This window comes from Mustela nigripes, chromosome 3, assembly GCF_022355385.1.
Source record: "Mustela nigripes isolate SB6536 chromosome 3, MUSNIG.SB6536, whole genome shotgun sequence".
NCBI lineage: Eukaryota > Metazoa > Chordata > Mammalia > Carnivora > Mustelidae > Mustela > Mustela nigripes.
In genome coordinates this window covers 80,479,340-80,623,518 of record NC_081559.1, presented here as the reverse complement: position 1 = coordinate 80,623,518, position 144,179 = coordinate 80,479,340, and the positions used below count along the sequence as shown (strand labels likewise).

Sequence of the window (144,179 nt, the reverse complement as noted above, 5' to 3'; positions counted from 1 at the left end):
ATGAGTCTGCCATTGGGCTCCCTGCTCAGCAGAGAGTCTGCATTTCCCTGACCCTCTGCTGCTCCCCTTGCTTTTTCTCTTTGTCTCTCTGTCTCTCTGTCTGTCTCTGTGTGTGTCTCTCTCTGTGTCAAATAAATACATTCTTTAAAGAAAAAAAGAAATGCAACATGTTTCTGTATATTGACTTTGTATCATGCAGCTTTGCTGAATTTATTCTAATTTATTTAAATTCATTTATTTGTTAATAAAAGAATTTAAATTTTTTGCATGGACTCCTTAGAGAGATTTCTACATATAGTATCATGTCATCTGCAGATAGTGACCATTTTCTTTTCCTATTTCAATTTCATATCTTTTTTGTTTGTTTGTTTTTTGGTTTCTTTTGTCTAAATGGTTTGGCGAGGGCTTTCCATAACAATGATGAATGAGAGTGGTAAGACTGGGCATCTTTATCTTGTTCTTGCTGGTAGTGGGAAAGTTTTCAGCATTTCACCCTCAAGTATAATGTCAGCTGTGCGCTTTTTATGCAGGGCCTTTGTTTGGTGGGTATGTTCTGTCAGTACCCAGATGTTTTAGAGTCCTTACCATACATGTATTGAATCTTGTCAAGTGTTCTCTTTGCATTTATTGTAACAATCCTAGGGTTTTTGTCTTTTGTTTTGTCAGGGTGGTGTATGCTATTGGTGGATGTGCAGATGTGGAATCATCCCTGCATCCCTGGAATAAATCCCACTGGGTCATGTTGTGTGATTCTTCTGATGTATTGTTGAATAAATGTTGCCAACAATTTGTTGAGGATTTTTGCATCTCTGTTCATGAGGGATATTGGCCTTTCCTTTTCGTATAGCATCCTTGTCTTTTTTGGTAGCAGGATAATGCTGCCTTCATAAAATGAGTTTGGACATATGCCTTCTCTCCTTTTTAAAAAACGGTTTGTGAAGGGTTGGTATTAATTATTCTTCTACCTCTGGTTGAAATTCTCAGTGAAACTATCTGGGCTTGGGTATTTGTTTCTTGGGAGGTTTTGATTATCGAGTCAATCTTTTTACTAGTGATCAGTCTGTTCAGATTTTCTTTTTCCAACTAAGGTTCATTCTAGGTTGTTTTTAGGAACATATCCATTTCTTCTAGGTTGTTCAAGGTATTGGCCTCTACTTTCTCAAGTACTCTCTAACAATCCTTTGTATTTTTGTGATATCCATTGTAATTGTAATAGTTCGTGTTTCTTTCTTTCTTTCTTTTTTTTTTTTTTTTTTAGTTTTTCAAATTTTCACTTAAATTCAGTTAGGCAAAGTATAGTTTTTGATGTATTAGTCAATGATCCATTAGTTGTGTATAACCCCCAGGGCTCATCACAACATGTCCCCTCCTTAATACCCATCATCGAATTACCCTGCCCCCCCCCCCAAACCTACCTTTCCTCTAGTCGGTTTCCTATGAATAAGAGACTCATGGTTTGTCACCTTCTCTGATTTCTTCCCACTAAGTTTTCCCTCCCTACCCCTGTGGTCCTCCACACTATTCCTTGTGTTCCACATATGAGTGACACCATATGATTGTCATTCTCTGTTTGACTGATTTCATTTAGCATACCCCCCTCCAGTTCCATCCATGTCAATGCAAATGGTGAGCATTCATCCCTTCTGATGGCTGAGTATTATTCCATGGTATGTATGTACCACATCTTCTTTCTCCATTCCTCTGTTGAAGGACATCTGAACTCCTTCCACAGTTAAGCTCTTGTGGACACTGCTGCTATTAACATTGGGGAGTGTATGCCCCTTCTTTTCACTGTATCTGTATCTTTGGGGTAAATACTCAGGAGTGCAATTGCTGGGTCATAGGGCCGCTCTACTTTTAACTTTTTGAGGAATCTCCATGCTGTTTTCCAGAGTGACTGCACCAGTTTGCACTCCCACCAACAGGGTAAGAAGGTTCCCCTTTCTCCACATCCTCATCAACAGTTGTTGTTTCCTGTCCTGTTAATTTTAGCCATTCTAAGTGCCGGGAGGGTATCTCATTGTGGTTTTGGATTCGCTGATGAAAATTGAGGTGAAGCATTTTTTCATGGACTGTTGGCCATTTGTGTGTCCTCTATGGAGAAGTGTCTCTTCCTGTCTTCTGCTCATTTCTTGAGTGTTTTGTTTCTTGGGTGTTGAGTTGAGCAGTTCTTTGTAGATCTTGGATACCAGACATTTATCTGTCATGCCATTTGCAAATATCTTCTCCCATTCTATAGGTTGCCTTTTCGTTTTGTTAATTGTTCCCTTTATGGTGCAGAAGCTTTTTACCTTGATAGAGTCCCAATAGTTCATTTTTGCTTTTGTTCCCCTGGCCTTTAGAGACATGTCTTGCAAGAAGTTGCAGTGCCCAGGTTGAAGTGGCTGTTATCTGTGTTCTCGAGGATGTTGATGTGAAACAGGAATCAGTTATCTTTCTTTCCTGATTGTATTTGAGCCCTCTCTCTTTTTTGGTGAGTCTAGTTAAAAGTTTGTCTGTTTTGTTTATCTTTCCAAAAAAGGCAGCTTGTATTTTCATTGATCTTTTGTCTTTTTAGTCTCCATTGGATTTATTTCAACTTTTCTTTTTGTTATTTTTTTCTATCTACTGATTGGGGGCTTTGCTTATTTTTTTTTTGTTGTTCTTTCATTTTTTTCCATTTCTTTCTCATGTATATTAGGTTTGTTATTGGAGAGTTTCAGATGGATGGATGAGGACCTGAATTTCTATGAACTTCCCCCTTAGAGCTATTTATCCTGCATTCCATAACTTTTCATAGGTTCTCTTTTCCATTTGTCTCAAGGTACTTTTAAATTTTCTTTTGATTTCTTACTTGACTTTTGGTTGTTTACCAGCATGTTGTTAAATTTCCACATATTTGTGACTATCTCATTTTCTTCTTGTGACTGATTTCTACTTTCATACTATTGTGGTTAGACAAGATTTGAACCAGAGCATGAAGGGAGCATTCAGTTTAGAGGTTAGTTTCCTGGAATACTTTCTGAGAGCAGACCCGACTTCCATGGGTACAGAGGAAGGTTTTGTGAGACTTGGCGGGGAGGTGCTAAACACTTGTTAGAATTATTTATTACTACCATGCAGGCTGTGTACCACTGTTCACACTGTAGCCCTGACGGGCATGTATGTCCTTAGAAACATTCTCCAGGAGGTGCAGGGTGGCCTTCTCTAACAAGTGTGTCATGTGGGTTCACGGCATGGCCTCAGGTCATAAATCAGGACGTATGGTAAACTGGGGCATCAGAATCTGACTTTCTTTTGAAAGTGACAGAAACAGGGCATGGTGAGTTTCATGACAATTGCTGAGGTCCCAAGTGACCCACTGGGTATTGGTGGTGGGTAGGGTCATGGAGTCTGCGGATCTGTCTCATCAGAACCTGTGGAATTCAGGGACACCCTCTTGTCTGTTGAGTTGTGTGGAGACAGGTAGACAGCAGTCTCTTGCCAGGCACGAGAGTCACACTAGACCACCACCAGAGGGGCAGTGTATGATGGGAGCCAGTGCTTGCTTTCCATGAAAACCAATCAGGATCTGGTAACTATTCCTAGCAGCATCTTGGGGAGAGGAGGGCGGTGGTGATGCACAATTCCTAGGGTTATGGTCAGCACTAATCTGGAGTTTGGTGAAGTGAATCATGCCTGGCACAGAAGGCACCCGGTCACTGTAGCTGTGGGCACTGTCCCCATGGCACTTTCATGTCAGAGACTCCCATGCTGCCACTTCCTACTTTTCATCATCTTCATGATCATGAGCCTATGCTCTTGCCCATGGCTCCCCAGGGTATTGCCCTCCGTCAATCTGGCCCGCATCCTTTGTCTTTTGCAACCAGATGCCATGGTAGCCTTCTCAAGAGGCAGCTCTGTCAGTCCCCTGATGGAACACTTGCTTCAATCCCCTGTGAGGTGAGGATGATGCCCTGCCCTGGAGGAGGGCTATAGATCCCCAATCAGGAGAGCCCTGCCTTCCTTTTCAGCTTTGTCAGCCCTCCCCTCAGTCCTCTTCAGGGAAGCTGTCCCCACTTCCTCAGGTGACAGCTCTGACCTTAAAAACCAATATTGTTTTCTGTATCTCCATGCCTAAGTTCATCCATGGCATGTCTTTCAAACCTCTCAGTGGGTCTTCAGCAGTTCTGCAGGGCTGTCTGCTCAGAGGGGATGACCTCAGAGGGGCAGCCTTCCCTGCCACCTCCCTCAACGTGTCGCTGAGTCCTGGAGCCAGCTGCCCCACTGAGTGCTGAGGGACCGAAGCCAGCCTATCCTAAGACCAAGCTGTGTCAGTAGTGTAGACTGATGTGTGCCAGAAGCGGTGGGAAGGTGGCATGGGCCAGGTGCAGGCAGTTCCTCTTTCTTATTCCTTCCCCCCCACTCCCAGAAGTAGCTCAGAGCAGCCTCCACAGCCCACATGATGAGATCCCTTTACATGAGCCTCCTGTATTCAGCTGGTGTGCTTGGTGGCTTCCCATTGCTTCTGTCTCCCATAGTGACACCCATGGCAGTTTCTGGATCAGGGGAGGGGTTATACTCTTGTCTGTACTTGACCCTCTTCCTATTCTGCACTGAGCCCACCCACCTTTATGTTTCCATGGATGTGCTTGGAAGCAAGCTCTTCTACAGAAAATGTATTAGCCAAATGAATCCAAGTAATGACCACTGAATTAGTGACCCAGGATAGAGAACAAACCTGCTCTGAAACTTATCCCACACTCTGTGACCATCTCCTACTAAAACAGAAACAGTAATAGCTTTCTGGATTATGACATGGCATATATCTCTACTTACACTCTCTTGAATGCATAGGTACTGATCCAGGATGAAAGGGGACCATGGCTCCTGTGGGCTAGAATTAACAGGTAAGATGTAAGAATTTAGTGAAAATTGAATTTGAGGCATAGAATGAATAAATATTGATGAGGAAATCCTCCCAATAAGGGCATATGAACATTGTGTACCAAAGCTTTTTCAAATAGGTAACTGAAAGAAAAATGTTTTTTATTGTTTATTTTAATTCTAGTCGAGTTAACATACAGTGTTATATTAGTTTCATGTGTACAATAGCATGAGTCAGTAATTCTATATATTAGTCACTGCTCATTAAGAAAATTGTACTCCTAGTCCCCTTTATCTATTTCACTCATCCCTCCATCCACCTTCCCTTTGGTAATCATCAGTTTGTTTTCTATTGTTAAGAACCTGTATTTTGGTTAGTTTCTTTTTTCTCCGTTATTTATGTACATTTGTTTCTTCAATTCTACACAAGAGTGACATCATATGGTATTGTCTTTCTCTGACTGATTTCACTTAGGGTAATCCTCTCTAGATATCCATCTGTGTGGCTGCAAATGGCAAGATTTCATTCTTTTTCTGGCTGAGTAATATTCCACTGTGTGTGTGTGTGTCTCTGTGCGTGTGTGTGTGTGTACACATCTCTCATCTCATTTATCAGTTTATCAACAGACATTTGAGTTGCTTGCATATTGTGATCTTGTATATAATGCTGCAAGAAACATAGGGATGCATGTATCCTTTTGTGTTATCTTTTTCATATACTTTAGGTAAATATCCAATAGTGTGGTTCCTAGCTGGATCCTAGGGTAGCTCTATTTCTAATGTTCTGAGGACCCTCAAAATGTTACTGTTTTCCAGAGTGGCTGCAGCAGGTTGCCTTTCTACCTACAGCGCACGAGGGTCCCCTTTTCCCACATCCTCCCAGCACCTGTTGTTCCTTGTGCTGTTGATGGGAGCCATTCTGATAGTATGTGACAATATCTCATTATACTTTTGATTTGCATTTTCCTGAGGTCGGGTGATGGTGAACATCTTTTCATGGGACCATTGGCCATCTGTATTTCTTCTTTGGAGAAATATCTGTTCATGTCTTCAGACCATTTTTTAATTGGATTGTTTGTTTTTTGGTGTTGAGTTGTATCCACTCCACATATTTTGGACGCTGTCCCTTTACTGCATAGGATATTTGCAAATACCTTCTCCCTTTTAATAGGTTGTCTTATTACTTCTTCCTAGTTCTTCTGCTGTGTCGGAACTTTTTATTTCAATATAGTCCCATTTATTTTTTCTTTTATTCCCTTTGCCTCAGGAGACAGTCTAGAAAAAAGTTGCTTTGGTCCATGTCAAAAAGTTACTGTCTATGCCCTCTTGTAGGATTTTTATGGTTTCAGGTTTTGCATTAAGGTCTTGAAACTGTTTTGAGTTTAAGTGTCTGTATGGTGTAAGGAAGCAAAGTAATTGCATTCTTCTATGAGCAAAGGTCCAGTTTTCCCAACACCATTTGTTGTAGAGACTGTCCTTTTCCTTTTTGATATTCTTCCCTGCTTTGGGGAATGCTAATTGGCCGCACCATTGTGGGTTTATATCTGAGCTTCTCTCTTATTCCCTAGGTCGCTGTGTATATTTTTGTGCAAGTGCCATACTGGTAGGATGACTACAGCTTTGAAATATAACTTGAAATCTGGAATTGTGACTTGTCCAGCTTAGTTTTTCTTTCTCAACATTGCATTGGCAGTTCAGTACCTTTGGTAGTTCCATATAGATTTTTAGAAGTGTTTGCTTGAGTTCTTTTTGTTTAACTGAATGTCAATGAGCCAACCTATAGTACACCATTAGTTTCAGATGTAGTGTCCAATAATAGATCAGGTGTGAATAACACCCAGTGCTCAATGCATCACATGCCCTCCTTAATGCCCATCAGCCAGTTACCCTAATCCTTATCCACCTCCCCTCTAGCAACCCTCAGTTTGTTTCTGTAATGAAAAGTCTTTCATGGTTTTTCTCCCTCTCTGATGACTTCCCATTCAGTTTTCCCTCCCTTACCTTCTGATCCTCTGTGGTGCTTCTCCTATTTCACATATGAGTGAACCCCATGTGCTGATTGTCTTTCTCTGATAGACTTATTTTGCTGGGCATAAGACCCTCCAGTTCCATCCAGGTGGTTGTGATGGTAAGTCTTCATCCTCTCTGATGGCTGAATAATATTCCATTGTAGATATGAACCACATCTTCTTTATCCATTCATCTGTCCATGAACATCTGGGCTCTTTCCATAGTTTGGCTAGAGCAGATAATGCTGCAATGAACATTGGGGGGCAGGTGCTACTACTTTTCACCCAATCTGTATCTTTGGTGTAAATACCAAGTAATACAATTGCTGGGTCATAAGGTAGTCTATTTTTAAATGTTTTTAAGTTCTAGAGTATCTCCAAGATGGATTCTCTCTCAGGAGTTCTGACTCCCATCATCCCCACTCCTATGGAGTTTCCCCACTACACACAATGGCTGTTCCATGGAGATTCCCAGGGCAACACTGGACTAGTAAGTGTCTTCAGTGTGTGCCCCCAGGCCATCTGATGTGGCTGAGAGGCCATGAGCAATCCTGAACCGAAACCAAGGTTTTGGCTTTGCTGCCTTTTACTTGCACACAAATAGCAGTGACTGGGTCAGGCCTTCACTGCAACCGCTGAGCCGGCTTAGTGAGGACCTTGCCTAGAACTCTAGCCTCCTGACACTGTGAGGGCACAGCGAAGTCAGGCAATGCGACAAGGGATTCTACATCAGGGTAGACAATGCAAGGTATTGTTTCACAGCAAACATGACCAAAAACATGTAAATGACAGAATAGTAAATAGTTCAATGTACACTATATGAAGGCAGTGATGGGAAAAGTGAAGGATGGGGTCAGAAAGGGAAATAGAAGTCCCAAGAAGCAGGCTGGGGTCATCAGGAGGTAAGGGGTGTCTCACGGAGGAAGGGACCAGGAGGCTTGACACAGGTTCCCACAGGGCAGCATCAGAGTGTGCACTCTGCCTGACCCACGGCCCCCAGGGGCACTGGGGACATTCTAGCTCCAGAGGATCTACAGAAATGCCAATTGGCCTGAGATGAGCTTCGTGGGACATCTTCTTTGTTCCTGGGTGTGCCTCCTTCTCTTCTTCTGGAAGCTGTTGATTCTCCTTTGTGTCCCTCTGAGCTGCACCATTTTTGCATTCTTTTATTGGTGTGGATTCAGTGCTGTTAGTTGACACAAATTCTTCCTGAAAAGAAGTGGAATAGAAGCCTTCCTTGTCTCCTAAGTAGACCTGAATAGATTCCATAGTAATAGCCCTTTCTCAGGCCCCTGGGCTTTCACCTGCTCTCCAAGTCTAAGATTTTAGAAGACATCTTCTATTCTTAATAGGTTGAAAGAATTCATTGGTTTTTTAAAATTTTACCAGAGTCACACTTTTCAGCATCTATGCAATGACCTGTAAACATTGAATGAACAATGTTTGACAGGATGAAGGAAGAATTGACTTTGCAGTGCGATTTGGGGCAATGCTTACTCACTGTTGCCCCCGTGTGGCCACTCTCCAGATAGCACGTGGCCAAATGTGTTCCCACTCACGGGATTCAAGGGAGAGTAAGATTGAAGATTGTTGGTTCCTGAATTCCTTATCTCCTAAAAACCATCCTCTAATTTATGAGCAATATTCTAAATCGAGTATATATTAAGTAGATATTAGGGTTATGGTCAGGGTCAAATTACATATATTAACTATGGACAGCTTTGTGTATGTCAGTTTTACCTGCCTAAGGTGTTTTCTAAAAATATAGTGGGAGAGGATATACTCATCAAAGCACTGAGCACATGACCTGTCCCCGGAAATAGGTCACTATACATAATGATTGTTTCGTCTTAACTGAGGACCAGGAGATGGTCCTATAGGTACTTGGCAGGTAGCATCTGTGGCCAGCAGGCCATTTCCCCCTGACAGCCACACCCAGCTCAGCCCATCTTCTGCTCTGCTCAAGAACAGCAAACAGACAGACCAGGTGCAGGTGGGACTCCCTCCTGTCAGGCATGGCTTGCTTCTGATAGGTAGAGAAATGAACCAGCTCACATGCACATGACATGTTCCTTTAGTTCCTTGCTATTGGCCTCCCCTTTCTGTCACCCAGGTCCTGAAACTTCAGCTCTTGTGAGAACTTGGGTTTGCAGATTTCTGTTGACATTTCACAGTGTAGATATGTGTTGCCTTTGTTCCCTATCTTGGGGTTGGAGATGAAGGTGGGAAAAGTCTGAAAAGTTGCTGCTCTGAAAGCAACAAAAAGAAATATCAAGTGTGCTCTGCCCCCAGCACCTCAGGTTTGAAAGCCATGGCCAACTACGTACTTCATGTTCTACACAATGAGCTTTAGGGACTCCTGGATGCATGTGACATGAAATCGTACTGAAAGAAATCTCGTTACTGAACTTTTGCCTTGCAGAAGATAGTTCAGGGATACCGCCCCTCACCCGTGCTGGCATTTCCCATCTGGCCAATGCCCAATCACACTGACATGTGTAGCCACCCAAGGGAACAGCTGTGACATCCTCCTGGAGCACCCCTGGCCCCCCTGCACCCCGGTCTGGCCAACCTTGCACAGCCCCAGTCCTCCCGAGCATCCCGTGTCATGACACGGCTGTGATCACCCTCCTAGAGTGTTCCCTGTTCTTCTACCCCCAGGTCTGGCCAACCCTGCACACCCCCAGTCCTCCTGAGTGTCCCTTGTCATAGCACTTGCCACACAAGGCTGTCATTTGTTGTCTCTCGCTCTTTCCTTTCTGTTTGGAGTAGATCTCTGTCACAAATGCCTGGCTGAGTGACAGGCAGATTAATGGTTTCAGGATCTTTTGTCCTGGAACAGCAGGCATCCCTCAAAACTCTGACAGGCATGGAGACTCTCTGTCCCTCTATGTGCCCCCAGCCTCGATGGAACCTAGTGTCCAGGACAAGGGACTTGGGAGTCCTCCCAGATGAAGTTTATTCTCTGAAGGTGATCTCCTTCGAGATCATTATGGAACCATATTGCATGGCTCTTCCTGTGGGACAGAAAGCACACTTCTGTATTGTATTCTCCTTGCACACTGTAGCTAACAAAGAGGAAACACACACTCACAAGTTCACACTTATGCATCCATTTCTGAGCATCAGTACCATGGAAACAATAGTGAATTCCCATTGGGCTGCAGACCTGTAGATGTGCCATTCAAGGTGTCAACCGAGGAGGATGGAGATAGTGTACTCGCTAAAAGGATGGACGTCCTTGCCTCTAGGGGTGAAGAAATTAGATATGACCCAGAAGGTGCTACGTTCTACTCAAAGAAGGGACATGATCCTAGGATCTTTGAGACCAGGGATCAGCACTTTTTCTGGGAAGTCTTCTGTAAAGATTTTCTGTGAGGTGTTGCAGTCTATGTGATGTCTCTGGCAATGACTCAACTTTTGCATGTGGCTTAAAAGCAGCCACAAACTATCTATAACTAATGTTCCAGAGACACTTGATTGTAAGAACATGGGGGGAGGTCCATTTGGCCCATGGGCGGTAGCTTTCCACACCCCAGATCTGCACCATGATGGATAATGGGGGAGAGGGCTCTTCTTTTCCAGTGGCAGACCGGGAAGACATTGGGATCTATCCTACCTGACCCCAAGCCCTGCCCATGAAAGGAAAAAAAGATTATAGTGAGAATATTCCCCATGAAGGGTCCCATGAGAGTCTGGGAGTACAGGAAAGATCTGCAGGTGCTGAGGCAGGATCGCTGCGATGCTGAGTGGAGGGCAGCTCTCAGACGGGGCTTCAGGTTCTGAAGGTCAAGGGGCCATGGAAGTTGGCGGTGGCCTCAGGGGGCAGGCTGTTTCTCCCATTCTGTGGGTTCTGCGCAGCTACAAATGGCACAGTTTCCTCTTTGGGAGCACATGTTCTCTTGGGGTATGGCTCAAGGGTCCCCGATCTGAAGGGGCTCAGGGCCAAGACTCTGTGGAGTCTCTGTATGAGAACCTAACCCAGGGTTGGGGTTCAGGTCTAGGGGCCTGGCAGGGCCCACCTGTTGCTGCTGAAACAGGCTCCCTGGGGGGCTTAAGTAGAGGGTGGGTTACCCTGGCATTCAAGGAGACCTGGACCACTCCTACAAGTGGCATTTAGAGCACTTTCTGCAGGCTTCCAGCGACACCACACGGGACCACAGGCCAGACCAGGCAGCTGCACTAAAGGCCCCTGCTGCCAGAAACGAGTTTGATGGGACTTTCCAGCCAATTCTCAGGGGGGCTTCTGCCCAAATCGACATCGATTTGGGCAGAAATCCCCCCTGATAATTGGCTGGCATTGGTCGGCAATTTGGTCCACACACCATCCCCGTGCTGAGAGCGCTTTCTCTCTAGGAGCGTGTTGCGGCCATGCAAGACAGCAACCCGGGCCCACCTGCTCCTGGAGGCCCTCCACAGAGGCGAGGTCCCTAGGTGCAGAGTTGAGTTAGGTTGTCAGCCTGAGCCTCAGGCTCCAGCTTCTTTTGGCAGAAGGGGACTCCAAAAGTGAGGGCTGCCTGATGTGGGCATGCAGGTTTCTCCCACTCTGAGTATTTCCCGAATCTCCCAATGGCATCTTTCCTCCTGGGTGGCAGGAGCAGTCCTGTGGTATGGCTCAGGGGTCCCCCATCTGGAGGGCTTGAGGGACAGGCCTCTGGGGACGAAAGCCTGAGAACCGAACCGTGCATTATGGTTTGGCCTAAGGGCAGGCCACACCTGCCAGTGATGTGGGCTCCCCAGTGGGCTGGGCAGGCATTCAGAGGGTACCTGGCTTCTGGCTGGCTGTGCATGCACCTAGGGTTTAGAGCACTCTCTTGCAGGCTTTGGGCGCAACCACGCAGGACCCCAGGCAATGCCCAGGCGGCTCCCCCTGAAGGCCCCTGCTGCCGGTAGCGAGTCTGCCGGGGCTTTCCAGCCAATACTCACGAGCTTTCCACCCAAATTGACGTCAATTTGGGTGGAAAGCTCGTGAGAATTGGCCGGCGCTGGGCAGTGATTCGGGCTGCAGCTGGTATGGTGTTGGGAGTGCTTTCTTGCTAGATGTGTGTCGGGGCCATGCAGAACTGCAAGTTGGGTCCACGGGGCTTCATGCTGGCCCCCGCAGAGGAAAGCTCCCCAGGGGCAGATTTGAGGAAGTGGGTGAGCAATAGTGTAGGGCTCCAACAGAAAGGCGTACCGAAGATATAGGTGGCCTGAGGTGGGCATGTAGATTTCTCCAGCTCTGAGTGTTTCCTGCAGCTCCCAAGAGCACGGCTTCCTCCTGGGTGGCAGGCGGAGTCCTGTGGTATGGCTGAGGGTTCCCCAATCTGGAGGGCTTGAGGGCCAGGCCTCTGGGGACAGAAGCCTGAGAACCCCACCCAGGCATAGGGTTGGGGCTAGGGGCATGGTATGCCCCAGCTGCCGGTGCTGAGGCAGCCTCCTGGGGAGCTGAGGGCGGGGTGGCCGACATTCATAGGTGACCCAGGCTGCACATGCACGAGGCATGTAGAGCACTTTCTTGCAGCGTTAGGGCCGCGACTACGCGGGACCTCGTACCAGGCCCAGTCAGCTCTCCTGAAGGCCCACGCAGCCAGAAAGGAGTTCACTTGGGGTTTCTGGCCAATTCTCACAAGCTTTCTGCCCAAATCGATATTGATTTGGGCAGAAACTCGTGAGAATTGGCCAGCATTGTGCAGCGATTCAGGCCACACTCACACCTGCTGTTGAGATCACTTTCTGGCTAGGTGTGTGTTGCAGCCATCCAGGAACTCAGGCCAGGAACACCCAGTTTTATGGGCGTTGAAATCAGAAGGAGAGTCTTTGGGAATTCTCCTGGATAGAGACATGCTGGTGGCTTCAAGGGGCTTGGTGTCAGGAACCCTGTGGTGAAATTCTTGCCTGATGCTGGGTAAGTCAGGTTATCCCACAGGTTTTCCATTTCCTCCTTAGGAAATTGCTAGCAGGGAATGTTAAATGGCTCAGGGTTCCCCAATCTGGAGGGCTTGGGGACCAGACCTCTTGGGATGGAAGCCTGAAAACTTAGAATTAGGGGCCAGGGACCTGGCAGGCCCAATCTGCCAGCACTGAGGTGGGATCCCCAGTGGGCAATGTTGAGGATAGGTATCACGGGGACCATCAGGCTCCAGGTTGGTGACCAGGGGGGCCACTGAATGTTGGGGTGGCCTCAGGGAGCCATGCAGGTTTCTCCCCATCTGAGAGTTCTGTGCAACTCCAGATGGCAGTTTCCATCTGGGTGGCAGGAGGACACCTGAGGTGTGGGTCTGGGGTCCACGATCTGGAGAGCTTCGGGGACAGGCCCCTGGGGACGGAAGCCTGAATACCCAACATAGGGTTCTGATTAAGGCATGGGGCATGTCAGGCCCGATCTCCTAGCACTGAGCACTCCAGGGGACTGAATAGACGGGGCTTTTGCCCACGTGTGCACATAGTTTTTAGAGTGCCTTCTCGTAGGCTTCTGGCAACACCATGCGGGACCCTGCACTGGGCCCAGGCGGCTCCCCCGAAGCACTCTAAACACTGGGTGCATGCATAGCCCAGGACACTCCAAATGCCTGCCCAACTTGCCCTCGACTCAGCCCCCCATGGATTCCGCCTCAGCACTGGCAGGTGGGGCCTGCCATGTACCTAGGCCTGAACTCTAACCCAGGGCTGGGTTCTCAGGTTTCCGTCCCCAGAAGCCTGGCCCTCAAGCCCTCCAGACTGGGGACCCCTGAGCCATACTGCAGGACTCCTCCTGCCACCAGGAGGAAACCGTGCTCTTGGAAGCTGCAGGAAACACTCAGAGCAGGAGAAACCTGCATGCTCACCTCACCTTCCGTGACCCCTTCTACCAACAAAAGCCAGAGCCCTATGCTAATGCACACCACTTCCCTCAAATTTGCCCTGGGAAAGCCTTCCTCAGCCAGGGCCAGCAGGGAGATAGATGCATGGGCCCTGCTTGCAGTCCCTCATGACCTCAACACACCCCTAATGAGAAAGCGTTCCCAGCATGGAGCCAGTGAGGGACCCAAATTGCTGCCCAGCACCAGCCAATTCTCACTTCTTGCTGCCCAAATCGGTGTTGATTTGGGCAGAAAGCTCATGACAATTGGCTGGAAAACCCCGGCAAACTCTCTTCCAGCAGCGTGTGCCTTTGGGGAACTGCCTGGGCATGGCCCAGGGTCCTGTGTGGTGTTGCCCGAAGACTGCGAGAAATCACTCTAAATGCCCGGTGCACAAGTGGCCCGGTTAGCCTCCAAATGCCGGCCCAACCGGCCTTCTACTCAGTCCCCCAGTGAGCTCACCTCAGTACCAGCAGGTGGGCCTGTTATATCCCTAGGCTTGAACCCTAACCCAGGGCTGGGTTCTCAGGCTTCCATCCCCTGAGGCCTCATCACTGGCAGGTGCTGCAGGAAACTGTCAGAGTGGGAGAAACCTGCATGCCCACCTCAGGCCATAATGCCCTTTGGCACCCCCTGCTGCCAAAAAACCCAGAGGCTAACGCTAATGCTCACACCCTACCTCAACTCTGCCACTGGGGAGCTTTCCTCTGTGGGAACCCTCAGGGAGCATCGTGGCCCCGCTCGCAGTCTCGCAAGGCCACTACATGCAACTAGTGAGAAAGCGCTCCCAGCACGGGGTCGGCGCACCATCTGAATCACCACCCAGCGCTGGCCAATTGGTGCCCAAATCATTGTCCTGTGTGGTGTTGCCCAAACCCTTTGAGAAGGTGCTCTAAAAGCCATGCACACACATGGCCAAACACTCCATCTACTCAGCCCCCTGGAGTGCCCGTCTCATCGCTGGGAGACATTCCCCAGCCTTAAGCCGGCCTGACATGCCCCTATGCCTTAATCAGAACCCTATGGTATTCAGGCTTCTGTCCCCAGGAGCCTGTTCCACAAGCTCTCCAGATTGTGGACCCCAGGCCCACACCTCAGGTGTCCGCCTGCCACCCAGATGGAAACTGCCATCCGGAGTTGCGCTGAACTCCAGAGAGGGAGAAACCTGCATGGCTCCCTCAGGCCACCCCAACCTTCGGCGGCACCCCGGTCACCAACCCGGAGCCTGATGCACCCCGAGATGCCTGTCTTCAAAACCGCCCCTAGGTATCCCACCTCAGCACTGGCAGATTGGATCTTCTATGTCCCTAGCCCCTAACCCTAATTCTAAGTTGGGTTTTCAGGCTTCCGTCCCAAGAGGCCTGGCCCCCAAGCCCTCCAGATTGGGAACCCCTGAGCCACAACCTGGACTCTGCCTGCCACCCAGGAGGATACCATGCTGCACAAAACCTTCAGAGTGGGAGAAAGCAGCATGCCCCCAGAGGCCACCCCTCCTTCAGTGCTGCACCAGGCCACCAACATGGAGCCTGGGGCTTGGTTGGAGCCTATCCCTCAACTCTGGCCCTGGAAAGTTCCCCTCAGCTGTGGCCCTCAGGGGAGTCGAATGGGTCCAGCCTGTGTTCCCAGATGATCGCAACATGCTCCTAGCAAGAAAGCATTCTAGACCACTGGAACCAGCACAGCCCAAATCATCGCCCAATGCCAGCCAATTCTCATGAGATTTCTACCCAAATCAATATCAATTTGTAGAAATCTCATAAGAATTGGCCAGAAATCCCCTGGCGAACTTGCTTCTGGCAGCGTGTAGGGCACCCCCTGGATCTGGCCTAGGACAGGAGAGGTTATGGACCTAACCCTGTGAGAAAGCCCTCTTGAGCCAGGCGTACATGAGGCCAATGGCTTCCACTAATCAGCACCCTAGGGTGTCCGCCCCAGCGCTGATGGACTGGCCCTGTCATGCCCCTAGGCCCTGGCCTTGGCCCTAACCCTCAGCTGGGTTTTCAGGCTTCTGTCCCCAAGGGCTTGTCCCTGAAGTCCTCCAGATTGGGGACCCCTAAGCCATACCCCAGGACTCCACCTGCCAACCACAAGGAGACTGAGCCTTTTGGAGCTCTTTAAAACCCTCAGAGAATCATGCTCCCCAATGCCAACTCTTATCTTCGGAGCCCCAATGGGACACAAACACAGAGGCTGATGCTCAACCAGACCTCCTCCCTCAACTCTGCCCCTGAAAGCTCCCCTGTGGGGACTGAGCCATGTGGGCCCAGCCCGTGTTCCCAGATGGCCATGACACACACCTACCAAGAAAGTGCTCTAGACCACGGGCGCCTGCACCGGAAGACTTGCCACCCATAGCTGGCCAATTCTCATGAGCTTTCTGCCCAAATTGATATTTATTTGGGCTGAAACCTCATGAGAATTGGCTGGAAAAGGCCTGGCCAACTCGCTTCTGGCGGGGCAGGCCCTCCTGGGCCCAGCCCAGGGTCCCAAGTAGTCACAGCATTAACCCTTCAAGAAAGCCTTCTACAAGGTGGGCATACATGAGGACAAATGCCTCCCACTACTCAGCCCCCTGAGTGCCCACCCTGGCACTGGCAGTTCGGGCCTAACATACCATTAAGCCCTGTCCCTAAACCTCAGTTGGGATTTCAAGCTTCGTCCCCAAGAGTCTGTCCCTCAAGCCCTCCAGATTGTGGACCACTGAGACATACCCCAGGACTCTGCCTGCCACCTAGGTGGAAAGTGTGCCGTACAATTCTGCGCAAACCTCACAGAGTGGGAGAAACCTGCATTCTCAGCCTGAGGCCACCCACACCTTCAGCGACCCGCTGGGCTGCAAACACGGAGGTTGACGATCAGCTGGCACCTCTCCATCTTCTCTGCCCACAGAAAACTGTCCTGTGTGGGGGCCCTTGAGAGAGCCGCGTGGGCCCAGCCCTTGTTCCCAGATGGCCGCGACATGCATGCACCCAGCGAGAAAGCGCTCTAGACCACAGGCTTCAGCAACACGAATTGCCGCCCCAAGCCAGCCAATTCTCAAATCGGTATCGATTTGGGCAGAAAGCTCTTGAGAATTGGTCAGAAAACCCCAGCGAACTCGCTTCCAGAGGCAAGGAACCCCAAGGACTCTGTGTGTGCCTGGCCTGGAGTCCCAAGTGGTAGTGGACCAAACCATGCAAGAAAGCCACCACGTAGGAGAACAATGACTCCCACTACTCAGCCCCTTGGGGTGCCCGTCCCAGCGCTAGCAGATCAGGCCTGCCACATGCCTAGGCCCTGGCTCTAACCTTTGGTTGGGTCTTCAGGCTTCCGTCCCCAGGAGCCTGTCCCTCAAGCCCTCCAGATTGGGGAACCCTGAGCCACACCCCAGGACTCTGCCTGTGACCCAGGTGGAAAGTGTGCTGTTTTGGATCTGTACACGCCCCCCCCCCCGAGGTCACCCCCCACATTTGGCACCCCACTCGGCCAAAAACACGGAAGCAGGGGTCCTCACAAGAGACACATGGGCATGGCCCATGTTCCCAAATGGCCATGACACGCACTTGGTGAGAAAGCACTCTAGACCGAGGACACGAGTGCGGCCCGAATCACCATCTAATGCCGGCCAATTCTCATGAACTTTCTGCCCAAATCGATATCAATTTGGGCAGAAAGCTCTTGAGAATTGGCTAGAAAACCCCCTGCGAATTTGCTTCCGGAGCGTGGGCCCATAGGGCTAACACCTGGGTCTGGCCTGGGGTCCCGAGTGGTCACGGTCTATCCCCGCAAGAAAGCCCTCCACGAGCCAGGCACACACCAGGCCAGTGCCTTCCACTACTAAGCCCACTGGGTTGTCCGCACTAGTGCTCACAGATCAGACCTGCCATGCCCCTAGTCCCTGGCTCTAACGCTCAGTTGGGTTTTCAAGGTCCATCCCCAGGGGCCTGTCCCTGGAGTCCTCCAGATTGGGGACCCCTGAGCCACACTCCAGACTCCACCTGCCACCCAGGAGGAAACCAAGCCCTTTGGAGCTGCACAAAACCCTCAGAGTGGGAGGAGCCTGCATCTCCCCCTGAGGCCATCCCCACTTTCGGCACCCAACAGAGCCACAAACACAGAGACTGACACTCAGCTGGACCCCCTCCCTCAAATCTGTACTCGGAAAGCTACTTTCTCGGGGTCCCACATGGGAGCCGCATGGGCCCAACCCGTGTTCCCAGATCGCCGCAACAAGCACCTAGCAAGAAAGTGCTCTAGACTGTGGGCGCCAGCTCAGCCCAAATCGATGCCCAGTGCGGGCTAATTCTCACAAGCTTTCTGCCCAAATAGATATTGATTTGGGCAGAAAGCTCATGAGAATTGGCTGGAAAACCCCCGGTGAACTTGCTTCTGGCAGCGCGGACCCACATGGTTGCCGCCTGGGCCTGGCCCAGGGTCCTGAGCAGTTGCAGCCCAAACCCCGCCATAAAGCATTCTGTGAGGCAGGTGCATGCGAGGCCAATGCCTCCCACTACTCATCCCCTGGGGTGCCCATTCCGCCGCTGCTGGATCAGGCCTCCCATGCCCCTAGGCCCTCACTCCAACCCTAGGTTGGGTTTTCAGCCTTCTGTCCCCAGGGGCCTGTCCCTGAGCCCTCTATATTGGGTACCCCGGAGCCACACCCTAGGAGTCTGCCTGCCACCGAGGAGGAAACTGTGCTGTTTGGAGCTGTGCAGAACTCTCAGACCAGGAGAAATCTTCTTGCCTCCCTAAGGCCACCCCAAAATTCGGCAGCTTTATTGGTCACAAACTCAGAGCATGATGTGCCTCCTGACCCTTGTCCTTGACTCACCCCCGAGGGGAGCCTGCCTCAGCGCCAGCAGATTGGATCTGCTATGCCAATAAACCCTAACCATAACCCTAGGTGGCGTGGCCAGACTTCCATTCCCAGAGGCCTGGCCTCAACCCTGCCAGGCTGGGGATCCCTAACACTCATGCTGGAACTCTGATGGCCACCTCGGTCACAATGTTGCCATTTGGAACTCTGCAGAACCCTCAGAGAGGGAGAAACCTTCATGCCCCCCCCAAAACCACCCCCACCACCCGTGGCCCCCTGGCCACAAAGCCACATCTGGTGCGCTGCTGAACACATGTCCACAACTCAGCCCTGGGGGGAGCCTGCTTCAGCTCCAGCAAATCGGGCCTGCCATGCCCCAAGTGACTAACCCTAACCCTAGGTGGAGTGTACAGGCTTCCTGGCCCACAAGCTTGCCAGATTGGGGACCCCTGAGTCTTACCCCAGGACTCCACCTGCCACCCAGAGTGAAAGGTGCCTTCTGGAGTTGGGCAGGACCCTCAGAGTGGGAGAAACCTGCATGTCGCCTGAGGCATCCCCAGCTTCTGCAGCCGCTCTGGACACAAACCTGGAGTCTGTCGTGCCGCCTGATGCCTGCCCTCAACTCAGCCCACCATGGAACCGGCCTCAGAACCGGCAGATCAGATCTGCCATGGCCCTAGGCCCTAACCCTAACCCTAGTTTGGGTTTTCTGGCTTCAATCCCAAAAGGCCTGGCCACCCAGCCCCACAGATTAAGGACGCATCAATGATACCCCAAGACTGTGCCCGCCACATGGGAGGAAACTGTGCCATTTGGAGGAGGAAGAAACCTGCATGCCACCCTGAGGCCACCCCCAGCTTCTGTGGACCCCCTGGACACAAACTCAGAGTCAGACATGCTGCCTGATGCCCAGCCTCAAGTCAGCCCACCAGGGAGCCTGCCTAAGTCTAACCCTAAGTCTACCTTCTGTTTTCAGGCTTCTATCCCAAGAGGCCTGGTCCCCAAACTCCCCAGATTAAGGACCACTGAGTGACACCCCAGGAATCCAACCGCCATGTGGGAGAAAACCGTGCCATTTGGAACTCTGCAGATCCCTCAGAGAGGGAGAAACCTGCATGCCCCCCTAAAGCCACCCCCACCATCAGCGGCCCCCCTGGCCACAAACCCCAATTCTGCCACACCTCTGGATGCATTCCCTCAACTCAACCCCGAGGGAAGCCCGCCTCAGCGCCAGGGGATCAGGCCTACCATGCCCCTAGACCATAACCCTAAGTTGTGTTTTTGGGCTTCCTTCCCAAGGGACCTGTCCCCCAAGCTCTCTAGATCGGGAACCCTGGAGCCACACCATAGGAGTCCGTCTGCCACCCAGCAGGAAACCAGTCCATTTGGAGCTGTGCAGAGCCCTCAGAGCCAGAGAAACCTGCATGCCCCCCCCCCCGAGGCTCCCTCATGTTCTGCAGGCCCCGGCAACAAACCTGGAGCCTGATACACTGCCTGACCCCATCTTCATCTCAGCTCCTCAGGCAACCCACCTCAGCACCAGCAGTTCGGGCCTGCCACATGCCTGGCTCAACTCTCTTCAGGAAACCCTGTAGACTCTAGACAGACCTCTAGACAGACAGGAACTCCCCTGTCTGCCACAAAGTTCTGGGATCCTCCTTCCTTCTTCTAAATTTACACTGGCCCAAGGCTTTCATGAGAAAGGGAGAAGGCTACCTCCTGAATGCTTAACACCGCCTTTCCTCTTCTGTCCTATTTCTCTCCACTTTCCTTTCTACCTGGGCAAACTGTAAGTAACAAATCAATGGAACATGTACATGTTCTGACATCTGAATCTTTTGTGGCAGCTTCCTGAGGACTTCTTAGGCAATCAGAAACTAGTGTACCTACCACAGTGTGTTTGAAAATGATCATCCACAGAACAGGAGAGCGAAAATCACTCCATTTTCACCTCACTCTTCATGAAGTAGAACATGGTCTTCTTTTCTTCATTGACTTCAATTCCAATTCGTTCCCATGCTGTGATAGTTCCTTTGCTTCAGGGGAAGGATTCCATGATTCTTCACCTGCATAGAACACCCAGAGCTCATCATAACAAATACCCTCCCTAGGAGCCATCACACATTTAACATTTCCCCCTACACCCTGCTCTCTAGAGCTTGTGCTCTAAGGTTGAGTCTGTTTCCTCGTTGACCTTTCTCCCCTCACTATGTTCATCTGTTTTCTTTGAGAAATTCCACAGCAGTCAAGTCATAGGGTATTGGTCTTGTCCTACTGATTTTGCTTAGCTTAATCCACCTAGATCCATCCACATCTTTGCAGATGGTAAGATTTCATTCTTTTTGAAGCTGGGTCCTATTCCATTTAGAAGATGTGGGAAATTATATATATATATATATATATATATATATATACTCATCAGTGAATGGACATTGGGATTCCCTCCATCGTTTCGCTATGTTTGATAATGGTACTGTAAATATCACAGTGTTTGTACCCCATTGAATGTGCATTTTTGTGCCCTTTGGGAAAATACCTAGGAGGGCAACTGCTAGATCCTAGGGTTGTTCAGTTTTAAGCTTTTGGAGGAACCACAATTCTCTTTTCCAGAGTGGCTGCAATAGCCCGCAAGCCCACCAACAGTGCAGGAGCGTTCTGCTTTAAGCAAAACATTCCCTGCCAGCAATTTCCTAAGGAGGAAATGGGAAACCTGTGGGATAACCTGACTCACCCAACGTGAGGCAAGCAGTCACAGAAATTCACCCCAGCTTTCCTGACACCAAGCCCCTTGAAGCCACCAGAATGCCTTTATCCAGGGGAATTCCCAAAGATTCTCCTTCTGACTTCACCACCTATGAAACTGCAGAGAAAAACTGAGTGAAATTAGAAAGTCAAGCTTCCCTTTTAAAGCTCCCAAGGCTCCTTGGAATCCTTTTGAATTTTCCCTCTGCCCTCATTGGAACTCTTTGGAGGAAAAGAAACTATTAGGATACATCACCTCTGACAAAGGACAAGACATCATCCAAGTCTCTATCTGACCACAAACAGCCACCTAATTCTAGATGTCTGCCATTCCACCACAGCCTAGGCCCAATGGAATAAACGCTGTTAGATGAAGAAAACACACACCAAGTAAGTCTCATCTCCCCTTTCTAATCCAAGGGATTGGCTAGGAAAGAGGTGTTCCAAATACCTTTGTAAGCCAGAAATAGAGAAAATGGGATCCCCTGCCATGGGCTCCCTGCAGGGAAACTCAGGAGCTCTGGCACCCACTCTAGATTGCTTCAGTTTGACTTTGTGGCTCCACTGGAGACAAGAAAAAAGCCCAGGAGATTTGGGGTGAAAGAGAAGTTTTACCTCCGGTCCTGGCATGGATGTGACATTGCGCCCATTGCGCCTGCTATTTTCTCTGAACACTGACGTCCTGGGACAAGCTGCACGACTAACTCAGACGCTGATTTCAAAACGTCAGGTCTTGGGGCGCCTGGGTGGCTCAGTGGGTTAAGCTGCCGCCTTCGGCTCAGGTCATGATCTCAGGGTCCTAGGATCGAGTCCCGCATCGGGCTTTCTGCTCGGCAGGGAGCCTGCTTCCCTCTCTCTCTCTCTCTCTCTGCCTGCCTCTCCGTCTACTTTCTCTCTGTCAAATAAATAAATAAAATCTTTAAAAAAAAAAAAAAAAACTTCAGGTTTCGTGGAGCCAGGGTGAGGAAGGGTTGTCAGGCGGGGATAAGCAGGCTCCTCCCACGTGAAGCCTGCACACCTGCTCCAATTCCTGGGAGGAGGAGAGACACATGCTTGCTTCTTAAGTGGTCATTAACTCACTTCTAAAGCTGACCAATGCCCTTGTCCTTTTTGGAGAAGCAAAAATACTCTTCCAAACAAACACTCAACTCCTCACTTCCAAACGCTGCATGAGTCGGGTTTGATGCCCCCCTCCCCGCCCCCGGATCCAGAGCCCCACCGGGAGGACCCTCCTGAACCATCCTGACTGCACATTACTTCCAAACCTGGGGAAACAGGGCATAACGCTGAGTGGGGGCCTGGCTCCACGGTTTGTTACCACCACTCCTCAGCCTGGAGAAGCAGAGACTGTATAGCTCACCACTCCCTCCTGTAAATACAAGCTGCAGTGCCTCACCTTTCAGGGTCTTTCACCCAGCACCTCACCACCACCGTCGTCAGACCCGACAAGCTGCACTGACTCCTCTTAAGGCTTGTTTCCCACTGCAGCTCGACACTGCCTCCAGTGGTGGCAAGCAGCATTGCCATGCCGTCCAGGGACTCTCGCACCACAGCTCACCACTCCCTCCAGTGGCCTGAACCGGCACTGCTGGGCCTTCCGTAGACTAATGCAGCTCCCAACCCCTCCACAGGTCTAAAGCCACATTGGCACTGTCCCTCCAGATTGGGGAATACTGAGCCACACCCCATGACTCCACTTGTCACCCAGGAGGAAACATGCCATGTCAAGCTTCACAGAACCCACAGCAGAGGAGAAAGCTGCATGACCCCCTGATGACACCCACACTTTGGTGAACACCCTGGCTCTAAATCCGGAGCCTGACACCCAGTCTGACCACTGCTCTTATCTCAGCTACCCTGGAATCCCACCTCAGCACCAGCAGATTGGGCCTGCCACGTCCCTAGGCCCTAACCTTGCCCTAGCTTGGGTTTCAGGTTCCTGTCCCCAGAAGCCTGGCCCCCAAGCCTTCCAGATTGGGCACCTCTGAGCCACACTCGAGAACTCTGCCTGCCACCCAGGGCAAAACCGTGTCGTTTGGAGGTGCGCAGAACCCTCAGCGTGGAATAAATCAGCATGTGCCATGAGGACACCCCCAACCTCAGCAGACACACTGGCTACAAACCCAGAGTCTGATACTCTATCTGAACCATGCCCTCCCCTCAGTCTCCCAGGATCCCAGTTCGGCACCGGCAGATCCACCAGCTATGCCTCTAGGTCCTAACCCTAACCCTGGGTTGGGTTTTTAGGCTTCCATCCCCAGAGGCCTGGTTCCCAAGCCCCTACTTTGAGGACCACTGAGTCACAGCATAGGAGTCTACCTGCCACTCAAGAAGAAACCATGCTGTTTGGAGCTGAGCAGAACCCTCAGCAGAGGACAAACCTGCATGAGACATGAAGACACCCCCAAATTGACGGACACACTGGCTACAAACCCAGAACCTGATACCCTGTCTGAACCACACCCTCCACTCAGCCCCCCTGGAATCCCACCTCAGCAATGGCAGATCTGGCCTTCTATGGCCCTAGGCCCTAAACTTAACCCTAGGTTGGGTTTTCAGTCTCTGTCCCCAGAGGGCTGGCCCTTAAGCCCTCCATGAGGACCCCTGAGTCACACCCCAGGAGTCTGCCTGCTACCCAGGAAGAAACGGTGCCATTTGGAGCTATACAGATCCCTCAGGTCAGGAGAAACCTGCTTGTACCCCTGAGGCCACCCCCACCTTCAGCAGCTCTCCTGGCTATAAACCCAGGCCTGACACCCCAACTGAAACCCTCCCTCCATTTAGCACTCTTGGGATCCCATTTCAGCACCAACAGATCAGGCCTGCCATGCACCTAGTCACTAACCCTAATAATCCTAGGTTGGGTTTTTAGGCATCCATTCCCTGAGACCTGACCCCCAGGCCCTCCAGTTTGGGATCTCTGAGCCACATCGCAGGATTCCACCTGTCACCAAGGAGGAAACTGTGCTGTTTGGAGCTGCAAGGGAGAAACCTGCATGCCCCCCTGAGGACACCCCCACCTTCAGCAGACACCCTGGCTCTAAATCCAGAACCTGACTCCCCCACTGATCACTGCCCTCCACTCAGCCACAGGGGGATACCGCCTCAGCATCATCATATCAGGCCTGCCATGCCTCTATGCCCTAACCCTATCCCTACATTAGGTTTTCAAATTCCATCCCCAGAGACCTGGTCCCCAAGCCCTCCACATTAGGCATGCCTGAGTCACACCCCCAAAGTCAGGCTGCCACTCAGGAGGAAACGGTGCCCTTTGGAGCTAAAAGAAAAAAACACAAAAAACAAAAAACAAACAAACAAACAAAAAACCCAACAACCCTCAGAGTGGGAATCATCTATCTGTATGCCCCCTGAGGACACCCCCACAATCAGTGGTGACTCTGATCATAAACCCGGATCCTGACGCCCCATCTAACCCCGACTTCCACTCACTGCCCCTGGGATGCTGCTTCAGCACCAGCAGAATGGGCTTCCCATGCCCCAGGCACTAACCCTAAGCCTAGGTTGGGTTTTCAGGCTTCCATCCCCTGAGACCTGACCCCCAGGCCCTCCAGTTTGGGGACCTCTGAGCAATACCCCAGGACTCTGCCTGCCACCAGGGAGAAACCATCCCTTTTAGAGTGGCACAAAACACGCAGCGAGGGAGAAATCTGCATGTCCCCCTGAGAACACCCTTCACCTTCGGGAGAAACCTGGCTCTATATCTGGAGCCTGATGTCCCTTCTGACCCCACTCTCCACTCAATGCCCTGGGGATCCACCTCAGCACCAGCAGATCGGGCCTGCCATGCCCCCAGTCCCTAATCTTACCCTAATTTGTGTTTCAGGCTTCTATCCCCAGAGGCCTGGCTGTGACGCCATCCAGACTGGGGACCTCTGAGCCACACTCCAGAACTCTGCTTGCCACCCAGGAGGAAACTGTGTCATTTGGAGCTGCATGGAACCCTCAGCGTGGGAGAAACCTGCATGCTCCCCTGAAGCCACCCCCACAATCGGTGCTACCCCCTGGACCAGTAACCCCAAGCCTAAAGATCAGCCTGACCCCCTCTCTGAACTCTGTCTCTGAGAGCTAGCCTCAGTGGGAGCCCATAGGGCAGCCGCGTGGGCTGGCCCTTGATCCAGGACAGTCGCAAAACACACCTATTGAGAAAGCGCTCCCAACACTTGGTATGCTCCTGGCCTGAATCGCTGCCGAACGCCAGCCAAGTCTCATGAGATTTCTGCCCAGATGGATATTGATTTGACAGAAAGCTTGTGAGAATTGGCCAGAACCAGCAGCAATCTCACTTCCAGTGGTAGGTCCTTCAGGGGAGTCGACTGGACCTGGCCCGTGGTCCAGAGTGGTTGCAGGCCAAAGCCCTGTGAGAAAGCAACCTAAACACCAGCCCACACAGGGCCCAGATCGCCTCAAATGCCGACCAACATGCCCTCCGACTAGCCCCCAGGGGAGCCCACCTCAGGGCTGGCAGATCTGGACTGCTATGCCCCTAGACCCTAACGCTAACCCTGGGTTGGGTTTTCAGACTTCCATCCGTTGAGACCTGACCCCAGGCCCTCTAGTTTGGGGACCTCTGAGCCACATCCCAGGACTCCACTTGTCACCCAGGAAGAAATCGTGCCTCCTAGAGATGCACAAAACCCACAGCAAGGGAGAAACCTGCATGACCTCCGAGGAGACCCCCAACTTCGGTGACACCCTGGCTCTAAATCCAGACCCCGATGCCCTGTGAGACAAGCGCCCTCCACTCAGCCACCCCAGGATCCCACCTCAGCACCAGCAGATTGGGCCTCCCACGCCCCTAGGTCTTAACCATAACCCTAAGTTGGTTCAGGCTTTAGTCCCAGAAGCCTGGCCGCAAGCCCTCCAGACTGGGGACCTCTGAGCCACAGCAAAGACTCCACATGCCACCCAGGAGGAAACCATGCCCTTTGAAGATGCACATAACCCTCAGCACAGGAGAAACCAGCATGTGCCCTTGAGGACACCCCCAACTCGGTGGACACACTGGCTACAACCCCAGAGCCTGACGCCCTTTCTGAACCACTCCCTCCACTCGCCCCCCTGGAATTCTGCCTCAGCACTGGTAGATTGGGTCTGCTATGCCCTTAGGCCCTAACCCTAACCCTGGGTTGGGTTTTGTGGCTTCTGTCCTCAGATGCCTCCCCAAGCCCTCTAGATTGAGGACCCCTGAATCACACCCGGGAGTCCACCTGCCAAATAAGAAGAAACCATGCCATTTGGAGCTGTGCAGAACCCTCAATGAGGGAGAAATCTGCATGTCCCATGAGGACACCCCCAACTTCAGCAGATGTACTGGCTACAAACCCAGCGCCTGATGCTCTGTCTGAACTATACCCTCAAATCAGCCCCCTGGGGATCCTGCCTCAACACTGGCAGATCAGACCTGTTATGCCCCTAGGCCCTAACCCTAACCCTAGATTGGGTTTTCAGGCTTCCATCCCCTGAGGCTTATTACCCAAGCCCTCCAGATTGAGGGCCCCTGAGTCACACCCCTGGAGTTTGCCTGCCACACAGGAAGAAACTCTGCCATTCAGAGCTGCGGAGATCCCTCAGTGCAGGAAAAACCTGCATGCACCCCTGAGGCACCCCCACCTTCAGCTGTCCCCCGGCTATAAACGCAGGCCTGACACCCCATTTGAAACCCTCCCTCCACTCAGCACTCCTGGCATCCCACATCAGCACCAACAGAACGGACCTGACATGCCCTAGTCACTAATCCTAAACCTAGCTTGGGTTTTAAGGCTTCCATCCCCTGATACCTGACACCCAAGCCCTCAAGTTTGGGGACCTCTGAACCACACCTCCGGACTCTGCCTGGCACCCAGGAGGAAACCATGCCATTTGGAGCTGCACAAAACCTTCAGCGAGGGAGAAACCTGCATGCCCCCAGAGGACAACCCCAACTTTGGCGGACACCCTGACTCTAAATCTGGACCCTGACACCCCGTCTGACTCCTGCCATCCACTCAGCCCCCCAGGGATACCGCCACAGTATCGGCATATCCAGGCCTGCCATGCCTCTAGGCAATAGCCCTAACCCTTGCTTGGGTTTTAGGCTACCGTCCCCAGAATCCTGACCCACAAGCCCTCCAGGTTGGGGACCTCTGAGCTACACTCCAGGAATCTGCCTGCCACCCAGGAGGAAACCGGGCCATCTGGAGTTGCGCTCAACCTCATTACAGGAGAAACTTGTATGCCCCCCTGACAACACCCCCAACTTCAGTGGACACACTGGCTACAAACCCATAGCCTTACGCCCTTTCTGTCCCATGCCCTCCACTCTGCCTCCTGAGGATTCCACCTCAGTACTGCAGATCAGGCCTCCTATCCCCCTAGGCCCTAACCTTAACCCTAGGTTTGGTTTTCAGGTTTCCATCCAGAAGTCCTGGTCCCCAAGCCCTCCAGGTTGAGTACCCCTGAGTCACACCCAAGAGTCTGCCTGCCACCAGCAGAAACCATGCCATTTAGAACTACACAGATCCCTCAGCGCAGGAGAAACCTGCTTGCCCCTTGAGGCCACCCTGCCTTTTGTAGCCCCCCGCTATAAACCCAGGCCTGACTCTCCATCTGAAAACCGCCTTCCACCCAGCGCCCCTGGGATCCTGCTTCAGCACTGACAGAATGGGCCTGTCATGGCCCTAAGCCCTAACCCTAACCCTAGGTTGAATTTACAGACTTCTGTCCCCAGAGACCTGGTCCCCAAGCCTCCAAATTGAGGACCCCTGAACCATACCTCAGGAGTTCACCTGCCACCCAGGAGGAAGCTGTGCCCTTTGGAGCCATGCACAGCCCTCAGCCTGAGAGAAATCTGCATGCCACCCTGAGGCCACCCCCACCTTGGGCACCCCCTGGGGCCACAAACACAGCCTGATGCTCAGCCTGACCCCCTTCCTCAACTCTTGCTGCCTAGGAACTCGCCTCAGCAGGGTCCTCAGGGGAGCTGCGTGGGCCAGCCTGCGGTCACAGAGGGCCAGCCTGTGGTCACAAAACCCAAGGTTGGATTTTCTAGGTCACACGCACCTAGAAAGAAAGAGTGCCTAACACCTATCAGAATCGCCACACAACGCTGGCCAATTCTCAGGAGTTTGCCCAAATGATATCAATTTTGGCAGAAAGCTTGTGAGAGTTGGCCTGAGACCTCTGCTGAGCTCGCTTCTGGTGGCAGGGGCTTTCAGGAGCGCCGTCTGCGTGTGGCCCGAGTTCTGGAGTGGTGGAGGTCTGAACCCTGTAAGAAAGTGCTCTAAAGGCCAGGTGCAAGGGTGGACTGAGTCACCTTAGAATGCCGGCCAGCACCGCCCTCTCTTCCGCCCCCTGGGCAGCCGCCTCAGCGCTGGCAGTTCAGGCCTGCCATGCCCCTAGGCCCTAACCCTAACCCTAGGGTTAGGGTTTTCAGGCTTCCACCCCCTGAGACCTGACCTCCAGGCCCTCCAGGTTGGGGACCTTTAAGCCACACCCCAGGAGTTGGCCTGCCACCCAAGAGGAAACTGTGACATTTGGAGATGCGAAAAACCCTCAGAGCAGGAGAAATATTCATGTCCCCTGAGGACACCCATAAGTTCAGCAGCGAGCCTAACCACAAAACCAGATCCTGACTCCCCATCTGACCCTGCCCTCCACTTAGCCCCCCGGGGATGCCACCTCACCACCAGCAGATCGGGCCTGCCATACCCCGAGTCCTTAACCTTAACCCAAGGTTGGGTTTTCAGGCTTCCATCCCCAGAGGCCTGGCCCTCATGTCCTCAAGATTGGGAACCCTTAGATGGGGGACACAAAAATGATGGATAGATATCCATTGTTCATGGATGAAAAAAAATTAATATTGTTTTAATGTCCTTAGTCCCCTATAGCCATCTATAGATTCAGTAAAATATCTATCAAAATTCTAGTGGCATTTTTCATAGAAGTTTTAAAAATCCTATAATTCATCTGGAACTCCAAAGGAATGTGAATTAGCCAAAACAATCTTGAGGGGAAAAGAAAAAGTCCTGGAGACATTATACTACCCGATTTCAAAATACGCTCTAAAGCCGGAGAAGTCAGAACAGTATGGTGTAAAAACAGACACTGGGCAAATGGAACAGAATGAAGAGCCCAGAAATAAATCCAAACATTTATGGTCAATTGATCTTTAGCAAGTTACCAAGAACACACAATGAGAAGGAGAGTTTCTTCAATAAATGCTATTGGGAAAACCAGTTAGCCACATACAGAATAATGAAATCAAACCCTATTGAGAACTCTATAAACAAAATATCAACTCAAAATGGGTTAAAGACGGGCATGTGGGTGACTCAGTCAATTAAGAGGCTGCCTTCAGCTCAGGTCATGATCTCGAGGTCCTGGAGTCCAGCCCTGAGTTAGGCTTCCTTCTCAGTGGGAATCTACTTCTTCTCCCTCTGCCCCTTCCCACCATTCATGCTCTCTCTCGTCCTCTCTTTCAAACAAATAAATAAAATCCAAAATGTGTTAAAGACTTAACTGCACTACCCCAAACTATAAAACTACTGGAAGGAAACATGGGGGAAAACTTCTTGATACCCCTCTTCTCAGTGATGTTTTTGGACATGACACCAAAGCACCAGCATTAGAAGCAAAAAACAAATGAGATTACACCAAACCAAAAACCTTCACAACAAAGAAAACAATTACCAGAGTGAAGAGACAACCCATCGAATAGGAGAAAATATTTGCAAACCACACATCTTATGAAGGGTTAATATCCAAAATACATAAGGAAGTTAGACAACTCAATAGCAAGAAAACAAATAATCCAATTTTAAAATGGACAAATAAAATAGAGAGCCCAGAAATAGACCATACAAAAATTGACAATTAACTTATGAAAAAGAGACAAGAACATACACTGGGGAAAGGACAGTCTCTTTAGTAAATCGTGTTGGAAAAACTGAGGAGCCACATGCAAAAGAATGAAACGACTACTATTTGACACCATATACAAAAATTAGCTCAAAACAGATTATAGACATGAGGGGTAACTGGCTGGCTCAGTTGGTGGAATATGTGACTCTTGATCTCAGGGTTGTGATGTAGAGCCCCATACTGGGTGTCCTTGTTCCCAGGACCCTGAGATCATGACCTGAGACAAAGGCAGAGGCTTTAACCCACTGAGTCACCCAGGCGCCCCTGGATTGAAGATTTGATGTAAGGCTTAAGACTATAAAACTCTGAGAAGAAAACACAGGCAATAAACTCCTAGACATGCATCTCAACAGTGGCAAAAAAGCAAAAATAAAGAAGTGTGAGTGCATCAAACTAAAAAGCTTCTGCACAGGAAAGGAAACCATCAGCAAAATGAAAAGGGAATCTATGGAATGGGAGAAAATATTTGTAAATAATATATCCGATAAGGGGTTAATATCAAAATATATAGAGAACACACACAAATAAATAGGAAAAAACTCAAACAATATGATTAAAAAGTGGGTAGAAGATTTGAATAGACATTTTCCAAAGAAGACACATCATTGGCCAACAGGTACATGAAAAGAGGCTCAACATCACTCATCATCAGGGAAACGCAAATCAAAACCTCAAAGAGATCTTACCTCACACCCAAGAAATAACAAGTGTTGGCAGGATATGGAGAAAAGGGAACCCTTGTGCACTGTTGGTGGAGAAGTAAACTGGTATAGCCACTCTGGAAAACAGTATGGAGGGTCTTCTAAATCTAAAAAATAGAACTATCCAACAATTCAGCAATTCTTCTTCTGGACATTTATCCAAAGAAAATGAGAACACTAATTCAAAAAGATAACTGCACTTCTACGTTCTGTGCAGCATCTTTTCAATAGCTAAGATATGGAAACAACATAAGTGTTCTTCAGTGACAAAGAAAATGTGTCTCTCACACACACACACACACACACACACACACACGAATACTATTTAACCATAAGAAAGAATGAAATCTTATAATTAGTGACAACATGGATGGATTTTGAGGGTGTCAAGCTAAATGAAATAAGACAGAGAAAGAAATACCTTATGATCTCATTTGTTATGTGAAACTAAATAAAAACAAACCAAGCCTATAGATACAGAGAATGGATAAGTGGTTGCCACAGGCAGGGGGCGGAGTGTGGGAGAAGTAGGTGAGAAGGGCCCAAAGTTACCATTTCCAGTTGTAAAATAAATAAGTTATGGGGGTATAATGTACAGCATGGTGATGATAATGAAATACTGTATAGCATATTTAAAGTTACTAAGAGTCCTTAAATATTTATAAAATTTATAAATATGTTTATAAAATATACATTATAATAACAATGCATGCTGACAGATGTTTACTAGACTTAGTATGATGATCATTTTGCAATATATACAAGTGTCCAGTCATTATGTTGTACACCTGGAACTAATATAATATAAATGTCAATTATACCTTATTTAAAAAAAAAAAAGAAACAAGAAAGAAAGAAACCAAATTCATCTACAGAATGAACACAATCCTTACCAGAATCTGAGATGACTTCTTTGTAGAAGTTGACAAACTGATTCTAAAATTCACATGGAGTTGCATGGGACCCCATATAGCCAAAACAGTCTTGAAAAATAAGAATAAAGTAAGTAGATAGCCTCGCTGGCATCCCAGCTGGCTATTGCTCTGTAGAACGCATAGATTTGGTCACAGCTGAAAAAAGTTTGCATGAAACTAATGGGAAACGTATTCTAGGAGACACACCTGCAAAACATTTTAAACTAAACTCTGCCACTTACAGAAATAACCAGATAATAGCCCTGGGTACTCCCATTTTGGGGTGGGGTTGAGGGGGATAGTGGTATGTGGTATGGCTGATCGCCAGCATCCGCCTGTCCTGTTGAAGAGACAATGTGGTTTTGAATCAGACAGGTTATGTCTAAGGGTTTTGGTTTTATGGAGTTCATGGATGAACTTGTACAGAAGCAAACCCCGACAGGATGCCAGGGAACAGTGGGACTGGGGTCCAAACCAGTGCTTCTGAGTGCAGCAGTCACTAAAGGGAGCTATGTGAAGCCAGTGAAATATAATCAGTTGTCCATTTGTAGCTAAAACCAGTGTTTCCAGCAGTACCAGACTACCATGCCTAGTGGAGTTATGACTAGAACACAGGCAACAGCAGCTACAGTTACTCCTCAAACGACTATCCCCAAAGCTGGACATGGACATAGGAAGAAGTTGAAGGTAATGCCCCCAGTGACCCCAGGCCAGAGCTCAGTGTGGCCGAGGCCAACAAGGAGTTCATGGAACAGAGAAAGGAGCAGTATGTTCACTGGTAGTCTCTGTACAGTGTGTCTTCAGAGACCCCACCATGACATAGCCACGACAAAAGACTAGCCAGAATGAACGATGTAAGGGAGAAGACAGAATCCTTTTCAAACAAATTGTTGTGAGAACTTTTACCTTTTTCAGAAATACGATTTTTGAATAGTCAGTGATCAACTATTCCTTAAATTATGACTATTCCTGCAATACTGCTCTTTTCATTTGATATTGAACCATTTCATTTGAGTTTGAAAGCCAAAGGACCACCCACTATTGAAGAGGACTGAGCAAGGATGATATTTGTATTTTTTAGAACAAGAATTATTTAACCAGATAGGGCTACCCACATTCCTGGGGATAAAGACAGTTTAGGATTATTAGCCAAAATGGATCATGTGATTCAAACAGTTACTAATACTCAGGTTTAGAGCCTTCTCAGGTGACAGGCATTGTAAATCATTAAGATTACCGTCAGAATACCTGGGTTACGTGCCATATGTCAAAGAGTGGGCAATCTCATCTGTGGCATTTCAGGTAACCATCCATGTACAAGCCCTCCAACCCCACTCTTGTGTTTCTTGTCCTTAATTATATAAATTCATTAAGCAAGTATAAATTTATAAAAAGAGAATTCAGGAAACCAGGACTTGATGATTTGCAAAATTCTCAACATATCTAGATTGTGTGATAAAATAATGAGGCTCATCCGATGACCAAAATTGAATGGACCTAGGAGAGGATGTGGAGTGGGTAAGGTGAAGAACTGAATTTGGAATATTAGAGGTGAGAAGAAGAGCCCATCTCTGTATGGTGGGCAAACCACATTCTCGGGGCTGTTACTGAACCACTGCTCCACTGCAGCTGCTTTAGTGTTCCCTTGGGAGGCTAGAGCTTTCCAGTGGGAATAAGGTGAACTTAATTACCACTATGTCATCTCTGTTACTTAGGAATCACTGAGTACCTGTGGGATGATTGAAGAAAAACCCTTGAGTTTCAATTTGTGCCAGTAATTTAATACCACACAGTGGTGAAATGCTTGGCTTTGGTTTAGTATTAAAGGTTTTAGATAAAGTCAACACTGGTATTACTAAGAAAGTGGAAACTCATTATTCTTTAATAAAGTCTTCCCTTTCATTTCCTCACTAAAGTATGCTGACAAATTCAAAATGATTCACTTGTCTGTCAGGTGATAATATCTCTGAATTTTGAAAGTGCTTATGTCACTTATAATCTCAACTTTGAACTGCACTGTTCAAAGATGAGAAAATTTATAAGATACCAACTTTCTTAAAATGCTCCATATCACTCAGCATCAGGGAAATACAAATCAAAACCACAATGAGATATCACCTCACACCAGTCAGAATGGCTAAAATTGACAAGTCAGGAAATGACAGATGCTAGCGAGGATGTGGAGAAAGGGGAACCCTCCTACACTGTTGGTGGGAATGCAAGCTGGTGCAACCACTCTGGAAAACAGCATGGAGATTGCTCAAATTGTTGAAAATAGAACTACCCTATGACCCAGCAATTGCACTACTGGGTATTTACCCTAAAGATACAAACGTAGTGATCCGAAGGGGCACGTGCACCCGAATGTTTATAGCAGCAATGTCCACAATAGCCAAACTATGGAAAAAACCTAGATGTCCATCAACAGATGAATGGATCAAGAAGATGTGGTATATATACACAATGGAATACTATGCAGCCATCAAAAGAAATGAAATCTTGCCATTTGTGACGACGTGGATGGAACTAGAGGGTATCATGCTTAGCGAAATAAGTTAATCAGAGAAAGACAACTATCATATGATCTCCCTGATATGAGGAAGTGGAGATGCAACATGGGGGATTAAGGGGGTAGGAGAAGAATCAATGAAACAAGATGGGATTGGGAGGGAGACAAACCATAAGTGACTCTTAATCTCACAAAACAGACTGAGGGTTGCTGGGGGAACAGGGGTTGGGAGAGGGGGGTGGGGTTATGGACATTGGGGAGGGTATGTGCTATGGTGAGTGCTGTGAAGTGTGTAAATCTGGCGATTCACAGATCTGTACCCCTGGGGATAAAAATACATTATATGTTTATAAAAAATTAAAAAATAAAAAGATACCAAATTTCTTGTCTCCCATGGGAAATTTACCATGTATCTTACACAAGATCAAAAATAATTTCTATTATTCAGGTGGAGAGCATAATTCTCCAAATTAAGTACTACTAGTATATATCATTTAATACTTTTTGTGAATAACCCTGTAGTCATTAATTAATATTCTGAATACAAAACTGGCTAAAAAGTAATCCCTAAAAGCTTCCATTTTGATACTCTAATATCTGAAAAGTGATATAGAAGTTAAAATTAGTTACTTTGAATAATTTTTTTAATACCATGAGGGTAAATTACTGTATAAAGTTCAAGTTCAAAATCTAAATGCTCCTTTTATTAAAACACCACCAATTAATGTATTTGTTACTTTTCAGGAAATAAAGCTGACAAGGGAAGTGAACCAGGGTGCAAAAGGAAATTAAACCACGTAACTCTAGGCAGTTCAGAACAGTTCAGAAAGTGAGTTATCCACTAGATAGTACCAAATCAATTTTATATAAAGGGTCACTAGGAATGTAGGCAGTCTTGCACAGCTGAAAGCACATGGAACTAAGAATTTGAATATATAAGCTTCAGTTCAAATCCTGCCATTACGAATTTGGACAAAAAATGAACTCTGGGCATCATTACCAGTATGTAGGGGTGAGGTAAACCCTTTCTTTCTTTAAGATTTTATTTATTTATTTGAGAGAGAGAGAGAGAGAGCCTGAGAAGGGGGAGGGTCAGAGGGAAAAGCAGACTCCCCACCAATCAGGGAGCCTGATGTGGGACTCGGTCCCGGGACTCCAGGATCACGACCTGAGCTGAAGGCCGTTGCTTAACCAACTGAGCCACCCAGGTGCCCCAGGTGAACCCTTTTTAACTTGCAGTTTTTAGCTGTTGGACCATGATGCACATAGATAGCGTTTTTGTGATTGTCATGTTTAGGGTTCACTGAGCTTCCACAACTGTGTGGTAGCTACATTTTACCAAATTTGACAACTTTTTTATTTCACGTTAGTCTGTCTCCATATTGACCCAGTGTCACTGAGGCCATTTATTTTGTAATCTACACCACTAGCCCCTGCCCCACCCCCGTGTGGTGCTTCAGTTTAGATGCATCTATTGCTCTCGAAATTCACAAGTTCTTCCTTTTCTTGATCTACTTTGTATCCCCCTCCAATGAGTTTCTGACTTCAGATACTGCATTTTTTAGTAATGGAATTTCCACTTGTCTTTTATTAATTTCCAGTCTCTTCTGAAATGTCCATAATTTCGATGTTTTTCTTGAATTTTTAACATATTTATAATTGTTACTTAAAGTCACACCTGTTATATTGCTTGTGGGTCTGTGCCTATTGACTTTCTCTTTTTTTCCCCTTCGAACTATGGGAAAGATTTCTCACACACACATGACATTGTGGATGGAACATTGCATTCTCTATACGTGGTCCTCCACTCAAATTAACTGCCTAAAGGAGCAAATGAATTACATGTGGATCACCTTAAATCTGTGAAATCTTGGTTTTACGCTTTGTTAGAGGGGGCCAATGGTGTTGCTCTTCATCCTAGGGCTCATCAGTCAATCTTGGTGTGTAGTATTTATTCCTAGGGCATAGATCCTCCAAGGTTTCGATGGAAAGACTGGATGCTTCCAAGCTCTTCTCACTCCAGTCTCCAATTTCGCCAATCTCATTTCTCCTACAGTAGACAGTAGCTGAATTAACTGTTCAGCTCTTCCAAACTTCCATCTGCTGTTTTCCTTTTGGGCCCCTTGGAGTCTCACTAAAGCAGGGTCATGGAAAGGGTCAGAAAAGGATTTGAGGGGAAAACATTCCTCCCTCCCACAATGCGGCTCCTTTCTTTCCTCAACTTTTATCCATGATGGCAGTCCCATCATTCCAGGAAAATAAGGACCCTTTTCTGCTTGTATTCTATCCAACAACAGAAAGTAACTTCCAGGAAGAAAGGTGGTTCCCCTCTTTAATAATCAAATCCACTCCAGTTTCTGTCAAGCTGCTTTTACTAACTTCAGTGTTTTCAAAAAGGTTTTCTCCCCCCTTCTTTTGTTCATCACTTATCATTTTTATCTGATAAAAGCTACCTTGCCATTATTGGAAATGGAAACCCCTTTTCAATTTTAAAATTTAAAATTCTGTGATTTGTAATTGGTGTTTTTTAAACTTAGGTTCATTTTGCTCTTTTTGTGTTACCCTTTTTCAAATAAATAACACTCATAAGGAATTCAGACTTTCAAAGAGGCACCTCTTTGAGGTCATCCTCTTAGTCTATTATTGCTGGCTCATGTGATTAAAAAACAAAACTGTGATCACAAAGGAAAATATACACAAAAGTGGCACCATATGCTCAAGTTTATTCAACAGACACATGTTACAAATTGGAAACTAAGTAAAACACTGTACCGGTTTTAACAAAATCAAGTCAGCAATGACAAGTTTTAGAAGACACGCGTTTTATGTCTCACCCAATGTGGGTGATCATAAGAGAAGCTAAAAAAAGAAAATTACTATGTTATTAGGTAGCAAATTAATTTGATATACAGTTCTAAGTTAGTTTAAGATATTTCAAAGTGTTTCAAAACTAGTAGGGAATAGGTCATGTCCAACCTGAAATAAAATGTAGAAGGTATCTTTTAGGGGTAAATAACTTTATTTGTATATCCATAGCAGAATCCCTCCTTCCTACTAACCAAAATTCTAATAAATTTAAGTCTGTTTAGATTAGGTTTACTAAATTAACAATGACTCTGAAAATTATCTAGGTTTGGTTACATTGTTATATTGCACTTGAGAACAATGACAACGAACATCAAGGATTTGGTACCTCTCCCAAGAAGCTCATTACATATCAAGAAATTACAAAGAAATACAAGCATATATGCCTGGGGTTCATTGTCCAAACTAGCATATCAACAAATTAAAAGGGCTTGTCTCCAAAACACTGAGTATTAAGTTATTTTATTTGCCATTTTTGATCCTATATTCAATTTCTGAATTCCACATTTTTTTATTTGCCAAACTACCACATATACAAACTATCCAAGAGAACATACAAAGTAACATTAAGATTGGCAATGGTTATACACATGTATTTCAAAAATTCCAATTATTCTTCTTCTCCAAGCTTGGCACTGTGTTTTTCAACAAAAAAGTGTCTATCAACTTACAGTCTGTTTGCCTTATATAAAGCAGCTGATCTAGTATATACTGTACTTTTGCCACTGAAATCTCTCTTGGGGTCATCATTAACTATCACAAGTCTTTCACAGCCCTCTTAAGGAAGTCAGTATAAGTACAGTCTCTTTTACTAATACTTCAATTTTCTTGTTATATGAAGTATTGATGAGAATTTACTATGAAGTAGTAGTTTCAAAACATAGGTAAAATTGTGGCACTAAAGTTTTAATTGTTTTATCCTTCAGAATTATGAAGACCTATATCATAATAACAGTCATCATCATAATAAAATAATAATTCATCATAAGAGAAAGGTAAAGGGGAAAAAAAGAAAGAATATCCCTCACACAAATGTTTCTCAAAATATCAATTCTGAAATAAATGCTTACATAAGAAATTGACAACAGAATCAAGTTCTTACCAATATTAAATGCTATAAATACTCCCTATCTCACTTACGTTTTTTAAAACAGATCAGATCATTAAAATTTTACACTCAAAATGGATTTTAATTCTCAATAAATCATAAATAGTAGCATTTAAAATGTTTGAAAATTAAAAGTTTTCATAGAACTATTGTCCGACATTTTAACCAAATACATTCACATGCTGCTTCAGGGTAAAAAGAATCCCAACAATTTCCCAAATATTTTCTCAAAGAGTAAGCTTCCAAATCATTCTTCTACCACATTTTTGTAGAGATATGCATTTTCATTTTTTAAAAGAAAATACTACTGCTTAAAACTACATTTCATAAAAGGGAACTTAAAACATCATGCTTCCAATAATAACATCCTTCAGTCTCCCATACAAGATTATACCTGGAGATAGAGGTCATAAAAGGAACAGAACATGCAAAAGTGAACAGTTAAGTTTTTTTAAAAGAGTGAATTTTATTCAACATATACTTTCAAGGATGACTACTATTAGGTGGGAAAACAGGTAGTGAAAGTTGTTAACTTAGTGACTGTTCGGTGGCAGACCCTGGAATAAAAGGTTTTCTTCTTAAAAAACTTTAGACTCATTGGTAGTAAAAATACTTATTGCATATGACTAAGATCTTTTAAGCTACTAATAAAATCTATACTACAAACCTATTAATTTTGAGATTCATTAAAGCGAAATACAGGGTCTTAGCATGTTCTAACATATATAACACGTGTTCCTCTGTTTTATGAATACATTCTAGCTTAGCCACTTGTGTAAGGAATTAGAACACAAGATATGGCAAGATAAATTTCAATTATTTTTAAAACAGAAAAATATTCAATTATTTGAGGGAAATATTTATCATTGCCTAATGAGGACAGCAGTTAAAAACCTATTAAACTCTCAATTTCTAAAGAATAACATGATGTAATTGCACAAAAATAGGTACAATTAGGAGTCATTCCCAGACCTTGAGGAACTGTGAATAAATCACATATTCCTCCAGAAGAATCATCATCTTACAGGCATATAAAACGACAACGTGCCACCTGTGCAATTTTTATATAAAAAATCCTAAAAAAGTAATTTATGTTAATAAAACTACAAAAGTTTTAAAAGGTTCCCAGTAACCTGAATTGCTTATAAAAGTAACTTTTATAGTTATTTTGATAGCTGAGACTGGTTTTCCACATGATACTTTGTCGAAACTAAGGTAATACCCATATAAGTAGCATCATGCTATTTCTAAAGCACACCAGCAAGCTACGTTAGGAATTTCAATTCCAAGCATTTCTTGTGGGGTTGGGAGGCTGGATGCAGGTTCCTGTAATTTGTAAAGATTCCTCACTGATCTTAGCCCATTCTCAGTAAAGTTTTGGAAATATAAGGAAGAATACATATATAGGAAGAAAATAAATTAATGTCAACTAAAAATCCTTGCTCTAAGAGCATACTACAAATAAGCAACTTTACCAAAGAACTACAGTCTTTTAATTTAAATGCTTTTCTTTGTATTGTAAATAGCTGGACTAATACAATGGAATACATGTACTTTGGAAACGATTCCCAACTGCATATGGCTTTAAGCATGAAGATGATGAGAGGAAATTAAACTATTACACAAAAGAGGCATTTCTGATCATAGAATTTTTAGTACAGGTTAGCTTAAAGGATTTGAAAGAGAACCTAAACATACAAATTAAAATGTAAGGAAATGGACTGTGGATTAAACAAAAATTAAAATGTAATAGCATGTACCCAATTTTTATATTAAAAATACTGTATCTTTACTATTACAGCAAAGAATTTGGATGGACCATGCTTTTTTTTCTTTTTTTTTTTTTTTAAGTTCTACTACATAGGTAATGTTAAAATCCAAGTTCATGCAGTTATAAAGTTAGTAGCTTAAAAACTCAACTGTAGTGTAATGTATATTAACAATAAATTCCTGTACAAAAGATGTGGATCCTAAGGTCCAAATATGGATTGCTTTAAAACAACAAAAGCAATAACAAACCACAAATCAACATACAAAATCAGAAACAATAATTGTAGGAGGTACTATTTTATATAAAGTGGTAACTCAGGCACTACCTGTCTTATGTACATTGAAGAACTATCACTTGAAATTTTATTATTTAAATACCTAAAAACACAAGTCAGTGGGTGTGTATTACACGTACATCTGAACTTAATTATTACAAAAAGGTTGACAAATATTGCTCTTGTTTTGTGGTTAACACCCATGGGCACCATCAGCAGTACAGTCTTGGGATTTTAATCTTTGCAAAAGAAACTGAAACCTGTAAGGAAGTCAGTGATTCTAATGGGTCAGGATGTAGCATAACTTAAAAATCACAGTTAAGTTTCTGAGTTTCCTTCACCATTTTCATGAGGTTGAAGCTGTTCCCTTTCCTGTTCTTCTTGAGGTGGCCGAACACGTTTAAAAAAGCCCATCTGTTAGGTGAAGAAAAACGAACATTACCACCACATCAGTGAAGAAAATTCAAAGTATTAAGTGACTGTATTATCACCAAGAAAATTCGAGCAGCACCTCATACAACTTTTCTCCCTTCAAATATATGGTGCTCATCATGCAGCATTAAAGTTCCCTTTCTTCCTTCCCTTCTTCTATTCTTCCTCCTTTCCCTCCCTCCCGTACCCTTTTCTTCTGCTTCTCCTCCCTGCTGCTCTTCCCAAGTCCATTACTTACCCTGTACATTACAAATACCAAAACAGCCAGTAACAGCAATCCTGCGAGCACTGCTAAAATGATCACCCACACAGGCACAGGCATGGGTGCGGGCTGAACGCCCCAGGTGACATTAGTGGTAACCTGTTGGGGGGGCAAAGGTTTTGAGTTTTAAACATAGTTCACTAAACCACTCAACAAATGTCTGAATGCTTATTACATTTTGTTTTAATGGCATTCACATTTTCTTTTCTTGTATATGATAATCTGTGATTATGTATTTGGTACTGAAGCAGGCACATACGCAACATAAAATTCCCAACAGCAGGTTAACTTCAAGGAACCTCTGAAGTGACTTTTAAAAAATTTTAAAGAACTGAATATCCAGCTTTGATGTATTGGTCCCATTTTTAATCCTCAAATTATAGATCTTTAAAATCTTTCATCTTCACCTTTTATAGTTAATTTCCAACTTTCTAACTTCATGGGGAAAAATTCCCCATGAAATCTCTTACATAGGGATGCTAAAGTAAAAACATCTACCTTTAATAATTCTGGGGTGAGGGAGTAAAATAATATTTAACTAGGTTACAAGCCTACCAGGTAACTTTTACAATAGTTTGGGTGTCATTATTTAAAATAAAATAAAATAAAAATCTACGGCATTGAACTGAGTACAGTTATTCCATTTCCCCAAATCAATGACTTACTAATGTGGAGTTGAAGATATCCTCAATTGGAAGGTTCTTATAAGGGAATTCAATGACGTTAAAAGAAGCAGATGACTTCAGAGAGTATGAATGATTCTGGTTTTCTTTCTGTATGGAAATGATAATGAAATGATTTCCAAGATGTGAGGCCTTTTTCATGTCTTGGAGAAAATGGATAGACTGCTGAAGGCTGTTATCTGCCTACTTACATTCATAAAGGTCTCAGTCCAGAGCAGGGACTTTACATACAGGATGGCACTCTTTCCTCTGTCTAGTCGTCCAACCTGGCAGACAATCTTCAGGCACTCAGCAACTCCACAACCCTGCCAAAACAAATTCTTCACTTACAAGAAAAGTAATGTTGTTTTATGTGAGGAATAAAGAGATGATCCAGATTGTTTTGCCTTATAAGAATAATATTTAAAATGATAGGCTAATAGTGGAGTCTAGGAATGCTTTTTGTTTTAGGGGCGCCTGGGTGGCTTAGTTGGTTAGGTGTCTGACTCAGTCTCAGCTCAGGTCTTCATCTCAGGGTTCTGAGGTCAAGCCCCATGTTGGGCTCCAAACTGGGCATGGAGCCTACTTAAAAAAAATACTAAAATAAAAATAAAGGGAATGGTTTTAATGTGATTTGTTATATAAAGATAAGATCTATAATATTAAAAGATGTATTTTTATGGCCATTTTTATGGCCATTAAATTCTTCTAGAAATTAATATTCTTAGGTAAACCCAGAGCATAAAAATCAGATCATTCTATGCCTATGGAAAAGAAAAGAAGCAGAATGAATCTTAACAGCTATGCCATGTCAGACCCATAGAAATCAAGTGGCATGCTGATGTTTACATTCAGTGTTTTTATCAATAACTGGAAGGCAGGCAGTCAAAGATAAGAAATAATGACCACCTTGCATATGCTGGTCAAACTGCATTAGACCTGTCACATGCATAATTACACAACAATGCTATCTAGTAAGTAGTACCACTAGTCAATGACAAGGAATAACTAAGTTTCCACGACCCAGGAGAGGGCATCTGTGAGAAGCTGGTAGCTAACACCACACTTAATGGCGAAAGAAAAACGCTTTCCCCCTAAGATCAGAAACAAGACAACAGTGCCCACGCATGACACTCTTATTCAAATTGTCCAGAAGGCCCTAGCCAGTACAATTAAGCAAGAAAAAAATTAAATTAAATAAAAGGTACCGAAATTGGAAAGGAAGAAGTAAAGCTATCTGTTCATAGATGACAGGATCTTATATACAAAAACACTAAAAATCCACAATGAAACTATTAGAGCTAATAAACAAGTACAGAAAAGGTACAGAATGCAAGACTAATATAGAAATAACTTGTATTTCTATATACCAATAATGAAAATTCTGAAGATGAAATTAAGAAAACAATTCTATTTAAAAAAGAGCATCCCAAAAGAATAAAATACATAGAAGTATTTTAACCAAGAAAGTGCAAGACTTGCATACACTTACTAGTACAAAATATTTTTTAAAGAAATTAAAGAAGACCTAAATAAATGGAAAGATACCTCATGTTCAAGAACTGTTAGACTTACTATTATTAAGATGAAAACACTCCTAAACTGTTACAGATCCAACAAAACTGCTACCAAAACTCCAACTACCTTTTCTGTAGAAATGATCAAGCTGATCCTAAAATTCATATGGAATTCCAAAGAACCCCCCCCATAGCTAAAACAATCTTGAAAAAGAAGAAAATGTTCAAGGACTCATACTTCTCAATTTCAAAACTAACTACAGAGCTAAAATAATCAAAACAATTTGGTACTTGCATAAAGATACATGTATAGATCAAAATAAGACTCAGAAGTATGAAATTTAAAAAAACAAAAAACTTAGGTGTACATATTCAGGATCTCAGGTTAGGCAATGGTTTCTTAACTGGGACAGCAAAAGCAGAAGCAACAAAAGAAGAAAAAAGTTTGACAAATCTGAACATCTTCAAATTAGAAAACTTTTTGCATCAAAGGGATACTATCAAGAAAGTGACAAGACAACTTACAAAATAGGAAAAAATATGTGCAATAATAGTTCTGAAAAGAGAAGTATCTAGAATATATAAAGAACTTTTTATGACTTAACAACAAAGGCAAACAACCCAATTTAAAAATGGGCAAAATGAGGTGCCTGGGTGGCCCAGCTGGATAAGTAACTGACTCTTTGTTTCAGCTCAGGTCATGATCTCGGGGTCATGGCATGGAGCCCTGTGTTGGGCTCCGTGCTCAGTGTTGAGTCAGTCTGCCTGGGATACTTTTTCCCCTCTCCAACTGCTCCTCCCCCTATGCTCTAAAATAAATAAATTTAAATAAACAAACAAACAGAAATGGGCAGAGAATTTGAAAAGACATTTCTTAAAAGAAAACCTACAACTCAAAAGATGCTAAACATCATTAGTCATTAAGGAAATACAAATAAAGCCACAATGAGACACTACCTCACACTGACAAGGATGACCATAAAACAAAATAAAAAACAATTTTTTTTAAGGAAAGAGCAAGTGATAGCGAATGTGGAAAAATGGAATTGCTGGTTGAGAATAAAAATGGTGCAACCACTTTGGAAAAGTTTGTTGTCTCTCAAAAGTTAAATAGAGTTCACCAAATGCACTCCTATGTTTATTTCCAAGAGAACTGAAAACATATACACACAAAAACATGTACACGAATGCTCATAATGGCACTATTGAAAGTAAATAAAAAGTAGAAAGAAACAATCTTAATATTCGTCAACCAATGAACAGACAGACAAAATGTCATATATCCGCAGAATGGAGTATTATTCAGCCATAAAAAATGACTGAAGTACTACTATATGCTATAACATGGTGAACCTTAAAAAATTAAACTGAGTCAAAGAAGCCAAACACGTAAGATTACATATCATATGATTTCACGTATATGAAATGTCCAGAACAGACAAATCCTTAGAGACAGAAAGCAAACCGGTGGTTGCCGGAACTGGTAACAGTTCTGGAAGAATGGGTAGTGACTATGTAATGGGTACAGTATTTCTCTTTGAAGCAATGAAAATGTTCTGGAATTAGATAATGGTGCTGGTTGCACAATGTCACGAATATACTAAAAATCACTCAATTGCATACTGTAAATTGGTCAAAATGGTGAATTTTATATCATGTAAGTTTTATCTCAATTTTTTAAAAATGTAGTTCTATAGGAGGATAACGTACAGAATGAAAAGTGGGGTGGGGGTTAAAAGTAATTTCTATTTCACATGGGTTGGTGAGGGAAGTCCTGTCATAATCTGCCATTTAAGGACACTGGAAGGAGATGGGAACATAAGCCACGGTTTTATCTAGACAAAGAGCATTCCCCCTAAAGAGCATTCCAGGCAGATGGGAGAAAAATTTTCAAATCCTGGATGCAGAAACATGTTTGGGGATGTCTATTCAATGAAAAACTAAGGTAGCCAAAATATGAGGAGCAGAGTAAGGAGAGAAAACGCAGCCAGCAAGTTCTAAGGGCCTAGATCTTGTTGGGCTTAAAAGCTTTACATGCTCTGGCTTCCTCTCTGACTTATATGGGAAGGCACTGGATTAACATGACCTCTTCACCATTTAAAAAAATCACTATGGTTCCTATTTGGCAAATAAACGGTAATGGGGGAAAAAGACAAATATGGAGTCCAACTAGAAGTCTGGCAATAATCGAAGTGAGAGGGGAAGGTAGCCTGGGTAAGGCTATAACAGTGGTATAGCTGCTGAGAAGGGTAATCTGAAAGTAGGTATTGATAGCATTTGCTAATATATAGGATGTGAGATCTGAGAGAAAAACAGGAATCAATCACAATTCCCAGGTTTTGACAATGGATTACTAAGATGTGGAACACTATAGAAAGAGCAGAGTCAGGAAAACTCAGGGGTACATTCTTGGGATTAAATTTAAGATTACTAATAAATATTTAAGAGGAGTTCCAGTAGGCAGTTGGATAATGGAAGTCATCCACACAGAGACAGTATTTATAGCCATGAGAGTGAGTAACATCCTCTAGTATAGCACTGTCTGATCAGAGCTTCCTATAATCATGGAAATCACCAGTATGAAGATATCTCTGCCTCCCAAAGCAAGAGCCACATGTGGCTACTTGAAATGTTCCTGGTGTCTATAGTATTGGAAGGCAGAGATCTAATGAATGAATGTACGTGGAGTAGGTAAGAAATCTGAGATGTGAGCCCTGGAATACTATAGAATTAAAGGTCTGGAAGTGAAGAACAAGAAACTGCTAGTTGTTGACAGGCGAAGAGCCAAGAGAGCTGTGTCTCAGAAGTGAATGAGGAGTGATGGCACAAGAGAGGAAGTGACAAACAGGGCCAAAAGTCACTGAGAGTTGAGGCAGATGAAAACTAAGAAGACCTATGGAATGTGGTGACAAGAAGGTAATTGGTGTTTGCTAATGAATATAAACACGATACTGGATTCCCCACTAGCTGATGGTTTGCAGATCTGTTAAATTTCAAAAACGTAAATGATAAGCCATATTATAACATTGTATTCCTTACACAGACGGACTCAACAAAAGTTGATCATAATGCTAATTATTCTTGTAATTCATTTTTGTTGAGGACTCCTGGGTTTTTCTCCCAATACTGCACTAAAGCCTCCAAGATTAGGATGAGGTCAGGAAAGAGATCAGTTGGAGTACAGCTAGAAAAATAAGTTGGAATATAAAATACTTTTATTACCATCTACAAAGATAGATCATTTGAAGAAAATCTGGCATTAATTTGACTAGGAACAGGAAAATAAGAGGAATGAATAGTATAAAAATATATGTGGTTCTTCTAAGCACAGCTGTTGTTATTTCTGAAATGTTCTTTGGCATTGGTTCTATAATCACATATTTTTAAATGTTTAAAGTACTTGTTGTTGAAATGGTGCTTACCAAAGTGTGAACATCTCCTTCACTGAGGGTGAGATCCCGCTTGGTGATGAGATGGTTCCGGTCCCCTTGCCCAGGAACTGTGTCATTCTTTTCGGTTTGTGAATTTGAGATCTAGGGTTACAGAGAAACTGGTGATATATAACAGTGGAAAACATTTTTCCATTGATGTTTGGCATAAACCATTATATGTGATTAAAACACGGTGGCTGAAAACGTGTTAGGACAAATTTATCACTTAGTATATGGTAGAAAGTAAGCACAGAGAGTCCTTAATATATGGAAAGTTACCTCTGCCTACCTATGATTTTCTTCTTCCCTTGCACAGCTAGGGGAGACACGGATAAAACACAAGGGAACAGCCTGAAATTTCACCGTGCACAACTGTGGTAAGTGTTAATCATGAATATATATCATTTCCAAAGAGCCTCTTGTTCTGTTTTCTTAGCTTTCCTTAGTCCAAGTTGGGCAATAGCTTCTTATCCAAATACATGTGCTAGGATGGAGAGGACTATGTCCAAAAGTACAGAATTCCACAAAATGACATTTTTCCAAGACACGGAAGTCAAAAGAGCAGGGTTAAGTAAAATGTTAGATCTTTTTCCACAGACAAAAATTTGAACGACAAAACACCCCGTCGCAATATCATATGTGGATAAACCACAATGCAATGGAACGAAAGTCAAACTGGATCTCTCCATAAATAAATGATTCAATAGGACTTCTCAGAGTAAGGAATTAATCCTTATTTGTTATACAAATAAACAATTTAATCCTTAGTGTACTGGTTATGAAGTAAAGTATTTTTGTAGAATGGGTTTGTGTTATTAAAATAATTGTTTTATTTTGGGCACCTGGGTGGCTCAGTCGGTTAAGTGTCTACCCTCCGCTCTAGCCATGATTCCAGGGGTCTTGGGATCGAAGTTCTGCATCGGGATCCCTGCTTTGCAGGGAGACTGCTTCTCCCTCTACCCCTCCCCTCTGCTCATCTCTCTCTCATTCTCGAATAAATAAATAAAATCTTCAAAAATAAATAAATATTTTATTTCATACATTGCTCTCATAGATCTAGAAAGAAAAAGCATTAAATATCATCATAATAAAAAGTTGCTATTAAGCACATTACCTTAATTCTCAAAGGGTTGATCTCCATATCTGAAGTGCAGTTCATTGGCCCATCAATTTCATATTGAAGGATGTATAACAAAGTATTATTGTTATACTTGTAAGGCCACTGAAGATTCAGCATTGCCTTGCTGAATGAACTTGGACCGTTGTTTCTCAACTGATGGGGCAAAGAAAATGCAAATCCTTTGAGCAAAAATCTATTCCTTAATCCTCCCCCTACACCAATTTTAGCTGAATTACAGCAGAGGTTCCAAAGTTACTCTGACATTACAACATGATCATTACTGGCCAAAGGAGATCAAACTCAGCATTTGTCTCTACGATAGGGCGGTATATGTCAGGATGAAAATATGTAACAAGAGGAAAATATGAAAAAGTTTTCAAATGAAAGATGGCATAGAAAATTTTCTTTCTGTAGGAAGAAAATTCTGATGATCTGCTACAGGCACTTTTAATTTTTAGTTAGAACTGCAAAACGTCCATATGAAAATACTCAATGATGACCTATTGCTTTTATTCAAGTAGAAGTAACTGGTTTTAGACAACAATTTGTATAAACTGCATTCTTTAACCACTTGAAGCTATTTGTCTTTAAAAAAGGAACTTCTGAATAGGGAAACAATTCAAAGAAAGTTCTGATACATCCTTAAACAATGCAGTTTATATAATCATTGTGCAGATTTGGTTTTTTATAAGTAGCCTATCTGTTCTCTTTAAAGGCTCTCTACCATGTATCAGTTAAAGCTAACAATGGCAAACCTCATAGATGTGCTGAACAACTGGCCCAACATCTTCTTCATTCTCAGGGTTCTCCTTATGCTCCCAGTTTGGAATTGGAAGAAAGATATGATCAGGACTTGAAACTCTATTCAAATGAATCAAATCATTACCAATTAAAAATATACATATTTAAAAGAAAAAAAGCTGTATGTATCTGTGAACACCCACACATACCTACACACAAGGTACTCATTACTGAATCTAATGTAATAGGTGAATTGACAAATGAAGTCCCATAAAAGTTCAACACACTTATTTTGTGCCTGCTGTTGCCATATCTGGTTTATTTCCAGAGGTTACCAAATAAATATTTGGGGCTTTGGAATACACCTAGGACCTTATTTCTACAGAAGCTATAGCGCTAGTAAAACTACCATGAAACTTGGAGGGATACTTCCCGCAAGAAGCTACTGAGCCTCAACGGTTGCTTTTAAAAAGTAATTGCATTTTAAAGCAATTTAAATCTCACAAGAATGAGACACTCAACTCAGTCATCATACTGACCCTCTTATCTCAACAGCAGCTAAGACAGCGAGGTCAACTCTGTAAGAAACAACTGGGCTTACTTTGTCAAAGAGATTGGAGCTGAAAAAGAAAAAAATACACATTTAGGCCTGAACTAAGCATGATCATCATCAAAGACCTACAGAGGCAAATGCAGTGAAATGAAAAATGAACAAATTAAAAGCAACAAAGAAAGGAAAAAACTACTAAAAATGATTTTCATTGGCATTTAATTCCAAAATGATCAAATTTTACTTCTTTTACTTTGGTTTTACAAGCTCAAAACTCAAATTATTCTTAGGATAGAAATATTGATTTTTAAAATTGCATAATAAAAAATGAAAAACATATTTTCTACAAAGATGTTCATCACAGTTTGAAAAAAAAATTAGAGGCAGGGGTGCCTGGGTGCCTTAAGTATCCAACTCTCAATTTCATCTCAGGTCTTGATCTCACGGTCATGGGATGGAGCCCGTGTTTGGCGCTCCATGCTCAGCACAGAGTCTGCTTGAGATTCTTTTTTTTTTTTTTTTAAAGATTTTATTTATTTATTTGACAAACAGAGATCACAAGTAAGCAGAGAGGCAGGCAGAGAGAGAGGAAGGGAAGCAGGCTCCCCGCTGAGCAGAGCCCGATATGGGACTCTATCCCAGGACTCTGGGATCATGACCTGAGCCAAAGGCAGAGGCTTTAACTCACTGAGCCACCCAGGTACCCCCTGCTTGAGATTCTTTCTCTCCCTTTGCCCGTCTGCCCGCTTGCTTGTTCTCTCTCTCTCAAAATCAATAAAATCTTAGAAAAAAAAAAAAAAACAAAACTGGAGGCAACTTAAATGTCCACCAATAAGGAAAATGATTAAACATATAGAAACGTGTTCAAGAATCTTATTCTGTAAAAGAAACTGATATAATATGATATATAACAAAATGTTCACAGGGGTATTTATGAGTAATTATTGTTTTCTATTTGTTTCTAGATTTTCCGTATTTTTAGTATTTATGACATTAATGTATTTATACAAAACAATAAATACTATTTTATTTTGAAAAATGATAATCAACCTTGAAAACATTATAAGTGAAATTTTTAAAATAAAATTTAAAAATAAAAATAATAATAATAAAAATGATATAGTCAAGTACTGAAATTTCAGTCTACTCTATTCCATAACATTCAGAATATATTACATAATATGTTTATAACAAGTAACATTTCCTCAGTAGTTATTAAAAACTGAAAAAAGTTTCCATACCTTTGGATCTGTAAATCGAATTTCACAGAAGTATCCATCTCTGATTGCTGGTGCACACTGAAACGAAGACCAGCCAGTAGCTGAAGAGGGAGGAAGAGATAGCACTATATTAATTAAAACAATGTCTAATCAGTGAAATTTAAATTCCAATGTCCAAATATAAAGGGTTGTTCCAAAATAGGGTTTTTCTGAGCTTATAATAAAACCGAAAACACTCTAACAGAGATAATTAAATCTGATCTTCTATTGAATCTCTTTTATTTAAGATACATGGGCCAATCATAAAGGAACCTACTTAACAATTATTAACATAATTTTATCTACTCATAATAATACCTAATATTAACTTTATAAAAAATGCAAAAGTGTGTATCTGTTGATTCAGTGACAGTACGGCAATTCTGCACACTGATTTGGTGACAGGAAATTAACAACTGAACTTGTGTTAATGGAGCAGAAAGGAAGAATGAACAGATATTATTAAAAAGGGGGAGAACCTGGCTTACACAAGGCTTGAGAGGTAGGGTTAGAGCCAGAACTTCGCTATGCCTATCACAACTCCACTAACAATAATCATCCTAATTCCTGCAGGGGAACATTGTTCTTAAAGAAAATACCTGGGACGCCTGAGTGGCTCAGTTGTTGAGTCTGCCTTCCACTTAAGTCATGATCCCAGGGTCCTGGGATCGAGCCCCATGTCAGGCTCCCTGCTCAGCAGGAAGCCTGCTTCTCCCTCTCCCACTCCCTTTGCTTGTATTCCCTCTCTCACTGTCTCTGTCAAATAAATAAATAAAATCTTTAAAAAAAAGAACTGAGCTAACAGGGTAAGAGAAAGCAGGCTTCTTGGGGATTATTTATGATACACAAAAATGGAACTTCTGGGGGGACTTCATCAAACCACCTCTCACTTTATAAAGCCTGGACTGAGCCACTTGAAATAACTTGAAATTATCTACACTGGATGCAGGGCTCGATCTCATGACCCTGAGATCATGACGTGAGCTTAAACCAATAGTCAGACACTTAACTGACTGAGCCACAGGCACCACAAGGTTGATTATTTATATTCACTATGCTGTGCATTATATCTCTAAGGCTTATCTACTATTAGCTGCCAAGTCTGTACCTTTAAATAATCATCTAACAGGAAAGATAAACAGATCTTCAGATTACCAAAGTCTTTGTACTATAATTAAATCTTACAGAAAAAGTAGCAAGAAAAAAAGTAAGATGAAATATACTCCCATTTTTCCTTGATCCTAAGAGTTCTCCAGCTACATGTTTGTTCACTTTTTAGAGCATTTCAGAAGCAGACCCATTGAGTGCATTTTCTCAAACTCTTGGGCTCCCTTCTCCACTTCAAGGGGAGCCTGATCCAACTAAGATGCTCTTTGATTCTTTTGGGACGATGATAAAGTTTCAAATTCATGAGATAATTCTATCACAATAATGAGAGTCTTGGTATCTGTCAGAATGGCTTTAAGGATTCATTAAATCATTTGGTAAAAATATCAGAGTTACAATTTTGGTCCTTAGTTTAACCCATGTTTTCAATCCATTTAGTAAAATGAAGGCAGTGTAAACACTGCTTATTGAATACAGTGTAATAGTGCAATCCATTATTATATTTTCTCAGTTATAATCAAACTCTGATAATCGTTACATTCTAAATTAAAACCAATTTACAGAGACATTCTGAAATATTTATTTAAAAAATTTCTGTGGAAAAACCCACAGAAAAATATACTTTTTTCTTTAAAAGAAAAAAAAATCCATTTAGTTAAAATATCTTACTTGAGTTCCAGCCTTCATTGGGTTTCCAAGATCACATACCACCTGGCGGGTTTGGTTTTCTGTCTTAAATGCACAGGAAAGTCTTGCTAAGGCCTTTGACAGCCAAAAAAGGCGGGGGGGGGGGGATTGAAAGGAAAATAAATTAATGACCCCAAAAAAACACACTATAAAATTCCTAGACAACATCATGCAGTTGCATAGTTAAGTTTCTTATTTTAAAAATATATCCATCCATTTGAGCAAATGGGGAGTGGGTATGGGAGAAGCCAGAATTGTGTACAACTGCAATTGTGTACAACTGTATAAAGGTATTTCTAAAAGATCCCTAGAGGATTAGATACATAACCTTATTACCCCTAACAAATTATTTGATGGACAGGCTAAGACACTTTATCTATCTGACCTTGTTTCAGGCACTTAGCTAGCAATTCTAAAAAGTCCCATCAATGCATTATGCAAAGTATTAGGCTTGAAAGGAATTATATAAGACAGGCACTCTACTGCCTAGCAATTTAGCCTTAAGTAGAATGGCTAAGCTTGTACTACACTAAATAGGGGAATAACTCATTAATGTTAATGAGATCTATGGGTGTGTTTCAATTTTTAAACAGGCAGTGTGCTTACTTCACTATTGCGGACAACCCCGATGAAATCAGCCTGCGGGGGGATGTTAACGATGAGCTCAGCTTCATAGGCACCTTCTCCTTGATTCTGAGCCTTAACAATCAATGTCAGAGGATTGTCGTCCCCAATATAAATCTTCTTTTGATCACTACAAGTTAATACAAATCTAGACAATGAAAAAAAACTGCACGGGGAGAGCTTAGCTGTTCAAAGAAACAAAAGAAATATATAGCACTGACATGTTCAACAGTGTCTCAAGATATTTTAAGCCTATTTCATGGCTCAAAAGAAAACTGGAAATAGCACACTGAATGCAAATCCAATGCTTCTTTCATGAAAAAAAGAATTAATGCCACTAATATATCACTACCAGTCATATCTATCGAAGTAATTTTGTATCTCTTTGTAGGTACTTATTAATTCCCTGAATTTTTTTCTAAAAGCTGAATTAATCACTGTCACGATTCTCAAAATATTCTTTAAAATTTATATACCATAAAATACTAAACAGATTCCTGTGGTTAACAGGGTATCTACAATGAAATATATCTTTAAGAGATATTACTTTGTAACACTGCTCATCCTGTATGGAAATAGATTTGTCAACCTAGGCAAGCAGCGAAAACAGTGCTTATTTTTTCAAAGTTCAATACTGATAGTTTTACTGCTACAGAAAATCATGAATTATCCTCCTTTATAACTAGTTCACATTAAAATATACTATTGTTTTCAACAGAAAAGTGTGTTCTTCCATTGAAATTTCTTGTTCTACTGTTTACTGTTTGGAGCAAAACTTACCTATCTACAGAAACTTCCAATTTGGGTTTGCAGACATTGTCTTCACCACAGTCAAGCAGAATATGGGCCTAGAAAAAAGCATTTTATTGTTTCTGCATGAAAATATACCAAGGTAGGACACATATGCAGTGTAAATCAATATATATATCAATATACATGTAGGTATATGTGAATATACATAAACACACATATATTTATATACACTCATCAACTTGTTTGCATACCTGAATGTAAAAAATATCATGGCTGCTTTTTTAAAAAGATGTATTTATTTTAGGGAAAGAGAGAGAGACAGAGAAAGAATCCTCAAGCAGACTTCCCACTGAGCGCAGAGCCCAATACAGAGCTTGATCCCAGGACCCTGAGATCATGACTTAGCTGAAATCAAGAGTCGGATGCTCAAACGACAGCCGCCCAGGAGCCCCATGGCTGCTTATTTTTAAATAGGTCAGTGTAGCTAGTCAAGAATGAAAAAGAAGAAAAACACTCACAGCATATAATACAATTAGCTGGAACATTTTAGTTCTATCTCAAATTAAGTTGTTATGATTCTGGAATGAAGTGCTATACAGAAGAGAAAGTACAGTAAAGAAATGAAGATTCGGAAAAAAAAGAAGAAAAGAAATGAGGATTCAGCATGAACCTGCTGCTGCTAGCTAAGTTGCATGATCTTGGGAAAAGCAAATTTCCCTTTCAGAATTTCTTGTTGCAGACTATGCCACTGTCAACATCATGGAAATATGGCTGCAGAGTGTAAAAGAATAAGGAGCTATGGGCACATGGAAGCAATTCTGATGGGCACACCAAAAGGAACGGAAACTGGACAAAATGAGTCCAGCATATTCATGGCCATTTGGAAGGAGATGAAGGAAAAGGGACTAGAAGCATTGAAATTAACTAATCCAGGACGGGTGAAATAAACAAAAAAACCTGTATTTTCTCCCTTTAGATCTGGAGGCTAGAGCAGTATGGAAAATCCAAAAGAAAGAAATAGTGGGAAGTAGCAGAAGAGGCTGGGCAGAATATGAAATGAATGAATCTAAAAATTTTTAAAAGAAGAAAGAAGAAAAAGAAGAAGCCATTCCTCATCTATTGCTAATAGTCAAAAAGCTTCAAGCCCAGGCACAGACAAAAAGAAGAGAGAAAATGATTTAAAGGGGGAAAATAATGAAAAGATTCCTCTTCTAAGTCACAAGGGATATGCAGAAGAGAATAAAATTACATGACACAGATCTTAACTGTCAATTTACCTGGAATGAAACAAAATACATGAATTAATTAAATGACAGAGATGTAAGAGGTTGCATATGTGTACACATATACTATTTTTTACAATTAAAATGTAAAGCTAAGAAAACATAGATATGAAATTTGTTTATCAAAAACAGTAATCCCCTATGGTATTTAAAAAGATGAAGTTTAAGACTTAAAAAAAATTAAAGTATAAAATTAGCGACAAGTGGAGATAGTATAGTACCTGTCGACTAACGTTGGCGGGAGTGAACTGGTTAAGAATGGGTTGCAAGCCTGTCGCATCAGCAGCTGTTCTGTAATCCAACCCGTACTCCATAAAAATGGTAATTGGAGTGAGTTTGTCTCTAAATTCGGATTCATCCTAGAAACGAAAAAGCTCCTAATTAATGATAATACCAATCTATGACATCAAACTATCTAGAGAAATTTCTAAGTGTAAACACAAAGCCAGCCATATACAACGCTGATCCAATTCTACCAGAATTCTGAAAAACTACACTTATGTAAGAATAAGAGTACCCAAAAAGATTTATTATTCAGTGAGAACCCTTAGTTTTTGTTTATAATAGAAACTTGATTCATACAAAAATATTTAAGGTGTGTTAAAAAAACAGGTGCTCCACAACCAAAATAACTAGAATATTACCAATAATGCTTAAGGTACCCAGGAGTTCCCTTATCGTTTCTTCTCAGAGGTTACCACCATCCTACATTTTAAGTACATCATTTCCCTGTTTTCAGTATTTCACTATATTGTATATTTGTCCTTAAAAATTGTATTTTTCATTTGCTTTTTTTTTTCCAGGTTATTTCAAACAGAGGTCATATGTATTCTTTTGTGATTTGCTTTCTCTTCAAGACCCTTGTTAAGATTCATCCATGCTGTTGGAAATAGCTGAAGTTAGTTTTCACTATTGAGTAGTATCTCATCAAATATTAAACCCATAATATAATTACTCATTTTCCTGTCAAAGGTTATTTGAATTGTTTGGGGCTTTTTGTTTTTGCTATTACAAAAACAAAAACAAAAACAAAAAAACAATTCTACATAGTGGCAAGTAGATTTTTGAGCTCTAGAAAATCATACCATATTATTTTCGTAAGTCTTTACAACTTACACTGCCATCAGCAGTAATTCCATTAATTCACATCATGACCAACAAACAAGTACTGACAGACTTTGTTTGACTGTAAGATGATGGTATTTGTTCATATAAATTTTTTCTTGTTCTACATTTTTAAAGTTTAAATTAATTAACAGAGTATATTATTAGTCTCAAAGGTAGAGTTTGGTGATTCATCAGTCTTCTATAATACCTAGTGCTCATTACTTCACATCCCCTTCTTAATGTCTACCACCCAGTTACCCTCCCCCATCAGAAAACCTATGATTAAAGCTTTCTTACGGTTTGTCTCCCTCTCTGATTTCATCTTATTTTTCCCTCCCTTCTCCTATAATCCCCTGTTTTGTTTCTTAAATTCTGCATATCAGTGAGATCATATGGTAGTTGTCTTTCTCTGACTGACTTATTTCACTTAGCATACCATTTAGATCCATCCATGTCATTCCAAATGGCAAGATTTCAATTTTTGATGCCTGAGTAGTATTCTGATGTATATATATACCATATATATATATATATATATATATATATATACACCACATATATATATACCATGCATCTGTCGATTGGCAATGGGGCTCTTTCCACATTTTAGCTATTGAGAACACTGCTGCTATAAAACACTGCAGTGCAGGTGCCCCTTCAGATCACTACATTTGGATCCTTGGGGTAGATACCTACTAGTGCTATTGCTGGGTTACAGGATAGCTCAATTTTCAACTTTTTAAGGAACCTCCACTCTGTTTTCCAGAGTGGCTGCACCAGCTTGCATTCCCACCAACAGTATAAGAGGGTTCCCTTTTCTCCACATCCTCACCAACATCTGTAATTTCCTGACTTGTTCATTTTAGCCATTCTGATCTGTGTGAGGTGGTATCTAACTGTGGGTTTTTATTTTTATTTCCCTGATGCCGAGTGACGTGGAGCACTTTTTTGTGTGTCAGTTGGCCATATGGATGTCTTCTTTACAGAAGTGTCTGTTCATGTCTTCTGCCCATTTATTGATCAGATTATCTGTTCTTTGTGTGCTGAGTTTGACTAAGTTCTTTATAGATCCTGGACACTAGCCCTTTATCTGATAAGACATTTGCAAATATCTACACCCATTCAGAGGGCTATCTTTTGGCTTTGTCAACTGTTTCCTTTGCTGTGCGAAAGCTTTTTATCTTAATGAAGTCCCAATAGTCGATTTTTGCCTGTTTCCCTTGTCTTTGGACTCCTATCTAGCAAGAAATTGCTGGACCAAAGTCACAGAGGATGCTGTCTGTGTTCTCCTCTAGGATTTTGATGGATTCCTGTCTCACATCGAGATTGTTCATCCATTTTAAGTCTATTTTTGTGTATGGTATAAGGAAATGGTCCAGTTTCATTCCTCTGACATATGGCTGTCCAATTTTCCCAACACCATTTGTTGAAGAGACTTGTCTTTTTCCCACTGGATGTTCTCTACTGCTTTGTCAAAGATCAGTTGACGATAGAGCTGAGTGTCCTTTTCTGGGTTCTTATTCTGTTCCACTGATCTAGGTGTCCATTTTTGTGCCAGTATCATACTGTCTTAATGATTATACCTTTGTAATAGAGCTTAACTCCAGGATTATGATGCCACCAGCTTTGGTTTTCTTTTGTCAACAATTCCTTTGGCTAATCAGGGTCTTTTCTGGTTCCATACAAATTTTAGGATTATTTATTCCAGCTCTGTGAAAAAAGTTGATGGTATTTTGATAGCAATTTCATTGACTGTATAGATTGCTCTAGGTAGCATAGACGTTTTAACAACAATATATGTTCTTCTACTCTATGAGCATGGAATGTTTTTCCATTTCTTTGTGTCTTTCTCAATTTCTCTCATGAGTGTTCTATATTCTTCTGAGTACAGATCCTTTGCCTCTTTGGGTAGGTTTATTTCCAGTAATCTTAAAGTTTCTGGTCCATCTGTAAATGGGATCGACTCCTTAAATTCTCTTTCTTCTGGCTCATTGTTAGTATATAGAAATGCAACTGATTTCTGTGCACTGATTTTATATCCTGCCATTTTGCTGAATTCCTAAATGAGTTCTAGCAATTTTAGGGTGGAGTCTTTTGAGTTTTCCACATAGAGTATCATGTCACCTGCGAAGATTGTGAGTTTGACTTCTTCTCTGCCACTAAATGCCTTTTATGTCTTTTTATTGTCTGATTTTTGAGGCTAGGACTTCAAGTACTGTGTTGATCAACAGTGGTGAAAGTGGACATCCCTGCCATGTTCCTGACCTTAGGGGAAAAGCTGTCAGTTTTTCTCCATTGAGAATGATATTCTCTGTGTGCTTTCTGTATATGGCTTTTATGATATTGATATATGTTCCTTCTATCCCTACACTGTGAAGAGTTTTGATCAGGTGTAATCTATTAAGAAGATCATATGGTTCTTGTCCTTTCTTATATTTATGTGATGTATCACACTGACTGATTTGTGGATGCTAATCCACCCTTGCAGCCCATCAATAAATCCCACTTGGTCGTGGTGAATAATCCTTTTAATGTACTGCTGGATCCTACTGGCTAGTATATTGGTGAGAATTTTTCATCAGAGATATTGGTCTATAATTCTCCTTTTTGCTGTGGTCTGGTTTAAGGAACAAGGTAATGCTGGCCTCACAGAATCTGGAAGTTTTCCTTCCATTGCTATTTTCTGAAACAGCTTCAGAAGAATAGGTATTAATTCCTCTTTAAATGTTTGGTAGAATTCCCTTAGGAAGCCATCTGGTCCTGGACTCTTGTTAGAGGAGATTTTTGATTACTACTTCAATTTCCTTCCTGACTATGCATCTGTTCAGGTTTTCTACTTCTTGCTTCAGTTTTGGTAGTTTATATATTTCTGGAAATGCATCCATGTCTTCCAGATTGCTTAATTTGTTGGCATATGGTTGCTCATGATATGTTCTTATAATTGTTTTATTTCTTTGGTGTTAGTTGTGATCTCTCCTTCTTCATTCAAGATTTTATTTGGGTCCTTTATCTTTTCATTTTGGTAAGTCTGGCCAGGAGATTATCAGTCTCACTTATTCTTTCAAAGAATCAACTCCTAGTTTTGTTGATCTGTTCTACCACTCTTTGGTTTCTAATTTCTAATTCACTTATTTTTTTTTTCTCTAGCCTTTATTAATTCTCTTCTACTGGGTTTAGGCTTAATGCGCTGCTCTTTCTCCAGCTCCTTTAGGTGTAAGCTTAGGTTGTATGTTTGAGACCTTTCTTGTTTCTTGAGAAAGGCTTGTATTTCTATATACTTGCCTCTTAGGACTGCTTTTGTGGCATCCCAAAGATTTTGAACTGTTGTGTTTCATTTTGAACAGTTGTGCTTTCATTTTCATTTCTTTCCTTTTTTTAAAAATAATTCCATAATTTTTTAAATTCTTCTTTAATTTCCTGGTTGACCCATTCATTTTTAATAGGATGCTCTTTAGCCTCTATGTATTTGAGTTCTTTCCAAATTCCCTCTTGTGAATGAGTTCAAGTTTCAAAGCACTGTGGTTTGAAAATACACAGGGAATGACTCCAATCTTTTGGTATCAGTTGTGACCCATATTCTGGAGAATGTTCTATGTGCACTCAAGGTGAATGTGTATTCTGTTGCTTTAGGATGGAATGCTCTGAATATATCTGTGAAGTCCACCTGGTCCAGTGTGCCATTCAAAGCCCCTGTTTCCTGGCTGATTTTCTGCTTAGATGATTTGTCCACTGCAGTGAGTGGGGTATTAAAGTCCTCTACTATTATTGTAATAGTATCAAAGTATTTCTTTAGTTTTGGTATTAATTGGTTTATATAATGGGGAATCATTATTTATAATTTTTAGATCTTCTTGTTGGACAGACCCTTTAATTATAATGGTTTTTCCTCATCTCTTATTACAATCTTGGTTTAAAATCCAATTTGTATGATATAAGGATTGCTACCCTAGCCTTCTCTTGATGTCCATTAGCATGATAAATGCTCTCCACCCCCTCACTATCATTCTGGAGGTGCTTTGGGTCTAAAATGCATCTCCTGCAGACAGCATATGGATGGGTCTTGCCTATTTATCCAATCTGATACCCTGTCTTTTGATTGGGGCATTTAGCCCATCTACCAGAGTAACTACTGACAGATACAAATTTAGTGCCACTGTATTCCCTGTAAAGTCACTGTTTCTGTATATTGTCTCTATTCCTTTCTGGTCTATGTTACTTTTGGCTCTCTCTTCACTTAGAGGATCCCCTTTAATATTTCTTGCAGGCGTGGTTTAGTGATCACAAATTCTTTTAATTGCTATTTGTCTTGGAAGCTTTTTCTCTCTCCTCCTATTTTGAATGACATCCTGGCTGGATAAAGTATTCTTGGCTGTATCTTTTTCTCATTTAGGACCCTGAATATATCATGCCAGTCCTTTCTAGCCTGCCAGGTCTCCATGGATAGGTTGGTTGCCAATCTAAAGTTTCTACCATTGTAGGTTAAGGTAAAGGTTGTCCTGAACTGCTTTCAGGACTTTTTCTCTTTGTCTCTGAGATTTGCAAGCTTCACTATTATATGTTAAGATGTTGATCTATTTTTACTGATTTTTGGGTGACTCTCTGTGCTTTCTGGACTTGAATGACGAGTACTATAAATTGTGTAAGACTGCTGAATCACAGACCTGTACCTGTGAAACAAATAACATATTGTATGTTTAAAAGAAACAGTTGATAAAGTAAGAAACTGGTTGAAAAGGAAAGAGGAAAAAAAAACTGAAATGGAAAGACTACATCATGAGAAAAAAAACATGAATTCTATATACTCTTTTCCCCTAGCGCTGGAGTTTTGCAGTTCTATGTGATCTGCTTAAACTTGATCTTAGCTGGATGTTTTGCTAATCTTCTGGGTAGGGACCTGTTACTCTGATTCTCAAGGTGTCTTTGCCTGGGACAGAACTTGCCTGGCACTGCCCTTGCCAAGGGACCAGACTAAGTAAATGGCTCCAGGTTGCTCTATGTGGCTTTAATTTCCTAAAGGTTTTCCACATCACTTTAGAGGATGAAAATGAAAGTGCAGCCTCCCAATCTCTGCCCCAGAGCTGAAAGCCTGTACTCCCAACTACTCAGTGTGCCCTCTGAGAAAAGTAGGCAATCACTCCTATCTCCCTGGTCTCTGTCCACACTTTAGCTTACCTAGCCTGTGACTGGGCATTTCTATCTCAGTGACTGTCTGGAGTCTCCAAACTCTGCAGACTCCTATGGCACCCACCTGCACCACTCCTCCCGCTCCTCCCAAAGGAGGGAGGTGGGTTTTGCGGGGGTTCTGGTGCTTGCTGGGCCCTTGCTCAGGGAGTGGTTGCCTAACCATGCTGTGGTTCACAGTTTATGGTATCCCCATAACCCCACTTCTGGGCATGATGATTGCAGCCAGCTGCCCTCCTCTGACGCCTGGGAAGTCTGCTGCACTCAGGCACCGGTGGTCTTCCTGTGACTCCAGGGATCCAGAGGATTCCACCTAGGATGTCCCACCTAGGATTCCACCATGCTTTGCCACCTGAGCTCCTTTAAGGTAGTGATGTCCCTCACTGGAGCAACTTTTAAAAGTTCTGATTTGGGGCTCCAGGGCTGTGTCACTTACCGGTGCTGGTTTACAGAGGCTCCCCCACCATCCCCACACGCATTTCATCTTCCCAAATAGCGCCTTAGAATCACTTCTCTGCACTTACTACTTTGCAGAAACTGATTGCTTTTCTACTTATAGAGTTGCATCTATTCTTTTGTTAGATCTCTGGTTGAGTTCACAGGTATTCAGAATGATTTGATAGCTAGCTAACTGAATTCCTGGGACAAAATTTAGGTCTCCTACTCCTCCAACCATCTTGGAAAACTTCTACCTTGAAGCTTGTTCAATATTTAATTTAATCAAAAGCTTTTCCTATATTTAAGACATTCATGTTTTTCTTCAGTCTATTCATGTGTTAAGTTATATTTCTATATTTTTAAGCTAACCCACCCTAGAACAAATCAAAGTAGGTCTACTTATTTTATCTTTTCTTAGAAACGGCTAGGATTTAGTTTGCTTATATTTAATTTAGTAATTTTATATCTATGTCTGTCTGAAACACTGGCATGAAATTCTTGCTGGGACTATCCTCCACAATGATACCTACATTCTGGATATCAATTATACTAACTTCACAGAATTAAGTTGCATGTACTTTCTATTCTTCTATTCCTTCAAAGAGCTTAATATTGGAATGTCTTGTTCTTCTTGGTTTGGTAGATATCACCTATAAAACCATTTGGGATTTGTGTTTCCTTTGTGTAAAGATTTTTAACTGTCAACTCAATTTTTAAAATGATTTATAAGGTTAATGGATTATTCAGGTTTTCTATTTCTTCTTCTGGCAGTTGTGTTATGATTTTCTAAGAATATCCTTGTTTTGTCTAAGCTTTTCTATGTCTCAGCACAAGGTTATTATAATATTCTATTACTGTAAACTCTTCTTTACCTGTAGCTATGTCCCTTTTTAATTCCTTATTCTGTGGAGTTAAATTTTTTTGGTTTTGTTTTCCCTCAATTTTTTCTTGATCAATATTTCATTTGAGTTAAATAGAATTTAAGGCTATACAGTTTCTTTATTTTCTGCTTCTGTGACATCCCACACATTTTGATAAGCAGAATTTTCATTATGATTCATTTCTTTTCTTTTTTTTAAGATTTTATTTGTTTATTTGACAGAGACAAAGAGATCACAAGTAGACTGAGAGGCAGGCAGAGGCAGAGGGAGGAAGCAGGCTGCTACTGAGCAGAGAGCCTAGTGCAGGACTCAATCTCAGGACCCTGAGATCACAACCTGAGCCGAAGGCAGAGCGTAACCCACTGAGCCACCCAAGCACCTCATTATGATTCATTTCTAAGTAAATTTCCATAATGATCTTTTTGATCCATAAGTTATTTAAAACCACAATTCCCAATTCCCATTTATCTTTTTTTATTGCTTTCTAAAAACCATACCATGGTCAAACACTATATTTCTATGATTCCAACTTTTTGAAATTTGTTTAGACTTCCTTTGTGACCTATATATGGTCAATTTTTGTATTCTATATAGGTCTGTTAAATTGAGGTTGTTAATTATGTTGTCTTCCAAATCTTCACTGATGTTTTCAAATTTTTTTAAAAGTTTTATTCTTACTTTAAACGTTTTATAAAAATTCGTATTTTGCAACTGATAATTCCAATACCTCAAGCCTTTGCAGGCTCAAAATTTGTTTCATCTGGGGCAATTACTGCTCATCCTTACCCCCGCCACTCTGGCTCACATATTCACATACCACAGATCAAATTTTGCCAATGTAGTTTTTTAACTGAGTGCTTATTTTTTTGGACCCTGGAGACTTCTTTTATGTTTTGAGAATCTAGTGATTTTTAAGAAATATGTTTATAATAATTTATTCAGCAGCATTACTGTAGAACAGTCATTTGGAATATCCAGTTTGCCAGCAGTAAAAATCCATTAAGTATCAGGCTTGATACTTTAAAAAGCCAAATTTTCTCAAGTGTATTTTTCCGTGTTTCCTTTTTGATTTAATACCAAAAACTTTATACAAAGTGAAAATCATTTAGATTTTTAAAAAAATAGTAAAAAGTAAAAGATAATGAAGCAAAAAAGTATCTCTTACCCGCAGATATGCTATTAGTTCCTCACACTGCATCTGTCCCCCCCTTGAAATGGTCATGTTCTTAGAGTGACCTGGCGACCGGTTATGGAGAAATAGAGCTCGTCGAATTGCTCCTTTTTGCTTAAGCTTATCCAAAAGAAGCTCCACCTGGAAGTCTATACAAACCAAAGGATTTATAACTAACATAATCTTTATGGACACTTATCTGTCCTAGATACCTAGAGTTGTCATGTAAGCAGAGATATTTATTTCTTAAGAAGTAATTTCCCTGTAATTCACTAAAAATGTCATACAATGTAGTGAGATTACAACGCATTAATTCTGAACTAATATTTAAGAGTAATCAATCCAATGACCCCCAAAGTAATACCATATATTAATCCAGATAACAGATAATGATAGTACTATCAGATGAAAAAGAAAATTTTTTCTTTTAATTTACGCTGAGAAGAAGAAGTTCAGAGCATGAAACGTATGTGAACTGAGACTTCCACCATTAATGCGAGTAGCAGCAATTTCTTGTGGATGAGATTAAGAAATATTTAGTAATATGTACTGGTACCATTTCATTAGACACTATGATGAATACACAGTTTTCATCACCTGCTACTTCTAATGAAGCTGCCATATCAGATTGTCAGACAAATATGTCCCTCACGAAGCAGGTAGCCGAAGTTGACTGGATCAAGAACAATCTTAAAACGAATGTACAACCAATAGTCTGAAGCACAGTTGTTATTAGGGTGACTTCCCGCTAAGATTTAGTTCTTCTTTAAATGGTTTCTTCAAAGTGGAGAGCGCAAACCTCGAAAACCAACTTTATAGGTTTCTCTAAATGTTGAACTTCAGGTCAAATTGGGTGAGAACACAGGTTACCTTGCTTCCAGTTCTGTTCCACCCACCCACCCACACTGTCTTCCTTGTGTTTCTCAAACACACTAACCATACTCCTATCTCAGGCCTCTTGAAACTGCCATTTCCTCTGTGCAAAATACTCCTCCAGACATCCCCTAGCTCCTTCATTTCCTTCAGGTCTCTACTGAAAAGCCATCTTCCAGAGATGCCTTGCCTTGCTCCTATATGTGAATTTTCATGCACAACCACATACCCCAAAGATTCATTCCTCTTTCCCTGCTTTATTGTTACTTCTCAACACTGTCACTAATGTAATGACAAATCTTGGCAACAATCACTTAGTTCTCCTACCCTGCTTTCTGGACCACATAAACCATTTTTTGGAAAGGAGAAGTCAGGTTAGGAGTTTGCCATGTGGGTTAAATTTAGTGGCCCAGACTTCTTCTTCCACCATTTCTAAAGCACCCTTACTCCTGAGATTGCTGGTGGCTTCTCTAAGACATAAAATAGCAACTCTTCTGTACATCATCTATTTATAAACAATGATACCCATTTCCCTTAGAGTTCATTTATCTCTCGTTGGTAATTGTTTAACTCTCGTAAGTCCATATTTACCATTCAGTGGCTACTTTGTTCACAATGTCAATTAATAAATATGTATTCTATTTGAACTAACTTAAAAGTCAACAAGGTAATTATGATGCATTGTTAAGTATCTTTAACCATAAAAAGTCAAACAAAGAACAACAATAACAGGTATTTGTGCTAATTATTAAAATATCTTAAAATATTTTCTGAGTGCTATAGATGTAGAATCATTATATAATTTTTCCGTAGAACACTTACTAAGTTTCGTGGGAAGTGCTCCTTTGCCATCTGCCTTTAAGCAGAACTTGACATTAAAACTGTAGAAAAATAAAAATATATACAAAATCCTATAATCCAGTTCAGACATTTTTGAATATCATCCCCAAATATCACATTTCTAATACACAGTTTATATATATATAGTAAAGCCTTTTATATCTTGCCTCATGTTTTAATATTATTCCCGAAACATGAAACTACACAGAATAACCTAACTCATGCTTCAGTAATTCAAGCACATTTACTTTCATGGTACCTTGATGGGAAAAAAAAAGACAAAGAGAAAGAAATGAATCTCCTAACTTTCTCTCATATTTAGAGAACATACTGATAAACTCCAGTGAGGGAAATGACTGACCAGATTTAAAATAACATCTCACTTTCGAAAAAATCCTACCAAAGTTTCCTTTAATTAGAAAGCTCCTATAGAACAGTGCCTTTCACGATTTACTAATGGGTCATGAATAGGTTTATTAATGGGTCATGAAATTAGTTTAATAGGATGGGTTAGCCACCATCTTAAAAAAAATAAATCAAATAAATAAAATTGAAGGGTAAGATTTCATGGAACTTTGTTTTAATTACATACATGTCTTTGGTGGATTATGATACAAAATATATTTCATACTATGTGCCATAATCAAAAACATATGAAAGCTACTGCTAAGTGTATTCAAAGCCTTTGGGTTATTTGCTTAATTTAAAATGTATTATTAGCAACTTCACAGGGGCATGCGGGGTAAGTAAAAAGAAGAAAGACAATAAAACTTAAAAAGCCAAAATCTGAAAATAACTTCACTGCTAATCAATGTAAATTAAGACAAAATGTTACCAAATTTTTAATGCAATCCAATGAAAGAAATAAAATTTTGAAAAATGTTTTTAATGAGTGTAATAATTCAAAAAAAATCAGGAAAAATATTTTTTTCATTAGCTCTTCTGAAGTAAAATTTTTTCAGCTTCCAATCATTCTACCCTGCATTTGTCAGAAGTTCTCTGATTTTTCTGTGTAACCAAGGAACATAAAGAACAGTGTCCTCCAAAGTAGGGTACTCATGGTAATTTTAGTAGTAAATGGATCAAGATTTTTCTTAATTTAATACTTATTTTGACATGTATAAGAAAAGTACTGGGTTTTTTTTATCTTATTTTTGAACACTTTTAAGTAAAACATGATCAATTTAAAGAAAAAATAAACTTTAGGGATGCCTGGGTGGCTTAGTCAGTTAAGCATCCAACCCTTGATCTCAGCTCAGGTCTTGGTATCAGGGTCATGAGTGTAAGCCCCACATTGGGCTCCACGCAGAGCATGGAGGTTACTTTAAAAAAAAAAAAAAAAGCTTAAAAAAATTATAAATACAGGTAGAATGAAAATATAGCAAAAAATATATAACGTAGCAAAAAACAAAAAAGCAAATAAAGGAGACTTGAGAAACACTGGGCTAGAGAAGAATTCAGACATTAAACTTACCAAAAAAATTAGTTTTCTTTAGAAACTAGTAAGGGAACAAGTAGAAGAACAAGTACATTATACTAGTAATATATCATTTATAATAAAGATTTAATATATATAATATTTTTCATACAACTATTTGCAGATATTACAGCTGGAAAAGATCTATCTTTTGAAAACTAAAATGTTCATGGGCCTGTTTAAAAGTATATATAAATCAGTTCTGCGATCTTACTAGCTTTTTCTCCTTTTTGAATATATTGATTGAGCATGCATCATTTATTTAAAATTAAGTTCATACTAGTTTGTACCGTATTTCTAGAGCCTTCTACGTATCTCCTTTGAAACAATTATTTCCATAATTCAATCTATGAAAAGAGAGTATACTCACAGAAACTGTTTAAGCAATATTTTAGCTTATTTTCAATTGTTTTGACAATGACTACATAAATAATCACAATAATAACTATTATGAAACTAACGCCCTTACCATGAAACTTTGAGATCTGTCCCAGGCAGTGGGCAGGTTTTATTATCTTGATTTAAAATGCTAGGGTATACTTCAAGGCCAGCATTTACAGTTATAACTGGTCTGGCCCTGGTTAAAAAAAAAAAAAAAGAAAAAGAATGTTATTTGAAATGTTAGACTGACCTAAGCATTTTAGGTTTACATTCACAGTATATATAAGCACAATGCTTATTAAAGCATTGTTTATAATAGCAAAAAGAATAAAACAACCTAAACACAGAACAACAAACTATTCCAGTTTGCCAGGGACAGTGCTGATTTTAGCACTGAAAGTCCCATGACCTGATAAATCCCTCAGTTCTCAGGCAAAGAGGAACAACTGGCCAACCTATCTGAACGGAGTCTACCACAGCAGAATGGCTAAAACGTCATGGGGCATCTATCTAATGCAACGCAATATAGTAGAGGAAATGAGCAACATAAATCCATCTGTGTGGATATGAGATGATTCCTAAGATATATCCAAGATACAATTTTTATATGAGAGAGAAAAAACCCCACGATGTACAAAAGATGCATGCAAACACACACACACAGACACATACCCATAATTTTTTAATGCACAGAATATTTCTGGTAGGATATACTTATAAACTAGTAACTGACATGAGATAAAGTATGTTTTTTTTTGTCTATACCCTTTCTGTACTATGTCAGCTTTTACTACATGCATTATTAATTCTTTGATAACAATTTTAAAACCTGAAATGATAAAATAAATAGTTTTCCAAAGTTCAGAGGAACAGACTTAAACCCTGCATAAAAATCGGGTAGGCTTCATATCAGAGTGCCAATCTCAATCATGATAAATCCTGGAATCTATATGAATACACAGGTGGTGCCAAGATAGCCAACATAAATTCCATTATGTAGAATTAATGTTCATTATCCTGGCATACATAAACACATCCCATGGAAGTGTAAACACCTTAATCTACTTGGGATGCCACATGGTAGCCTAAAGCATGGAGAATTGATTAAATATAGAGAATATCCGGGAACATGGATGAAGCTGAGAAATACAGGTTATATGGATTTATAGGTATTGCTCTAATAATAAAAATACTGATTTGGGGAGCCATTACATACTGCCCTTGTGGTCATAGAATGCTGTAGCATAAACATCAAGTTAATTTCTTGCCTCTTTAGAAGAAAATATAAGCTCATATAAATTTTAAAGAGATTTAAAATGCAGGAGAATATTCTTTAATACAATTTAAAGAATAAAGACGGAAAAATCTGAATGCTTTCCTAAATTAAAAAATCTACACCTTTCTCTACACTTCGGGATTTCCTTATATAAATGCTACCTGCCTGCAGCAATACAACTAAAAAGAACAAACAAATTTTATCATGACTTGAAGAAAATTAAACTGAAATTCAAACACTGGACTTAACTATAAAATTGTCAAATAATTGAGATTATTCCTATATTACACGATATGGAAACATGCTCACCTGTATAATACAGCTCTATCTACACCAAAAGCTCCTACAATTAAGTCTTAAAAGAGAGTAGAAAAACATGTAAATAACAATATTGGCTTTTTTATTCACATACTGTTCTATAAAACTTTCAGTGCATACAATAAAGATTTACACATAGTTTCAAAACTATTCTTCATTAAATGGTTGTCAGATAATATCTAAAAGGCGAAAACATATCAAAACTCTAAACAGAATATCAAATGGCAAACACTCATCATAAAACTAATCTTTCATCTGGGTAGATGGATACTTCTACAATAAGGAAATGCATATCACCCAAATACGTATACCTCTCAGAGGAAAAAGTTTTATATGTGCCTGTGGATTTTACAATTTCACTATAAGATTCATTATATATATAAATCTCATTATAAATTTTTTCACTGTTTAAAAACAAAACCAAAAAGCGTATTACATATATGTAGAATACTTAGAATAGTAGCAGATAGCATTCGAATTAACAAGAATAAAATGCATTAATTTCTAAATGCAGCTAGTAACAACAGGTTCACGATTACAAAAAAATGAAGTAAGAGCCCTATCTCATAGTATATCTAATGTAAACCTGGGGAAACCCTTTCTAAGCAAAAAAAAAATACATGGGAAACCATAAAGATCGGTACATTGGATCAGATAAAAATGAAGAACTTTTTTATGCACAAAAACCAAATATGGCAAACTAAAAAATAAATATATGTTAAGGAGTTAGAATCTTCAATATTGAAGGCACTGCCACAAATTTAAAAAAAAAAAAAGGAAAAAACATCATCTCAATAAGAACAAAGCAAAAAAAAGTAAAAAGAAATTCATGAAAGCAAATATATACAAAATAAATTAAAATGTTTACCCTCCCTAAAAATTAAAAATGATAAAGTAGAACAAAGTAACATTTTCCACCGATCATACAGTTTAAAGTTATTTTTAAAAAAACAATAGATGACCCTCAGTGTAGGCACAAATGTGGGGAAATGATCACTCACTCTGGTGAGCACTTAAAAAAGTTGTAAAACCTTCCTTTGGAAGAAGTGGGATTATAATTTGACAATATGTTTCAACAGACTTTTTTAAAAGTGCCTATCTTTTGCAACGTGGGGGGCTTGAGGGGTAGGAAAAGAATAAATGAAACAAGATGGGATTGGGAGGGAGACAAATCATAAGAGACTCTTAATCTCACAAAACAAACTGAGGGTTGCTGGGGGGAGGGTAGTCGGGAGAGGGTGGTGGGGTTGTGGACATTGGGGAGGGTATGTGCTATGGTGAGTGCTGCTAAGTGTGTAAACCTGGTGATTCACAGACCTGTACCCCTGGGGCTAATAATACATTACATGTTTACAAAAAAAAATTAAAAATTTTAAAAAAAAGTGCCTATTTGACACAGCAATTCTAGAATTTTATCCTAAGGAAGTAATGCCCTGGAATTACATACATGGAAGGATATAAAAGCCCAAACATAAAGTTAAATAAGATATGATGCTGACATTTGACAGAATGGGAAACATCAAATTCATGTTTAGAAGAATAATTATAATACAGGGAAACATTCCTGATTTTAAGTGAATAAAATAGGCTATTAACAGTACCTAAGGCATACTTCCATTTTGTTAAAAAACTGTATGAATGCATTGGAAAAAATGACTGAAAGATACGCTTTGCTGTATTTTCTAGAAGTTCTACAATAAATATATTGCATTAATAACCAAAAAATCTCCTGAAATAACACTAAGAGGTAAAAATCAACTTCCTATCCTACTTCTAAAAGCATGTCAACACACCTGTATATTGGGCTCATAGGAACTATTTCAACAATAAAGGTAACCAATTTTTCTGCATTATTATTTCATTTAAAGAATGGATCCATTATGATCCAGATCCATTATAATATTCCAAAGTATGTAAGAGCTAGAAAAAGGGCTTCTTTCCTGCTCAGGTGCAAACAAACAGGCAAATCTCAGGCAAATCACTTTTTCAGTCTCTTTTCTCATCCATAAAATGATATAATACAAAGATGAGCTAGTTTATACTCCTCACCAGCCTTACTGGGAAAATTAAATGAGATAATGTATTTTTTTTTTAAATCAATGATTAGTCAAGTCATAAAATTGCTAGACCATTAAAAACAAACAAACAAAAAAGACATTTAAAAGGTCAGAATGAACATTCAGCTTTTGTTTCTAGCTTCTACCAACATTTTTCCCTGACATTTCATTACAGACTTCAGGACAACAACAAAAGATGAAACTTAGAGTATACGTGTTTTATTGGAAGTTCCCAGGACGTAGAGCTGTCTTTGCTTCATTCCCCCTTCAGTGATGAGAACAGTGCCTTCAGTCTAGCAGGGGTACGAACAATACTTGAAGTATGTAATGGAAAGGACTCATAATATAAATCAAGAGAGCAATAACTAAAACTATTTCTATTAGGACTGAAAAACCTAAGAAACTATGTATTTCTAGGAAAGCACCTGGGTATCCATTTCTGTCTATATCCGTGGCTCCTTTCATGGAATAGCCAAAGCTTGGTGGCATGCTCCGGGCAGCCCACTTCCCTTCAAGGATTTGAGACGGTGCCACATTCAAGCCTGTTAATCTTCCATTGAAAATATAAACGATTCCTTTTTTGTCTTCACCCCCATATGGTGCAGCAATTGCAATATCTGTAGGACAAAAAAGAGGGGAGGGGGGATTTGGAGAGAAGGAAGAAGAAGGGGAAAAAAAGGAAAGAAGATGGACAGAGAGAAGTCTCAGTACTTATTATTTACATGGTGAAGATCTTAATACAGATAGCTTCTGCTTTCCAAACATACCATCACTTGCTTTTAGGAAGACCTACATTAGTACCTGTTTTGCTAATTGAAAGAAATCTGAAGAGGATTCGCTTTTACAAAGAAAAGCCAAAATAGCCTTCAGCGTTTGTTTTGCAATGAAACCTTCTGGAGGCTGTGCTCGCCCTGAGCTCCAACAGTGGCACCCCTAAGCTCTTGCCTGGGAAATTTACATCCAGCATCTCAGCATCAAACCACTACTGCATGGAACTATGTGAACATCTGTACTTTATCTCAACTTTTTTTTGCATCCATTAGCAAGGTGTGTCCTAAGGTATCACAAAAGCCTGAGAGAAGTTACTTTTTGGGTCTGGGAAATTTTCTGGGTCTGGACAAGTTTCCATATATTAATGATAGTTGCTTCTTTACACCACTTCTGTTTATTAAAGTTTTTTAAAGATTTTTATTTATGTATTTGAGAGAGAGAGAGAGAACACACATGAACAAGGCAGAGGAACAGAGAAAGGTGAAGCAGACCGCTGAGAAGGGAGTCATAATCAAGCACTCAATCCCATAACCCTGGGATCACTACATGAGCTAAAGACAGACACCTAACCAACTGAGCCACCCAGGTGCCCCTCTGCTTATAAAAGTTCTCTACACTTCTGGACAGCAGGGAGAAACCTATATTCACACAACCCATGTATCACAATAAATACAGATTCAAAGTTCTATAGCATATTATTTATTCAAAAGCAACAACATAATTTAAGGAGATTCAAGCAAAACTTTGTGGAAATGACACTAACTTAGAGTCAGATATTCTGGGTCTGACCTTGGATAAATCACTTAACTTTTCTGGACCTTAAAATACCTCACCCTTAAAATGGAAAGAAGGGGACATGTCAAAATGTTCATCTAAGGTTCATTCCAGCTCTCAAAATTCTACTTAATTAAGATGTACATGGTTTTTGTTTCTCGAAGCAGAAGCAGTCTAGCTTGGAAACTTGGAAGTTATGATTTCATCTCAATCTTTTATCAACTTGTATTAAGATAACACAAACTACAAGCTTGAAATTTACTAAAACAAAAGAAAGCAAATGGTCACTATGACTAGGTCGCTATGACTATTTCTAACTCTGAGATGTATTATAAATATGTCCACTCCCCTGTTTCTGCTGGTACCATCCTAGACAAGCCATTCCTATCCTTTCCCTGGACCTCTAAAGCAACCTACTGGTTCCCACTTCTGTTCTTGACCCTAAAATCCACTCTCCTCAAAGCTCCCAAAGGTTAGTATCATGTCACCTTCCTTCTGAAAATCCTTCAATTATTTCCCAAAGCATTTAAACACTACCTGATTTGTCTATTCCTTCTATCACCTCCCCACCTCCCCACGCCCTAGCTCTATCTCTCCCTCACCCTTCCTATCAATCCTGGCATTTTCCTCTGTTCCTAAACACACCAAGCTAGGTTCCATCTTCAGATTTATACTTGCTGCTCCCTCTGCCTTAACAGCTCTTGCTCCAAGGCTTTTCAAGCTTTGTTCCTTTTGTTTATCCAAATCACAGATGAAATGGTCAACTTATCAGAAAGGTTTTTTCCCTGACAATGACTCACACTGTCTAGGCACTATCACACTAACCTGCTTTTTTGTTGTTGTTTTTTTTAATCCATAGCCTTTATCATTGTCTGAATTTCCCCATTATGTGTTTATTCTATGGTTTCCCCACAAAACATAGCTTTCATAAGAGCAAGGATGTGTCCATCTTGCCTGGACAGCCCCTAGGTGACAGCCATTCCAAACTGCCTTAATTATATCTTAACATACACGAACTGTTTTCAGCCTCCTCAGTGCTGCATCCTCTGACACACTAAAGACACCTTGATCTCTCACCTTTTATGTAAGACCATTGTGCCCAGGAACATCTCAAAGGCTGTGATGACTGCATTCTAATGTTTACTTGTTTACATAAAAGTTGCCCCTAGTGATGCTAAATTCCTTAAGGGCATGAATGAGCTCTGATTTATCCTTAGAACAGTGCATGGCCTACAGTAAACACCAACTAAGAATTTATTCTTTTTTTTTTAAGTAGTATTAAATTATGTAAGACTCTTTTTACTTTTCTTAAGTTTCAAAGGGAAGCATAACTTCTAGCTTGACCTATGCATTAAGAATGTATTCATCAAAATACAATTTCCCAAAAGACAACTCCAGTGTTGAGAAATCATTTAATAAAAATTAACTTTAACTTTTCCATAGTTCTCTCATTATTTTATATATTCTAATCATCTTCTCTCTTGGCTGACATCTGTTCAATCTGGAAAGCCCTTCTTTTTTACTCAACTGACTTCTTCCTTTGATCATTCCATTTTTTATTTTCTGTGTTTTTTCCCTCTTTCTGGAGAAGTACTGACAAAAACTGCACATTATTATAGAACACAACTTTACTGTTTTGTTTTCAGTATCCCTCTTGATGATACTGAGGGTTTTCAAGGGGGTGTCAGTAGAAAGGGAGGAACAGAAGATGAATAGCATAACCAAGGGTTAATGTCATCAGGTTTGAACAAAGATAAGATCCAGGTTATAAATAACTCATTTTATATATATGAACTATATAGACATATAATCAATAATCTATAAATATATATAAATAGTTACATAAACACAGCTCATCTCATTCACAATCTACTACTTGGGACAGTAAGACTCCAGGAGAAACCTGGGAAGAACAAAATCATCCTCTACAGTATCCATCTCTAGAAGTAAAATCTGTAAGTAAAATCTCTTAAATCTTCACAAAACTTTATTATTTTTTATCTGTTGTTTATAATTGTTATATTCACAGGTAATGCATTTTGATAAAAGTACAGAAAGCAGAATGAGATGCTGGCCGGATCATGATACTGAGAAAGCTTTCTTTAAAGTGGCTGAAGTACCCTTAAGACAAAGTGACAGCAAACGTGCCCCAGATCTCCCAGAGAACCCAGAGACAAAGGTCCTGCTAGAGCAAAGAACTCATTACATCTATTCAAGATAGAAGGCACCTCAAATCTGGCCCTGTTTTCTCGGTAGTTTTATTATCAATAAGTGATAGCTTCATCTGTTCTATGCTGTTCTTTTCAAGTTCTATTTTAAACTTTACATCAGAGTTCCATTTGATTTATGTCCTCTTGGTAGTAAAGATCTTTAGGACTCTATTTTAGGAAGCAAGATGTCTCCATGAGTAGTTCTCACTAACACTGAAAACATCTAGGGTTAATCTCAGAAATGACACTTCCAAACTATCCAAGAGGCAGGAGTGGAGAGGTCTTGAAGCTTAGAAAATGTTTTCTTTTCCACTACTACTTGGAAGACACAAGTCAACTGTATTTTTGAATTCCTCTCTTTCATTTATAACTTTCTTCAAATTTTAAGGGGTATATTCCTAAATATTATCTATTATTCAAAAAACCAACCACTCAACTCTATTCTGTGATCTCCAGAGTTTTGTAATGTGTTTATTTTTTTTAAAGTTTTGATAATTTGTAACCTAGCTTTTATTCTAAAATAAAAGCCAACTTTGAGTTTTAAAGATACAGTATTAAGTGGGCATATCACAAAACAATGAGCTTATATTCCTTACTTGCCCCCATGAAGGGCGTTATAACCACCTTCAGAATTTCTTAGACTGCCACAACAAAGTTATGGCTGTAAAAATATGAATGTCCAATTAATCCTTTGAGAGATTCAATTATAGTAAACACGGCCTTGACAATGCACCCGGGTGCAGTTTTTACATTTGTATCCAAAGGGAACAGTAGAGGGCGCTGCTGCTAAGCAGGACAGAGAAAATCCCCACCTTCTACTGGGCTCCCTAAGAAGGCAGATCTCCTTTCAGAAACTTACTACTGCAAAATTCTAACTTGAGGCTATATGAATAATAACTCATGAGAATCCTTTTTCTGTTTTGAAATTTTCTCAGCTTTTGAACAAAAAAGAGCAACTGTTGTTTAACCTAGTATGTCACTGTCAATTAAACGTTTCTTTCTAGGAAGATTTGCTGGTACAAACTTCATTAGTTGAGGGAAGGCACAAAATTAGGAACCCACCGTTGCTGAATTTGATCTTACCATTGAAGCCATCCTGGTCCAGATCTCCCAAAGGTGCTATGGCACTGCCGAACCTTGCAAAGACCTCAAACCCATTCAGCTTGGTTGTTTGGAAGTCTCCGGAGGCTCTTTGCAGAGACACGGACACCTGTCCCACCTCTTGGAGTTTGCCATCAGAACCACGATCCATGAACAGAGGTGCTCCAATAAACACATCTGCATAACTAGAAGAACAAAATCTTCGTCACCAACGCAAGATCAAATTCCATCTATTAGCAATATCTTTTCTTATAAAACCCAGTTTCCCTCTTTCTGTATCTCTAATAACCAAACTGAAGCACAGAATCATTTCAAATTCAAACCTTCCTCCAACTCCTATAAGGAACCATGAGTAATTCATAAAAATTACTTTATTCCTTCATAGCAAAAAAGCTACTGAAAGTAATTATGAACAACATAGAGATTTTCCCATATTCATGATAAGGTTGCTTCAAACTGCTTCCTTAAATAGAAAAATTAGCAGGAAGGGGACAAAGAAACAGAAGAAAAAAATATTTAGTTTTAGTAAAGCACTCATAAACATGAGAGGAAAACTGTTCCTGGAAGCATCTTTTTAAACTTACTCATCACCATTAATGTCAGTGGCAGCAACAGAAAATCCAAAATATGCAGCCATCTGGATAATAAAAAGAAAATGAAATGTTTACATTTCCTCCAACTAGTTTGGACAGTTAATATCTGGGTTATTTTTTTCTCTCTGCACATAGTGTTTCAATCTTAATTTCTTTTCTTTTGTTTATACTACCAACACAATCAGGTAATGAGGCTTTTTTATGTTCCTAGATGTATGGGCGAAACATATCCCGTGTATATTATTTCAGTGTCTTCAACACATCCTACTTAAGTCCAAGTATAATAAATGCTCCTTCCCAGGGCTAATCTCCTATCTCCCTTCCTCTCCACTACCCAACAGGTGCCAGATACAGACACACTATCAGAAAGCCATACATACAGTCACAGAGAGAAGTTTAAAATGAGCCCAAGAAGTTATCAGTGGGAGTTTATGCAGTAAAGATAATAGATAATAATTATTAATAGATCATAATTGGTTCTCCCTATGTGAAATCACTCCTACTCTCAAGAAATCACTGGTGAGAGAGATACTGGAATGGCTTTGTTCTTGTCTCACGTCTCAACTGATGACTTGCCAGTGGATTTGCTATTGAATTACACACAGTAGAAATGTTTTTGGATTTATTACAGGATTATGCGTAGAGTGAAGGAATGTCCTTTCCCCCACTACAGGAGACTGGACCATCACAGACAGAACAGCCTGGCTGGAAATAAATGTGAAAAGAAAAGTTCTAGAGATAGCCCAACATGCAAAGCAAAACTAAGAGAGATAACAGTTTAAAGATGAGCTAAAGTGAGGAATGAGCCGACAAACCAAAAGAAGTAAAGTTAGCAAAGCTTCTAAAATTTGATTAATGGAGCTATCAAAAGGGAATGATACAGGAGATTCCTACATTACCTATTTGGGGTTGATTCAGTACAACTGAAGACAATGAAAGGGGCAGTCTGTATTCAATTACAGGATCAGAGCATGTGTATAAAGTATATTGTATCTGTAGTGCACTTTAATAGAATACTATTTTGGGGTCCTAATCTTGCAGGGTGCTCTGCTTGAAAGTGTAAAGAAACCAGAGCATTTACTGAGACAGTGTTATCCTAAGCACCAGGACTAAAACATTTTCATTTTATTATTACTACAACCCAATAAGGAAATTACAAGTATCCCCCTTTTTACAAATGATCCACCAGATTTACAGTGGCATATACCTTGTCCAGTGCAATAAGACTGAGAATTTAGAGCCTAATTCTGTCCTAAAGTAAAACCTATATTTTCCCCCTCCCACAAACAGCTGAGGAGGACTAAAGAAAGCTTCTGGACTGTGTACAACATGATCCAGAGACACACATGGGCATCCAACAGGAGAAGCTGCTGGAGGTCAAGAAGTCACAGCCACACAAAAGGATAACCACCGTTGTCCCAACTCTTAACAGCCATCAGCTGCAGGCCACTCTGTGCTGTGTGCCAACCCTGACTGCCACACATGAGGTTTCTGGAGATCATGAGTCTACTTCCTTATTCTATCAATCCTCTCACACAGACCAACAATCTCTACTGAACAAGAAGTGGGCTTGAAGATACAGATTTTTCCAGTACGTACTAATTTTCCCTTTGTCTTTCCTAACTTGTCATTTAATTCTCTGAGATATACAATCAAAAATGTTATAAGATGCCCCTGCAGAAAAAGTCTAGTACCTTACAGTACTATTTTTTAAAAATATTTTTAATTCAATTAATTAACATATAACGTATTATTAGTTCCAGAGGCAGAGGTCAGTGATTCATCAGTCTTATATAATTAAAAGTACTACTTTTTAACTGAAGAACTTTTTTTTAAAGATTTTATTTATTTATTTGACAGAGAGAGAGAGATCACAAGTAGGCAGAGGCAGGCAGAGGCAGGCAGAGAGAGAGGGAGAAGCAGGCTCCCTGCTCAGCAGGGCTCAATGTGGGGCTCAATCCCAGGATCCTGAGATCATGACCTGAGCCAAAAGCAGAGGCTTAACCCACTGAGCCACCCAGGCACCCTTAACTGAAGAATGTTTTTTTTCATGTACTACATGTGAAGTTTACTTATAATATCTATAATGTACACATCTGTGCCAGGTTTTGTTTTGCATCAAATAAAATTAAAAGGCATAGATCACTTCTTAAGGGAGAATTTGATGACATCAGCAAAGAAAAAGGAAGTTTTTGTGGTTTTGTGTATACAACATGTATGCGTGCAATTTCTTTATTTCCTTAAAAAGCATGCCATAATGTACAATTACTAAAGGCTCTGCTTACACAAATTACTTTGGTTAAAGGTGAATTCTTTAAAGCTTACTTTATATTTACAATACTGAATATTAAAACAATACTTATTATATAGTCAATGTAAAACATTATGATGTTATGAAGAAAAATTTCAAAACATTAGGAATGCTGATGTTAAAATGTTAAAATGAACCAAACATTTTAAAAGCATACCTGCTCACCAGTAAAATTGTATAAGGAGGACATGTTTTTCCCATCATAAATATAAACCTGTGGAGGAAAGACAAAAGCATATGAAATATAGTAAAATATAAGACAACCCAGAGGTTTTTTTTTTAGATTCCTTTTAATTTTCCTACCATTCCCAAAGTCCTCGCTGCTCTTGGAACACCTGAAACAAAGTCTGAAAAGAAAAACATGATTACTCACTTTCAAGACCAATATTGAAAACTACAGGAAGAAATGGATATATCAGAAAACCTCAAGTTCTGTTTTATTACTTCAGTAGAAAACAAATTTTAAAATCTTAAAAATTGGTACTCCAGAATAAATGACCATAGTATTTTTTAACTACAAAAATCAAATCTTTACAAAATACAGAAAGATTCTTGAGAACCCTCAGATAAATGCATGTGTGCCCTCAGGCATTTGTAATCTTATTAAAAAGAATGGCTAAGATAAAGTGACCTAAGAACAAAGAAGGCTATATCTACAGTAATGACAAATAATACAGAACAAAGTGAAATAGGGTAGAGGTGGCAGTGACACAGGAATATGGTCAAAACCAGGCAGTCTCTGACCCCTAAACTGAGCTCAGAAGGAAGATGGATGGACAGAGGATGGGGTAACAATCTTATAGGCAGAACCCAGAAAGTTACAAATTATATCTACAGAAAGAAGAAACTAAGCCCTTCCAAGAGGACTCAAACTCCTGAAAGTAAGAAGGAAGAAGCTGAAGATAAAATACATTATTAGGGGCTGGAAAGGAGCAGACCGGAAAGATACTGGGGCCCCCAGCAACCTGCTGGCTCAGTGTTCAGCAGCTGCTAGAGAAAGTTTAATATAGACCAAGCTCAAGTCATGTACTAACATCTCCCTCATTTCTATTGCTACATTATATAGCAACGTTTTCAAACTCTAACTGCTGAGGTTTTTCAATGGCACCTGTTTTTCAATGGCACCTGTTTCAGATGCTTAGTCTATGTCTTTAGAAAAGAATTAAATATAGCTTAAGTGCATCATACCATCTATGCCATCGCCATTAAAATCTCCGACAGCCACAGAATAACCTGAAGGAGGAACAAAATAAGAAACACCATCAGGGCACACACAGTTACCTACAGCATACTTGCCGAGTAGGCTTTCCCTGAAAATATTTTCAAGTAGAACAGACTCCCGAACAAGCGGTTTAATGAGCACAGACTTACTTAGACAAGGGTTTTTTTCAATAAATATATACAGTACTGTAAATGTATGTTCTTTTCCTTATGGTTTTCTTAACATTTTCTTTTCTTCTAGCTTACTTTATTTTAGGAATATATAATATTCCCACAATATGCAATATTCCTACAATGTTAATTGACTGTGTTATTGCTAAGGCTTGCAGTCAACAACAGGCAATTAATTAGGTTTTGGAGGAATCAAAAGTTATATGCAGATTTGTGAACTGCACAGGGGTTGACGCACCTAGCCCTGCACTGATCAAGGGTGAAAATAATGCCCTTAGTAATGTAATATTTTGTTCTCTAGGGGTAAAAGATTCATATGCAAATGGTAAGTGAATTTAAAGGAAACAGCTAAACATTCAAATAGTATAGCTCTATTAGAAAAATAAGACTTTTACCAATTTTACAAAGGCATCTGTTAAGAACAATAAATTTCTTATAGATATGGAGAAGAGATAGACAATTAAGATTGCCAGAGGCAGGGGGTCACAGATGAGCAAAATGCATAAAGGTGATCAAAAGGTACAAACAACTGCTTATAAATAAGTCATGAGATGTAATGAGAACAAGGTGATTTAATTAATAATACCGCATTGTATATTGGAAGTTGTAACAGTAGAATTTAAAAGTTCTCATTACAAGAAAAAAAATTCGTTAACTGTGTGTGGTGATAAATGTTAACTAGACTGACTGTGATTATTTCACAATATATAAAAATACCAAGTCATTATGTTGTATACCTAAGAGTAATATATTACAAGTCAATTATATCTCAATTTTTTTAAATGGTAAATCTGTAATTAAAGAAGAAACAAATAATAGATTTCCTCAATCAGCAAAGTACAGCTTCTGTCATATGTACTTGGTTTAATAAGAGAAGTTTAAAGGGAGGTAATAAAACTTAGTAAGTCTTAAAAACCATAGTTTAACATCATGAATAATACAGTAAACAGAAGCCTAGGAGTCAGACTGTCTGGGTTTGAATCTTAAAACAGCAATTTATTAAGTGAGTGACTTTAGGCAAGTTATTTTGCCTCTGTGCCTTAGTTTCTCTACCTACAAAATGGGAATAATAGCACTATACTTTTACAGACTTGTTGTAAAGATTAAGTCAATTAATACAAATGAAGCATTTAGAACAATGCCTAGAATATGTAAGCACACTTTAAAACTTATTTATTAGTACTGGGGTGCCTGGGTGGCTCAGTTGACTGAGCCCCAAGTTAGGCCCTGTGCTGGGCTTGGAGCCTGTTTAAGACTCTCTCTCTCTCTTTCTGCCTTGTCCCACTCCCCATTCATGCACTCTTTCTCTCAAAAAAAAAAAAAAATTAATTAAAAAATAAAAATAAATAAGTTATTTATTATTAATCATCATTGTATAAATAACCACTCTTAAATTTCAACTACTGAAATATAACCTAAGTACTCAATAACAGTCTGAAACTGTTATGTTCCTGTTCTTTATATTTTAAAAAAAAAATCGTAATCTATTTCAACATATAAGATTTTCCAGCTTAAAGTAGCATATGTGAATACAGGAAAAGGAACACTGCAACTCCAGAAAATGAATACATATTTTAGTTTTACTCACCCAAATAACTGTCATCAAAAATAGCTTGAGCAGTCCGAGTTGCTAACTGGTTATTATATTTGATGCTGTAAACTTTGGGATCATATTTAGATACGATTTCTGCCACCTGATCTGAAATGAGCTGACCTGAAAAATATATATAAAATAAGTTTCTAATGGGAATTTATGATCCAGATGATAGAAGGCACCTGCGCAGATAGCATTAGAGATGAGTATTTCTAATTCTTAAACCTTAAATAACTCTCTATAATACTAGGTCTGAAATCTAATATTTCTAAAGTCACAATTACTTCTATTCAAGATAGTTCTTAAAATTAGCCACTGCTAGTAAACAAAAGTTATGAATATAGGATTTGTCTTAATTCACAAAGAAAATCGATGTTAAAGAACTGGAATAATAAAATCAAGGGCTGTTTCCCAAAGAAATATTAGAATTTGAAAATCCATTTAAATAATTACTTTTTCTTTTATAGTAAGAATAATTGGTTCAACTTGTTTTTTTTTTCCTCCCCCCACAAATTATTTGGACACCTTTAAGAAGCCTGAATGGGTAAGCTCACTTTTCTTCACAACCTTAAGTTACCAGGTCAATAAGAAATCCAGAGCACTACACAAAAATCAGATTGTTTCCTACCCTAAGAAAGGTTGGCTAATTTATCAAATGTCATCTCCATACATAAAGAAAATAATCTCTTCATTTCTGCTGTTTTAGAAAAAATTCATAATTAATGTTTATCAGTCTGTTCCAATATGTCCACAGAATTTGAGTCATCTATAGGGTAAGAACACTTCCTGTTTGAGTCACTACTTTATGCTCTGTGCCTAAACAGTACCTAACACATAGCAAGAACTCAGTAACTATTCCTTGAATCAAAGAACATATCTGGGGCGCTTGGGTGGCTCAGTGGGTCAAGTCCCTGCTTTCGGCTTGGGTCATGATCTCAGGGTCCTGGGATTGAGCCCTGCGTTGGGCTCTCTGCTCAGTGGGGAGCCTGATTCCCCTTCTCTCTGCCTGCTGCTCTGCCTACTTGTGATCTCTCTTTCTCTCTCTGTCAATAAATAACTAAGTAAAATCTTAAAAAAAAAACACACACACAGGAAAATGCCATCATCTCTTTTGAATAAAACATTGTAATTTTATCTATTTGTACAGAGGTAATTCTGAGATCTATGGAAAAATTCATCCTGACATACTTATTAATTCAGAGTAAAACCTGCTGATTTTACTCTTATTAGAACAAAATATTCTCTGTCCAGCCCCTGAATTTTTCAATGGCACAGCCTAGACCATTTATAATAAAATACCAATCAACACAGTGTCAATTATCTCTATCAGTCCTAACTTTTAAATAGGAATAAACAGGCACTATAGAATACTCAAAGGTATTACAAGAACGAGTCATCTAGTTCAGTCAGTTAAGTGTTTACCTTCAGCTCAGGTCAAGATCCCAAGGTCCTAGGATCGAATCCTGCCTCCCTGCCTCAGCCTTCTTGCCTTGGGCTCCCTGCTCAGCGGGGAACCTGCTTCTCCCTCTCCCTCTGCCATTTCCCTTGTTTGTGCTCTCTCTCTCTCTCTTTCGAATAAATAAATAAAATTTAAAAAAAAAACAACAACTAGTCACAAAAACATGTTCACAGCTGTGTCTCCTAAAAAGGCAGTGGTAACAAGTGGTCCTGACTGAGAATCACAGAATCATCGTTGGTTCCCCGGTACTCCCAGCAGACACCTCCCTCCCCTCCACTGAATGACATAACTAGCACTGAAGAAAAAAAATAAATAAATAAAAATCCGCGATTTTTATCTTACTAGAAAGCACTAATATCTCCTATTTTAATTTTCTATGCAGTTAAGCTATTTTTGTTTTCATTTTTAAACTGTAAAACCCAAAACGGTTTTCCTACATCATTTCATTTTCCCATAGGTGTATAAATTCACTGAAATTCACATTATTCTGTTTCAGTGAGTATGTTGATCCATCTCTCACTGATTTTTCTCTCCATCTTCTCCTTTGCCACCCCTTTCAACTTTTTACTTATTCCCATTTCTCATCCCTTCTTATTTTCTTTCTTTACTATTTTTCTTCAGTAAATCTCTTCCTTTAGTTTCCTTTTCTATGAAGCAAAAGCAAGCATGGATTTTCCTACAAAAAAAGCAAGTAAGGAAACCATAGTGTCGAATACAGAAGTAAAATTCAGAATTATGAAGTATTTGCACATTAATGTAGTTATAGATTTCTTCCAAATATTGGTAATGTTTAAATATCAGAATGCCAAAAAAACAAAAGTTCTGACATTGTAAACAGCACTTCTTAGCAGAAAACAAATGTAAGAATATATGAACTAAATAAATATCCATGTGTACGTAATGATAAATGAAACTAGTAAAGCAAGTAAGCAAGTTTAGTTACCTGTTTTGAAACTGTCAACAAATAATGATCTGTTATGCATTTGTACAAATGGTAATTTTACTAGGCCTCTCAAAATGACTGAAGCAAGTGTTTTATATTTATACTAATGCCAGTTTAATTACACTCTTTTGAAACTTATAAGATCCTCAATTTCAAAAACTCCCCACACACAAAGAAATCACTCTTGATGTCAGTAATTAATGAGAAAATAACCACTTAAATATTCTAATGAGCAATTCAAAATACTTTAAAACCATGAGCTTTCAGAATGCCAAAATTTGCCTGTCATAGATCAGTTCCACACTTCCTAATGCTTACATCATAGCCTCTGGAGTACAGAGATGAAGAAGCATATGCCACAAACAAAAATAAATTGTTTTAAATTACTTTATAGATTTGCTTTATTATTTACTTTAAAAACATTGTTTATTTTCTCCTAGGAATATATATAAATATATTACAATATGCCATATATTTTATTTTCTATATATCATACTATATATAGGATACTACAGTCCTTTTAAAAAAATACTGTACAACAGATAGTGATTATACATTTAAATTATATTTTTCAATTTCTTCCTTCAAAATAATTTGAAAAATCTCAGGCATATAAGCCAAGAAAGCATTCACAATCATTGCTGAGTAATTTAAAAAAATATTAACCTACCTTGCCAATAAAAGCTACCAGGACCACCAAGAAGTACTCTATCAGCCTAGATTAAATCAATCAACAGAAAGACACGTATTTAAAAACAGGCAGTTTGAAAGTTGAAAGCAATGTAATACACATAAGAGCTATATATGCATACACATCTAACACTTAATATATATAAAAGCTATATACATATATATACATATAACAAAATCATAAATCTCAAACTCCACTAACTCATTCTCAGTAAATTTTCATTGCCCCTTTTAAAATACATTAAAATACAATACAAATAAAAAAAATAGTTATAATGATTCAATATATGAAAATACACAAACACACACACTGATTCTATAGATCTGGCTGCTTCCTATACTTGTTATGAAGGACTAATGCAAAATATTTCTGAGTTACAATAAAGACAAAAATCACTGATTATGTCTATTACATTTGTGACTACACAGGCAAATTTCCTTCCTAAAAAATCATTAAAAATTCTTTGGCTAGGGGCGCCTGGGTTGCTCAGTGGGTTAAAACCTCTGCCTTCAGGCGCCTGGGTGGCTCAGCGGGTTAAGGCCTCTGCCTTTGGCTCAGGTCATGATCGCAAGGTCCTGGGATTGAGTCCCGCACAGGGCTCTCTGCTCGACAGGGAGCCTGCTTCTCTGCCTCTCTCTGCCTACTTGTGATCTCTGTAGGTCAAATAAATAAATAAAATCTTAAAAAAAAAAACCTCTGCCTTCAGCTCAGGTCATGATCCCAGGGTCCTGGAATTGAGCCCTGCATAGGGTTCTCTGCTCAGCAGGGAGTCTGCTTCCCTTCCCCTCTCTCTGCCTGCCTCTCTGCCTACCTGTGATCTCTGTCCAACAAATAAATAAAAATCTTAAAAAAAAAAAAATTCTTTGGCTAAGGAAAAATTATTTTTCATCCTGCAGATCTACACAGAAATGAAGTTAGAAGGTAAAATTTTCAGGGTATATTATATATACGAATTACACTTGACTAGTATTTCTTGTATCTTTAACAAACTGTAAGTATCTATTTCAAGGAAACTGTGTTTAGTGTTTGAGCATATTTTGATATTTCTTCCAACTGGAGAGAAAATAGTTTTCCCCTCCAAACATACATATAGTCCTAAGATTTCAACCGACAATTTCCTGCCCTGACTATGAAAAAGATACTTCTAAATTGTCTACTTTAAAAAGATACTTTTCAGGGGCCCCTGGGTGGCGCAATGGGTTAAGCCTCTACCTTTGGCTCAGGTCATGATCTCAGGGTCCTGGGATGGAGCCCCGCATTGGGCTCTCTGCTCAGCGGGGAGCCAGCTTCCCCCTCTCTCTCTGCCTGCCTCTCTGCCTATTTATGATCTCTCTGTGTCAAATAAATAAAGAAAAATCTTATAAAAAAAAAAGATACTTTTCACAAATGAGTTGAAGAAAGCAAACAGTTAATTTAGCTACGAATATTCACGGTATGAGACTATTTCTGGGGTTACATATGCATGGGCACAGGTACAGAAAACATGGACTTTCTTTTTTGAATCAACATCTATTTGAAAATATTTCATTAAAGTTTAAAGCTAGTATTTATTAATATACTTCTTGTTTTGCTTCCTCAAATTTTGAATTTTTAGTAATTACAAGTAAATTTTGAATTATGAATCTCAAACTGAGTGATTTAAATCAATTAGGAAGTAAAGAAAGTTAACTATAATTATAGACCTAGTCTAGAAAAAACTTTTTTAGTAAAGATAAAATACAAATTTTAAAAAATAAGAAAAAGCTTTATTAATTTTCTGAATTACATAACTGTGTAGTTTCTATTGTTTTAATAAATTTAAGGCATTTTCTAAGAAGGCCATATTGAGCTTTCTAAGGATGCTCTAAATTAAATCAATATATGTAAGATTTCTCTAGGTATAATTAATATTCTCAGGCTGATATTCAAAATGTTCATATATCCCAGCCCCCCCACCCAAAAAAACCACATACACAAAAGAAAGTGATACAAAGAAAAATACTCCAGAAAATTTTCCTTTGAAAACATACACTGAACTGTTATTTTAGGAAAATGGATAAAAACTATCAACTCTAGAGAGCATACTAGCTTAGTGAAAAATACATAGAGCCACACATATGAGATTTTTTACAGTAATTAAATTGTCCAACTTTACTTGGTGCCTGTAGGCACATGATAGATGGTAAACATGCACATTTCTCAGCTTTTATGTAACAAAACTACAATTTTGTAACAGAGCTCCTACTGACAAGATTTTGTGAAAAGCCAATTCCAGTCAAACAGGAAAAACTTTAATATTATATAAATTTATCTAACTGAAAATTTTAATATTAAGTCATAGTGGTTATCTGCATTTCTGAGGAGATTATCTACTGTCCTCCATTCCCATTCTGATGTCTATTTCAAATAAGCAACATCTTTTAGGGAGAGAATAATGTAAGGCAAAGAATATCAAAATACATAGGTCATTTTTATTAGCTATTTTCCTAAAACTTGTAATAGTTATTGAGAAGCTGAAGTATTGAGCAATTAATTTTTAACAATGGTTTAGATAATGAGATAGATCTGAATCTCACTCAGTCTTAAAGTAAGAACTTACTTTGGTAAAATCAATGCTGAATCCTCCTTGACAAAATCCCTGTCCATCAGCATCAATATTTTCTAAAATAAAAAGATTAGAAATATACACAAACCCCAAAACAAATAACATAAAACAAAACACGAGAAAAATCTCTATCACTGTAACCATAAGACAGTGTACCATGAATTGGAAACATTCATTCACTCAAGCACTTAATGAGCTATTTTCACATTCTGAAAAAATTAGTATCCATTTTTATCAGCACCATTTTCTCAGATATGGCAAGAGAGATCAAAGTATCTGGAATAGTCACAAGGAAACAGAAACATCCCCTAAAATGGGAGATTTAAAACTTATTTTTAACCACAACCTACAGCAAGATTATATATCATAACCCATAAAACCCAATATTTACATGTTATATGTATATATAATAGATTCATCGATAAGACAAAATTTCACAAAACAGTATCAGTATTACCATGTACAATATATTCTGACATTTTCTATTTCATTCCATTTTTAAAAAAATTATTGGCTATGAACCACTGTTTTGAACTCATGAAACAAAGATGACTTGTGTTCTACGAGTTAAAAACTCCAATCCTAAATTGCTATTATTACCCTACAGTGTCTAGCCTATGGTCTTCACAAATCTATTACAAATACTGGTAAAGAGATACATACATTCCTAATACATACTTACCACACATACATTTTGTAGCCAACAACAATAAAAAAAACTATTAAAAACATAGCTTGGAATTTTGGGAGAAAGCCAGGCCCTAACTTAACGTAGAGCAAAGAACAAAATATGAAACTATCTTCACAACCTATTTAGAACTGCAGTCTAATGAGCGTGAACACCTTTAAACATGACACTTTCAATTATTTTCCAGATGATTAACGGACTCACTAGTTAGACTCTTTTGTAGTTACCTTTTATCTGGCAGTTTTCACAAAAGGAAACGATTTCTGGACAATTAGCCAATTCATTCAGATTAACTCTAATCATGCAAATTAACTCTAATCATGAGTAATACTGTACCTTGAATACAGGTTAGGATAAACCTGAAAACTCTCCCTTGTTTTATTTTGAGGGTAATAAGGAACAATGAAAACACTACTCTTTAGTTATCAAGGAACTCTTCTAGTCAATGTTACAATATGTAAATCATTATGCTATATAGTATTTACTAAATTTCCCACCCAAACACAGGAACCAAAAATATCTATTTTCAGTACAACTGAAAGGACAACTTCCAAAAATTTTTGTCAAATACTCTCATCAAAAATTTTGAACACATTCTAAAAACCTGGGAACTGCCCCAAGATGACACACTTAATAACTAAATTTAGATTTGTTTTAGAAAATAGCCTCAAGAGTGTAATGCTACCCCAATGTAAATTTTTCTAACCAAGAGGGAATGGGAAAATGTGTGCTGGGCTTTCCAGTATCTAGTGAATCATACTGAGGAATCCTGCTCTGACCTCAAGTCAGCCATTTATTTCCCTTATTCAAGTTGTATTCAGGGGAACTATTTCAGGCCATTTATAAAGACATCCCTTTTTGATTATCAAACCGTATATTTTTCTGCTTTATTTGGTTTCCCAGAACACGATTGTCCTTTAAAATTTTCTTAACAGGTACGTATTAAACTGAGTGTTTAAGGCAATGTAAAGAATTTTATGCTAACCACAAGCTATTTCAGTGAAGGCTTTTGTTTTCATTCCGACAGATAAATAATATTTCTCCCATTCCTCAAGCCTGACAGCATGATAAATAATATTACTGATTATGATAGTAAGAGCAGCTAATGTTTATTAAGCCCATTCCCCAAGCCACATACTGTACTAAAGTATTTTCCAAGGCATTATCTTTTAAAATCTTATGCAATCCTATGAGAGATACTATTATCATTCACGATTTATAGATAAGGAAATGAAGGCTTACAGAAATTAAGTAACTTGACCAGAGTCAGCCAGCTAGTAAGAGAGCAGGGATCTGAGCCCAGTGTGTCCACACCATTAACCTGCACTATCTCAAATCAACCATGTACTCAGAATTTCCTGAGTAAAAATCAAGGGGGAAGAAAAGGCAACTAGCTTTCAAAACAGAAAAATCTACAGACACAGCCTGATCATGGAATTGAAAGTATTGAAGTTATAGGATTTGTGGCTCTGGAACTTTTAGAGAGACACCTGGCCTATTGTGTAAAGCCATTAGGCCATAGATAGTTATGAAAAGCCAAAAGCAAATATAATTAGGACTAAGGAAATTTTTTACTGACAGTGAAGTTTCATGCCCAGGGTGTCCACAGAAGTCATGCTGAAAACAAAAGCAAACAAACAAACAAAAAGCCCCACAAACTACCAAAACAAGCCAAGTTATCAATTAACAACGCAGCCCTTCAAACTTGGCATGTAAAATCAGTCATTGTCTGCATGATTTAATGAAGCATGAAGAAAATACAAAATACAAAAACTGCACCTCTAAAGTCTGTTATCCAAATCTGTGTTTTTAACAAGGGTGAAAACAAAGGCCCAGAGTGATTAAGTAAATCACGCATAGCTACAGGAGGTTTTTGACAAAAGGTGAGAATATAACCCAGGTTCTCAGATTCCCTTTCCTGAGCACTTTTTTTTCCTGCGGTCATGTTGCCCCTTGTAATCTGGGCCTGTAGGTAACTTCATATCGCAAAGGTTACACCAAAAAGCATGCATGTACAATGATCAGGGGAAACTGAAAGCCAGATTTATTAGGAAGAAGGGCATTCACTTTGATTTTTGAAGTCATTCTTTTGTTTTTTCAAAGATTTGAGGTATTATTATTTGATCAGGGATCAACAAACTTTTTCTGTAAAGGACCAGATACTATTTTAGACTTAGGGGTTATATGGTCACTGTGGCAACCACTCAGCTCTCCCTTTATACACAGCATGTAAACAAATTGGGGCGGAGGGGGGCAGTAATCCAATAAAATTTTATTTACGAAAAGAGGCTCACAAGCCAGTTTTGTGACCTGATTTGGATGTTAAATACTTCAGAAAATAAGGCTGAAAACAACTTTACAATTTCTGTGCCGATATGTAAAATTTCTGTGTCTAAACCAAACAAACAGATCAGGCTCTCTGCTCAGCAGGGAGCCTGCTTCCTCCTCTCTCTCTGCCTACTTGTGATCTCTGTCTGTCAAATAAATAAATAAAATCTTAAAAAAAAAAACAAAACTACTCACTACTATAAGATCTGGGAAAAAAATTACTTGTAATCATCCTAATCTCAGTTCCCACACCTACCATGTGTGAATAAGGGTGATTTTTGTAGGTCAGTCCATCATGTAAGTGGGAAGTTACAAACCTGGCATGCAAGAGTTAGCTCATTCCTCATAGCTATAAGATTATCTTTTCATAACAGGAACATCTTTGCAATACAGCAAAACATGAATTTAGTTCTCGCATGTTCCACATACCACAAAGACAGGAGTCCTGTGACCAAGACAGCAACACAAAGGTGATGATACAGATGACATCAAGCACTGAGTGTAGGGCTGCCAGCCTCCTCTGGTCTGTATGCTTTCTGGCCTATCCTCATAAATAATGCAGTTCTGGAGGTATCATTCTTTTGATGTGTACCTCTCACTTACAACAAATAGGGTAAAGTTGGTGGATTAAGAAGTAAGTGTTAATAAAAATCATTTGCAATTTCCTGAAGGTTTAAGTGCTTAGAATTTTGAAGACTGAAAAATTCCTTTGGCCTGGTGTCCTAAGTCAACTAACATGGAAAAAAAAGAATTTTAGCACTAACAGTCTTACATGTTGTACTTTTATTATTAATTCCCTCTACCAAACTATCTGGTGACCAATGGAACAAAGAAAAGTATCAGTCTAAGGTGGCTCAGTAGGCTAAGCATCTGGCTTCAGCTCAGGTCTGAATCTCAGGGTCCTGTGATCAAGCCCCACATAGCTTAGTGGGGAGTCTGCTTCTCCCTCTGCCTCTCTCCCCTGCTCGTGCTCTTTCTCTCTCTTTTTGTCTCTAATAAATAAATAAAATCTTAAAAAAAAAAAAAAAAGAACTGGAATCTCCATTGGAAAAGCACTATCAAAACTATAAGTGCTCAAAATCACCTTTAATCAAAATATGAATTTCATATGAAATTTCAAATAATATTAGACAACAAAGTGAGATCTTTTCAACCATCAAAAGAGGAGTAAGCTTGATAAAAGATGAACAGAGAAACTCTGATTTAAAAGAAAGAAAATTCAGGAACGCTTGGCTGATTCAGTCGGTAGAGCATATGACTACTGATCTTGCTGTTGTGAGTTTAAGCCCCAGGTTGGGTGTAAAGATTATTTAAAAGAAAATCTTTCAAAAAAAATTTTTAATAAAAAAAAAAAATTAATGGAGGAAAACTCCAACATAGGAGTCCTGAGCTCAATGCTTCACCTTTCTATATAAACTCTGGCTCTTTTTAAAGACTTTTTTTTTTTTTTTTTTAACATTTAACACCATTATTAATATAAAACTCTAGTTCTTATGAAATTGCCCTGTGGAGTTTTCCTAAAAAGGAAGGTACCCAGGCCTGACAGAGGATCTATTGCATCAGAATCTTTTATATAGGAGTCCCACATCTATGTTAGAGAAGCTCAATGGAACATCTTTTGGCTCACACACAATATATCTACAATTTTTAATACACACACACACACACACACACACACGTAACAAAGTAGGCTTCCCAACCCTCTTTTAAAAGCTGGTACAACTTCCTACACATACTTGATCTACATGGGGCATACTCCACAGTCTTGGTTCCATACTGAAGAAAACATGTTCCAACAGGCTCTCTCTCCTGTTTCATTTCAGTCCTCCAGTGGTAGAGCGGGGCACAGGCCTAAAATCAAAAGGGATAGTCCACAACATAAAAATTCCCTGAAAAACTGAGCATTTCAGACAATCTGTATTACTCTAGAATTCAAAAACACTTTCTAAGCATTAATAAAAATTAATCAAACTTGTCTTATACCAAGAATTCCTTATTACCACAGTGGATACAGATTTAAAAAGTACTTTCCTCACATATTCCTTTTCAAAATAGTTACCAAAACTATTTCATATAGCATTTATCTTGATATTATGCACTAGGCTGATGGTCACAAATCAAGTTAATGTTTTAACTAAATAACATTCTCATGCATGTAGAATATACCCTGAAGTTATAAAGCAAGTAATTTGTTATTAAGAAAAAATAGGGATGCCTGGGTGGCTCAGTCATTAAACATCTGCCTTTGGCTCAGGTCACAATCTCAGGGTCCTGAAATCAAGTCCCACATTGGGCTCCCTGCTCAGTGGGGAGTGTACTTCTCCCTCTCACTCTGCCTGCTGCTCCCCCTGCTTGTGTGTGCACTCTCTCTTTGTCTGGAAAATGAATAAATAAAATCTTAAAAAAAAAAAAAAAAGAAAGAAACAAAGAAAAAGAAAAAGAAGAAAGACTTCAGAGTGCTTATTTTACCTCCTTTCCAAATAATGACCTTTTTGTTTTTGGTGTTACAGATTTTAACATCATGTACAAGCAGTGAAATAATGCGTATTTTAATAACATAGTAATTTACCAAAATGAACATTTAACTTGCTGGAAAAAGGTTCAATTAACTCTTTGTAATACTCTTTTGAAGCAAAACATTAACACAAACACTGCAGAAATTTATAGCAGGTTATTTTATATCTACCTTGAAAAAGGTGAAAGGAGACAATTATTGCTACTTCTCTACATGAACTTGATGTTTCACATACACAGATTATTTATTTGCTCCTCCTGCTTATGTCTGCTTCTGTGCTTTCTGCCTAGAGTGCCCCCACTCTCAACCCCATCCTTCATTTCCAACTGGACACATCCATTAAAACTCCTTTGAAATTGCAGCTCCTAGACGAATTCTTTCCTAATGCCCCACAACTGGATTTTTAAAAGCAGAAATGAAAACAATGCAGATAATTAAAACAAGGAAAGGCTTTCTGAGGAAGTGAAATGAAAGCTGAAATCAGAATGACAAAGGAGTTGGCCAAGTGAACATCAACAAGATGAGCATAAGACCGGCAGAGGGAACAAAAACACTGTGATACTAACTGCACTGACCAGTCATCTGGAAGGAACAAAGACCAGTCTAGCTAAAGCGTGTGAGGTGGCATGAGAAGAGCCACTGACCGGATTATGGAGGTGCTCCTAAACCAGAAGCAGCAGGGATTTGTCCTCTGAGAGTGATAGAAAATCACTTAACTGTTTTAATCAAGAAGATGAAATGCTCTGATTCCCTCTGGTCCTCCCATGGAGAATGGATTGCAGTTGAGGCAGGAAAGGAAGCAGAAAGAGGAGGAGAGCCTCTGCCATAACCCAGGCAGGCAATGGCGGTGGCTGCATACAGGGTGGAAATAGTGCAGGTGAGGACTTACTGATGGATGTGGAATATATTCCCAAAGCCAAACTGATAGGGCTTGCTGGTGGATGAGGTGGAGAGTCATGCCTCTAAACGAGGTGGGAAGGTTTTATATGGAAACAGTTATCTTTGTATTTTTCCTTTTTTAATTGTTATTTATTTATGTATTTATTTTATTTCAGAGAGAGAGAGACAGAACACAAGCAGGGCGGGTTGCAGAGGGAGAGAGAGAAGCAGGCTCTCCACTGAGCAGGAAGCCTGACACAGGCCTGATCCCAGCATCCTAAGACCACAACTTGAGTCAAAGGCAGATGCCCAACTGACTGAGCCACCCAGGTATCCCTGTGTTTTTTTTTCTTTTTGATAGTGGGTAAAAAGAGTTCTATTTTGGCCATGTTCATTTTCAGTAATATACAAGATATCCAAATGGAAATGCCACACAGCTAGTTTGGAAATACGACTCTGAGGAAATATGACTCTGAAAATCCAAGGAGAATTAAGAGCTAGAATGATAGATTTAGGGATTATGACATATGGGTTCTATTAATAGCCATGAGACAGGATAGGAACAGACAGCTAAAAGGTGTAGTTAGAGAAGACAGGGGTCCAGAACACAGCCTGGGAATAACCCAACATCTAGAGACTGAGCAAAAAGGAGGCTGCAAGAAGCAGGCAACTGAATGAGAGAAAACCAGGAAAATACAGTGCTCCAGAAGCCAAGGGAAGAAAAGCATTTCAAAAAAATGGGCTAACTGACCTCAGTGAATGGTGTTAAGAGGACAAGAAACATAAGAAAACACCGATTTCAGTGACCTGAGAGCCAAGGTGACTTTGGCCGTGCCTGCCTGAGCCCGACTACAGTGGTTGGGAAGAGAACGTGAAGAAGGTAGAGATGGTGACTGTAGAAAAGACTTTCAAAAAGTTTCTGAAAAGAGGAGCAACGTAATGAAGCACGGCAGTGGAGACGAGGCAAAGGGAACACTGCTGTGTTTTTAAAGAGAGGAGGTGTTCGTGTGTTTGATGAATCATAACCCACCAGTCCTAAACCTGGCTGGAGAGAAACATACTGATGGGAAGCATCAACAGGGCCAGGAGAAAGGAACAAGGTAGGCATGAAGGTGGAAAGGAGCAGAACCCAAGTCTCTGAAGGGCGGTATAGATGGGATCCGCAGACAGGATGACCTTGGATCAGAGCTATCTTATCTCATCTTGCACTGTGCTCCAGAACACACTGAGTTTTAATATCAGCTTTCAAACATAAAATCTTCGGTGTATCCACATAAATCGACAAACCCACCTATGAGGAAATAACCAAAAGACTTACCAAAATTTTGTCCTGTTTTGATCTCACAGATGCTCCAAACCACTGGTGAGACTTAAACTCCAAAGGATCATCCTTAGCAAAATCTCTATTGCCTAAGAAAAATATTGTGAGGGGTGAGAAACAAAATATATATTCTTAGTAAAACAGTTTATTTCAATCCGGCCAGGTGTACAAACAGTGTGCCTTTCATTAATCAAATTCCACATCAGCTTTTATCTCACGTACTTTATGAATGTCCAAAACTTTCAACTAATCAAAAAACGAAACACAGGATGACTGTAAGTGTCTCAGGGTTACTATTAACCCATATTAACTATTACAATGTAGATGTGAAAAAGTAATAGTAAAGTTTCCCAACTAATAATTATCAGATAATTAACTATTATACAAATACTTATAGTCACCTACTGTATTCGCCCAAATTCTGCGATATAAAGATATTTATGAAAACAAAAGTCTACTGCCGAGATGCCTGCCTGGGTGGCTCATTCAGTTAAATGACTGCCTTCAGGTCAAGTAATGATCCCAGGGTCCTGGTATCAAGTCCCACATATGGCTCCTTGCTCAACGGTGAGCCTGCTTCTCCCTCTGCCTGATGCTCCCCCTGCTTGTGTGTGCACACTCGCTCGCTCTCTTTCTCTCTCTCTCTCTGACAAATAAAATCTTTAAGAAAAAAAAAGGCTCCTTTATAAAACACCAGTAGCAAAAGACTAAAGTAAAAGACTGAGACAGTGCAAATGACATTATAACACAGGAGTTAGAACCAGAAGACATGACTCGGCTGGTGGAAAAAGGAATTAAATTTGACACATGCAAATATTTACTTTCAGTTTACATTATTGAGAAAATTATTTCCAACCTACCAGCCACTCATGTAAAGCACTTATAAAAAAGAAAGAAAAGAAAAAAGAAACAGATAAAAGAGAAAAGAGAATGGACGAGAAGATAGGGGAGGGGAGGGGAAGGGAGAGGAGTGGAGAGGCTTTTTGTTTTGGGGGGTTTTTTTGAATTTCTAAAATGAGCATTTATTTCACAGAAGTCTTGGCACAATGAGGCTGGGGTAAGCGTGGTTTTAGTGACTGTTCTTGGCTGCCCCTTTTGCTGCAGCAATCAGTGGAGTGAGGCCAGAGAGGGGCTTGGCAATCTTTTTTTTTTTTTTTTTTTTTTAAGATTTTATTTATTTATTTGTCAGAGAGAGAGTGAGTGAGAGCGAGCACAGGTAGACAGAGTGGAAGGAAGAGTCAGAGGGAGAAGCAGGCTCCCTGTGGAGCAAGGAGCCCGATGTGGGACTCGATCCCAGGACGCTGGGATCATGACCTGAGCCGAAGGCAGCTGCTTAACCAACTGAGCCACCCAGGCGTCCCGGGGCTTGGCAATCTTCAGGAACCGATGCTGCAGCAGCTCTTTGGCTGAACCTCTCTTCTCCACATCCACCTCAGGACAGCGGTTCAGAACATCCCAGAAGAAAGCTGACAGCTTCTCTGGGTTCTGAAGCCCTGGGGTCCCATTGGTGGCAATGAGGTACAAGGCTCTCAGAGGATTTTCACTGATGTATGGGGGCTCCCCTTCAATCATTTCAATGGCCATGATTCCCAGGGACCAGATGTCAACCTTAGGTCCATAGGCCTTCCGTGTCACAACCTCTGGTGCCATCCGGTATGGAGTTCTCACCATGGTGCTCTGTTTGCTCTGCTCTGGGGTGATCTGGGCACAGAACCCAAAATCGGTTAGCTTGACAGAGAAGAGAGGAGAGGAGAGGAGGAGAGGCGAGGAGAGGATCCTTTCCACTGAAAAGCTGTTAAATTGTTCAAGAAAAAAATTATGGAAACATCCATAAAGTATTTAGGGAAAGAGAAACTATTTTTTTTCTTTTTTTGAGAGAGAGAGAGTAATTATTTTTAAAGTCTAGTCTGTTCTTCTTAAAATCCATTTATATTAATCATTCTTTATAAGCATTCATTCCAAGGGGCACCTGGGTGGCACAGTGGGTTGAGTGTCTGACTCTTGGTTTTGGCTCAGGTCATGATCTCAGGGTCCTGAAATGGAGTCCTCCATCAGATTCCGAGCTCAGCCTGGAGTCGGCTTGAGATTCTCTCACTCACCCCTCTGTCCCCATCCCCACTCACATGAGAACTCTCTCAATCTAAAATAAATAAATAAATCTTAAATACATAAATATATATATATATACATGTATATATATTTTTACATGTAATTTACATGTATTGCAAGAAATTTACATGTATATATACATGTAAATTATATATACATATATATAAATTATATATACATATATATATACATATATACATGTAAATTTCTCTTTTTTTTAAGATTTTATTTATTTATTTGATAGAGAGCACAAGTAGGCAGAGAGGCAGGCACAAGGAGAAGCAGACTCCCTGCTGAGCAGGGGGAGACCAACGTGGGACTCGATCCCAGAACCAAGAGATCGTGACCTGGGCCAAAGGCAGATGCTTGCTTAACTGACTGAGCCGCCCAGGCACCCCTCTTTTCCATTATTTTCAAAAATATTTTCTTTAATATGTCAAGCTCCAAAGGCCTCTATCTGTAGTCTAAATATAGCTATTCTTTGTCAGTGGTCACAAATATACATTTTTAGGGGCGCCTGCGTGGCTCAGTGGGTTAAAGCCTCGGCCTTCGGCTCAGGTCATGATCCCAGGATCCTGGGATCGAGCCCCACATCAGGCTCTCTGCTCAGCAGGGAGCCTGCTTCCTCCTCTCTCTCTGCCTGCCTCTCTGCCTACTTGTGATCTCTGTCAAATAAATAAATAAAATATTAAAATATTAAAAAATTTTAAAAAAATATATACATTTTTAGAAGTAGAAGGAAGTAGAAATGGAACTTATTTATTATATGCCTTTCACCATGAAAACCAAGGTTTCCCAGCAGTGGTTGGCTTGACTCTGAAGCCTATGTTCACCTTGCCATCACCACTGGGAACAATACATACCAATGACCCATAGATCACTAATCCATCTGTCCACAGACCCCCTTATATTTCCCATCCTTCTACAGTTAGGTTAAAGCCACATAGCTAGTGGTTGCCAATAAGATGAGCAGAAGTGGCAGATGTCACTCACAGTTAAAAGTGGGTGTGAGCTCACTAATCCTCAAAGAAATGCAAATAAAAACCACAGTAAGATATCATCTCACACCAGCTAGGATGGAAATTACCCAAAAACAACAAAACAAAACAAAAAACAAAAGCTAAAAACAAAGCTAACAAGTGTTAGTGAGAACGTGGAGAAGAGGGAACCCCTATACATTACAAGTGGAAGTGTAAACTGATACAGCCATTATGGAAAACAGTATGGAAGCTACTCAAGAAATTAAATATGGAACTGTTGTATGATCCAGGAATCCAACTTCTAAGTATAAAGGAATGAAATCACTAAGCTCAAAGGGTGTCTGTATTCCCATGTTCACTGCAGCATTACTCATAACAGCCAAGACATGAAAGCAACCTAAATACCTACCAATAGGTAAAAAAGACAGGATACAAGAGAACGTTTTTTAGCCACAAAAAAGAATATCCTGCCAGTTGAGAACACTGACGGATCTAGAGAATATTATGCTAAGTGAAATACGTCAGACACAGACAAATACTTCATTATATCACTTATAAGTGTAATCTAAAATAATCAACTCACTAAAAAGCAAATAAAACCAAAAAAAGTAGATATGAAATCTACATGTTTTCTCTTTCCCATCCATTAGGCTAGAATAGATGGTAAAATCACATGATAAAAGCAGCTTTGGCCCAAGCTCTGAAATGGTTAAAAGCAGCCGAATGACCCACACTAGAGGATGATATGAACAAGAGTCTTTTTTATTTTTTAAGTGAAATTCGGGGTTTTGTTTGGAAATAAAGCATGACTGATTCCAAAAGGGCCTGACCAACAATTACAAAGAAGTTTAGCCTCCGGACAAAATGGGATTTAACTGATAATTTTCAATGATTTAAACCATAAAATTTATGGTTACAATTTACTTAACAGGATTTTTTTATTCCACTGCAAGCTAACTGTTCTCTTACTGTGCTACAGACTTTCTATTCTATTCTAACTACAAAGGAGATGAAGGCATTTACCTCTCACATTAATGAAGGAGGAGAAATACAGCAGGACTGTGAAACAGCTGGTGCTTGGATTCACTGCCACTCATTGTCCCCTGAGACCACAAATAAACTCAGGTAATAGTAGCCCAAGGGAACTGGGCTAATGAGCTAAGAATGCATGTGAACAAAAAGTGCAACATTCTCAGAATTGCTACGTCTCCCTTCTGCTTTCATTTAAAACAAAGCCTTTTCAGCAAGATCCTAAAGACGTCCAAGAAGAAATAAAGCTTTTTTTTTTACTAGAAGAAAACTTTGCCTGTACCACATCAGAAAGGCTCAAATTAAGGCTCCATACATTTCCTCATAAGCTCTATAACTGCCAGTTTCAAAAACAAAATGATGCAGAACCAGTATTACTATATTCTTTGTTGGGGAAGGAGGATGTCTATCTTTTATGGTTTTTTTAATTGAAATTTAATTAACATATAATGTATTATTAGTCTCAAGGTAGAGTTCAGTAGAGGTCATCAGTCTTTTTTTTTTTTTTTTTTTTTGAAGATTTTATTTATCTGACAGAGCACAAGAAGACTGAGCAGCAGGCAGAGGTAGAGGGGAAGGGAGAAGCAGGCTCACCGCTGAACAAGGAGCCTGATGCAGGGCCCGATCCCAGTACCCTGGGATCATGACCTGAGCAAAAGGCAGAGGCTTAACCAACTAAGCCACCCAGGGGACCTGTCAAGAGTCCCAGGGCTCATCACATCACATGCCCTCCTTAATGTCCATCAGCCAGTTACCCTATCCCTCCACCATCTCCACTCCAGCAACCCTCAGTTTATTTCCTATGATTTAGAGTCTCTTGGGGTTTATCTCCCTCTCTGATTTCATCATTTTCTTTTTTTCCTCTCTTCCCCTATGATCTTCTGTTTTGTTTCTTAAATTCCACTTATGAGGAAGATAATATAATGTCTTCCTCTGATTGACTTATTTCACTTTCATAATACCATCTAGTTCCACCCACGTCATTGCAAATGGCAAGATTTTCGTTTTTTGATGCCTAAGTAATATTCCACTATATACATATACCACATCTTCTTTATCCATGCATCTGTCGCCCTGGCATCAGGGCTCTTTCCATAGTCTGGTTATTGTAGATGCTGCTGCTATGAACATTGGAGTGCAGGTGCCCCTTCAGATCATTACATTTGTATCTTTGGGGTAGATACCTGGTAGTACAATTGCTGGGTCATAAGGTAGCTCTATTTTCAACTTCTTGAGGAATCTCTGCGCTATTTTCCAGAGTGGCTTGCATTCCCACCAACAGTGCAAGAGGGTTCCCCTCTTTGCACATCCTCACCAGCATCTGTCATTTCTTGACTTGTTAATTTTAGCCATTCTGACTGGTGTGAGGTGATATCTCATTGTGGTTTTGATTTGTATTTCCCTAATGCTGAGTGATGTGGAGCACTTTTTCATGTGTTGGTTGGCCATTAGGATATCTTCTTTGGAGAAATGTCTGTTCATGTCTTGAGTCTGGTAAGTTCTTTATAGATTTTGGATACTAGCCCTTTATCTGATAAGACATTTGCAAATACCATCTCCCATCTGTCAGTTGTCTTTTGGTTTTGTCAACTGTTTCCTTTGTTGTGCAAAAGCTTTTTATCTTGATAAAGTCCCAAGAGTTGTTTTTGCCTTTGTTTCCCTTGCCACTGGAGCCATGTCTAGCAAGAAGTTGCTACCGCTGAGGTAACACAGGTTGCTGCTGGTGATCTCCTCCAGGATTTTGATGGATTCCTATCTCACATTGAGGTCATTCATCAATATTGAGTCTATTTTTGTGTATGTTGTAAGGAAATGGTCCAGTTTCATTCTTCTGCATGTGGCTGTCCAATCTTCCCAATACCATTTGTTGAAGAGACTGTCTTTTTCTGTTGGATATTTTCCCCCTTTTGTCAAAGATTAGTTGACCATAGAGTTGAGGGTCCATTTCTGGTTCTCTATTCTGTTCCACTGATCCAGGTGTCTGTTTTTGTGCCAGTACCTTACCGTCTTGATGATTACACCTTTGTAATAGAGCTTGAAGTCCAGAATTATGATGTCACCAGCTTTGGTTTTCTTTTTCAACATTCCTTTGGCTATTTAGGATCTTTTCCGGTTCCAAACAAATTTTAGCATTTTTTTGTTCAAGATCCATGAAAAAAACTAATGGTACTTTAACAGGGGTTGGATTGAATGTATACATTGCACTAGGTAGCACAGACATTTTAACAATATTTATTCTTCCAATCCATGAGCATAGAACATTTTTCTAATTCTTTGTGTCACCCTCAATTTCTTTCATGAGTGTTTTATAATTTTCAGTTACTATCCATAGCCTCTTTGGGTAGGTTTTTTCCTATAGATATCTTCTGCTTTTTGGTGCAACTGTAAATGGGATCAACTCCTTAAATTCTCTTTCTTCTGGCTCATTGTTAGCATATAGAAATGCAACTGACTTCTGTACAATAATTTTTATATCCTGCCACTTTGCTGAATTCCTGAATGAGTTCTAGCAGTTTTGGGGTGGAGTCTTTCAAATTTTCCACATAAAGTATCAAGTCATCTGCAAGGAGTAACAGTTTGACTTGTCTTTGCCAATTCAAATGCCTTTTGTTTCAGGAGTCTAATTGCTGAGGCTATGACTTCTGGTATTATGTTGAAGAACAGTGGTGAGAGTGGACATCCCTTCCATGTTCCAGTCCTTAGGGGGGAAACTGTCAGTTTTTTCCCACTGAGAATGATATTCACTGTGGGCTTTCCATATATGGCTTTATGATACTGCAGTATATTCCCTCTATCCCTACACTTAAGTTTTAATCAAGAAAGGATGCTTTAGGGGTGCCTGGGTGGCTCAGTCAGTTAAGCAGCTGCCTTCAGCTCAGGTCATGATCCCAGGGTCTGGGGATCAAGTCCTGCATCAGGCTCCATGCTTGGCAGGGAGTCTGCTTCTCCTTCTCCCTCTGCCTGCTGATCTGCCTATTTGTGCTCTCTGTCAAATAAATAAAATCTTTTTTAAAAATTTAAATAAAGAAAGGACACTTTACTTTGTCAAATGCTTTTTCTGCATCTACTGAGAATATCATATGGTTCTTGTTCTTTCTTTTATTAATGTAGTGTATCACATTGACTGATTTGAGGATATTGAACCAACACTGCAGCCCAGCAATAAACCCCACTTGGTCATGGTCAATAATTTTTTTTTTTTTGCAGTGTAATTTTTTTTAAATTTATTTTTTATAGACATATATTTTTATCCCCAGGGGTACAGGTCTGTGAATCACCAGGCTTACACACTTCACAGCACTCACCAAAGCACATACCCTCCCCAATGTCCATAATTCCACTCCCTTCTCCCAAACCCCCTCCCCCCAGCAACCCTCAGTTTGTTTTGTGAGATTGTGAATAATCCTTTTAATGTACAGTTGGATCCTACTGGCTAGTATCTTGGTGAGAACTTTGGCATCCACGTTCATTAAAGATATTGGTCTGTAATTCTCTTTTTTGCTGGGGTCTGGTTTAAGGAACAAGGTAATGCTAGCCTCACAGAAAGAGTCTGGAAGTTTTCCTTCCATTTCTATTTTTTGAAACAGCTTCAGAAGAATAGGTATTAATTCTTCTTTAAATGTTTGGTAGAATCCCCCTAGTAAGCCATCTGGTCCTGGACTCTTGTTTGTCAGGAGATTTTTTTATTACTGCTTCAATTCCTTCCCAATTATGCGTTTATTCAGGTTTTCTATTTATTCCTGTTTCAGTTTTAATAGTTTATATGTTTCTGGAAATGCATCCATGTCTTCCAGATTGCTTAATTTGTTGGCATATAGCTGCTCATTATATGATCTTATAATTGTTTTATTTCTTCGTGTTAGTTGTGATCTCTCCTCCTTCATTCAAGATTTTATCAGGGTCCTTTATCTTTTCATTTTGTTAAGTCTGGCCAGGGGTTTATCAGTCTTATTTATTCTTTCAAAAAACCAGCTCCTAGTTTTGTTGATCTGCTCTACTATTCTTTGGTTTCTATTTCATTGATTTTTTTCTCTAGCCTTTATTAATTCTTTTCTTCTACTGGGTTTAGGCTTAATGTGCTGCTCTTTCTCCAGCTCCTTTAGGTGTAAGGTTAGGTTGTATATTTGAGACCTTTCTTGTTTCTTGAGAAAGGCTTGTTACTACTATATACTTGCCTCTTAGGATTGCTTTTGCAGCATCCTAAAGATTTTGAACTGTTGTGTTTCATTTTGAACAGTTATGTTTTCGTTTTCATTTCTTTCCATTTTTTTTATAATTCCATAATTTTTAAAATTCTTCTTTAATTTCCTGGTTGACCCATTCATTTTTAATAGGATGCTCTTTAGCCTCCATGTATTTGAGTTCTTTCCAACTTTCCTCTTGTGAATGAGTTCAAGTTTCAAAGCACTGTGGTTTGAAAATACACAGGGAATGACCCCAATCTTTCGGTACCAGTTGTGACCCATATTCTGGAGAATGTTCTACATGCACTCAAGGAGAATGTGGACTTGTTGCTTTAGGATGGAATGCTCTGAATGCTCTGAATATATCTGTGAAGTCCACCAGGTCCAGTGTGCCATTCAAAGCCCGTTTCCTTTTTGATCTTCTGTTTAGATGACTTGTCCACTGCAGTGAGTGGGGTATTAAAGTCCCCTACTATTGGGGCACCCGGTAGCTCAGTGGGTTAAAGCCTCTGCCTTCGGCTCAAGTCATGATCCCAGAGTCCTGGGATCGAGCCCCGCTTCAGGCTCTCTCTGCTCAGCAGGGAGCTTGCTTCCCTCTGTCTCTCTGCCTGCCTCTCTGTCTACTTGTGATCTCTATCTGTCAAATAAATAAATTTTTTAAAAAATTTAAAAAAAAAAAGATTTTTTTAAAAAGTCCCCTACTATTGGGCGCCTGGGTGGCTCAGTGGGTTAAGCCGCTGCCTTAGGCTCAGGTCATGATCTCAGGGTCCTGGGATCAAGTCCTGCATGGGGCTCTCTCCTCAGCGGGGCGCCTGCTTCCCTCTCTCTCTCTCTGCCTGCCTCTCCATCTACTTGTAATTTCTCTCTGTCAAATAAATAAATAAAATCTTAAAAAAAAAAGTCCCCTACTATTATTGTAATAGTATCAATATGTTTCTCTAATTTTGTTATTGATTGGTTTATAGAATTGGCTGCTCCCATGTTAGGGGCATCAATATTTATAATTCTTAGATCCTCTTGTTGGATAGACCCTTTATTTATAATATAGTGGTTTTTCCTCATCTCTTATTACAATCTTGGTTTAAAATCTAATTTGTCTGATATAAGGATTGCTACCCTAGCTTTCTCTTGATGTCCATTAGCATGATAAATGTTCTCCACCCCCTCACTATCATTCTGGAGGTGCTTTGGGTCTAAAATGCATCTCCTGCAGACAGCATATGGATATGTCTTGCTTATTTATCCAATCTGATACCCTGTGTCTTTTGATTGGGGCATTTAGCCCATCTACCAGAGTAACTACTGACAGATACAAATTTAGTGCCACTGTATTCCCTGTAAAGTCACTGTTTCTGGTCTATGTTACTTTGGGCTCTCTCTTCACTTAGAGGATCCCCTTTAATATTTCTTGCAGGCATGGTTTAGTGATCACAAATTCTTTTCTTGTTTAAGATGTTATTTATTTATTTGACAGAGAGAGATCACAAGTAGGCAGAGAGGCAGGTGGGGCGGGGGGGGGGGGGGGGCTCCCTGCTGAGCAGAGAGCCCAATGCAGGACTCAGTTCCAGGATTCTGAGATCATGACCTGAGCCAAAAGCAGAGGCTTAACCCAATGAGCCACCCAGGCACCCATCACAAATTCTTTTAACTGCTATTTGTCCTGGAAGCTTTTTCTCTCTCCTATTTTGAATGACATCCTGGCTGGATAAAGTATTCTTGGCTGCATCTTTTTCTCATTAAGCACTCTGAATATATCATGCCAGTCCCTTCTGGCCTGCCAGGTCTCTGTGCATAGGTCAGCTGCCAATCTAATGTTTCTACCATTTTAGGTTAAGGTAAAGGTTGTCCTGAGCTGCTTTCAGGATTTTCTCTTTGTCTCTGAGATTTACAAGCTTCACTATTATATGTCAAGGTGTTGAACTATTTTTATTGATTTTTGAGGGTGACTCTCTGTGCCTCCTGGACTTGAATGCCTGTTTCCTTCCCCAGATTAGACAGGTTCTTAGCTAGAATTTGCTCCCAAATACCTTCTGCCCCTCTCTACCCCTCTTCTTCTGGGATCCCAATAATTCTAATATTGTTTCACCTTATGGCATTACTTACCTCTCAAATTTTCTCCTCATGATCCAATAACTGTCTATCTCTCTTTGTCTTAGCTTCTTTACTCCCCATCATTTTGTCTTCTATGTCACTAATTCTCTTTTCTGCCTCATTTATCCTAGTAGAGTTAGAGCCTCCACTTTTTATTGCATCTCAATAGCCTTTTTATTTAAACTTGATTAGATTTTAGTTATTTCTCCAGAAAGGGATTCTCTGGTATTTTCTATGCTTTTTTCAAGCCCAGCTAATATTTTTATAATTGGTATTCTGAACTCTAGGTCTGACATCTTACTTATACGCACACCGATTAGGTCCCTGGCAGTCAGTACTCTCATTCTCTTTTTTTGAAGTGGGTTTTCCTTCTTGTCATTCTGTCCAGAGGAGAACAGGTGAACAGAAGAACAAAGTACTAAAATGGAAATATCAGCCCCCAGAAAAATATACACTAGACAAATCAAAAGAGACCCAAAAAACAAACAAAAAATTTTAATTAAAAAGAGAGAATATAATCCAATTGGTGAACAAAACAGAGGAACACACTGGATCCTGTGTGTATTTTGGTCTGTTTGTTAAAAGAAAGTGCATCTCAAAACTGCAAAGAAAGAGAAACTTATAAATACAAAAATAAAATTAAATACAATGAATGAATAAAATGTAAGTGTAAAAATGAAAATTTAAGATTTTTTTAAAAAAGAGTTGATAATATAAGAAATTGGTATAAAAAGGATAGTGGAAAAAATTAATTGAAAAACTACAGAATTTTGAAAAAAAAAAAAAAAAAGCATAAATTCTATATACTATTTTCCCCTAGTGTTCAAGGGAGTTTTGCCGTTCTCTCTGATCAGAAACTTGGTTTTAGCTGGATGTTCTCGCTGATCTTCTGGGGAAGGGGCCTGTTGCACTGAATTCTCAAGTGTCTTTCCCCCTGGCAGAACTGTACTGTCTTTGCCAGGGGGCCAGGCTAAGTACGTTGCTCCTGATTGCTCTATGTGGCTTTTGTTCCTTTAGAGGATGACGATGACCATGAGAATGGGGGCCTCCCAATCTCCAGTCCCAGAGCTGAAAGTCCCACTCTTCAGTGCACCCTCAGAGAAAAGTTGGCAATCACTCTGGTTTCCCTGGTCTCCAACTGCATGGTGCTCAACCAGCCCATGACCCCATTTCAAGTCTCCAAACCCTGCAAATTCCTACAGCGTGCACTTGCACAGCTCCTCCAAGGGAAGGGATGGAGGTCTCACTGAGGTTCTGTCCCTTGCCGTGCCCCAAATGAGCCGTGGTTCCAGGTCATGGCAACCTGGAGCTGAGAGCCCATCCTGGGGTCACTGATCATAGCTGGCCTCCTACTCTGATGCCTGGAAACTCTGCCACACTCAGGCACACATGATCTTCCTGTGACCCCAGGGATCCTGAGACCACACTGTTCCACCTAGGATTCTGCCCCATTTTGCCACCTCAATGGAGCAGACTTTTACTGATTTTGCCCTCCACTGCTATATTACTTTCTGGTGCTGGCCTAAGAAGTCCCCACCCCCCTGCAGTTTATCTTCTCATAGATCACCTCGGATTCAGTTCTTTGCACCTCCTACCTTGCAGAAAGTGGTTGCTTTTCTGTTTGTAGAATTGCACCTATTCTTTTTTAGACCTCTGGTTGAGTTCACAGGTATTCAGAATGATCTGACAACTATCTAGCTGAATTCCTGGGACCAGACAAAACTAAGGTCTCCTATTCCTCTGTCATTTTGGACTATCCAAAATCACTATATTCTTGCCAATACAATTATTCCTGCCTACAAGACCTGATCCAGATTCTTCAAAAATGTCAATGTCAAGAAAAACAAAACAGTAACGGAGATTCAAGAAAGAAGAATGAAATACAGTAACCCAATGGAAGATATGATCTTTGAATCTTGTGTCTAAAATTCTTTTAAAAGTTACAAAGAACTTTGTTAGGATAATTGTGGAAATTTAAATATGGACTATACAGTATATAACCGTACTATAATAATAACACATTACCAGGCTGTGATAATAGTGTTCTGATTATGTAAGGGAAGATCCTAGTTTTTAGAAGATACATGCTCTGATACTTAGGGGAAAAATGTTAACATATCTGCAGAAATGGTTGAATGCAGATGAAGTATATATTGTTCACTATATTACAGTTTCAAATTTTATGTAAGTTTAAAAATGTTAACAGCATAGCAACCAAAAAGTACACACTATATATATTATAAGGCCCCAATAGGATATCTTCTATTTCTTTTTATTTGAACTCTTTATTATACTCTGATTATAAAACATTACAAAACAAATTAAGACATAAAGCCACATGTACGAATGCATCTAATTTCCACAATCCCCCATAAAGAAATGACCTCTGCTAATATTTTAGTGTCTATCCTAATGACTTGTTTCATGAATACATGCAAATCCTTTTATCTGTAGAATATATATTTTAAGCCAATATTTACAAAACATTGAAGTTATTATTATATATAAATGTACATACCTTCCCTCCCTTAACAATACATTAAAAAGGTTGACCTACAACACTATTTTCATTGTTATGTAGTACATCGCTATATAGCCATAAAGTAGTTTATTTAACCAATTCTTACCTCCCTCAGTTTCATTTAAGAATATTTCTATTTTGATTTAAGAGACATACACATTCCCTTGGGCACCTATGTGGCTCAGTCGGTTAAGCTTCTGACTTTGGCTGAGGTCATGATCCCAGGATCCTGAGATCAAGTCCCATGTCAGGTTCCCTGCTCAGCAGGGAGTCCACTTCAACCTCTCCCTCTGCCCTTCCCCCACTTATGCTCTCTGTTCTCTCTTGTGCTCTCTCAAATGAATAAATAAAATCTTAAAAAAAAAAAAAAGAAACATACACATTTCCTCACATTCTTATCTACTTTCTCTTCTAATATACGTAAGAAGCACAGCATAATAAGCACTGTTGGGGTTTGAGATGGACTAAATGAAAAATTAACACAATAAACCCTTCAGAAAATGGTGTGTAATATATAATATTATTATAATGGAGAAATTTTTTTCAAGGTTCCAGGATACACTTATTTTTACAGGTAAGAGTTGCCTTACCCTCAGGCCCCAGCTCCAGAAACAAGTCATGTACAGTCTTACCTGCAATTCCCTGTTCAATTCCCACCTGCTTTTGCAATCATGGGCTTCTAACCTGGAAAACCTTATTCCTTTCCATTCTTGATTAAAACCCTTAAGTTGTAGTTGTCTTGTCATGACCCTAACGCAAGATCAAATAAAGGAGTTTGACCCTGGGAAATACCTAACAAAGACACAAGCACAGAACAAGCAATGACGGTGGAGCTCTGGCAGAGGAATGTGTGAGGTGTTACCAGAAGAGGGTGGCAGAGAACAAGGAAGAGAATGCTTTCTAGGCCAAGGGACATGTGTGGCAAGAAATGGAAGAGTGGGTATGACTGAATTTTTCAGAAAACTGTGAGCTGTTGGCTATGACTAGAGGGAAGGGTCAGGAGGGGCATGGTTGTCAAGAGCTTTATTTACTGCCATGCTAAGAATGGGTTCCATGGGGTTTTTTAATTGCCCTCTATGCTAAGCAATTTTTCTTTAATTATATTCCTGAAAAGTGGAAGAAGTTTCCTTTTAATAAACTATCTCTGTGAACTTCTTTTTTCCTGAAGAAAGACTTTTCTCTAAATTTGCAGCAGTAGCAACAGGATAGGACTCCACACTGTCATGTAGCATAAGCTTCTCAACTGCCACCATATTCTATTTCCTTTTTAAACAAGCATCAAAAACATTCGCTGCTACAATGATTATGATATCTGCCTTTGTGGATAACAGGTTTAGCTTAAGCTAGAAAATGTCCTGGAAAAGAATTTAAAATTTTATAAACTTTTGTTTTATTTTCATCACCAAGTATTGTGGAACACAAAAATCCAAAGTTCTTTCCATTTGGCAAGCTATTCCCAATAGTTTTTTATAAGAATGAAGGACTACCAGTCAAGTGCGAAAATGCATCAAGCTATAAGGTTCTTTTAAAAAAAAAGAAATTATTTATGTATTTGACAGAGAGACAGAGATCACAAGCAGGAAGAGAGGCAGGCAGAGAGAGAGGGAAACAGGCTCCCTGATGAGCAGAGACTGATCATGACTTGAGCCGTAGGCAGAGGCTTAACCCACTGAGCCACCCAGGAGCCCCTTTCTGGTTCTTTTTGATACAAAAAAAGTACATTTCAAAAACCTAGAGCTGGGAAGCCTGGGTGGCACAGTCAATTAAGAGGCTGCCTTCAGCTCAGGTCATGATCCCAGGGTCCTGGAATCGAGCCCTGAGTCAGGCTCCCTGTTCAGTGGTGAGTATGCTTCTCCCTCTTCTTTTGCCCCTCCCCCCTGCTCTCTCTCTCTCTCCCTCTCTCAAATAAGTGAATAAAATCTTAAAAAAAGGGTGCCTGGGTGGCTCAGTGGGTTAAGCCGCTGCCTTCGGCTCAGGTCATGATCTCAGGGTCCTGGGATCGAGTCCTGCATCGGGCTCTCTGCTCAGCAGGGAGCCTGCTTCCTCCTCTCTCTCTCTGCCTGCCTCTCTGCCTACTTGTAATCTTTCTCTGTCAAATAAATAAATAAATCTTTAAAAAAAAAAAATCTTAAAAAAAAAAAACTTAGGCAAAAGTCTTCAAGAAAATACATATTATCCATTGCTTTGAATGCTTTCAGTTTTAATAAGGTCACAAACTCAGATTACCAAATTTTCAAGAAGTTTCCTCAACAGGAAGTTTTCCTTTACCAATCAGAACTTTTTTCCCAGAAAGTTAAAATAATTATCTTGAAATAAAATACTTGCTTCCGGTGTAAATTTCATCCAGAGGAAGTGTGAACAGAGGGGTGGGTGAGGAGAAAGAAAAGAAAAGTGTACTCTCTGAATAAACCGACAAGAGGTTCATTCATAACCTGGCTGAAACTGGCAGCAATTCTGGGGCCTGAGTGAAGTAAATAGTTGGAGTCACAGCCCTGAAGTCACCATTTCAAGTGACACTGGGACTCCACAGACTGCCTGGACCACACCACCAACCTTGAAAGGGAAATTAGACACAGACAACTGCAGAGACTGCAGAGCCATATGAAATGCTTCCTCAGGCAACAGTCAAGAAAGAACAAAAATTTTTCCTTTTTTAAGGTTGATTTATTTTAGGGGAGGGGGAAGGGCTGTGGGAGAGAGAAAATCCTGAAGCAGACTACCCACTGGGCGCAGGGCCCCAACGCAGGGCTCTAACTGAGGTCATGACCTGAGCCAAAACCAAAAGCCCAATGTTTAACCAAGTGAGCCACCCAAGTACCCCATGAACAAAGATTTCTACCCATAGTTCTATAAAACACCTTGGAAGACCAGCTCTGATCTTCCAAATAAATTAAAGGGGAAAAGAGTATCTCACAATGGTAAAAATGAGAAGAAACTGACATGTGTTACATAACATAAAACTCTGTACTGTCACTTTCAAAAATACAGAGAAAAATGTTGCTAGAGAAACTTGATGTTAATTAGCAAGTTAGTCACTAGAGGGTTGAAAATTTAATGTCTTTTTTTGCCTGCGTTTAAACTGTCAATTGCAATTTATCAGACCCCTATGACTGAATATTTCAGGACAGAAGCATATTGAGCAGAGCAAACTGTCACAGCTTTAGACTGCCCCAATTAGGAGCCAGCGCTTTCCTCCGAGTGTTTCAAAAGACACTGATGAACATTGAACTTGCTCTACAGGGCATGTTTTTTTAAGACAAAGTTACCTTATCACCCTAAAGCTAATCTTTGTTTTGTTGTTGTTTCTTCTTTTCATACATAAAGAATAACCTTTGGAGCAACAAGATTATGTCTTCTTTTTTGAAACCAAAGTCAAAAAGAATGAACCAAGGCAATAAGCTTCTATTTAGAAGTTACCTGTGTTTTTACTCATTTGGTTCCTATTCATAATTATATGACTCTATGGGTCAAGAAATTATTTAGGTCCTCAGAGAGCTTATTCTTTGCTCAAACAAGTGACTAGTAAAATAATGTGATATACAGCATCATGGTAACTATAGTTAATAATACTGTATTATGTATTTTAACGTTGCTAAGGCAGTGGATCTTAAAAGTTCTCCTAACAAGAAAAAAATTTCTGTAACTATGTATGGTGACAGATGGTAACTAATTGTGGTGATCATTTTGTAGTACATACAAATATCTAATAATTACGCTGCCTATCTGAAACAAGTATCACATATGAATTGTACCTCAATAAAAACAAAACAAACAAACAAAAAAACCAATGCTTTACCCCACAGTCATCTTTTAATAAACAATTTACAAGTTTCTTTAAGCAGCTTTTTGCCTCAAACGTAACTTTTGCTCAGTTGCATTTCATATAAATTTGCATCAAAGAAAAATCTCCCAATATTGCTCACTTATTTTGAAAATTAACAGGCCAGAGGAAGAATCTCTTTGATCATTCAGTTAAATAAAATCATAGGTACCTCCTACATTTAAATGCAAGGCGTATATAGCAGTAAATGAGAAAGATAAGGTCCCTGGCTTTTAAGAGAGAAATGATAAACAAATAATTATGTAAGATGTCTTCAGGGAGTCACAAATACTATCAAAGATGTTTGGGAGAAAACAATAAAGAGGTAGTCAGACAGGACTGGTATTTGCAATCTAATGCTCTTGTGAAATAACGTATTTCACTGATTCGGAGCTACAAATATTAGGATACTATTAACATCTTTGAAATCAGAGTATTACAGTCAGTAGTGACTTAAAATTAGCATGTTTAGAAATACATATAATACATTTTGACATCAATGGCACTATTACATTTACAGTCAAATGATTTTTTTTTAAAGATGCCAAGAAAATTCAATGGGAATGAAATACTGTTTTCAACAAATGGTAATGGGACAACTGGATCCCTTACACAGGCAAAAAGATTAATGAGAAACCCTATTTCAAACCATACAAAACAACAACAACAACAACAAAACAGATCACAGACTTAAACCTAAGAGCTAAAAGTATAAAATGTTTAAAAGAAAACAAGAATAAACCTTAAAATCTTACATTAGACAAGATTTAGGAAACCAAAGTCCAAGAGATAAAAAGTTGGCAAACTGGACTTAATCAAAATTCAGAACTTTTGAGCTTTAAAACACATCATTAAAAAAAAGTGAAAAGGCAACCCAGAGCATAGGAGAAAATATCTGCAAAGCTTATATTCAATAGGAGACCTGTATACATCATGAACACACACACACACCTAGCCCAATTAAAAATAGGCAAAGTACTTGAATAGATGTTTCTCCCAAAGGGATACACATATAGCCAATACGTACATGAAAAGATGCTCAACATCACTAACCATCAGGTCTACCAAATCAAAACCACAGTGAAATATCACTTCACATTCACTAGGATGACTATAATGAGATAAAACAACATATGTCCATAAGGATGTGGAAAAACTGGAATCCTCACATATTGCTAGTAGGAATGTAAAATGGTATGGTGTGGCCAATTTTTAAAATAGTTTGGCAGTTTCTTTAAAAAGCTAAACACAGAGTTACTTTATGACCCAGTAATTCCACTCCTAGCATTCATCCAAGAGAAATGAAAACATATGTCTAAAGACTTGCACATGATTGTTCACAGCAACATTATTTACAGTAACCAAAAAGAAACAGCCCAAATGTACATTTACTGGTGAATGAATAACCAGGGGTTCAAGAATGCTGCCAGACAATAAAAGAGGAATGGAGTACTGACACATGTGGCCACATGGATGAACTTCCAGACACAAAAGACCACATAGTATATAACTCTATTTCTACTAAATATCCAGAGAAGGGAAACACACAGGCCTAGAAAGTAGACTTGTGATTGCTCAGGGTTAGGGGTGCAAATGGGAGAGTGACTGACCATGAACATGGTGAGGGAAATGCTCTGGAATTAAATTACAATGCTGTAAAACTCTATAAACATGTACAATTCAGTGTACACTTAAGAACTGCACACCAGTGAGCTGTATGGTAAATTACATCTCAGTAAAGCTGTTGTAAAAAACAAATAACAAATCTGTCAAGTGCAGAGGTAACTGCAATACTGAGCAAAAATGTATGTATATAACAAAGACTGCTTTTCAAAATTAATAGAAATAAACAGATGCTTTAGTAGGGTAACAGATAAAGAATAAGAATAGAAAATACCAAAAAAAAATAGAAAGAGCTAATAAACATATGAGAAAAGACTTAAACCTCCCTAGAAATCAGAAATAGAAATTAAAACATAAATGTTTCATCTGTGGGACTAAGCAAGACTAAGAAAGCTTGATTCAGGGATAGGCTGCATCACTTTTTCCTATTTAGCAAATTTGTATCAGACGTATGTTTAAAAAAAACATATCTCACTGGCTTCTAAGTTTCATTTTTAGAAATTCTAAGTAAATAAAAATATGAACAAAGACTTAATAAACATGTTCAAAGCTTTGGTATAATAGCTTTAAAAAAGCAACAAAATGCCCCAAAGGAAATAGACTGAACTATAATTTTATGTGTACAGACACACACACAAATATCTACATAGGCCACAGGGTACATACAAAAACACACTATACACACACAAACAAATAAATCCTATGGCTACTAGTTTCCCCAGTGGTTGGGATTTGGGAGATTTTCTTTTCTTTTTACCTCTTGGTGTTTTCTCATTTGTTCAACCAATGAATATGAATTATTTATATGTTCTAAAAAGTGGGGGGTGGGAAGTAGTGTGTGGAAATGTATCAATCTTCACATATAAAAGCTTTAGTCAGGAACTCCTACATCCCCCTCCCCAACTTTTTTTGAGAGAGAGAGAGAGAACACAGACAGAGAAAGAGCGGGCGAGATAATCCCAAGCAGTCTCCACACCCAGCACAGAGCCTGACACAGGGCTTGATTTTACCACCCTGAGATAAAATCAAGAGCAGGATGCTTAAGTAACTGAGCCACCCAGGTGTCCCCTACATTCTCTCCTAATCAATTTTATGTTTACATTTTCACCCCCTACACATAAAGCAGCTTTAGTTCATAAAATTCAAGAATATTTAGTAAACTGAGTATGGATTACTATTCCTATTCCTCTACTCTATGTTTAAATTCTGTTTTAGAGTCAAATTATTGAGCAGAATGTTGCAAAAAATAATCCATTAAAAAAATAAAAATTCTAGATATTATGGAAAACCAAAATAGAAGTTAATGATTTCTTTGACTTAGTAACAAAACAGTTTCTTAATTTAAGAAACTCTGATAAATAGCTAGCAGCTATACATCAGTATTACAGAGTGATTTTCTTTAACTTCAAAATGCCTTTAAAAGTCTTCAGAAGCATAACAGTATTGTCTTAAAATGACATGAGATAAAAATCCCTACACTCAAAAGTGTTTGGATTTGCAGATAACTGAAAAACTAATTATTTGTGAATATAAAAAGGAAGTTCTGAAATCACAATCTACAAAGATGAGAAAGTGTCACTAATTCACACAGAGGTGTTGAGAAACATTTTATATAAATTAGATTGTTTTCCAAAAAAGTCAAAAGCAGAGCCAGAAGAAAACATGATGAAGCTCGTTTCACTGGGATTTGTATTTATTTATTTACTGAATATGACTACCACCGGGAACAGAGAGAATCGAGATCTCCTCCTTCCATGAGCAAGTCTGATGGTTCTGTGGGAGCCAGCACAAAGAATACAGGCCCTTTGAAAACCTCTATTGCTTTATCAATGCTGGTTTGTTTCCTCCTAGCAATGAGAAGGAAATGATCCTGAAAGCATCTAACAGTTTAAAACAAAAACTCTTTACTGAAGATTTAAAAAAAAAAAAAAAAAAAAAAAAAGCCAAGTCAATGTTAAGTCTTAAAATAATGGGTATGAATCTGGTCAAAGTGGAGCAGGAAAAAGATGGATTTTAAAGGTTCATTTAAATTTAGTTTTGGTGAAACATTTAAAGTGTTAAAATAACAACTAACTGCTTATGTATTACTTGACTAGTAAGAAAGGAAATGGATTAATTGGATTAACTGATTTCTAGGTTGCCTCCCAGCTGTCCAACTGTGGAAAGGAATGTACCAAGGAATGACAGGTTATATCAGAAGAAACAATTTCATTTAAATAAAACAAAATTCCTGGGGCATCTGGGTGGCTTAGTCAGTTAAGCACCCAACAAAAAGCACTCTTGCTTTCAGCTCAGGTCATATCTCAGGGTCCTAAGATCAAGCCCTGCCTTCGGGTCAGTACTAGGCATGGAACTTCTTAAGATTCTCTCTCCCTCTGCCTCACAGGCACGCACACACTCTCTCTTTCTCTCAAGAATAATAGTAATAATAATAATAATAATAATAATAAATTTTTAAAAAATTCCTGGGGAACAATCTGGCTAGCTCAGTAGGCAGAGCATGCAACTCTTGATCTCAGGGTCATGAGTTCAATCCCCACCTTAAGCCTTGAGCTTACTTTTAAAAAAAAAATTGTTTTTAATGTATGTATTTTGTATTAAACAAGGAAGGGAAACAATTTTTTGTGTGTCTTGGCTTTCTAATTCTCAGTCCTGTCACAGCTGTAGAGACACTGAGACAGAACTCTGAAAGAAAATGCACAAAGACAACAAAGACAAACTTAGGCTGTTTCTGATTATTTTAAGTGCAATGAATTATAAATTGAATGGCACAGAGGTCAGAGAGCAGCTAAAAGTTTTCTATTTTCTATTAAATACAAAGTGTAGTAATATCCAGAAAATACTCCACAGTGTTTTTCTTGACCAGAGAACTGGCAGAGCCAGTTTGTGGGTTTGCCCACAGCCTACAGCCAAGCCCTTCTGGGAATAAGTGGTTTAAGTGTTCCAGCAAGCTGTTATGGGTAGGCAGGGAAGTAAACTGACTTCTGACCTTCTCTAAGACAGATACGGTTAGTGAGAGGTGATATTCATTCACTGAATCTGGAATACAAACATAGAAGCTTCTTCATCTTTTAAGGGACTTTTTTTTTTTTTTTTTTTTTAAGATTTTATGTATTTATCTGAGAGAGAGACACACAACAAGAGATTGAAAACAAGCAGGGAGAGGGACAAAGGGAGAAGCAGGCTTCCCAATGAGCACGGAGCCTGAAGCAGGGCTTGATCCCAGGACTCTGGGATCATGACCTGAGCCAAGGCAGCCACTTAACCAACTGAGCCACCCAGGCACCCCTCAAAGAACATACTTAAAAATCACAAGGGAAGGCCCATATATTTTTTTTTTTACAAATTTTTTTTTTAAGATTTTATTTATTTATTTGACAGACAGAAATCCCAAGTAGGCAGAGAGGCAGGCAGAGAGAGGAGGAAGCCTAAACCAGCAGCCTAACGAAATCCAACAACCATAAAGCCTAACACATGCAGAGCACGGTATTAAAAATAAGAGGATCCAGAGCTCAGTAGATAGATCTTGGTTCTTCTTCCTACTATGTCGATTTGATGTGAACATTACAGAGAAAATAACACTTTCAGTACTCAAATTATTAATTTTAGTAGTTATTATTTTTGTAGAATTATATATAGGTTATATGAAGTGATGGATATTATCATGGATATCCTCAAAATATTGTACAGAATGCCTTTTAAACAGTAAGGGAAAATATAAGGTTCCATGATTGAAAGTTTCAGTAGAAAATTCAGTGCAAGATGGCAAGCGTAATTGCTGCTTTGATTTTTTTTTTAAAAGATTTATTTATTTATTTGACAGACAAATCACAAGGAGGCAGAGAGGCAGGCAGAGAGGAGGAAGCAGGCTCCCCGCTGAGCAGAGAGCCTGCTGCAGGGCTTGATCCCAGGACCCTGAGATCATGACCTGAGACAAAGGCAGAGGCTTTAACCCACTGAGCCACCCAGGTGCCCCAGGTCCATATTTTTTTTTTTAACATATTTATTTTTTTCAGTGTTCCAAGATTCATTGTTTATGCACCACACCCAGTGCTCCATGCAATATGTGCCCTCCTTAATGAAAGCCCATATTTCTAAAAGGAGACTTTGGCCAGGTACTATATGTTCTCCTCCCTCAGTGCAGATCACCAGTCTAATCTTTTTGGAAAAGACTCACCACTGAGAAAACTAGGCAGTAGTCAGTCTGTTCACAACATCTGCCTTATAGAGGAGGAAATCATGTTGCAGGGAGAGGATTTTTTCCCAAATGTCACTGTAATGGGTCAAACGGGAACCCAAATATAATCCATTTAAGAATATCTATAATTATCTTTATTTCTTCCATTTTCTATGGTTACTCACTTCCCCACAGCTGTTTTATGGGCATGATATAAACAACTCTTTCTTCACTTGTGTATCTCTTCACTGTTTACAAAACACCTTCAGACATCATCTCATTTGATCCCCCCTGCCCCATGACCCTTGGGGGAAGGTATTATGTTTATTTAACAAATGGGAAAAATGAAGGCTGGCAAACAAGTCACTTGCCCAAGGTCACATCTAAGGAGTGTGAGCCTATGTCTTCTAAGTCAAATTTGCACTCCTCATACTCCCGGAGCCAAAACAAAAAGAACAAGAGAGGGAATAATGCTGACTTTGACAAGCATGGCTCTTGCCCTGAAGTAGCTTACAGTATAACCAGTATCCAACAACAAAATATATAAGAGTAACAGAAAAATGCCTCTATGCCTCTATGCCCAAAGAGCTCCTCATCTTAATCTCCAGAACTTTATATGTGAATGTGTCTTCACACGGCAAAAGAAACTTTCCAGATGTGATTAAATTACAAATCTTGATGTGGAAGATTTCTCTGCATTATAATCACAAGATGATGTAGCCAGAGAAGGACCAGATTAGCCCTTGCTGGGATGTGGGTGATTTCTAAAAGCTGGAAAAGGTATGAAAACAGATTCTTCCCTCGAGCCTCCAGGAGGAAGGCAGTAATGCCAAAACCCTGACTTTAGTCCCATTTGCATTTTGGACATCTGACCTCCAAAACTGAAGATAATAAATTTGTTCTATTTTTAAGCCACAAGTTTAGGGGCTCCTGGGTGGCTCAGTCATTAAGCATCTGCCTTCAGCTCAGGTAATGATCCTAGGGTCCTGGGATCAGGTCCCACATCCGGCTCCCTGCTCAGCTGGAAGCCTGCTTCTCCCTCTCCCTCTCCTCTTTCCCTTTGCTTGTGCTCTTTCCCTCTCATGCTCTCTCTCTCAAATAAGTAATTTTTTTTTTTTTTAAGCCACCAAGTTTAAAGTAACTTGTTACAACAACAATAAGAAACTAATTCGGGCATGAAGACAAAATTGAGGAAATGGACTAGATAGATCTCGTAGACTACATGAATTGAATATTCTTGACATTGTTTTACAACCCAATATAATATATTTTAGAATATTTTTACTTCCTAAAACACATTAATCTTAAAGCATATGTTCAGCGTTCCTAAGTCCTACTTTTTCACATCCACATTCAGATAGATTAACTGTGTTTTCTACTCTTAATCAACTTCACATAAGATAAACAAATCACCAAAATGATGTTTTCATTTTTACTAATTCTACTTTGGTTCAAAGTTCATATTATTCTGTCAATTTAGGGAAAAACCCATTTCAGCCATATGCAGACCTTGGTTAAAACCTACAAATGGTGCGCAGTCATTAGATCAATGGGTTTAAAAATCCAAGAGGGCTACTATTCAAAGCAAGTTGTACTACTTCTTTCTTTCTTTTTTAAGATTTTATTTATTTATTTATTTATTTTGTGAGAGAGAGAGAGAGAGAGAGAGAGCGTGCCCACACAAGCAGGCAGAGTGGCAGGCAGAGATGGAGAGAGAAGCAGGCTCCCTGCTGAGCAAGGAATCTGACTGGGGGACTTGATCCCAGGACTGTGGGATCACATGATCCTGAGCCGAAGGCAGCAGCTTAACCGACTGAGTCACCCAGGTGTCCCAAGTTGTACTATTTCAATCATTATCCAAATATTTGTAAAAGAAGACATTAGATTCTCCTTTTTACATCCTAGTCGTGACTGTTTACATATAATGTCAAGAAAATCAGCAGGAAAAGAAGAACAAAGAAGTCACACAAAAGGACACAACTAGGAATGCAATAAAGGTTATGTTTAGAAATTAACCCAAAAAATGGCAAGCAAAAGTCAGTAGACTGAAAGAAAAATAACACAACGTGTTTGAAAGCTAAATTTCACAAATCCAAGAGATAAGAAATTTTAGGCTGAGGTTTCCTTTTGTTCCTGAAGGCTCAGTCATACATAAATATCATTCAAAAATCAAAGCAGCGGGGTGCCTGGGTGGCTCAGTGAGTTAAAGCCTCTGCCTTCGGCTCAGGTCATGATCCCAGGGTTCTGGGATCAAGCCCCGCATCAGGCTCTCTGCTCAGCGGGGAGCCTGCTTCCTCCTCTCTCTCTCTGCCTGCTTCTCTGCCTCCTTGTGATTTCTTGTCTGTCAAATAAATAAATAAATCTTTAAAAAAAAAATCAAAGCAGCAATTACACTTGCCATTTTGCACTGAATTTTCTACTGAAACTTTCAATCATGGAACCTTGTATTTTCCCTTACTGTTTAAAAGGCATTCTATACAATATTTTGAGGATATCCATGATAATATCCATCACTTCATATAACCTATATATAATTCTATAAAAATAATGACTAATAAAATTAATAATTTGGGTACTGAAAGTGTTATTTTCTCTGTAATTTTCACATCAAACCGACATAGTAAGACAAAGAACCAAGATCTATCCACTGAGCTCTAGATTCTCTTGTTTTTAATACCATGCTCTGCATGTGTTAGGCTTCATGGTCGCTGGATTTCGTTAGGCTGCTGGTTTAGAGAACCTTTTAAATTCATTTAGATGTTTCTTCAGCTTACTTTCAACTTCATTTCTCTCATGTCCTCAATGAGGACTTACTGCCCTCACACTATACATAGAAACTTGATACTCACATAGATTCTACATACATGGGTCACACAGAATGACTTTTCATTATAAACATCTTTTACCAATCTATGCACATACTGTTTCCTTCACGTGGAACCCTCTTCTACGTCTGGTGAATTCCATCTCCTTTTTCATTAGCTAGCTCAAATGTCACCAACTGCTGTAAAGCCTTCTTCAAAGATGCCAGCAGAGTTCAACTTCCCAGTTATGCTTTCTTTATTTCAGTATAAATGTATTTGCCTACTACTCAAAGTTGAAGTGAAATAAATGTAGACTGGTCTTCCTCTGCCCCAACTACCTAAAATCATGCACTCGGGTAGTAAAAAAAGCACAGTAAGCGTATCTGTTTTTCTTCTGTAAGAGCTTCCTTAGTTTCTTAAACTAAGCATTACGCCATCTTAAAATCAAAATCTAGACTTCCTTCCTTTAGCTACTATGTCTTAATGCAGATGACCAGCTACAGTGAAACTGACTTCTAATAAATTACACACTCCCTAAATATCCAGGGACATCTTTGGTAAACACTAAAAGTAAAATTAGCCCCTGAATTGTTTTTGATCAGTAATATACACACCTTGTATTTGTATAGAATGTTTTCTTTCCATTACCTTTTTTTCCAGCCAAAAAGAGAAATATGCACCCTCTTGCTTCAATACTTTTTCTTCTTTTGAAGGACACTTTTATTTCTACAAGCTGATAACCTATCATTTCTTAGTTGTGCTAGATAAGCCAGGCTTTTCCTGATTTTCACAGGCATGAGACTTAGACTCAGACCATCAAATACTACCACAAAAGCTCTAAATCTCTAGCAAGTGATGCAAAGAGGCAGAGAGAGAGATCAGAAATCATTCTCATGGTGTCCCTGGCCAACGACAGCAATTCTAGTAGTAATAAAACACGGTATCGATAGTTCCTCTGCTAGCTTCTCTTGCCCATTTTTCAGAAAACTAGTGAGTTACCAATATCCCTCTAATAAATTTCTGTTCAGTTAAATGTAGCTAAAGTCAATTTTTATTGCTTTTCACAAAGAACCCAACACCTATATGCAAAATACACACCTATGCATTCTACCCTAATGCTAGATACCTCTCCATACACTAGCATACAACAGTAAGCAGAAATAAGTTTGTTCCCTGGTTTGGAGAGCTTAGTCTAGCCAGGAAAACAAATACATCATAACATAACTAGGAAAAGGAAAAAAAAAAAAGGAAAAAGAAAAAAAATCAATGTAAATTTTACCTTAATAAAGAAAAAGAGCTGTGTTCAGTGCACTAAGACTGCCTGTATAGCAGAACTTGACAGAAAGGAAGCGGAGGGAAACTTGGCAATAGCAAAGGCTGTTCAAAATGTATGATTTAACAGCAAGCATTTATACATCCCCCAAAAGCACCTTACTATAAAAATTTTTATAGTGATTCTGGAGCTAGCTGAGGTTTGTTCTTTTTATAGGAAGGGATAAAGTCACTATTCCGTTTTGTTTTGTTTTGTTTTTTTAAGGATAAACAGCATAGGAAACAAAGGAGCCTAAAGTACTTCACGCAGTTACAAACATCAAATGTTGCAGCAAAAATCACTAGGGAGACTTCTCAAGGTTGGAGTGAACTTTCAGACTCAAAAAACTACCAAAGGCCACACATACCAGCAGTCTCTTTAGAGACTGGACACTGGACAGAATCAGACATACCTCCCAAATGAGAGTGCTTACATGAACTTGCCTGTGCAGCAGTATGTACATACAGCTGTCCAGAGCTCTTCTCTTGGCCTCACCAAGTGACAGCTCACACAGGAAGAAACCAGATATGTGGGTATAGGAGCTACCCTGGCTTCAAAGCCTCTCTTGTAATAACTCCACTGCCAGAGTTCCAGAGTGCCCACAGAGGACATGCCATCTATTGTTAACTGTACTCAGGGAACCCCAAAGCTATGTACAGCATCCCCATCATGAATTTCAGTCTGTTTATAATTGCAACCAGTCTAAATGCAATTTACCAACCAGGGACCATTTTCAGTATAAGCAATGATATCTAGTCACTTAACCACTCAGGATCCAGTAAAACGGAGCAAAAAACTTAGTAAGATCAAGTCGGCATGCAGAACAGGAAAGGGTTTCAACAACCAATTTTCAACAGAATATTCAATTTTACTGTACCTCCATGTATTATTCAGTTAGGCTGCATTATGCTATAATAACAAGCATCCCTAAAATCTTAGCTGAAAACAACCAAGAATTATTTTGTACATGTACACTGTAGGTTAGTAAGCATCTATGCTTCACGCCTTCCTCACTCGGGGGACCCTGGCTGATGGAGGCTCTATCATTAAACTATCACTACTCACTAGAGCATTTGGTAAGAGGAGAGGCAGAATAACACCCCAACTCCTAAACCCTTCTGCCCACAAGTGATACACTTCTACTCATGTTTTATTGGCTAGAAAAAGTCATATGAGTGTACCTAAATTCAAAGGTTTTTCTCCAGAGTTTTAGAAACATGATACTGAGGAATAGTTGTATTGTCTACCACAGCTGATTTAAATGATTCTGGGAATTTTATTTTCAAAATATTAAAAATATGAAGATGGAGCCCTTTTAACCATTAAAGTCTCTTCTGCACCCAGAAACACAATAAAGTAGCAGATAACTACCTAATTTAAATTATTCAGGATCACCCCACAAATGTACTACAGAATATAGAAAGGGAGGTAATTTTTCCAACCAACACCGGAAAGGCCTATTCTCTTTTCAAGACACTACAACATACAACAAATATAAAGTAAAGAAAGAGTCGGCACAGGGCAAACTCAACTACAGAATCAAGAAAGTTAAGAACAATAAGGGGACACAATAGTTCCGGACGAAGAGCAGAGACTTTAAAACAAGGAAGGAATGGTCAGCAAGGCAAACTGTGAGAGGTCCAACAAGATGAGGGACCCCAAGGGACCACTGAGTAGGCAGTCAAAAAAGATTTCAGTCAGAGCCCCTGCTGGGTGGCCAGACTGAAGTGGCTGGACATGGGAAGTGATGAAGAGCATTCAATTTGCTGAATGTGATAAAAGGAGAAAGGAAAATGACTAAAAGGAAATAATGATGTTCACGGGGACGCTGTTTTGATTAGTTTTCAGGTAGAAACAATTTAAACATATTTGCAAGTTAAAAGGGAAGAAAAAGGGCAAATGAAGAACAGAGACATAGAGAATAATGAAGGAACAGGCAGGGTCCATGAGAAGGCTGAGCGAGCAGGTGATAACAATACAAAGCAGCCTGTATTGACTGAACCACGGTGATGTGCCGCTCCCTGTACCAAGCACCTTACATGGCTGAACTCACACATTTTTAACTCATTCAATTTAATGCATACCCAGGAGGAGGTTGGAGGAGGACACTGCAGGAGGAAAAAGACAGTAACCATGCAAGTTAAACCACAATAAATGGCAGGACCAGTGTTTGAGCCCAGGCCGGTAGCCTCTAGAAACCACACGCATCCCCTTAGCTACTCTCTCCCTTGAAATGTGACTGAGATGATGGAAAGACAGAAAAGCCACTATCTCCCTTGAGATGCTGGAAAAGATAAAAGGCATCTGCGGTGTGGAGATGCTTATGTGTTTGGGCTTGGATAGAGTGCGAGCGCCTCAGGAGAGAGGTTTAAGGCAAGTTGAGGGGATGCTTAAATTGTAAGCAGCTCTTCCACAGTCAAGACACAGTCTATTATCCAGATACACATTATCTTGACTAGATTATTGCAATCTACATTGTCCTCTTTCTTAAATTCCAATGAACATGATGTGGACAAAAATTCTAACATAAGAAATGAATGTATTCCAATGTAAAAAAATGAAGTCTTAATTTGTATATTCTTTTCGCGAGGGAAGTCTCAGAAGTCCCAACTTGTGCTAGGCAACACACATTATTGTAGTAGGCTTTAGGGTTTCCGCAGTGAATAAAACAGATAAAAACAAAACAAACAAAAACAAAAACAAAAACAAAAAAACCCTGTCCTCATGGAACATATAAACTAATGGAGAGAAGGAGACGTTAAATACCTTATGTAGCTATGTGAGTATTCCAGGGGAAAATAAAGCAAAAAGAAGACCGAGTACAAAGTGGGAAAAGGGTAACTGCAGTTTTAAATAAGATGGTCAGAGAATTACTGAGAAGATGGTATTTGAGCAATTCTTGAAGCTAGGGGTGGAGGGGGCACCCGATGGACATTTGAGCAAACAATGTTCCAGGCAGAGGAAAAGCCCACGCAAGGATGAGGTGGGACTGTGTGCTTTGTTTATGAGCCCCTGCCAAGTGAGGCTGGAAGAAAACGGAGGGAAGAACAGAAGATGGAGGTGAAGATACAAACAGGGGACTGGAATACTCAGGGACCTCTCAGCTACTATGAGACATATGGGAAGAGAGTAGTGGAATACAAGCAGGAGTATTGTCATCTGAATGTTTTAAAACAATCACTCTGGTTGCTGTAGAGAACAGTCCAGAGGCGAACAAGGCAGTAGAGAGAACAGTGAGATGTGCTAGCTCTCTTCCAACTGCCCCTCCAGGTTTCCTATGCACCCTGATCTTTGCCCAGGATGCCATGCCTGCTCGCTCCCAGAAGGATTCCAGCAGTGGGGAGCACACACAGGATTACAGGGAGGAAGAAGGGTGAGGTCAGGTTTTATTCCCTGGCTCCTCCCTTCCAGTTACTCTGGGCTGACTACTACCCTCCGACAAATGCCGCAGCCCCTGTCTTGGGGCTCTCTCTACCTCATCCTCTGGATTCTGGTAACTACTCCCTTTCCTTAACTGCTCTTTCCTGTCTCCCTTCAGGCCTAGAGGCCCAATTTTAATGAGACCTTGCACCGTACTTTCTGTAAACAGTCTTTTTACTAAAAGCTCCTCAAACCGTCCCAATTTAAGTGTACCATCTCCTTCCTGGCAGCACACTAATTCAGCAGTCCAGAGCAACAGTCCGGGTGGAAGACAATGGTAGCTTAGACCAGGATGTTAGCAGCAGAATGTCAAGAAGCAGTTAGATCTTCATTTGCTGACAGATAAAATGTCAAGCGTAACTCCAGATTTTGGCCTAAGCAACCAAAAGGATGTAAAACCATCAACTGAGATTCATTTCTTAAAATCACAAATCAACAAAAAATATGTGCAAATATATTAAAACTGGCATACAGAAAAAGGAATACTATGGCTTACAAACAAATGAAAAGATGTTTCTCTTACCCTTAAAGGAATGCAAATTAATATAACCATATAAAACAATAAAACATATATAATACATAATATATGAAACAATATCCCATATAAAATTGACATAGATAAATATACAGTGATAAGTGGTACTGTCATGGATATCAGAAAACATAATTGAAGGAGCCTAAACCTCTGTGAAGAGTAATCTGCAATATCTACCAAAACTTTAAATATATATATTTTAAAATCCCCTACTAGGACTTTATCCTATAAACATACTCACATATTTGCACAAATCATGAGTACAAGATTTTTTTGACTACTGGAGTGTTTATAATTACAGAAGACTAGAAACAACCTAAATGTCCAACAAAAAGAAATACGAGTTAAATAAATTAGGTTATATATACTAAAGAATAAAATACTATCAGTGGTTTGCAAAGAATGAAGTAAATACATACATATATCAATATATATCAATTATGGAAAAGAAAGATCTACAAAGGATTTATATTGCTGGAGGGGGCGTGGAGGAGTCAGGCGCGTACAGAAGTATTTAGTATATTCTTATTTGTGAGGTTTTTTTTTCTGAAGGATATACACATATGTAGGAATAAAAAAATTCTAGAAAGATCAAAGAAATTGTTTAATGCAATTGCCTTTAAGCAGGCTGATGTTACAGACTCCTATTTTTCATCATATACCCTCTGTGGACTGTTTGAAATTTTTGGCCAAGTACATATATTATTTTTTTGAATAAACAAAATAGTATATAAAGCCAAATATTAAAAAAAAATTATCTTATACTGCATAAAAGTAGTGCTGAATACAGAAATATATCAACAGTACCACCTATCAAAACTGAACTACAGTTTCATTCTATTATCATTTCTATTTTGTTAGAAAATATAAATGCCCTGACCATTAATATTTTGAGTCACTGGTATTTCTCCATTTGTGGTAAAATTGAGCCTATTTACATACTCTTGGGGTTTTTCCAAATGTCAGCCATATACGGAAAAAACAACAGGGTTTATTGTAGACGATTTCAAGTGGAAAAAAACAAACATGACCTGATTTCCATTAAAAGTTAGTTTAATGACTGACACTCATTTTGGCACTGATCAGGATGTCAAATGGAACAATCTACATCATGACTCCTGTTTCACTAATGTAATTCCCAGAACTACTATATTTTAGAACTAGCAGGAAACAACAATATGGAAAAGAAAAAAATCATTTATCTTCAGGCTCACCTTAAAATATTCTATCAAAGCCCAGCAAATCCGAAGTGCTAAAAAAATTTTGTAAAACTATTTTACCAGAATGATGTCATATTACTTCTTTGAAGATTCTCTAAGTTTTCACAAATGTAGATAAATATACTAATACATATGTGTACAGGATTATATATATTTTCTTTCATAGATATAAATTAAAACTCAACTTATTTCTTCTCATCTTCCTTATGTGATTTTTCTCCTCTCTACCACAATCCTGACTGATAAAGAAATTTATCCCTGTAGATAAGATTTTAATGTTATCCAAACAATAATGTATAATTCCCCCAGTAAATCTGGGGTAAGAATTTTTTTTAAGTCAACCAAATCTACTTGAATATAAAAGATTCCACAACTGGTTTTGGTAGTACAACTCAAGGCTTAGATTATTTCAAGATTAGGGAGTTGATCTACAATTGTCAAAATTCTTCAATTTTGCTGACAGAAAAAAGGACAGAAAGCTTTGCTCCCTCTTCTTCGAAGAGGTACAAAAACATTTTAATAGATTTTCCCCAGATTTCTACAGACTATCACTTTGAAATTGAAGACATCCAAAATAGTGAAAACGCCATGTACTGTTAAGGCTTTTATATACCACAAAATTATAAGAAAAAATAATACGTCTTTAGTGTTCATGTAACTTTCTCTGGGGATATTGAGTTGCTTATATACATTGTTTCATTAAGTAGTTACACTTAAGGTAAGTTCTTTCAAAAATTAAATAATATTAAAACATACCAAATAGGTGGAATGAAGGGATTCAGGACTGCTGTCTCTCTATTCCCGAATGCACCACTTTGGCATATGGATTATTTTGAGCTGAAGACACTTGAGATCCTGCCAGCTCAAAAGACTGCTTTTGTCCCCTTAACCACAGAGAAGCTAAATTGAGGGTCTTTCCCAGAGTAGTTACTAACAGAGATAAATTTTAGCTGAGTGACCCATCTGTATGGGAGGGCAAACATCTAATTATCAAACATCTGCTCTTTTTTTTTTTTTTTAAGATTTTATTTATTTATTTGAGAGAAAGAGAAAGCACGAGCATGAGCAGGGGGGAGGGAGAAGGAGAGGGGAAAGCAGACTCCCTGCTCAGCAGGGAGCCCCAACAGGCTAGATCCCAGGACCCTGAGATCATGACCTGAGCCAAAGGCAGAGCTTAACCGACTTAGCCACCCAGGTGCCCCAAATATCTGCTTTTCTTACCACTCCATGAATGCATTCCTTTCCTCTGAAATCCCAGCCCCCTACTCCCTCTTTCCTTAGTTCAGATATATACCTCATTTTGCCTATCTTTGAAATTTCCATGTCTCCATGGTTTTCTGGCACTTCTCATTCTCTCCTGTGTCTCATATCAATTCGATTCTTAGTCCAGCTAGAAGGACTTTTAGAGGAGACAAGTATTCTTGTTCCCCAACAGGAGGGAAGGGAAGAGAGGGAAAAATATCAAATAGTAAGAAAAGGGACCACTGCTTCAACCTTTACCTGTTGCATCAAATTCAATTGGTTGGCACCCCCGGTGAGAAGACCAGTCACACTTTAGGACTTGTCCTCCTTCCACAATCCCAGGCTGGGTAGTGTTTGCTTTGGGTGCTCCCACCAGAAGAAATATCCTGCAAAAATACAAAAGGGAAGGTAGGATTTTAAATGGAACAAAGCATTAATAATAACTTATAATTTAGGAAGAAAAATCATTCTCTTGCTATTATCCCAATTTTTTAAAAAGCATTCACTGAGAGCATAATCTTCTAGATTCATTTGGTGTTCTTACATACATGTATTATTTAACATAGTTTACTCATCCTAATAACACATTATAAGGCAGTTTCAGGGTTACATCTCATTTAAAAATGTATGTTGCTCAAACTTTACCTTTAAATATAGAAAATTTATCATGTGTCAATTACATGTCAAAAAACCCTGTGAAAATTGTATGCTAGCTAGAGTCTGGATGTTTCATCTTGATTTTTTGGTATTATATTTTGTCTTTTGGGAGGGGTTTGTTTGTCTGTGCTCGTGGTCAGCTACAGACTTTCTGTATCTTGAATGCTAAACAAAAAAACATATATATAGGGACGCCTGGGTGGCTCAGTTGGTTAAGCGGCTGCCTTCGGCTCAGGTCATGATCCCAGCATCCTGGGATCGAGTCCCACATCGGGCTCCTTGCTTGGCAGGGAGCCTGCTTCTCCCTCTGCCTCTGCCTGCCACTCTGTCTGCCTGTGCTTGCTCTCGTTTCTCTCTCTATGACAAATAAATAAAATAAAAAATCTTTAAAAAAAATATATATATATATATAAATTATTCTAAAGTATGGCAGTTCTATGGGGTGCCTGGGTGGGTCAGTCAGTTAAGCCTCTGCCTTCGGCTCACGTCATGATCTCAGGGTCCTGGGATGAGCCCCACATTGGGCCCTCTGCTCAGTGGGAGCCTGTTTCTCCCTCTCCGTCTACAACTCCCCCTGCTTGTGCTCTTTTTGTCAACTAAATACATAAAATATTTTTAAAAATATGGCAATTCTAAATATTATTAGTATTTTCCTTTATGGAAAACTTGTTTCAGAACTGTTGTATTTTAAGTGCCAAACAGATTCCTCTTTTCAGAGGACTGATCTAATCAATCCCTGGCCAAAAAATAGGATCAGCAGTCATCTGGATAAAATGAGCAGAAGACAAAATAATCAGGAGTTAAGTTTTTAAGCAAAAGAGACTTTTTCTTCAGTTTTCTTCCTATTTATTCAGAAAAAGAAATGCCCTGAGTGTCTGTTCTACACAAAGCACAGTGCTGGGCACTGGAGGCACCAAGATGAAAAACACAACTTTGGTTCCTGCTCTCAGTGTGGTTTACATTCCCTTTTCGGAGACACAAAGAACCTAACCAAAAAAATTAGTCACGGTTACAAGTGCTGTGAAGGAAACCAAAGTTGGCTGAGACAGATTATTTGGAAACAAGGAGAGGAAACCTTCTTTAGATAAAGGAAAGTGATTATCTTTGAGGAATGAGAGAGAAAGACTTCTGTAAAGAATGAAGAGAGACCTCATTTAGATATGCAAGAACCTCACTTAGCAAGGAAACTTACTTCTAAATAAACCAAGATTAGAAGGTCACCAAGTAGTATTTGTGGGTCAGCAGTGGGGGGGGGGGGGGGAGGGGGGAGAAGGGGAGAAATCGGGAATGAAGTGGTGAATAAAGTAGAATTAAGGAAGTGAAGTGGTAGATGGCAGCACCCCCCCCCACACTCCCCCACCCCAGCAGGGACAAAGACCCTAGGCTAGAAAGAGCTTAGTCTCCAAGAGTTTCAAGAAAAGAGGTATGGCTGAGGCAAGATAGCAAGCTAAGAATGACAGAAGATACAGGGGAGGAGTTTGGCCCAAGCTAAACCAAGCAGCACTATTCAGCTAGGGTAAAACTTTGGATTTTATCATACGGTCCATGGGTCCATGTGAAGACTTGGAATTTTTTTTTTTTTTAAGCAAAAGAATGACACAATCTAATAAAGAAAACTAAATCTGGCACCTTCTGGGGATAGGAGTAAGAAGGGAGGGGAGCAAAATGGAACAAGGAAAGCAAGAGACTTAGCAGCTGAGAGATGATAGTGACCTAGATTGGAAGGGCGGGTGGAGAAAGAGATGGGTGGGCACACTTGGGAAATGTCTGAGGGCAGAATGAACAGGGATCGCTGTTGGCTCGAGTATGGGGAAAGAGAAATTTTTAAAAAGTCACTTAGGTTTCCTTCAGGACTGCATGAATGGGAGAACCATTTACTGCACACACAAAAAAGCTTCAAGATTAGGGAAGCAAAAGGCAGATTAAGTATTCACAGGAAAACCAAGAATTCAGTTGTCAATGTTAGTCTGAAACATCTGTGAGGCACCTAACTGCTAGCCAGAAGCTCTGAATGGAGTTTTGCCTTCGAGTTAATGTACTAAGAATGTCAACTTAGAATAGACAGCTTCACGAAGAGAGGAGCTTTAGAGAGAAGGGGATCAAAGAGCAAGCTCTGAGGAGCATGGGCATTTAGGAGTCAGGTAGAAAAAGAGCAAAGAGTAAAAGAGAATGAGAAGAAATTGATTGAAGTAGAAAAGAAAACAGGATACAGTTATACACAGAAGGCCCTAAATAAATGCTATCACCATTATTCCATTTCCTTATTAAACAGTCACTTAACTTCTAGCAAAGAAAATATTTAAATGCCTTTCCCTTTTTTGTAAAGTTATGAACAAACCTACATTTTAATATGGAATGCACTCATTTTAACTTTTATTTATAAATTTCAATTTCATTTCTTGTGGGTGGCATTTGCTAAATCTTACTTAAACTAGTCAAGAGCTGGCTGCATGAATGGATGGGTTACAGAAATCCTGCTTTCTGATATTTATCTTAAAACTCCATACTCAAAATAAAGGCAAAACTCCCAACTGAACCACACCCTGTTTAATAAAGCTTTATGCAGTCATATTTGGCATCAGTAAAACATCAATGTTGGCTCCTTCTCATCAGAGCCAACTGAGTTTTCATTCAACAGGAAAACAAAATAAGGCTATGAGTAAGAGAGCCCTTACCCCCCATGAATAAGAGAGCACTAAGCATCACCATACCCTCCTTTACGGCAGCAGAGCTCGTTAACAGATAAATTACATATATACGTATGAAATTTTCTATTTCAACAGGTCAAAAATTTGGCCACAAAAATCATAAAACTTCCCCCATTCATCTGGATGAAATGATTTTTGAGTGCATGACAGGGAAAAAGAGTATCATACAAGTGTACTTTTCAAGATCTATATCTGAAAAGACATAGGATCAATTCCTGCAAGAGTTCTAATAAGCACAGTACAAGCACAGGTATGCGCATGATTTCAGTGCTGTGGATAATAGCCAGGTTCCAGAAGAGGACAGAAAAGGTGCTCTCAGAATCTGCCCAGCAATCTACAAGCAAAACTCATTTCTGGACCACCATCATAATGCATGTTACAGAATCGTCTGTAATTTTTTTTCAAAGCTATTCTTCCTACTTTATAATAAATCACTTCCTTGAAAGTAGGAGGCTCTAATTTATCTATGCATCTGCCACATCACCAGCACTTAAGAAAAGTTTTTGACTTTTTAAAATTTTTTTGAAGATTTTATTTATTTATTTGAGACAGAGAGCATGAAGGAGGGGGGGGAGGCACTGAGGGAGAGGGAGAACCAGGCTCCCCGCTGAGCAGCGAGACTGATACAGGGCTCAATGCCAGGACCCTGAGATCATGATCTGAGGTGAAGGTAGATGCTTAACCAAATGAGTCACCCAGGTGCCCCAAGAAAATATTTTTAAACTGACAGGTAAGTAGCAAGTAAACTGGATAGTTACAGGTCTCAATCTTAAAATAGCCATGTATAAACAGGCCATTTCCACTCTCACCAATCCCTTTAGAATGCAGAAATCATCCTCTATTAAACATCCAATTATTTAAATTACCCTTAAAATAATTTATATAACATATTTCTTCTTAATCTTGGATTTCAGATACTTTCTTTACTTGGGCACTGTAAGACAGAGAGCGGGCTGAGAAGTTACTAGTGGACGTGGACTTCACCAAAGACAGAAAAAGGATACAGTAGGAGAGTTCTGAATGAAAACTGCACTCCACTGACAGCACAAAGCTCACCTTCCTTGGATAAGATGAGGAATAAGGCTGCTGCTTTTCATCAGAGCATTTGCACATTGAAAGCATGAAATGATAGTAATTAGATGTACTAAATGGCTGTTCACCAGGTTTTCCTAAGCTTACCTTCATGTGCAGTCTTGCACATTGGTGAAATGCCACAGAAATGGTAGGATAATATAAAAGGAATGTGTAAGCATTGTGAATTTACAAATGCTGTGTTAATGGGGGGAAAAAAGCTGAGGAATAAAAGTGCTTTGTCCAAAGTGTCAACATGATATTTAAGTTACTTTTAATGAGTATTACAGAAAGTTCAGGAACTTTCTGTAAAAAATGGAAAATGGAAAGATGGAAAAAGTAAACTACCTTAGACAAATGTTAAGTCCTAAGAGGGGGTTGTATAGAAGAAAAATTAAATATTTGTAGAGAATAAGGTATAGGATAATTTTTTTAAAAAGGATATTTGAGAATATTAAGGAATATAAAAACAACACATATTACAGAAAACAAACCTGTTGATGTGTCTTTGGAGGGTAAATTTTATGTCATATGTATTTTTCTGCCACAATAGTGGAATAGCCTGTTAATGAAATGCTTTCTAAAAATTGAGTAAACATTACTTTAAGTTTATCTAAGAATTAATGTCTACAACAGCTTAGTTAGGATAGGGGAAGCCACAGCACTGAGAAAATTTTGCAATATAAGCAACACTGTCTGATAATCTGATACTATAGGTTATATCACCAATATAAATTAATTTAGAAAGTCACTTCTAAATCTCCGAGCCTCAGTTTCTTCTTCTATGTAACAATGCCCACTATAAGTACTTTCAAAAAATTTCTGAATGTGGATAGTAGACAACAGAAAAATCTGAAAGCATCATAAATGTACAAAATGATGGCACTGGAATTAAAAACAATTAATAAAACACTCTCTAATAAAATAAGAAATATAATAGTTAAAATCTGTTTTCAAAAGGACTTTTTTTTTTTTCCCACTTCCTCAAAGAACCAGTCATTAACTTAAATGCAAGATCTCAATAGAAGAAAAGGAAGTAGAGTACCAAATAGGGGACTTGCAACATTTCCTGACAATGGTGATGAGTTGGGGAAGATACAAGGGGTTAGTTGAGGCTAACAAGAGATTTCACTGCTTAGCAGCAAAAATCTGAAGCTAAACAACTTAGTTTCATATGCCTGCAGCCTTCTCCTGGACTCCATCTCCCTCCAAAAAGTTTACCCAAGAACAATATCAGGATCCTCATCCTCACCATTCTTCTCAAATGACTTGAGACCTTTCCATTATATGATTTATACATTACAGTTTACATACCTGAGCACACTATTAATTAAAATTATGCCAATAAATTCTAAAAGATAAAGGGCAGAGTGTGTGCTGGGAAAGGAAGGAGGAGGAGTAGAAGAAAGAGGTAGAGGGAGTGGCGAGAAAGTGAGGGAGAAGGTGGGGGGGCAGAGGATGGAGAAGAGAAAGAGGGAAGAAAGGTGGAGAAGAGGTGGGGAGAAGAAAACAAGGAGAGATGGGGAGGGAGAGGGAAGAGGAAGTGAGAGAAGCAAGAGGATGAGAGAAACCAGCCAGGAGGATGCCCTTGGGATGCACTTCCTATCCAAAATGTACTTTAAGGGCAGCTGCTTCAGGGTTTGTGACCTTCAGTACCAAGGAGAGGCAACCAGCCAAACAATGACAAGTACATTTTTCAAACCCTCCAAATGAACTAAGTTATTTGGCTGCTTTCAGCACTGACCTCTCCAAGATAAAGCATGTTTAATATAGTTGGCTGACTCTGGGCTGACCAATGAATGAGGCTTGAACAAAAGCAACTTTATAAAAATTATCATCTGCATATATAGAAAAATCTGTTTAAAATAGCATGAATATTTTTTCAGAGCTGTAATTCCAGTCTCAGATTTACTTTTCATTAAAAAAAAAAAAAAAAAACTACAGAGTCAACATTTATATGATGTAAAACAGCACAGTAACTGTAAATTCTATGCACTTTCCGTTTTCTCTTATAAGGTCTTATAAATCCAGGGTTTTAATCAAGAGAAATCAACATAGAGTTTGGTTTTTAAATAACGAGGCTGTAGTCTATATATTATTTATGATAAGAATAAAGAACCGGGGCTCCTGGGTGGCTCAGTGGGTTAAAGCCTCTGCCTTCAGCTCAGGTCATGATCCCAGGGTCCTGGGATCAAGCCCCACATCATGCTCTCTGCTTGGCAGGGAGCCTGCTTCCCCCTCTCTCTCTGCCTACTTGTGATCTCTGTAAATAAAATCTTTTTAAAAAAAAGAAAAATAATAAAGAACTAAATAGCCAAATCCACACTAAGTTCAAAAAAATGAGCAGGCATCACCTTGTAAAGGGTTATGAAGATGGTTACAATAGTGAGGGGGAGAAATGGCGCAAGAACATTGAAAAGGACATGTGGACTGTGACAGACTGAAAGGGTTTTCATCCAAGTAAAGCAGTCTGGACTTCCACTGCTGAGGAAATTTTAGTAGAATACCAGATCAAAAAGACACTTCAGAAAGATAAAACTATTAGGAAAAAGTAAGATCTAAGAGCCAAATGGTGGGCAAAGTGATAAGGATCTGAGTGCCACAGACCACACTTTGGACTGTGCTGAAATAAGGAGGCTGACGTCGAAATGGAAGGCAGAGATGAATGCAAGAAACATTAACAACCAAGAATTTCTAGGACCTTCTGTTTGGTGACTAATCACTGACTAATATTAGGGGAGTACAAGAAGAGAGACAAAGAAAAATAGAAAACGAGAGGGAGGAATATGAAATTATTTCCAGGGCAACAAGAGAAGATGATGGCACCAGTAATAGAAACAAAGGTGCAACTGACCCCATTTGGTGAAAGGGATCATTTTTAGTTGAGGTAAGATGGGCTAGTCAAGGAGAAATGATCCACAAGCTGTTGGAATATGAAGGTGGAGCTCTATTTTTAAGTCCAAGATGCTGCCAGAGCAGCAGTTTTATTTTAAAAGCTTTCCAGGTACCACAAACAGGAAGTTAGATGGAGAACTACAGAATGTTCTGCAAGACCTGTGCTGAGGGCATACTCACCCTCACCTTGTCCTTGGGGTCATAGAAACATGAAGTAACAGTAAATATGCTTCATTAGTATATTTTATATCTATTTAATATCTATTTATTTATCCAAGACAGAGTGCAAGTGCACGGAGGGGCAGTGGGAGGTGGAGATGAGAAGCAGACTCCCCTCCGAGCCAGGAGACTGACTGGGGCCTGGATCTCAGATCTTACCACCCTGAGACCATGACCTGAAATCAAGATGCTGATACTTAACTGACTGAGCCACCGAGGGGCCCCAGGATTCATTAGTGTTAAACAGAGAAAAGGGCAAGAATTCTAATCCAGTGTTGCTCATTATAGCATTATTTAAAAATAAAAGCAGATGTAAAATCAGAACTGTATAACTTCTATTTGAAGAATAAGGAAGAAAATCATCCAATTACTTTCTTCTCAAAAATTTAAATTTGAATAGGAAAATTAAATGGGATTTGAATTTCATACACTGTCTTTTGATTCCACCTTGCCCTCTTCCCCACACAAATCCACCCTTAACAAATAAAGACTGAAAAGTGGAGGTACCTGCGTGGCTCAGCCAGTTAAGCACCTGCCTTCAGCTCAGGTCACAAAGGATCATAGGCTCCTGGGATCAAGCCCCACATGTTGAGCAAGGAGCATTCTTCTCCTTCTCCCCTGCCACACTCTCTCTCAAGTAAATAAATTTTAAAATCTTAAAAAAAAAAAAAAAAAAAGACTGAAAACCCTTCTGGCCTCAGTGTCCTCATTCGTAAGAATGAGTTTATCCACTTCCCTATTTCCCCTGGTGGCTTATGCTATATAGAGTGAAGTGAGAGATCGTATGTACGTAAGTAAACTGCTTTATAATTTATAGACTTGGGACGCCTGGGTGGCTCAGTTGGTTGGACGACTGCCTTCGGCTCAGGTCATGATCCCGGAGTCCCGGGATGGAGTCCCGGATAGGGCTCCCAGTTCCACGGGGAGTCTGCTTCTCTCTCTGACCTTCTCCTTGCTCATGTTCTCTCTCACTGTCTCTCTCTCAAATAAATAAATAAAATCTTTTAAAAAAAAAAGTTCTAGCTCTTTAAAAAAAAATAATAATTTATAGACTTACCAACATAAGATCATTATTATAATTAAACCTGGGGTACAATTTTTAATTGTTCCAATTATTCCCCAAAGGATAAATGTGACTTTACTCCATGACCTATACATGATCCTTAAATTTTATCCAAGTTTGGCAATATAGTCACTATAAATTAATGCATACAAGAAAAACAATTATAGAATGCTAACTCTTCATTTTTCAGAATTTTTAAAACACAATTCTTGTGACTTTTCACTTTAAACCTAGGACTCATTACTGGGGGGATTTTCTTGAGGGTCCCCTTAATATTTTTCCTTAGTAATTTATTTTTCCTTTTCTTTAATTAACAGATTCATTACTTTTCACATAAATACGGAAATAATTCAATACCAATTTTTTATAACAACAAAGTGAAACCTAAGATAATTGCTGTGGGTACTTATTTTTTTTTAAGATTTTATTTTATTTTTATTTATGTTAGAGAGAGACAGAGGGAGCACTCGAGGGGGCAGGGAGTAGGGCCAGGGAAAGAGGGGAGAGTAGGAATCCAAGCAGACTCTGGTGCTGAGGAACAGCGCAGAGTCTGATACAGGACTCAATCTCAGGACCCTGAGGATCACTACAGGAGTAGAAAGCTACAGTTTGGGTGCTCTACTGATTGAGCCACCCAGGAGCCCCTCCCCCACCCAACCACCCCCAACTGCTGTAGGTATTTAGACACAGAAAGAAACCAGAAGGGACAGGAGAAGACTTCATTACTGTTGCTTCCTCATTAATCCAGGCATTCTTCCTTCAGAAGAAAGGAATCTTTAATTAGCAAACATTTTTTTATTATGTGGATATTTTTTCTTTTAGAAGTTTATAATCATACCAAATAACAACAACAATAAGCGCAGCGGCTAATAGAAATGGCATCCTCATATACCTTGGATCCCAGTGCTTGTTAAATTTAAAGGCCTCTTTTACAAAATTAAGCATAATTTTACATTAATCTTTGTTAAATCTGAAAAGCTCAGTAACTAGAAATCTGTTTCTATGTATTTTGGGTTTTGTTTTTTGTTTTTTGTTTTTTAAATCTCAAGACTGATGTCTATTTTTTAAGGTAGGCTACATCTAGACCTCACCTGTCTATCAGTTATAAAGTCACTGATGAACACTTCAAAATATTACATGAAACCAAACCAAGTTCAATTTTACCTTGCCATTCATTGTAGGCTGGCATGAGAAGTCAACTTGTGGGTTCATAATATACTCAATGACTATAATGATTAGTCAAAGATTAGCCATCCAGCTTTATAATCAAAAATAGTAAACAACTCAAGCCAACCATTCAATATTACTGCATTTTCCAACAACACTTAAAGTTTATCATCTTCTCATTTTCTTTACACTACTAAACTCAGAGGGTTGCCAGAAAATTACTCCCACCTTTTGCAAAACATTCCAACTACGAAGTATTTAAGTGCTAACTCTTGCTAATTTTAAAGTATCAACTCTTGACAGGTCTTTTCAAAACTATTAGAATTTCTGCACAAATTAAATCTAAAAGAGCACCACTAAGAACTAAAATCTGTACCATAAGGCACCTGGGTGGCTGAGTGGGTTAAGCTTCTGCCTTTGGCTCAGGTCATGATCTCAGGGTTCTGGGATCGAGTCCCACATCGGGCTCTCTGCTTGGCAGGGAACTTGTTTCCTCCTCTCTCTCTCTGCCTGCCTCTCTGCCTGCCTCTCTGCCTATTTGTGATCTCTCTTTGTCAAATAAATAAAATCTTAAATAAAATCCGTACCATAAAGGCACACACTTAAAAATACCTGGAAAACAAAAAACCTTTTAAATAACAGGTAAGACTGGCAAATGATTAAATTAAATGAGAAGACAGAAAACATTTTCCAAGTCAACGATTATTTTTTATCATTCTGGAAAATTTGTGCTCAACAAGAAGGACTGAACCTGGAGACAACAAACAAAACTGAGTTCATGACATAAAATGTCTAGTTTCCACTAACTGCTTCCAACCAACTTACTGCTGCAAAGGTTTTCACTACAATGAATGATAATCAACACTCGCACTATTAAGAAGAAATCCTGCTGAATGTTATAACAGTCATAAAATAATATTTAGATCAAACTCAAATTAGGCACGAATGAGTTGGAAAAATGGTCCTATCTATCCGAGTACACCATCAAAATTATCCCCTCTCCCCCCACCTCAAAAGTAATATCTTCATTATAGAAGGGGGGGGAATGTTGCAATTTCTAAGAGCTTGCAAAGAGTCCTAAAGATAGTTTTGCTTCTTGAAAACAAGATTTAAACATCATAAGACATCTAGTGAACATTTATTAAATAAGTACTTCTAACGCTAATATCGGGGTGAGGTGGTGACAATGAGGTCATCGTTTGGGGTCAGAGACAACTCTGAATCCAATAATGACATTAACTCTTGTTACAAATCCTGAAGGCCTTTGAAACGCGAAACACTGGCAGTTTGAAAACATAACTGAATTGTTAAATACTGCAGTATTCAAATGACCTGAAGTGAATGAAAACTCAGCAAACACCCTTGTTCTTTCTGAACAATGACCTAAATAATGAATCACTATAAAAAGAACACAGGACACATTCAATGCATCTGTTCACTCTCACATGTGCAAAGGTCTGTCAGTACCGGAGATAAGACACAATGAATATACTACGACAGTCTGGTCATTTTAGTCATCAGAAAGTCTGTAAAAGGAGTAAATGAGAAACAGGCGGAAAGTGTGGGGGGAGGGCCTGCGCAGGGAGAGCGAAAGGGGCTGGTGTTCAAGTCCGTGAAGCGGTCCGAGTCCGGGGAAGGCGAACGGGTACCCGAGGAAAAGAAGCTCGGCAATGGGACCATCCGAGTCCCGAGTCCCCCGGACACCAGCAGGGGCTGCGCGGAGTCCGGCGGGACCAGCCTTTGTTGCTTTCCACCTCCCCCGGATTGTAAGCACACGTCTACCTCAAAGCTGGTCCTCTGGGGAGAGGAGAGGGGGGACTGAGGAGACGGGTGGGTGCCGTGGGGGTTCACGTCCCCCAGATACTTCATCCCCCCACAAGCTAACCCCCCGGTGGCGGGTGGAGGGTACAGACAGACGCCGCGATCCCTCCCGGAGACTCTCCCTCGGGAAACGCAGGGTGGGTGCGCGCGGTGGGGGAGGGGGCTGATTCCCCTTCCCAGGGCGGCCACTTACGAAGACGCGCTGGGCACGAAGAAATCCACCGCGAAGCCGAAGTAACTTCCCTCGGGGCCGGAGTATTCGGCAGGACTGTCCACGTCGAGGTTGAAGGCGCCGCAAAGAGGCAGCAGGAATCCGGGAAGAAGGAACAGGAGGCGGCGAGGGCGAAGGCGCAGTCGCTGCCGCGGCGGAGAAGGCATCGCCGAAGTGCGCGCGGGGCGCCGAGGCCGGAGCCGCGGCCACCCCTCCCGGAGCGCACGGTGACCGCGGCCCGCCGCCGCCTTCGCACGCCGAAACTTGCCCGTCACTCGCTCGGCGGCGAGTCCCGGACACCGCCGGAGGAAGCAGGAGGGCTGAGCTGCCGAGCGGCCGCCCGGGAAGTGGGGCGCGGGGCGCGCGGGGCGGGGACGGCAGCGGCGGCGGCCCCTCGCCTCCCTTCAGCTTGGCCGCCCAGCGCCTCGGTTCACGCTGGGGACTGCGCGGGTGAGCGCCTCACCCCCAGCTGGAGCGCGGCGGCGGGCGGGGGGAGGAGGCGGGGAAGGGGGAGGGGCCGGCCCCGGAGGCCGGGCCGCCGCGCGCCGGAGGAAGTGGGGGAGGAGAGTCGTCCTGCGACCGGGGAGAGCTGAGCGCACTTCCGTGCGCGTTGTCGCCTCCCGTGCCGGGAGTGAGGTGCCTGCGCCGAAGCCCCGGTCCCTCCGAGTCCCCGGCAGCGCTGGCGCTGTGGAGCGAGGGCCTCAGACCCAGCTCAAAGGGGATGGTGGTGGGTGAAGGGCTGGCGGAGCATCCCAACCCGCCCACGTCCAAGGGCACCCGGCACTCCCCGGTCCCGCCGAGAACTCCGCGCGACTTTTGTTTAGAGCCGAGGAAAGCTTTATTCGCCTCTCTGTTTCTGCTTCTTAAAACCCTGGCAGGCTCTCACAGACGAAACTCTATAATTAACGCTCGTTTTCCTCCCCCCACTCTCCCATACACACTGAACTTAATTATAAACTTCAGAATGCTAGCACAGCCTCTTCCAGGCGAATTGTGTTAAAGCTGACCTGGAAGGACTGGCAAGCCGAAGAATTGGCAGTAACAGTTTTAAATCAAGTAGGACTAGTCGAAACCCTAAGTTTATTAGCTGACGTTGTGAGATTTCAAATAACTCTCATTGAATTAAGACGTTTGAGTACAAGTACTATTTTAGAATTGGAGGAAGGAATGTGCACATTTGAAGAAAGGCCTCTCTGGACACGTTGCTTTTGTTGTGTTTCGTGGCGTCCAGGTTCCTGACAGTAGGATTGAGAGATGAGGGCAGGAACCCTGATCTTTGTCTTTATAGTCTGTAGTCCTACCACCTTGCCAAGCAGAGAGTGAGCGATCAATAGAACGTTGAATGGACTTGAAATGATGGGTAAACTCTGGCCAGGGACCTGACTCCTATACATGATACATCCTGTATCATGTGCTGAAGAATTTGGTGAACAAGACAAGAGAGTATAAATGTATAGACCTTAAAAACTTACAAGTACTAGAACAGTAATTTTGGATCATTTTCTGAAAGTAGCTATTAAAACTCAATCACAATGCACATTAATCTCATAGCTTTTAATTAATCCTGTGAAGGAATATGTATGTAAGGAGAAATGAAATGGCTAGTTTGAATTTATAATACTTAATTGGTTTATATATATTGATTCTTAAATTTGTCTAAAAAATATGCAGCAAAACCTTGGCCATGTTTCACAGACCATGGCCCAGCATAATTGTCTAAAGGAAATTACCATGTGAGACAGATGATCCTAAACAAATACACAAAAATACAAATGTACCTTTCTCCTGTGTTCCAGATGCACCGAAGAGGTAAAAACTCAAAGGGGTTTTTATTCCCTAAAAGCCTGATAACCATCCTCTTGGAAATCCATCCAGACTGGAAAGGCAGAAGAGTGTGGAGGTTTAAACTTGGCTGCAACGGGTAAGTCCTCCCACTCCCCAACTTCTGATCCAGGACAGAGATCCAACAGATCAGGGGAAGGGAGGAAAAACACCAGAAAAAGGAAGAATCCAAAGCAATGGCAACACCTATGCCCACCAAAATTGAGTAAACTCGGGGCGCCTGGGTAGCTCAGTAGGCTAAAGCCTCTGCCTTCGGCTCAGGTCATGATCTCAGCGTCCTGGGATTGAGCCCCACATCGAGCCCCACATGGAGCTGCCCTGCACCGCCCCCCCCCAATCGGGCTTTCTGCTCAGCAGGGAGTCTGCTTCCCACCCCTCACTCCCACCCCCCACCCCCCGCCTGCCTCTCTGCCTACTTGTAATCTATCAAATAAATAAATAAATTCTTTTTTTTTAATTGAGTAAACTTAGGACCTCATTTCTATTAGGAGACAATGAATCAGACTAACCCAATACCTTAAGGCACTCTGGGTTATAAATGCAGGCATCTATGAGCGCCTGGGTGGCTCAGTTGGTTGGGTGACCGCTTTCAGCTCAGGTCATGATCCCAGGGTCCTGGGATCAAGCCCTGCGTTGGGTTCCCTGCTTAGCATGGAGTCTGCTTCTCCCTCTCCCTTTGCCTTATCCTTCCCCTCTAATGCATGGGCAAGTGTGCACACTCATGCATTCTCTCTCTCTCTCAAATAAATAAATGCAAGCTTTTTTTTTTTTTTTTTTTTTTTTAACCAGAGTGGTCATGCTTGAGCAGTCACCTACCAAGCACCTTGCAAATTGAGGAATGTATTACAGTACGTATCAGTTCAGCCAGCACTTATTCAGGATCCACAATGTGCTAAGGTACTACATGCATGGGAGAGGGGGAAGCGTATTTTATTCTATGGAAGAAAACATATGCCTCTCCCCCAGTCCAATGACACTACTCTTTAACTACATTATAATAATTTCCCAACTTAAATGAACGGGATAATAATATATCTACATTAAGTATAATTTCCTTTTACAGAGGAAATAAAATATTAGATAGTAAAAATGTATTTTGACTTCAAATTTTACCCTCTACCAATGTTGCCCTTTAATTAGAAGTTTGATTCCACTGGCTTCTGTAAATTCAAAAGCCTGAATGAGTTCAATTCTGGAATTCATTCAGTACTAGTTCTGTAACCCTGGGCACATTCTGTGCCTCAGTTTTCTTATCTGTAAAATGGGAAGGATTATAGTACCTACCCATAGAATTGAATAGTACTTGTTGGCAATACTTTTACTACTATTAGTAGTTTAGTATAGTAGTAATAGTATATTTGTATGACACTAAATTTGTATTATTACACTCTTAGTTTTCCTAATACCTATCCAACAGTTCCTTCAATAACCATAATCAAACTAGGACTACACTTGGCTTTGTCTCTGCCCCACAAAAGCACAGTCCTGTTATTCCAAAATAATGTAAGAGAAATTTCAAATTTTTCTCTCTCAACATCAAGGTGGATTCAGGTCATCACTTAGGATAACCCTCTGCAAACCCCTTTTTGCTAGTCTCAATTACTCTATGGCTTTAATCCACTAAACTCAATCCTCCAGTGTTGCCATTGGTTTTGTTGCTTTTTTTGTCAGACTCTCTCCGGCTTCTCCTCTCCCAGTTATGATTACTGAGGAAGATTTACTTGGCCCCTCAGGCTTCATCCCCACCCCCACCCCCAGTGCTGCCTTTTCCTATCTGAAAAGATAAGAAATGATTCCCAGCCAGCACAGCACCCGGTGTTCCTTAGGTGGTTGGGAAAGGAAAGCAAGCAGAAAACTTGTTTGCTTTTGGGGTTTTGCTTCCTAATCTACACCATGTTGGGATTATCCAAGTCTTTGTCTTGATTTACTGCATTTCTTGTTCTACATAATCCCTACATGATCTTACTCATCATGCACCACTTTCCACCTCACAAAGTAGCTTTAGCCATATTAAATTAATTACTTCCAGTTTCCCCACAAGAACATCTTGGTTCGCAGGGCTCTATCTTCCTAGAAAACACTGGCCTCCTCTTCAACCACTTCCCCCAGCCTTCTTCCTTCTGCCACAAACTTACAGAAGGTCCTCCACTTAGCCATTTCCTCCTTTTCTTTCAAGACATATATCAGGCTACATCATGTCCTCCACAAAGCCTGTAAAGAACCATGACTTACTGTTTTTGTTTCCCTTCTGTTCAACACTGAGCCCAACAATGGAATTAATTCTACTGTCCAAAGATTAAATAATAACTAACAATTCTATTAAGTTTACTCATTATGTGCTAAGCACTGTGCTAAGCATTCTGATACATACTAAATCACTTATTAGTCACAAAATCCTATCACATAGGTTCTATTAGTAGTCCAAATATAAAGATGAAGAAACTGATTCTCTAGGAGACTGAATAATTTTTTCCAGCCATCACATATCTGTGTGGGCAAGGAAGGGAGCTAGTGATAATCTCCAAGGTCTTCCCCATGCCTGAGAACCTGGACCTTCAGTGACTTCCCCAGGCCAGCTAGAGTGATTGTTCATAAACCCCATG

The 144,179-nt window shown here is 40.0% G+C and overlaps 1 protein-coding gene and 1 pseudogene across 1 annotated transcript; one reads left to right on the top strand and one right to left on the bottom strand.

Annotated features, from left to right (window-relative positions):
• The first annotated feature begins 25,857 nt into the window (after positions 1 to 25,857).
• On the top strand, positions 25,858 to 32,528 carry LOC132014497 (tRNA selenocysteine 1-associated protein 1-like; annotated as a pseudogene).
• A 4,430-nt stretch (positions 32,529 to 36,958) lies between these two features.
• Positions 36,959 to 140,132, bottom strand: ITGAV (integrin subunit alpha V). Its single transcript, XM_059394306.1, has 30 exons — positions 139,717 to 140,132; positions 128,181 to 128,308; positions 94,853 to 94,944; positions 91,877 to 91,991; positions 87,119 to 87,180; positions 84,520 to 84,565; positions 81,442 to 81,567; positions 79,650 to 79,694; positions 78,765 to 78,808; positions 78,619 to 78,675; positions 76,142 to 76,194; positions 75,540 to 75,742; positions 71,127 to 71,318; positions 68,636 to 68,681; positions 67,139 to 67,246; positions 65,175 to 65,233; positions 63,474 to 63,628; positions 54,923 to 55,060; positions 53,446 to 53,513; positions 52,648 to 52,795; positions 52,024 to 52,116; positions 50,230 to 50,309; positions 48,978 to 49,058; positions 48,453 to 48,558; positions 47,692 to 47,850; positions 46,569 to 46,679; positions 41,842 to 41,955; positions 41,633 to 41,740; positions 40,944 to 41,066; positions 36,959 to 40,687 (listed from the first exon to the last, which is right to left on the bottom strand). Exons 1-30 carry the CDS (start codon positions 139,899 to 139,901, stop codon positions 40,592 to 40,594), a joined length of 3,141 nt encoding a protein of 1,046 aa, XP_059250289.1. The 5' UTR covers positions 139,902 to 140,132; the 3' UTR covers positions 36,959 to 40,591.
• Positions 140,133 to 144,179: the final 4,047 nt, after the last annotated feature.

Excerpts from the sequence above, each read along its gene's own strand:
- ITGAV (XM_059394306.1), bottom strand. The coding sequence starts at position 139,901 with ATGCCTTCTCCGCCGCGGCAGCGACTGCGCCTTCGCCCTCGCCGCCTC. Across the intron at positions 94,945-128,180 it reads AATTGAATTTGATGCAACAG|GCAATAGAGATTTTGCTAAG; the intron begins GTAAAGGTTGAA and ends TATTTTTCTTAG. Across the intron at positions 41,741-41,841 it reads GGACTGAGACCTTTATGAAT|AAAGAAAACCAGAATCATTC; the intron begins GTAAGTAGGCAG and ends ATTTCCATACAG.